The 144,179-nt window shown below is 34.5% G+C and overlaps 14 protein-coding genes across 18 annotated transcripts; 6 read left to right on the forward strand and 8 right to left on the reverse strand.

Moving 5' to 3' along the window:
* Nucleotides 1-9,024: 9,024 nt before the first annotated feature.
* LOC123721949 (tropomyosin-1, isoforms 33/34-like) lies at nt 9,025-11,157 on the forward strand. Its single transcript, XM_045682312.1, has one exon. The coding sequence runs from the start codon at nt 9,025-9,027 to the stop codon at nt 11,155-11,157; it is 2,133 nt and encodes a 710-aa protein (XP_045538268.1).
* A 14,726-nt stretch (nt 11,158-25,883) lies between these two features.
* Nucleotides 25,884-31,880, forward strand: LOC106715458 (MATH and LRR domain-containing protein PFE0570w). Its single transcript, XM_014508750.2, has 4 exons — nt 25,884-25,981; nt 26,340-26,418; nt 30,607-30,762; nt 30,919-31,880. Exons 2-4 carry the CDS (start codon nt 26,340-26,342, stop codon nt 31,878-31,880), a joined length of 1,197 nt encoding a protein of 398 aa, XP_014364236.2. The 5' UTR covers nt 25,884-25,981.
* Nucleotides 31,881-34,978: 3,098 nt separating this feature from the next.
* On the reverse strand, nt 34,979-37,922 carry LOC106715459 (ABC transporter F family member 4-like). Its single transcript, XM_014508751.2, has 7 exons — nt 37,833-37,922; nt 37,304-37,569; nt 36,837-36,933; nt 36,538-36,749; nt 36,091-36,220; nt 35,735-36,021; nt 34,979-35,293 (listed from the first exon to the last, which is right to left on the reverse strand). The coding sequence occupies exons 2-7, from the start codon at nt 37,514-37,516 to the stop codon at nt 34,979-34,981; spliced, it is 1,254 nt and encodes a 417-aa protein (XP_014364237.2). The 5' UTR covers nt 37,517-37,569; nt 37,833-37,922.
* Nucleotides 37,923-39,599: 1,677 nt separating this feature from the next.
* Nucleotides 39,600-40,979, reverse strand: LOC106715456 (DNA ligase 1-like). The gene is made up of 2 exons (XM_014508748.2): nt 40,781-40,979; nt 39,600-40,614 (listed from the first exon to the last, which is right to left on the reverse strand). Exons 1-2 carry the CDS (start codon nt 40,968-40,970, stop codon nt 39,959-39,961), a joined length of 846 nt encoding a protein of 281 aa, XP_014364234.2. The 5' UTR covers nt 40,971-40,979; the 3' UTR covers nt 39,600-39,958.
* An 835-nt stretch (nt 40,980-41,814) lies between these two features.
* On the reverse strand, nt 41,815-48,966 carry LOC106715417 (coiled-coil domain-containing protein 174). 2 transcript variants are annotated; one of them, XM_045682136.1, is made up of 10 exons: nt 48,791-48,966; nt 48,449-48,528; nt 47,162-47,207; nt 46,873-47,063; nt 46,429-46,628; nt 45,749-45,934; nt 44,739-44,865; nt 44,217-44,358; nt 43,329-43,550; nt 41,815-42,530 (listed from the first exon to the last, which is right to left on the reverse strand). In XM_045682136.1, exons 4-10 carry the CDS (start codon nt 46,915-46,917, stop codon nt 41,830-41,832), a joined length of 1,623 nt encoding a protein of 540 aa, XP_045538092.1. In that variant the 5' UTR covers nt 46,918-47,063; nt 47,162-47,207; nt 48,449-48,528; nt 48,791-48,966; the 3' UTR covers nt 41,815-41,829. The 2 variants fall into 2 exon arrangements, with proteins under 2 accessions (XP_045538092.1, XP_014364188.2); XM_014508702.2 differs by having other exon boundaries at nt 48,449-48,567.
* A 243-nt stretch (nt 48,967-49,209) lies between these two features.
* Nucleotides 49,210-51,080, forward strand: LOC106715432 (ubiquitin-conjugating enzyme E2-17 kDa). Its single transcript, XM_014508719.2, has 3 exons — nt 49,210-49,509; nt 49,934-50,219; nt 50,648-51,080. The coding sequence occupies exons 1-3, from the start codon at nt 49,466-49,468 to the stop codon at nt 50,771-50,773; spliced, it is 456 nt and encodes a 151-aa protein (XP_014364205.1). The 5' UTR covers nt 49,210-49,465; the 3' UTR covers nt 50,774-51,080.
* A 1,938-nt stretch (nt 51,081-53,018) lies between these two features.
* On the reverse strand, nt 53,019-56,552 carry LOC106715494 (RNA exonuclease 1 homolog). The gene has a single exon (XM_014508793.2). The coding sequence runs from the start codon at nt 56,442-56,444 to the stop codon at nt 53,280-53,282; it is 3,165 nt and encodes a 1,054-aa protein (XP_014364279.2). The 5' UTR covers nt 56,445-56,552; the 3' UTR covers nt 53,019-53,279.
* Nucleotides 56,553-56,902: 350 nt separating this feature from the next.
* On the forward strand, nt 56,903-57,697 carry LOC106715451. Of its 2 annotated transcripts, none has more exons than XM_014508741.2 (2): nt 56,903-57,016; nt 57,197-57,697. In XM_014508741.2, exon 2 carries the CDS (start codon nt 57,219-57,221, stop codon nt 57,672-57,674), a length of 456 nt encoding a protein of 151 aa, XP_014364227.2. In that variant the 5' UTR covers nt 56,903-57,016; nt 57,197-57,218; the 3' UTR covers nt 57,675-57,697. The 2 variants fall into 2 exon arrangements, with proteins under 2 accessions (XP_014364227.2, XP_014364226.2); XM_014508740.2 differs by having other exon boundaries at nt 56,903-57,001.
* A 93-nt stretch (nt 57,698-57,790) lies between these two features.
* LOC106715471 (deoxyuridine 5'-triphosphate nucleotidohydrolase) lies at nt 57,791-59,660 on the reverse strand. The gene is made up of 3 exons (XM_014508764.2): nt 59,384-59,660; nt 58,752-58,888; nt 57,791-58,161 (listed from the first exon to the last, which is right to left on the reverse strand). The coding sequence occupies exons 1-3, from the start codon at nt 59,485-59,487 to the stop codon at nt 57,959-57,961; spliced, it is 444 nt and encodes a 147-aa protein (XP_014364250.2). The 5' UTR covers nt 59,488-59,660; the 3' UTR covers nt 57,791-57,958.
* A 3,812-nt stretch (nt 59,661-63,472) lies between these two features.
* On the forward strand, nt 63,473-84,551 carry LOC106715470 (histone-lysine N-methyltransferase trithorax). Its single transcript, XM_014508763.2, has 13 exons — nt 63,473-64,266; nt 65,923-67,156; nt 67,591-67,782; nt 68,095-68,435; nt 68,860-69,405; nt 69,698-69,871; nt 70,124-70,342; nt 70,512-70,673; nt 70,783-80,427; nt 80,557-80,780; nt 82,059-82,186; nt 82,420-82,610; nt 82,913-84,551. The coding sequence occupies exons 1-13, from the start codon at nt 64,114-64,116 to the stop codon at nt 83,084-83,086; spliced, it is 13,383 nt and encodes a 4,460-aa protein (XP_014364249.2). The 5' UTR covers nt 63,473-64,113; the 3' UTR covers nt 83,087-84,551.
* A 1,139-nt stretch (nt 84,552-85,690) lies between these two features.
* On the reverse strand, nt 85,691-86,300 carry LOC106715468 (dynein light chain Tctex-type 1). The gene is made up of 3 exons (XM_014508762.2): nt 86,264-86,300; nt 85,983-86,151; nt 85,691-85,845 (listed from the first exon to the last, which is right to left on the reverse strand). The coding sequence occupies exons 1-3, from the start codon at nt 86,285-86,287 to the stop codon at nt 85,691-85,693; spliced, it is 348 nt and encodes a 115-aa protein (XP_014364248.1). The 5' UTR covers nt 86,288-86,300.
* A 294-nt stretch (nt 86,301-86,594) lies between these two features.
* On the forward strand, nt 86,595-90,943 carry LOC106715420 (ras association domain-containing protein 8). Of its 3 annotated transcripts, none has more exons than XM_045682197.1 (10): nt 86,595-86,834; nt 87,086-87,196; nt 87,458-87,579; nt 88,065-88,247; nt 88,565-88,784; nt 89,271-89,387; nt 89,577-89,779; nt 90,316-90,430; nt 90,516-90,642; nt 90,763-90,943. In XM_045682197.1, exons 1-10 carry the CDS (start codon nt 86,763-86,765, stop codon nt 90,861-90,863), a joined length of 1,371 nt encoding a protein of 456 aa, XP_045538153.1. In that variant the 5' UTR covers nt 86,595-86,762; the 3' UTR covers nt 90,864-90,943. The 3 variants fall into 3 exon arrangements, with proteins under 3 accessions (XP_045538153.1, XP_045538155.1, XP_045538154.1); XM_045682198.1 differs by having other exon boundaries at nt 86,773-86,834; nt 87,105-87,196; XM_045682199.1 differs by lacking the exon at nt 88,065-88,247.
* Nucleotides 90,944-96,369: 5,426 nt separating this feature from the next.
* Nucleotides 96,370-98,876, reverse strand: LOC106715436 (inhibitor of growth protein 1). Its single transcript, XM_014508726.2, has 5 exons — nt 98,641-98,876; nt 98,028-98,234; nt 97,730-97,909; nt 96,953-97,072; nt 96,370-96,783 (listed from the first exon to the last, which is right to left on the reverse strand). Exons 1-5 carry the CDS (start codon nt 98,774-98,776, stop codon nt 96,461-96,463), a joined length of 966 nt encoding a protein of 321 aa, XP_014364212.1. The 5' UTR covers nt 98,777-98,876; the 3' UTR covers nt 96,370-96,460.
* Nucleotides 98,877-108,930: 10,054 nt separating this feature from the next.
* Nucleotides 108,931-109,722, reverse strand: LOC123721950. Its single transcript, XM_045682313.1, has one exon. It carries the CDS (start codon nt 109,720-109,722, stop codon nt 108,931-108,933), a length of 792 nt encoding a protein of 263 aa, XP_045538269.1.
* Between the last annotated feature and the right edge of the window lie 34,457 nt (nt 109,723-144,179).

Here is a 144,179-nt window from a genome sequence, read left to right on the forward strand (position 1 = left end):
GTTGCTGATCCTTTTGGCTCACGTACGTGGCAGGTGGCATTGGTATATTATTTATTCCGCCATCTGAAAATAAAGTGTTTTATTAATAAGGAACAAAATAATTATATATAATTGAACAACTTTATTTGTTACATAACCTCATTATCAGAAGAACTTGACGATATTATCCTCTTTCTACTTTTAGTTTCTTACTTTTACATCTTGTGTTGAATCCTAAAAAAATATCAAATTAGAAATTGAAAATATTCATTAAATTTTAGCGCATTCTAAATTTTATCAGACACTTTTACAAAGACGATGCTGATAAGTTTTTTTATTATTATGTATGAATGTATGAATTAAATGAACAAAATTGTATACAAATGTTTAAAGTTAGAAATATTTTAAAAAGTAAAATATTTAAACTGCATTTAATTAAAATAGCGACGAGCATCGTCTTACAACAATTTTAAATAATTTAATTAGTTATAAAATATAAAAAAATGTGTTTATAACCTATATTCATACTTACAAGTTTATTTGTTCGGCAATTAAATTCTTGATAACTAACTGAATAATAAGAATCACAAATACTATTAATTATAGTTTCAACCAGTATGTTAAGTCAAAAATAATACGTTTATGTTGTAATAATTGAATAAAACCACTTAGCAATGCCGAACGAATTACGATGCAATTCACGCTTGTCAACAATCACTCTTTAATGGATGAGTGAGAGGTCCGTATAGAACAAAATGGCCGCTGTTGTCGCGAAAAGTACTAACAATTCAATTTTTCGTATATTTCAATTTCGAATTATTTTTGAATTGAACACCAAATTTATTTTTGAAAAAGTAACTAGAATTGTTTTTTAAAAATGATTATTAAGGAAATTCAATAAATCTGAAATTTTTTTAAAGTTTAATTAACAAAAAAATATGATCTCGAAAAGTCATCATTTAGTTATCATTGAGATTGCTTTAAAATGACATCGGCAAAAAGTTATCGAAAAGACAACATTTTGCTGAGCTCTAAAAGTCAACATGTTTCAGACAACATTATGTCATCTTTCTGACTTTTATGCCGAACGGGTTTATTCAAAGGAGAAGGGGACGCACATAAATAACATATTTCCCCTTCCTATTCGTCCCTTCTGCCAAATTCAGTTCCCATTCTTTCTTAATAAGAAAAGAATGGAAAGGAAAGAGGACTCAAATTAGGCTTCCGGCACGCACAATCATCAGACGAAACGCAAAATTGCTTCCACTTCACGCCTGCCTTCTGTGTGGTCTTGATATTTCACCGGTCAACCCGGCCCATTCGTGTGCCCAGCAAATAGCAAGCATATAAAAATCGTTAATATTTTTACTATTTACAATAATAAATTTACAACTTTCAATTATATAGCACTTATATCTGATGAAGTCACATGAAGTCATGATATTTCATTAGTTTAGTAATAATGAAAAACGTGATTATATTTCAAATCTACCTTTATAAAAATTTACGTTATAATGCAATTAAACAACAAATTTCCCCAGCATTTATTTACAGCTGTAAATTTGATTTATTAAATTACAGTACAAAAATATGTCATATCTTTTACTCTATATTAAAAAAAAACAAAGAGGACAATATAAGGGTTTTGAACAGTCGAAATCCTCGGTTAGAATTGTATTGTCAAATGAATATGTTTTGTTCTGAAAGCTTCAAGTTCTGTGTTGAACGTAGTTGTTTACTCAATGACATCTGCCGTTGACACAACTCATTAGCCGCTTCAAATTATAAAAGCCTTATTTATTTTATGGTGCTTTAAAATTTTTGGTAATTAAATTTATTTATCTGTACTGAATGAAGTTAAGGGAACCAGGTATATTTTAATTTTGTTTTGGACCTATCGACTCTATTAATATGAAAGAGTTGGTTAATACCGTATGAAAAATCAATGACCTGGATGAGAATGGATTGTTATGAGTTTAAAGTATTTAGATAACTATTGAAAAGAATATTTTATCAAAGAATTAATAAAAACTATTTCATTTCATCCTTTATTTCCACTATCAACTTCTTCGATATCTCTAAATTTGGCACATATATGAATCATATTTGAATGTGCCAAAAAGTTTTTCAATTTTTGTGAAACATTTCGAGCTCACATAACAAAGTAAACAAGCTGCAGTGCGACACTGAATATAACTTTGTGTTTCTCTCTGCGGAAATTAAATTCAGATAACGTCCGAGAATTTATTGGACCCCATGATCTACACATACGTCACATATTTTGAATTATTCAAGAAATGATACACTAATAAATTAAAAAAAAAACTAACCATAAATATTACTGATAATTATCGAATTCTAAGAAATTTGATTTATTGAATAAAACCGTTTCCTTATTTGTTGACTAATAAAATAGATGTCAACGTTTACCTTCAACTATCGCTATAAATAAATTTGTCTATCAATATAAATCATATGAAAATCAGTTTAGTTATCTTTAAGTTAATCGCGTTTAGACAATCACATCGGCCAATACTTTAGTTTAAGTTATGTATTGATTTTTTTTACAGTACATATAAGGTCGCAAACGAGCAATCGGCTAACAGAATTCGCGAAGCAAAGTGACCGGTGCCCGTAGACATTCAAACGTAACCGTTGACGTAAACGTAGACGTTGCGGTGTACCTTTAATCGACAGAGGACTCGATGAAAGATGATAGTTCCTCTTCCTTAAGTACCCCTCCTCCGTCTAATCCACTTCTCCTTCCCATCCTTTCATTATAAAAAGAAGATAAGAAGGGGAAGATGCTTAATTATTTACGTACAGATAATTCAGTAAACAATTCCTTTGTAATCAGATATTTGTTAGTGAACTGTTAAAGCTAGTAACTGTATAAATGCACAAACAGTCTGATATGGCAACAATCTGCTACAAAAACTAAAGTCATTCCTAAACTTTGTTATGTTCAGACCTTTGTTGTTTTACCACAATTGTTAATTACACACTCGTTGAGGAATACTCTGTCCTCAGTGGTATTTCCAAACATTTATGAATAAGGGGCCTTCAAGAAAAGAAAGTACATCTGTCTAAAAGGAGAGCAACGGTTCCTCTGGTGATGCGAATGTCCGGGGCGTCGGATCAATTACCATTAGGCTATCTATGTCCTATTCTTGTTTGCCCTCTTTTCCGATAAAAAAACTCTTTCATTTAATAGTCACAACAAGTTAAAACTTAATGAAATGAATTTTATTTTATAAAGAGGAATTTTCCACGTTACAAAAATAATATTTTATTAAAGTAATATTTGAGCGAAGCGGGGTCAACATCGGCACGTACTCGTTCAATGTTGTTCGATGTTAAATGAAATTGCTGTATGTAGTAACAACAGGATATTGTTCACTGTTACTGCCTTTATTAAATTAACTTTCTTTATTTTTATAGTTTTTAATACTACCAACTTCATTCTTATGAAAATGGTTAGGGTTTATGTACACTACATCAACTATCGACTAAACTTCTTAGTAGTAACATAGTATACACGCTCGAACCTAAAAGGGGTACGTAGACATTACGAATTTGTATTTCGAGCGAGCATGGTACATTTGCTATCCTTCTTCTATATCCTTGTATGAAATAAACAATTTGTGAATAAATAATGCATTGAAATTGATTTAAACTGATAAAAGATAAATTTAGATCATGCTTAATTCATTATTTTATGCTCAATTGCCCGACTGAGTCAACGGTAATATATATTGTTTGATTGTGAGTAATAGCAAAGAATTGACTGATTTTTCGCAGTGAAGTGTCATATGCGCTTGAATATCCCACAGGTGCAGTCAATTGGTCTTGTGGATTATTATATATTTTAAATTATTAAGTAATCTGATTCATCTTAAATAGTAAGTCATTAAGATATTATAATGCAGAAAGAAGAGATGCATTCATAGCTAATGTCTTTTGTACTCGAAGTACAATGCAGTTCGGTTTCAAGCGCCCATTGTCCCGCTTGCGGTTGAGACAAACTTATAATTAATGTATTCAAAAGACAAGAGAATCTCTAGAACAATTTTATTGTGTAATTAATTATATAATATTATACCATTTAACAAATTACAGCCACTAGTGAGTCGTATCTTATAGACTTAAATCTCTTGCTCATTAGATTCTCATAATTTTAGGTAAAAATATAGAAGTATAACCCTCAATATGGCCAAAAACTACAGCTCTGTGTACATGTATGTTCTGACAAACATACTTGCGTACCTCGGTAAATATTACCCTCCAAACACTCAAACGTTTACTTGATTTTTTATATACATTTAAAGATTAGAATTTTTAATAAAAAATCAAGGAATACAAACAAAAAAGACGATTTTTTTTTAATTAAAAAAATATATATTTAAAAAATCTCTTTTTACACTTGAGAGTACTGGTAATAACTTATATTGCTACCCATTGCAAATTTGTAAACGGCTTTTAAAATTGCCTGAATCGTAACGAAACTTTTTCCATAGCTGTACTGCTTTCTTTTCACAACATTTATTGTGTTTTAATACCCTCAAAAGTAATATAACAACGGGTACGAAATTTATTTTTTGTTTTTGTTTGATGTACATGTTAATTATAACTTTTTCCATATATTAAGAATAATAATAAATAAAAAATCTAATCCATAGAAAAAATAATTGTATAAATTATCATAGACGAATAAAAATAGTGTTTAATATTCTTAATATAATACGACAGAATCCAATGCGTGATAAAAATTAATTAAACAAGCCGTTACTATAGGAATATATTCTCCCTCCCATAATCTGTCTGTAACTTAACATGAAAGCTCATAAAAAATAGATAAAAAGTGTTATTTTGCTGCCTCTTTGTCTTTGTCAGTTGAATCAAAATGAATGAACGTTAATTAACTTTTTAATCTATAGAGTTCTTTGTTGAAATGCACAATAATCCTATATATGATGTTATTGTTATGAAAGCGTCTATTAAGTGAACTCGGTCAAAACACTGAAGAGCTTTCAAAAGTTTCCAAGTTAAAATCTTTGGGAGTGCACGTCACAAGCAACTATACGTCCTCCCCTTGCCTCCCCCATATCTCTAAACAGATAACAATCTCCTCTTTCTTATAACAATTGCTTTAAAATGAAAATGAGTTACATAAAATATTTCTGTACTCTCAAAACTCATTTGAAATTTTTGTTTAAAATAACGTAACTTCATTATCATTTAAAACTTACTTATTTCGATGGTTGAATGCATAGATGCTTTTTAACACGTGAATCCAGAATGTCTAAACTGATCTGGATGAAATTTATAACAGTTTAAGCACTAGAACGGCGCATAGGTTAACTCAGTTTTATTTTTTCAACAATTAATTATAAAGCAATATTTCTACGATAAAATTTCTGAGAGTTACTAATTAAATATTTATATGATTCCCTTTGAAGTTAAAATTTAAATTAGCGTTGAGATTTCAAAGCCCGAAAACTTTAACAAAAGATGTTAATAATTTACTACGCATTCACCTTGATGAAGCCGTCGAAATATATTTTCTAAAAGACTCGATTGATTTATTGCCCACTCATATTCTTTTACTTGAAACTTAAAAGAATTTACAAGAACTACAGTTATATTAACTGTGCGTTTCCAGTTCGAAACAGTTCGAAATATAAAAATGTAATCACTTATTTTCCTTGGAAAGTAAAATTTTTTAATTCAAATATATCGAGTGTGGAATATCACGGTAATATTAAGTACTGCTATGCCAGTAATCACAATTAGTATTTTTATCCATACAAGCTTTAAACCTGTGGAATATTGTTCTTCGAATAAATGGTACACTATAATTTATTACAGTAATACGCTTAATATCTTAAAATAACCACCAGTAATGTTAATTATTTTGTAGTAACAAAGAGGTCGGGTTAAAATTGAAATAGCCTCGGGAATTTAACAGCAAAACCGCGATCACCGCTCTGAAACTGACCGCTTTGACTCACCTCGGTTTCCTTTTAAGGTTTTCAAATTTTGCCGTAAGTTTTCATTGCACAAACACTTGTTAAACACAGACCAGTGCGTATTCGTTGACAGAAATATCTTATAATTTTTCAATGATCTAACTTTAATAAATTCAACTCAACTTATAAGGCGACAAAATAAAAGCATTTCCATTTTTTTGCTAATATTAGATTTTCCACTTCACTTTAAATTATCATTTTGCTGTACAAACAAAGGTACGTGACATTCGAGAACATTCCGTTAAGCAGTTGAGCAAACAAGCGCACCGGCGGGATCGATCCACCGCATTGCACTCAACTTTTAACATATGCTTTGCTCACTTTTCATATTAAAAATAAACGGCACATGCGATCTTGTACGCGAATTACTATTTGTAATATACAAAATAAATGACAGGCGTCAAGTTCCAATAATCCGACTAACCTAACCTAACCTTACCATGAACTGCAAGTACCTACACACAATTGATAAATATGTAAACAAATAATAGAAAAAAAATTCCAACTGAAAGCATTTATTCGTCGTGAAAAATAATAGAAATTGTTTTTTTGATACAGCTTAATCTGTTAAGCTTGAACAATGTCGTTTTTTTTTTTTTTTTGTGACTGAGTAGTCACTGTTTGCCTTGAGGAGGCATTTACAGTTTCACCGGGCTTGAGGTGGCCGGGCGCAGATGGCGCTTAGCCTAAACCTCGTTTAAGAGTAACTAGGCTCGAGGGCTCCCTCAGGAGCCTCGGCTCGGGCTGTTACTTCGTTATTATTACCGGATTGGGAGGTCACCGAGCTCTTAGGTCGCTTCGGTGGACGCTCCATGGAGTGACTGGGCGCAAGGGCCCCCGAGAGGGGACCTCGGCTTGGGCTGTCACTCATTACGCGTTTAGCATTCCGATTCAAGGGTGCCCGAGAGGGCCGAACCTCGGCTTGATCGGTTGCTATTATCTGATTGCTATTATTAATACAGCTAACATTACTACCACTTCGAAAAGCGTTAGCGCTGGGAGAAGAAGTGGCGGAAGAAACTCCAGCAACGCTTCTACTATTAATAGGAGAAAACCTGCCTGCTATGAGGCCGTATCGCGAGAATGATTGTCGCAGCCGACATCGACTGCGGCGTGTGATCTGTTTGTGATGTTTGAGCTTAGCCTGGGCGATAGTAATTGCATCGTCTTGAAAGTCAAGAACGTGCCTAGGTCTACGATAATCCCGACGAAACTTACCGAGCGCGATTGGATTGTAGGTGGCGGCATCTACAACTAGCGGATTAGGATGACCGACGGCAGAGTCAAAATAACGACGCGACGCCAACTTCAGGTGTTGGGCAATGGTGGGCAAGTCCAAGTCTATATGGAGATCGCTGTTGCGCATGTACCACGGAGCTCCCGTGGCTCTACGCATGAATCTATTCTGAATCACCTGAAGTCGATGTATTTGTTTCGGGGCGATGTGCGCGAATACCGGACTAGCATATGTCATGACGGGACGAAGTACTGATTAATAGAGTGTCACCTTGTTCCGAAGGGACATTTTACTCTTTCTATTAATCAACGCGGAAAGACGACCTAGGATGAAAGCCGCGCGGTTCCTGACCCGGGTCACATGAGCGGAGAAGTTAAGTTTAGAGTCTAATATGACACCTAAGTATTTAACTTGGTCTTCCCAAGGTATTGGGCTGTCCATGAGTTTAATGGACGGAAGAGCAGCCCCTTTCTGGCGTGAAAAGTAGAGCGCCGCGCTTTTGCTAGGATTAATTTCGATCCTCCATTTCCGAAACCAGGCACCTAACGTGTTGGCAGCGGTTTGGAGACGTCGACATATAGCTTCGGGTGAACGACCAGATGTGTATACGCAGGTGTCATCGGCGAATAGAGCAAGCTCTACACCGTGTACGCGGGGAATGTCGTTTGTGTATAAGGTAAATAGAACAGGCCCTAACATCGAACCTTGAGGCACCCCGGCTCGAACGGGGTGCAATTGTGAGCACACTCCCTCGACGCGGTAGCGGAACGTGCGATTACTTAGGAAGTCTCGTATTATGCATACGAGACGGTCGGGTACTCCGTACTCATATAGCTTGTATATAAGCCCGTTGTGCCATACTTTATCGAACGCTTTCGCTACGTCGAGGAAGATAGCTCCGGTGCTAAGGCCACGTTGGCGTTTGACAAGTATGTGCTCCGTGATGCGGTGCACTTGATTGGTGCATGAATGTTTGGCGCGAAAGCCAAACTGTTCTGCAATAGGCATGCCTTTTGTATCCATAAAGGTGCGAAGGCGTGCTAATATTAATCGTTCAACAATGTCGGTTGTGTTTCAGTCGCCGTGAGTTTCCACCGCCGAAATGTTCATACAAATATCATGCTATCTCTTTCATTCGATTTGAAAAAAACAGAGATGACAGTATGTTTCTCAGTGGATACCTACGGAATAAATAACCTCACAGCAAATTCGACTTGACAACATAACAATTCGAATAGCGATTTGGGAAATCTCCTACAAATCCAAGAGATTTAAATTATTTTAATTAAACAAATTCACTGAATCAGCAATTATACTTTTATGTTAAGCTACGGTACTGATATAACGGAGGTCGCGCGCCGGTTGCCGTACCGTGTGCATCGTTTCCGTGTCGCTCCGCATTTAAAATCTTTAAATGTGGTAAAAAGTGAAGAGATTTACTTGTGTTATACATCGGGAGATGCGTCTCGGCGAGACGCATCTAGTGGTATATAATACGTAGTGGGCAGAGACCAAATTAGTTAAGTTTTTAGTGTTTTAGTGTTATAACGGTCGTTTTGGGCGTGGCACTTTTTTCGACGAAGTTCAAAAAGTGCTTCGATTTCGTCGTGTAATATATCGGGAGATGCGTCTCAGTGAGACAAATCGACCGGGATAGTTTTTAGTGTGGATAGAGACCAAATTAGTTTTTAGTGTTTAAGTGCGTTTTTAGCGTTATAGAACTTTACATATGAATAGTTTACAAACGCTATGAACAGCAAAAGCAAAGTGATTTACGACATGGGGGAGGACACCTCCATGTCGGACTACACGTGCTCAGAGGAAGAGGGCGCCTCCGGGCGCCGGCTGGAAGCCGCGGGCGCCGCGTGCACCGAGGACGCCGCAAGGCAAAACAAGGGAGGTAAGCCGCGGTCAGCGGGCTTGATATCAAAGTTCCGAACGGGAACGACCCATAAACGGCCATTGGCCGCTACATCCGCAGATGAGGACGCCCCGGCCGTGGCGCATAAAGTGGCCTCCTCTTCGACGAGGAGCCGCGTTAGGCGCCCGGTAGGGGTATACAGCTTCCTCAAGGAGGCAAAGGACTACCTGGCTGATGGGGGGGATAGTGAGGGGGAGGACCCCGACCCAACTTACCGTCCAAGCGGGAAGAAGACGAGCCCCGTAGTGGCCTCTGCAAAAACCTCCGACGATGGGACCCCCGGCGCCCTATCCAGGGGCACGGTCGAGGCCCTCGCCGAGGAGGCTCTCAAAAGCGTGGAGAAAATAAAGGAGGAAATTAAGAAGAGCGGCCACCTAAAAGGTACCATATGGGGGCAAATAAACCGGGCGACCAAAAGCGTAGTCGAGGCAGTTGAGGGCCTTCGCGATATAACGCCAGATGAAGAGCAGCGCAGGCTCCGTGCGGACAATGCTCGCCTTTCAAGGGAGCTGGATATTGTCCGCAACGAGCTGCGTGCCTTCAAACAGGCGTACGTGGAGTCGCAGCGGAAGTCCGTTGCAGCCCCGAGAGAGGCGACAGGGCCCCTGCAGCCCAACTTTGAGGAGGTGCTCAGATGCGCCATGGAGGAGATGAAGGGGCAACTCCTGCAGTCGGTAGGCGGGATGATCAATGCCCGCCTACAAGACCTGGAGATGCGCCTTCCTCCTGAGCCCGTCATGAGGCCCCCTCTGCGTGCCGACCAACGGCAGCCGCCGCCGCCCCGTCACAAGTCCCGATCGGGGCTCGTGGAAGGCGCCATGGAGGTGGATGGGGAAGCCCAGCCACCCCAGGCGCCCACACCCAGGGCGGTAAAGAAGGCGCCGAAGAAGGGCGCCGCAAAGCGGCCGACTGCCCCCCCGCCTCCTCCTCCCCCCAAGGGAAAACAGGGGGCAGGACAGGCAGAAGTGACTCCTCCCCCCCCAACCGCTGGAACAAGTGGAGAGGGGGAAGCCCAGACGGGGACTGCTGACAACTCCTGGTCCGAGGTTGTCCGGAGGAAGAAGAGGGGAAATGCCACTGTCGCTGCTAATTCCCCCCCCTCAGCCGGAACAACCCGGCAGATCGCCCCGGCCCCACCAAAGGCCGTTAAAATCGTGGCCCCAAAAACCGCGGCCATAGTGGTGACCCTCAAGGAAGGAGCCACCATGACCACCGCGGAAGGGGCCACGACTGACGCAAAATATACTGAGGTCCTGGCAAAGGCCAGGTCCTCGATATCCCTGAGGGAATTCGGTTTGGAGTCGGTCAGGATCCGCACGAGCATGACCGGCTCCAAACTAATGGAGGTCGGGGGGACCACCCCCGAGGAAACCGCTGACCGCCTCGCCGCCGCCCTGGTGGAGGCAGTAGGCAGCTGGGCGGACATCACCCGCCCAACCAAAATGGCCGTCCTCAGGATCACCGGTCTGGATGACACGGTGACCACTGAGGAAGTGGCGGCCCAACTGGCATCGGTCGGCGGGTGTCCCCCCAGCTCCATGAAAGTAGGGAACATCAGACCGAGCTTCTGGGGCGGCGGCTCCGCCCTGGTCAAGTGCCCAGCGACTGCCGCTAAGGCAGTCGTTAAGGCGGGACGAGTGGCCATCGGATGGACGATGGCCAGCGTCAAAGCAGTGGAGGCCCAGCCATTGAGATGCTACAAATGCATGATGCTGGGCCACACTCGCGCGCTATGCCCAGCGGAAGCAGAGAACGGGCGTCTCTGCTTCCGCTGCGGCAGTGAAGGGCATAAGTCGGCAGAGTGCGAGGCCCCCTGCAAATGCACCGTGTGTGCAACGACAGGGCGCCCACACTCACATGTGATGGGGGGTGCCAAGTGCACACCCCCGTCGGTGAAGGGCAAAGCCCCGTCGTCGAGCAGAGTGCCTCGCACTCAGCCCCAACCGCACGGCAGCCGTATGGCTGAAGAGGAAGAAATGCAGATATTTTAATGCCAAGACACCTGCATTTCGACCTACTACAGACGAACACCAACCACTCTGCCCGGGCACAGGACCTGCTCATGCAGTGCCTGGCAGAGTGGAGAATTGCTGTTGCGGTCGTGGCTGAACCCTACTTTGTCCCCCCCCAACCCAGTTGGTTCGGGGACACAGAGGGATTAGTCGCCATAGTGGTGCCGCCTTCGAGCCCACAACCCCTCTCCCTCAGGGAGCGAGGAGCGGGCTACGTGGCGGTGAACTGGGGAGAAGTAGTACTCATAGGAGTCTACTTCTCCCCAAACAGAAACCTCCGGCAATTCGAGAGGTTCCTGGATGGCCTGGAGCCGGTTGTGCAGAGAGCATCACCGGCCCAGGTCATCGTGATGGGGGACCTCAACGCTAAGTGCGCAGCGTGGGGGTCCTCCATCACTGACCTGAAAGGGGCGCTTCTCCGGGACTGGGCCGCCATGATCGGCTTAGTTCCGGAGAACCAAGGCAACGCCAACACGTGCGTGCGCCGACAAGGGGGATCAGTCGTGGACGTCACGTTCGCGACCCCCGGCATCGGTGCACGCATATCGTGTTGGCGTGTCCTTGAGGAGGTGGAGACCCTGTCCGATCATCTGTACATCCGGTTCAGGGTCTCCACCGCGCCCCAGGGGTCACAAGCCCGGACGGCGGCGGCAGGACAGCGAGGCGCCCAGGGCTTCCCAAAGTGGCAACTCTCGCGCCTCGAACCTGACCTGGCGGAAGAAGCCGCCATCGTCCGGGCATGGGCGGAGGAACCCCCCCAAACGGTGGGGGTCGACGAGAGGGCGGTGAGATTTCGCCGTGATCTGACCGCCGTCTGCAACGCCGGAATGCCCAGGGCGCGACGTGATTTCGCGCCCCGGAAAGGTGTGTACTGGTGGTCGCAGGACCTGGCCGCCCTGCGCTCCGCCAGTAACGCCGCCCGACGGGCATTCACCCGGTGCCGCAGACGGCGGAACAGAACAGAGGAAGAGCTGGAGCGCCTTTACACCGAGCTGAGCTCGGCAAAGAAGGCGTTCTCCAGTGCGATCAAGGCCGCCAAGAACTCTGCCTATGCGGAGTTCTTGGCGACCCTAGACGCAGACCCGTGGGGGCGCCCATACCGCATGGTGCGGGCGAAGCTGAAGGTGGCGCCCCCCACGGAAACGATGGAGCCGGCGGTCCTTAGCGCGGTGGTCGAAGGGCTGTTCCCGGATAGCCCTTCTTTTGTACCACCGCGCATGACAAGAGACATGCCGGCGGACGACGACGAACAGCTGAACCGGTCTGCCGCCCTCGCCCCACCCCCGATAACAAAGGAGGAAATGGCCAGGGCGGCGGGCCGGCTCAGGGGGACCCGTAAGGCCCCCGGGCCAGACGGAGTGCCTGGTAAGGCGTTACACATTGCGCTGGAACACCTCGGGGAGCGCCTCCGCACACTGTTTAACGACTGTCTGGCGGAGGGGCGTTTCCCCGGGGTGTGGAAGGAGGGGCGACTGGTGTTGCTGAGGAAGGAGGGTCGCCCCGTCGACTCTCCTTCCGGCCACCGGCCGCTCGTGATGCTGGATGAGGCCGGGAAGCTGCTCGAAAGGGTATTGGCTTCCCGGATCATCCAGCATCTGGAGACGGAAGGGCCGCAGCTCTCCGAGAACCAGTTCGGGTTCCGGTCCGGGCGATCCACTCTGGACGCCCTGACCGTCCTGAAAAGGTTCTCGGAGGATGCGGCCGAGAGGGGACAGGGGGCGATGGCGGTGTCACTTGACATCGCCAACGCCTTTGGCTCCCTCCCCTTCGGAGTTATAGAGGAGGCACTTCGGTACCATGAACTGCCCCTCTATCTCCGGAGGATTGTGGGACACTACCTGCGAGAGCGGGTAGTGTCCTACATGGGGAGGGGGGGAAGAGAGGAGCGGCGGATGGCCTCCGGTGTTCCTCAGGGGTCCGTCCTAGGACCCCTGCTGTGGAACATCGGTTTCGACTGGGCCATCCGCGGGGAGGTGCTGCCCCGGATGGCTGTCATTTGCTACGCAGATGACACGATGATAGCCGTCCGGGACACCACCTGGAGGAAAGTTAAGAGGAGGGCGGAAGCCGGGGCCACCCTGTTGGTCCGGAGGATCGAGGCGCTCGGACTCCGCGTGGCACTCCACAAAACCGAGGCCCTCTGCTTCAAAGGGCCGAGGTGGAGAGTGCCCGCAGGAGCGACCCTCCGGATCAACGGGGACGAGGTCGAGGTTAAGGCCCGGATCAAATATCTTGGCCTTATCCTCGATGGGGGTTGGCGTTTCGGAGATCACTTCCGGACGCTAACCCCCCGACTCGTCGGCGCGGCTTCCGCCCTCGCCAGGCTCCTCCCGAACCTGAGAGGTCCGGGCGTGCAGGTCAGACGATTGTATGCCATGGTCGTTCGCAGTATGGCCCTGTACGGCGCGCCGATATGGGCAGAAGCCCTTGACGCGTCAAACAGGGCCCTCCTCCGCAGGCCGCAGCGCATCGTTGCGGTGCGCGCATGCAGGGCCTACCGCACGGTTGGCCATGCAGCGGCCTGCGCTTTGGCCGGCACTCCCCCATGGGAGATAGAAGCGGGTGTGCTGGCCGAAGCGTACCGGGAGCGGGTCGAGCAGAGAGCTCGGGGCGAAGCCCCGGCTCCAGAGGAGCTCGCCCGGTCCCGGGCGGAGAGAAAGCGAACGACCATAGAGCTGTGGACTGCTGGCCTAGCGGACGCCAAATACGGCGCCCGCACCATAGAGGCTATACGCCCACAGCTCTCGGACTGGTGCGGGAGGCGCCACGGCGCAATCACATATAGACTTTCGCAGATGCTGACAGGCCACGGGTGCTTCGGGCGATACCTTCACCGAATACGAAGAGAGGAAAGGATGTCGTGCCACGAGTGCGGCGCTGATGAGGACACCGCGCAACATACCCTTCAGGTATGTACAGCGTGGTCCGAAGAGCGCCGCACTCTGGTAGCGGCGATTGGTGATGACCTCTCACTCCCAGGCGTAATTCGCGCCATGCTGGGCAGTGAGGGGTCATGGGAGGCGGTTTCCTCCTTCTGCGAAATAGTAATTTCGCAGAAGGAGGAAAGGGAGCGAGAGCGCGAGGATAATCCCCTCGCGCCCCCGCTCAGACGCAGGAGAGTGGGGAGAAGGAGGCGGGGTTTCGCCGCCGTACTTCTCCCCACAAACCATGCGTGAGAGGGAGGCCCCTTCAGGGCGATAACGCAGGCGGGGCCACGGAAGAAAGCTAAAGCGTTCCCGTGGCGCCCGCCATAATGCGTTAGAGGGCAGTCAGGTTTTAGTGGGTATTCCGGTCACCTTCTGTGACCGGCGAGTCCCACACTCCCTACGCCATTGCACAGCCCGGCGTAGGCGTGCGTAAACGCATTCCCTGACTTTAAAAAAAAAAAAAAAAAAAAAACGGTACTGATATAACAAACAATACCAATTTTTTCCAAAAACTACACCTAAAATGTAATTAAAAACTAAAGTAATGCTATAGAAAAGAACGATATATTTTCAATGTAAATAGACGACTAGAAATGTAGATGTATTGTTAAAAACATAATCAACTTATTTTAACCATAAATTGAAAATAAATACGTATGTCAATTAATTTTATTCTGATTTGTTATTTTTGCTGAACAACGAACTGAAATATTTCTCTGGAAAACATTTCCATTTCTATTCTATTACATATTGTTCTTAACACGTGCGAAAATATTATTTAGTAGTTGGCTTTCACGAACCCCTGTTAAAGAAGACAGCAACCGCAATCTAAAACAAATTCACCTGTTTTACGCTTTCTACACTAAATTGTTGTGAAATACAATGTTACCTTATACTTTAGTACCTTGAAGTTTGTTCAAAATCTGTTCAAGTCTTTACTAGAAAATTAACTTCATTTATCTCACGTAACTAATTCACACGTATAGGATAGCAAGATTGCATGCTTACTATATTCCTTTAAACAATATTCCCTCTTCGATTCGTTAAGAAAAATAATGACAAGGGACCAATAAAAATCTACATATATGAAAACGTGGACGAAATCATCATCATAGTCAGCCTGGGTTCGTCCACATAGGCCTCCCCCATCGATTGCCACAATGCCCGATCCCGTGCAGCCGGCATCCAGTGGACTCCCGCAACCCCCCAATGAAGACTACAAAAAGACCACGAACGATATACAAATATAAAATTTCTTAAGTACTTGCAATACAAAAAAGTTTTCCAACATTTCTAAATGACTTTTTAATTGTTCTAGACACAAAAGCTATACGGAATGTACGACAATCGGCTAGAGGTTGGGCTTATTAAAGGGCTCGCTCGCCGCTGGCTCCGCTGACGTAATTACAATGTTTCAAGCCAATAAGGGCAATCAACCACTTATAATAAAGCTGCAGATGCGATACTATCGAGAAGACACAAATATTTTTACGTTGCGATTATTTTATCTAAGTCGATGTAACGATGAAATGGAACAGTCGTTTGCTTATATCGATGAAAATACTGAACCATTGACCTACGTGAATGTGAAATGTAAAATTAAATGTTATCCGACGTAATTACAAAATATTAATTAGTAGTCTCTTCATAAAATGTTATTTAATAAATTTATATATTTTTCGTTTTAAATACGACAAACGCACAAATGTGGTGATGCATTCGCAATCGCGTAACATAAGTCTATCGCTTCAAAACCGTGTGCTACCGTATTAACGAACCACGTCGTCTGCAGATGAGACTCGCTGCATAATTAATTTCCTTTCAACACAACTCATACGATTGCTTATTACAACTTTCATCTTTGTATATATGTATATAATACTCTCCTTGAGATGGTACTAAGCACAATTAATGTATAAAACAAAACTTTAAAAAAAAAATCATACCACGGAAAGTAGCCAGACTACAAAAAAAATACTCATTACTACAATAATACTTGTTGCATATCAACAATAAATAAATATCCACATCATAAAACAAGATACATAGAAACATTACCTTGTAAATTATTTTCATCAAACCTCAGAGAAAGAAATCCATACAAATAGCGTCATTAGTTAACAGCCCACAACACTTCGCTGGCAACCCTAGTGAAGATAAAATGCAGCTCTGTCTAACCGTTGAATAAATCTTCCCATCATTCTTTCGCCTTTGCGGTTTGTTTAAAATTAAACAAAAACTCTTCGTTTTTTATCTGTACACAAAACACATTAAATGATCTCTTATAAATCTTATAAATTAAAATAAATACATATGAATTAAAGCAGCTAAAGACCCACCCTACCCGTTAAATATTTATGATAAGGTATTCATTAAAACTCGATTTGCTTATAATTGAAGTTTAACGATGCGCACAATTCTAGATATATTAAGATTTTATGGGTGTAAGTATCATTTATATACTGACATCTATCGATACAGACAGATCGCTTAGAATTAAACCGCCTGTTAATGTAACTGACAGTTAATTTTCCATGATTAGTTCCAGGTCTATCTCAATTATTAGTACCAAAGCGTCAGCACCAAAAGCTCAAATAAGCACAAAACACCACGGCTTATAGCCTGTCCATGTATAGACATAAAAAAATTGATTTTACATGTTTACCTCTGTTATTTAACATGTAAAACAACGTTTTAACTTAAACAATCCCATTGAACTAAAGCACAAAATCCACGATCTTTCTAACCAATACCAGTCGGACGCAAAAATTTAAGATTTGCGGTCGTGACTAAATATAGAGCACACTGACCATAGAGTCCGAAACCAAAAACGATTTGTACTGTTAACTAAAACCTCTCAAACCATAGGCCACAAATTTTGTTCTTCTAATAAAGTGCATTGACCATAAACTTCGTTGATAGCGTAGCGTGTAATAAATCTTGCGAACGATTTGCAGTATAGGTATACAAGTTGACACATTGTTGGCAGGGCAGCCAGATTGAATGGTCGTCGCGTCGCCTGCTCGTAATTACTGTATTCCGTACTGTCGACCGCTGGCATCCTCTACCGTCCTCTGCAGACGATACTCACTTTGTAATTAATTTTCTCGTAACCTTATTCCAGAAATTCTGCGAAAATCTAATTATATCGGTTCTTATTAATGGGCATTACGAGTCATGAATAGGAGAACATTCTCGAGATTTCGAAATTATTTATTGCCATCATCACAATTAACTTAATAAATCACTTTATGATAACTATCGCTACATTAATAATCCTGCTGGTCCACAATTAAATTCGACGTAAATAAATCTTATCATGAAGTTTAATCATGTATATTTTATTAATTAACCTCTAAAAACGAAAGAAAAAAATGCATGAACAATAAGAAACTTCCATCACGTTAAGTTACAACGCTGTCGGCACCGACTAATTTCAAACCACGAAGGACTCTGGTCTTCTTTAAGGCGTATGATAAATTATATTTTAATTACTTAATCGATTAATTCCCAGATCCAATGCAAACAAAATACGATCAATATTAATGTTGGGACAGCATTGTGCAGCGTTGTTTATACAATGAGGGTGGGCGCTGTCGGACATAAATTGAGAAGACCGCTAGCAGTTGTCATTGGCTGCATCTGTCGGGAGTTATGTGTCGCAGTAAATTGTCGGATACTGGGACACCAGCTGTTGTCTAGCTGCTTGTCTTTAATGTGTCATGCTGTCGTAAAAACTTCTTAAGTATGTACTAAAATGGCAGTGTCGGAAACGTCTGCAAGACTTTGTTTTTGATGGTGCAAAATCGTTAAATACTTACTCTAGTAACTAGTCTCACTTAGTTTAGATTTTGTACAATAATTAAATACTTTGATTGTGGCAGTAGAATATTGCAACTAAATAAAGGAACACTTTAATTTTTATTTTACAGTTTTCTCATCTTTTAAACATACAAAAGTCAATAACTTTATCAGTTTTTTATCCGTCCACATTTAAAAAAAAGATAAATCATTGTAATATACAATCATGATAATAAATTTAAAATCAAATAACGTTAAATTGAATCGTAATATAGATGTAATCAGAACGGAAGATGTTTAATCAAGTGACGGGTTCGCGGCGACGATTTGCTGCTACGCTTTATTTGATTACCGTCTTACACGCCTCGAGATTGCGTAATGATTTTCTGTATCTGGAATATCATAATATAAATTTGAGAAGACATGTGATCTCACTTAGTGAAGATTTAGTGTGAGAAATATACTCTTAATTAAATTTAATTACTACTTTATTATTGAAAAACTTCGTTTTATTAGATCCATAGTTAAAGAGTTAGCAATACATGTATACTTAAATTACCTTACCATAAAAAAAAAAAAATTCGCACGCACGCTGAATTAAGACATTACCAGAAATCTTGATTATTGAAATATGATTATGCGCAGGCTTTCGAAATGCCATCTTAACAAATAAATAAAAAAAAAAACTAATACCGGAAGCAGTTTTGGCGATACATATTTAAATACTCATAACTTTCCATAGTGAAGTCCATAATATCAATCATTGGCGGTCAGAGGTTTAAAACACGTGTTTAAATAAACACACTGTTTATTTAAACCTGTATTTTTGTAGTAATACAGTTAAATTTTCTTTCAAAGCAATTGTGTATTTTTCTCGGCTTCATTCGAACAGTAAAATATACGGCTACTGTATTCAAAAGCTGCACTCTCTTAGATTTCTTCATCCAGTTTAGAAATTCGTAAGCGTTTCAAATTTATTCACTTTAACACCTTAGCATGGAGCGCACGTACTGTTCGTCCCATTTTACTCTCGCTTACCTCTTTCTTAAACAACAATTTAGTAACCCAATTACTTCTGATCGACTAAATTGGATAATGCTTTAAAATCTAACGTCAGTTGTAAAATATTTTCTTAAATAATAAAGCGATTAGCTAAAGGTTCCCGGTTGAAAACATAAGAGACATAAAGCATGATGGAAATAAGTGGAAAAACATGCGTAAGTGCCGAGTTTCTGATGAATATATCAAGGATGAAAAAGGAAGGTCAATTACCGTATGTAATATGCCAGAAAAAGAAAGAGTTAAAAATACAGCTGAAAAAATACTAGATAAATTCTGAGATTAGCATGTATGTAAGTACAAGGAGACGTGTGCGATTGTTACACAAACGCTCAGTGAACGTCCGGCGTCCGACGCTGAGTGCGGGATGTCCGACACACAGCTGACAAGCCGAGGCCTTGTCACTTCAGGATATATACTATTGCTCCTGTCAGTTACTCTTAGCACTAGCAACTTTATCACCTGCCGCTTGTCTATTAAACTCCAACAATGGGTTTCGACTGCAGTGAACTTTTATTGATATATATTGTCATCCCTTTTATGTTCTTTGAAATAAATAGAGACAACATATATTAATACAAGTCTCACGGCAGTGAAATTCTACGAAAAATTCTACGATTAAAGCGACTGCACTTTGATGATTTAGTTTTATAAACATTAATGATTCATTAAGTGGCCTTCCTTAGTGTACATTTCGTATGAGAAATCTACATTTAATATTACCCATAGTGACCAATTAACGAGTGGGTACAAAACATCAAGACAACTGATATTTCTAAATCATAATACTCTCTAAGCACCCAACTCAGTTGGTAACAAAATTGAAGCAAGTCAACGAACTCCGCTCTCTTAACAGGATAATTTCGGGACAAGGTTATTGTCGTCGCAAATTTTCAATGTGCCTTTATATGGTTACGCACAACAATAGTAATTGTACACTACACTAAGTAATTTCATTTATTATTATTATGTTCCGTACAAAATCGACTTGATAACATTGTCATATCTTAATATATATAAATCTCGTGTCACAGTGTTTGTCCTCAATGGACTCCTAAACATCTTAACCGATTATAATAAAATTCGCACACCATGTGCAGTTCGATCCAACTTGATAGATAGGATAGTTTAAATCTCAAATTATAGACGCAATTTTAATTTATTGCTAATTATTTGTCTGTTATTATTTGACAGTCACAATTATCTGTTAACTCCAAATGATTCTAACAGATGTCGATACCTTTCGACTGGGTTGAGTAAGTAATCAATAGATGGCGCTGCTATGGTAAATCTACGAACGTGTCATATAAGCTTATTAATTGCGCGCGGACGGAGTCGCGGGCGACAGCTAGTAATGTTATAAATGCAAAAGTTTAGATGGATGGATGTTTGTTAGAAGGTATCTCCGGAACGGCTCAACGGATCTTGATGAAATTTGGCACAGATATAGAAAATAGTCTATAAAAACACATAGGCTTATTAAGTTATTTTAATTTCGCGCGGACAAGGTCGCGGGCCACTGCTAGTAACTAATATTAATTTCCAGGTTATGTGGAAACATGACATAACATCGCACTTTGTCAAATTGTGAGTTATTTTATAATCAGATTTATGGAAGGAAATCAACTGTTACATTTTTTACGATGATAACTTTGCCTCATTTTAACAAATTCCTAAATCAGTTCGCAAGTCGGTGTGCGGACCGTGAACTATGCAGTTAAAGTAAACAATATTAGCATAACCCACTTTTATATTTTCTCTCTAAATTTATTTCATTCTGCAGAATTGTTCAAGGATTTTCATTAAATCAGAAGTATAAGAATATTGCGCTATGTTCCAAGGTAAAAACCAAAACAAATATATTCAAGAAACTAAATGTCTAAGGGTTTTATATTTATGGCCAAATTAAAGTTTTAATTTTGTGCTATAAAACGTTTAGCTGTTTTCTATCAATGTTAGTTCTTGATATAGATGATGTTTAGATAAGATTATGGTTAAATAATAAACAAGGTAATATTAAAATAAGTGGCTTCAACATTTAAAAATAAAAGTAAAAAATGTACGTCATTTTAATAAGACCATTGATATACTAATAATAAATTAAATTAAAATTCTCATTAAAAGCAACCATTCAGTGTTATTTATATTTCGTTTCAGTTTATTTAATTCAGTATTTTGTTACGGAATAACGACCCTCATTAATATACAAATTCTATTACCCACAAGGTCTATTTTTGCTTTTAACGGTACAAGTGAATTTCAAATGCACGCCGGCAACAAGGGTTGCCGCCTAATAAAACATGGCTGAACGTAAAGATTTATTCAAGGTGGGAGGTAAGCTGTATTTTAACTTTATTTACCGATCGTGTAATGTCGAGATTTGCAATTAATTGTACGATTTGTTTCTATTTCTCCTTTAATTAAAATATGTGTTATGCGCCCATTTTAAGCCAATTGGAAGCAAACTTAAAAACATTTTTATTGCAAATAGCTTATTGTCATTTAGTTTATAAAAGCACATGACCAAAGAAAGCGTCTGGAAACAAATGTAAAAGATAATACCTGGTTCTAATATATGTCATTTAATACAAAACAAATAGAAGCTGTGACCGTAAGCAATTGAGTTATTTCAGACTTGACGACAAGGTTAGGTGTGGCGGCGGTGGCGGGAGCGAAGTGGGCCACTGCAAATTGCAATCAATAGGGAGACGAGACACACGCGCGCAAGTTCACGGTCGCTGACAATTGTCATTCATGTGCAATTGTTTTCTGCATTAAGCCACACGTGTACAAGTGTTTTTTTATTAAAATCGAGCCTAATAATAAGGACTCAATCAAGTTTAATTCAAGCAACACTCCTCATACTGATAAAAAAAAATCTATACATCTAGAAAGTCAGAATCCTTTCAGAATCCTAAAGTAATTTTATTTTAAAGATTTATCGTTGTTCGTAACCGCTTGGAGCGTTTCCTTCCAAAAAATTAAAACAACAATGAATTATCCGCAACCACTAGATATCAATCGACCTACTTTCCTTGTTTTTTGAAATATGTACTACGAGGAAACTTCGAAGCCTTTATTGCATCATTACGTCAATAAACTTACACGGAGATTTTATTTTTATACATTAACAAGCTGTCGCCCGCGACTCCGTCCGCGCCCAGTTAAAAAAAACTTAATAGGGGTATGAAAAATAGATGTTTCATGAGAATCGGTCAAGCCGTTTCGGAGGAGTACGGGAACGAACATGGTGACACGAGAATTTTATATATTAGATAATAGATACATAATTAAAAAGAAAAGAGACATTGAAAAAGGACATGTTCAGAGGGCAACTAAAGTGATAACCACCTTATAATGAATTTTAATTAAAATATGGAACCAATACACACTGAACCGTGGGTGACTAAGGCCTAGTCATCAATCTTAGGGTAGGTACGAGTTCCAAAGAACGTATATGATGACTTTCAAAATTAATACATTATAAAAAACAATAATAACATCGGCAGGGACAAAGCGTCGCAATGCAGAGCACCGCCGCGACCTACATCCCGCGACAATGCCTCTGCAGTTCACCTCGACCTCTCCACACCGGCCCTTAAATATTGCCACTCTCTTGAAATTTATGCTACCACTAACATGTTATATTTATAGCACTACACAAACACATATGTGAAGTAAAATGAAAAATTCTAAAAAAAAAAATAATCTACCTTAAAGTTATTAAACTTAACTTAACTTATCAAAATTAAAAATTAAAATAAAAGATAAGTGAAGTAGACGGGATGAAATAACAAATGGTAATAATTCTTATTTCGTGCATATCGTTGTTGTCGGTTGAAAGTGTTTCTTAATTTGAAAGATCTATTATTCATAAATTATTGTTACAATCTTTATTTTTTAAAACTTAAATTTAGCCAAGCAGTAACAGACACGAGTAGTTAGTTTACAAACGATACGTATTTTACTCCAAGAACTATAAAAGTTGATATATTTCAATATTCTGCTAGAATCAATTTATTGTCCCTGTGCGATCTTATTTTATAACTTAGAAAGATATAAAACGTTTGAAACTCAAAAGAACACGTCTGTAAATAAGTTATGAGCACTGCCAGTCGTATTTTATTTAAGTTTTTCTCTTGGTTGGTATTATGCCAGTGCAGTAGGACTGTAGCGCTGTCCTGCATGGACTGTATGGGCTCACTGTACCCGAGGTAATGGTTGTACACTTTGTCAGTTGAATACCAGCGCTTATTTTAAACTCTATTGTCCTTCTGTACTAGCATTAAATTAAAAATCAAAAAATATAGAATGAAAAATAAAGTAACGCTAGAGAATGAACTCATTACACTCAAAATTATTTATTTTTCATTTTTAAAACTAAAAAGTAAAATAAAACTCGAATCCAGTTTTAAAACAAAAAAAAACATAAGTTGAATAAACAAGTAACTTGAAGTTTCTACTCATTTTCCCTGGCATATACAAGTAAACCAATAAACGAATTTGCAGTAGTTACGTTCCGTAAATTCGTTCGTGGGTTCGAAGGTACAAGGTCGAAGCAGGGAACTCGCAATAGGGACCTTAACAAATTGCAATCAATGAGCGAGACGAACTGCGCACAAGTTCACGGTCGTTGCAGATTGACACACACTCGAATGATCTTTAAATCACATGATAACGCAATTCATTTATTTTATGCACTTACTTCTTACTAACCAGCTCATGACATATATGGGCCGCTGTACACGGACAGCTTCTGTTTTACGTATATCTTACTAATATTATATGAATGTTTAGGTGGATGGATAGATGGATGTTTGTTACAAGGTATCTTCGGAACACCAACCCGCATTGGGCCAGCGTGGTTGACTATGGCCTAGTCACCCTTAACTTCGGTTAGGCTCCGAGCGCCTCAGTGGGGACGTATAGTGAGCTGGTGATGGTCTCCATAACGGCTACATGGATCTCGCTGAAATTTGAATATGAAGAACACATAGGCTACAATTTAAGTTTTTTTAAGTAAGTAAGTAAGGGTAGACGGACTCGCGTGCGATAGCTACCATAATATAAATTAGGCTTTACGTATGTATTTCAAATGTTGCTAAGAAGATGTTGTCAAAAGTGATTTTATTAAATCAATTTTTATCTTTGTACTGTTGCAGTAAAAATAGAAGATTCTGCAACCACTAGACCTCAATCGACCTACATTCGTATAGTTTATACAGCTCAAGTATTTTAAGACAACGAAGACAAAAGAGGCGGTATCTTTGACGTTGTGGGACATTTGACCATGTACCATGTTTCCATGTTTTTCTTTTTATAAATTAAAATGATTACGCGACTGACAAAGAGGTTAATGATTTATTTTTATGTATATATGTGAGTTTGTACGTATGTCTATTCCATTGTGACAGCTTAGCCTAGAGCCTAAATGATTGATGATTTAGACGAGTAAGTTGTTATTCGTTTCGTTTTCTACCTCGGAGTGTCACAGGATATATCATCAGCACAAAAAGCATATAGACAACGTGAGAGCTGAGATTCTAAAAAACAAGTGAAAAGATAGAGTGACAATCTCACTATACATAACTTTTTTCATTGCTACGTTAATTTTCAATATTTTCAACGATGAATATCTTAAAATAAGAAATAGTTCCATGTAACATTATAGTTTATTTAGTTTAAATCTTTATTTTAATACGCAGACGCAGATAAAATGCAATGAAAAGAAAATAGTCACTTCCATTGTACCTCTTTATATTAATAAGTAATCTAAATTCATTTTCTTCATGAACATAATGCAAACGAAATACATCTGTAAACATTTCCATAAGCAAAGCGTCTCTAATGTACCTTTTGCGGCGATAAATATAAAAGTATGATAGATATATGCGGGTGTTCGTATAAATCAATTTGTTGTCCCCCGTATGAACGTATTTTGTGGTAGCGAGCATTTTCCCAAGTTAATATGTTGCGGGAAAAACAACAAGTTGGAGAAATGGTTTACGTTCGTAAATAAAATACGATCAGCGCAACTTGTATGTAGACCAAACAAAAACTTATCGCTCATATATGTAACTATCCATAAATTATGTGATATGTTGCTGCATGATTTATGTTATGTTGAAACAAAATGCAAAACAAGCGACTCACTGCTTATTAAACACCGCTTGTATAATATATTCTACAGTTTTCTTTAAATTAATTATCTTATTTTATTGAAAAGTTCTTTATAAATAAGCTTAACTTAAAATTACACTACGACACTATACACGGTACATGCAGTGTATAAATCGAATGTATCATAACGAACAAAATTTCTCTGATTGCCTAATTTTATTGTTATTAGTATCGCGTCAGCCGCTGTATAAAAATATGACAATTGTAGACATTACCAACATTTATGTCGGAGTCTAATTTAGCCTAAAGAATTATTATAGATAGTACTAGCTGTCGCCTGCAACTCCGTCCGCGCGGAATTAAAAAAAAACTTAATAAGGAGCCTATGTGTTCTTCCAGACTATGTTCTACATCAATGCCAAATTTTATCAAGATGCGTTCAGTCGTTCCGAAGATACCTTGAAACAAACATCCATCCATCCATCCATCCATCCATCTAAACTTTCACATTTATAAAATTAGCAAGATTTATGTGTAAAAGCTTGACAAATCATTTACTAAATACCTTTAAAGTGTAGATTAATTAAGTGAACAATAGAATCATTTACCGTAATATCTAACTATGAAAAATGAAAAAAGATACAAAGTCATAGGAAAAACTAATATAGCTTTTTACTGTCATACAATGAAACCCGAGGGCTATTAGTTTAAACGCTGGCTATTAATAGCTTTTACGTCACAATGAGTGCTACGTCACCGCTACGACGCTACGCGGCCGTAGTCGTGGCGGGACAGCGGCCGCGTAGCCATCAACTTCGGACGAGCGACGGACGCTACTTCAAGACAAAAATACAACTCAATTTATTCTATTCTGCCTTGTTTTGGATTTTTACGAGGTAATAAAATTTACTTTTTTTTTAATGTTTTATATAAGTTATCACTAAAATTTAGAACAACAATTTCTAAATTTAAAAATTAAAAATTAAAAATATTATTAAATCTATTAAGTCACTATTCATCCGAGATGTTAAAATACACTGTTTTTAAATAAATTTCGTCTCCATCAGAAATGTATGTCTAAAATGTAGATAATCTTACGTCACTCTGTCAAAAAGTAATAAGTATGTAGTATATCTCTTATAAAAAAAGAATGCAACAAAAATAAAATCGCAATAATAAAATCTCCAGCACAAATATAAAAAACGATCATTCCCGCACGTTTATTTCCTAAAACAATATTTTATTGTAACTCAGATGGCGGCGTGGCGCGGGAACTTTTTCATTTCATCGCGGGGAGCATTTCTCTGGAGCACGACTTTCATTATGTTAAGTGGTGAGTGCGTTTGCTTTAAATAACGTTTTCAAATGGCTGCAAACGAGCGAGATGTAACGAGAACCTATCGTTTCTCAAAGACGCTTCCACTCGGATCTATTAAATAATTCAATGAGCTTCATTTAAATGACATGCGAGAAATGTAGTCAGTAATTAGCTAGAGAGTTGATTTTGTTCTCTTTTAATAGGGATAGTAAAGTCTCTTTTGTATTTATATAAGAGTCATTTAGTGTCCGTCAATTTCCACTGTTGACATATTAATATAAAAATTATTGTTACCCGAGTTAAAAAAAGACCGATAAAAGAATATAACTAAACCCATTAATCAATAAAAATTTCACAATACGGCAATATTTTATGTTTTATCATTTCATAACAGAGGTGTTGTCATCTTTACAAAGAACTTGGCGAGTATAAAATATTCACAAACACTTTCGACCTTACACACAGATGTCGATTTCACTAATATTATATGACGACTGGACGCTATAACATAGTATTAAATGTACACGATAAATAGAAAACGATCGATTGACAATATATATGTATAGAACTAAAGTCAACCTCTCACTATTGTGGGAATATTTGCAGCTTTGCGGCTACTTGACCGAGAATCATTGGTAGTAAAAAAAAATATGTCTAACTCTGTATACCTTTCTAGTGATATATTCACACGTCCATATAAAAAGTTCTCAAAGTTGAAAAAGATATTCAGCATCAAAATAAACGCTGTAATTATTTACCTCAGGCTCGGAATACGTGATGCGATGATTTTCGCACTGCCATGTCGCCTGCCACCGACTATTCTGACCTTTATACAAAATAAATTTGTGTTGCAATCGTGTGCCCAATTTGCAACACTTTAATATCTGAAGTGGAGTGAATGTAGGGTTACTATGAATACAGTATGAAAATGGGATATTATAATAATGACAGATCTGACCAAAGCCAATAATCGAAAATTATTTCAATAGTAAAATAAAAATTTATTCACATCCTTTGCACATTTTTAACAGACACAAACATCAGACACAGACACAGTTACAGATGAGTCGTCTACCTTTAAGACCTCTCATATAAAAAGCAACGTAAATTTTCGAAACCCGGCTTACGCAATAAAGACATTGGTTAAAGAGCTTCATACAAAGGCACGCGTCACTGAAATATTTTTTTTCTTTTCTTTCGTCTACAAATCCAGTCCCTCGTACTAGTTTGTCAAGAACGTCACGGTAAAGGCACCGTGATTTTCAAGGTGACGAAGATTTATACAGTTGACATTTAATCGCTAAGCTTATATTGTCCCAATAAACGCAGCGCAAGGAACGCGATACTTTCGATGCGAGTATATACTCGCATCGAAAGTATCGCGTAATATGATATCATATAGTTTCGAAGATTTAGTTTTCTTGTGTACGAAGGATTTAAGAAACAGATGATGATATTCTCCTTTCAAGAACATAAGATTTACAAATGGTAGAAATGAAAGTCACTGAAATGAAGGTTTCATTCATTACGTATTCAACTTATTCATTTTTCAGTTTTTCTGTTCAAACCATTAACAATTCCGTCAAACGTCCAAAAGTGTGCCGTCATGATCGCCTTGAATAACTTTACCTACAATAAGTTTGATAGCTAGAATGATTTATAACATTCTTAACAATGTAGGACATTAAAACATCATTAAATTTAAGTGATAATTCAGGCCAAACTTATGGTAACAGTTTGTGGGAATAATCAACACTGGAAGCGGGCCAGCCGCTTTCGGCGTTCCTGAATAAAAGATCGTACACTAGCCATAGCGTCGCTTATTACTGCCTGAATTAATAACAGGTATACAACATTTTATAACCACATATGTATATCTAGGGCTTCATATACAACCATTGTAGGTATCGAGTGTAGTGAATCATGTTGTTCGTCATGAGTTGACACATGTTGTTTATCCCTCACACTTTCTTTGATAAAATCGAAACAACAATATATGCCGACAACAACAAACAACAATATACACAGGTAATGGCAGTTGTAATGCAAAAAGGTCGACACCGGCTTGTCAATTCCTCGTCCACCCGGCACCACCGCCCCGCTTCGTGATCGCCGCGGCATCTACCCGTCGCTGCCTCGACGTAGCCGATGGATCGAGATATATATAAATTTGATAGCCAAACGTCCGTGACCAACCCAACCGCGTCGCGAATGGACCACGTCGGGGTGGCGGCGAGTGAACGCCGCGGCGATAGCGAGGCGGAACGGTGCCGGGTGGGTGAGTAGTTAAGTGCTCGATCCAGTCATATAGATATACATTTGTCCTAGAAACTTTGTCCTAGAACACGGTTGTAACTCCAATTACATAATTGTCACGAACAAATGATAGATTAGATACGGTACGTAATTGTACGTACGATGTTGTACGATTAAAAAGATAATATCCAAACGGAATTCAGTATCGTTTTGATTATCCATTTTAATTATCCATGTATGATTTAATTTATTTCGATTGTTTTGTTATGATTGTTTTTTATATTATATTGACCTGCAACTTTACTTAACAGACTTTATAAATATTACGTTTACTTTTTTCATATTGAATTATTTTCAAATTATTAATCTAGCAAAGCTGTATCAAGCATATTACCACATTTAGAGGACTAAGGTTTGATGACCTTAGAAAAATTTAATAAATATTGTCTAGACTCTTGCAAGACTTGATTACATGTTGAGGTTCATATAGGGAGGCGACGTCACTTCTTCTGTATTAAATTAATATCATGTTCAATCTGAGAAAGTTCTATCAACTGGGATTTTTAGTTCCAGTAATACTCCCTGTATTAGTGCGATAAGTGCGAGTATAAGAGTTAATATATATATCTTAATATATGTAAATCTTGTGTCACAATGTTTGTCCTCAATGGACTCCTAAACCACTTAACCGATTATAATAAAATTCGCACACCATGTGCAATTCGATCCAACTTGAGAGATAGGATAGTTTAAATCTCAAATTATAGTCGCAATTTTAATTTATTGCTAATTATTTGTCTGTTATTATTTGACAGTCACAATTATCTGTTAACTCCAAATGATTCTAACAGATGTCGATACCTTTCGACTGGGTTAAGTAAGTAATCAATAGATGGCGCTGCTATGGTAAATCTACGAATGTGTCATATAAGCTTATTAACTGCGCGCGGACGGAGTCGCGGGCGACAGCTAGTATATATATATATAAATCTCGTGTCACAATGTTTGTCCTCAATGGACTCCTAAACCACTTAACCGATTATAATAAAATTCGCATACCATGTGCAGTTCGATCCAACTTGAGAGATAGGATAGTTTAAATCTCAAATTATAGTCGCAATTTTAATTTATTGCTAATTATTTGTCTGTTATTATTTGACAGTCACAATTATCTGTTAACTCCAAATGATTCTAACAGATGTCGATACCTTTCGACTGGGTTGAGTAAGTAATCAATAGATGGCGCTGCTATGGTAAATCTACGAACGTGTCATATAAGCTTATTAACTGCGCGCGGACGGAGTCGCGGGCGACAGCTAGTATATATATATATATATATATTCAGACTAAACACTGGTTACTTACAAGCCAACAACGTCTCAAAAATAAAAATAAATAGTTGCGTATATTAATATTCAATGCCTCATAGTCGTTAAAGTCAGATAATTTAATTATTTATGCATTTTTTAATTAAAAAGTTTTTATTTTAGATGTCTTATTTTTAATTAAGTTTGCGTAACTAGAGTGTGTAATTCAAAGGTAAAATTCTTGCTTTGTTACTTCATAAAAACAATGTAGAGTCATAGTAATACAACACCGAAGGATATTAAAAAACGCTTCTGTGTAAACCGATCAACATTTTTCATTAATTAAGCGTTGAAATCTGAGTACATCGATTTCACGTATACAATTCTGCAGCCTATTTTAAACCTATTTTCATTCTGATTATATCCATAATTTAAATAATATAATTATGAACAAGAGCAGGTTTTTGACAACAATTCCACCAAAGATTCGCTTCAGAGAAGACTTTACTTCTTCATGAAGTACAATGAAGAAAACTGTACATCTTACTCTCACTGCGCAAGACTTTAATTTCAAGTTACCTTTCTAGTTGTTTACAGTGCCTTCAGCGCATTGTATTGAATCTACACTTTGGTATTCAAGGTATCGTATCGTGTGAACGTCAGTGCTACTGGTGCGGCCCCCTGGCGGAGCAGGTGCACCGCAGCCGCCGAGCGCCGCCCTGCGACCTCCCCACCAGCCACGTCACCACGTGTGAGCCGGGCCTCGCGTACTGCGCTGTTGTTGCTACATCACCTCGTACGTAGACTTATAGGCTTTTGTTGTGAGTCCACTGTACAAGGCTGTGTATAAGGCTATGAAGTTGGTTCATAATCTATTTCCATAATTTGAGCTCTTTGCATCTTAAAGTGTAGATCTTTGTGTAACTAAGTAATCAGCATTTTATTGTTTCAGCATACGTCGAATCAAGATTGTGCGTGAAATTATATCAAGATGAGTGCTATCCTTTATTTTGTAACTCAACAAAGACATGGAAAATGACGTGCCCTTGCCGCGACGACTTATGTAATGGCAATAACACTGAACGTGAAAACGAAGCCTTCGCCGTTTTAGCAAAACTCGTAGCAAAGTCACAAAATGTTCGCATCAAAAAGAGAGAAATATCTCCAAATTTTAATTCATCAAATCGGGACCGCACAATTATAATAACAAACATAACAGAATTAAATCAGACAAACGAGGAAATTAATGAGATACATGAAGACGATCAAATGATAGTTGTAACAGCGATATCTCGGCCTGAACAATCTAAACAAGACGTCAGTGTTGACAGTAGCAATCCGACCAGTCTAAAACCTAAAGAAAACCTTAGTACAGAAAATGGTATAGAAAATTCCAGTACTGAAAATCCAACAACTTCTGAATATGACCAGCAAGAAAGTTCTGAAAATCCTGCCATTAAAGTAACAACTCAAAATGTCAACAAAGAAATTGATAACACAAATCTTGGCTCTACAAATTCAACAAGTCAGAAAGACGACATTGAGGAAAATGTCGGAGATCCCGGTACTACAATTTCTTATACTGAAACTGCGGCACACAAAGAAACCGAAAGTACAACACCTATTACCATAATGCCTACAACAACTGGTATCAAAGAAAACTTAACTAATAACATTAACATGAAATCCAGTGAACAATTACCGACAGCTGAGGCATTACAACAAAATGATAGTCCATCTGTTACAAGTACTAAAACTACTGAGCCCATAAAAATGGAGTCAACTGTTTCAAATACGAAAGAGCATGAAACCACAACAGTGGAACCTACTAAAGGTGGTGGGAATTTTGCTACGCGGTTTTCTTTAAACACTTATACTCTTTTAGCAGGAATGTTTGTCATTGTATTTTTGTAATAGTTAAGAACCGTGTCTCACTGTCGTAATACTTCTATAAAATATATTGTCACCTCTATATTCTACAAGACAGACTATACGCCGTGATATTTTGATACTATTTGATTTTCACTATTATGGAAAGTCGATTAATAGTATGGAATCAGCCGACAGTAACTTCCAACTGCCGCTTTTTAGTCAGAGCATAGCAAATTCTAAGCAGCGAAAAATCTAACGTTTATCAATAGAGGTGAATGAGAGGAAATATTATGTTTTTTGAAGTATTTCGGCAGTGGTACTATCGGTTAAGTTTTCAATTAATGTCACTTTTTCTATATTTTTGCAACTAAACTTTATTCACATTGCACAAATTTTATAAACTGTTAAAAATGATCTCTCTTTACATTAAGGTGTTCGTTTTATAAATCTTGTGATATTAGAGTAGAGAATGTAAATATTTTTAATAAAAGTTTGTAACCAATTTTTTTTTATTTTGTTTTCTTAATTTTTTAATATTTATATGTTATAATAATAATAATAATAATAGTGTTCGTTATCTTAAAGATACGATGAAAATTTAAATTATTTATGTTTCACCAAAATATAGGTAAAATTATAAACATTAAAACAAAAAATATAGTTAAAAGATTTAACTTACTTTATTAACTTTTACATATTATGTATTACAGTATATTTGTGTATTACAAATGCATTTTATATTTATACTGTACAATGTAAACATTTCAAAAGAAAATGTAGTCAAAAAAAGTGAAAAATTCTAGAAATACCCATTTCATTATTACCTATAACAAAATATTTTAACACAACGGAAAATACAGTTGTATATAAAAATATACATATAATATAAAAATAATTTTTATGTAGTTATAGGAACAAAAATTGAGTAAAATTAAGTATATTTGGTATTTCGGAAAAAAAGGAATAACACAGTAAAAATATTCTACTATAACATAGTAACATAATTATTTTATACACATGTTTTATATGTGTGTTTTAAAATTGGAATAGATAATTTTATTTTTTTCCTTTTACTTAACTTTTTATGTTGAAATAAAGAAGTAAATAGACGGAACGACAAGAGATATTCTCTACAAGCTCACATATTTTTATTGAGTTAATAAATAAGTCTTTTTCATTTCCAGAATTCGTACAAATTAATGTTCTAACCAATGAGATTCATATGTAATCTGAGTGAGAGAGCGGACATTACGATCTGAGCAAGATCACCTCAAGTGGAGTCAAATTTCAATCAAATTTTTTTGCGGATTCTATTACTTAAATGATTAATGCACAATATCGAGAAAAAAAAATGTTTTTTTTTTTTGAGGGAGAAGTCATTGAAATTTTCATTTGTTAATTAAAAAGTTAATTAACAGTATGAAAATAAAAAAAATAATTAAAACTAAAGTACAACTATTAAACTATAAATCCTGAAAGTTCCATTAAAATATCTTTAATAGCTTTTTATTTATTGATTTTTTAAAATTTTTATTAAAAGTCATAAAAAATTTCATTTACAAAAAAAATGTTGCTAAAGCATAAATTTTCAAAAACTGTTCTGGGGATTAATTGTTCATAGTAAATAATATCATCATCATCATCATCATCAGCTCACTATACGTCCCCACTGAGGGGCTCGGAGCCTACCCCAAGTTAGGGGGTGACTAGACCATAGTCAACCACGCTGGCCAAGTGCGGGTTGGTTGACTTCACACATATCATTGAATTTCTTCTCAGATATGTGCAGGTTGCATCACGATGTTTTCCTTCACCGTAAGAACGTCGGATAAATGTACATATGTAAATCGAAAATCGAAAAACACATTGGTACATGGCGGGATTCGAACCCTGGACCTACAGATTGCAAGTCAAGTGTTTAACCCCTGAGCCACCGACGCTCCTAGTAAATAATATGCTTCATGGAAAATATACATAACTGAATTTGATAATCATGTGGAAATAGGGGGGGGTCCACTTTACGTGATCTTGCTTACATTCAAATATTTTAATCTGTCAATTGTTACTAGAGAAACTTTACTTGTGGTATATTTTGCTACATAATGTCTCGTCTATTGATCAAGATTCAGAATCTCAGTAAATTGTAAAGTTCTAGGCTAAATATCCCTGTGAAGAAGTAAAAACATCTTAACAATAAAAACACTGTAAATAAAATTAATAGATAATTAACTATAGATTAAAAATAATTTTCTCTTCGAGAATAGACATAATGGGACCCTGACAACGATTTGAGCGTTATTTTTTTTAGCAATTCGACTTAAATAATTGAAGGATTTGAATTTAGTATATTTCTTATAAGAAACAGTATTGTAACAGAGCAGGATGTTCAAGTCTACTATTTGATATAAATCATAGGGAGGCAAACGAGCAAGCAGTCTCCTGAAGCGACCGCTGCCCCTAGACATCCGCAACTGCAGATGTGTTGCCTACATTTAATAGACGGACGAGTAATGCACATGCGTCCCCTCCTCCGTCAAATCCACTTCTAATCCTTTTCTTATAAGAAAAGGGTGGGAAGGGAACGTGTACTAAAATTAGGCCTCCGGCACCACACTCATCAGACTGTACGCGGAATTGCTTCCACTTCAGGCTTATCTTCCGTGTGGTCGTGGTATTGCACCGGTCGATCCGGCCAATTCGTGCACCCAACAAATAATGTTGCGGAATCTACTACTGTCTAAATCTAATATATTTATAAGAATATAGACTTATACCTACTTAATCGTATACAGGATACAATATTATTGTATGTATAACATATTTAAAACTCAAATAAAGCTAATCCTAACCTGTACGCTCCCATTTGATCATTAACTTAACATTTATAATGTTAATCTAAAAGCACAAACCGCGGAAAATTCTAAAATGTACTGGTAAATCCTGAGCGGTAAAGGCTCGCAATAAAGATCACATAACTTTTCGGACTTTTGCCATAACTAGTTGGTAAATTTTAAGTTTTACCGGTAAATACTATTCACTAAATTTTTGGCCTTTAAAGTAACACGTTTTTTACTACGAATATTGAGGTAACATCTTAGAAAATATGAATTGTAAAATAAATTGTTTGAATTATGCTGAATCTACTTTGGTTTAGTATTTGATCTAGCATCGAATGTGATCGTCATTGGCTCATAATGTATTTTCAACTTTTCGTTGCTTGTTTTCGATTTATTAGTATTTCGTAGCCCAGGATCAAGTGTTTCTTCTTCTTCTTCTTCTTCTTCCTTTATGAATTGGTTTAAAACAATTTCTCGGTTTTCGGATTCAGAAGGTAAAGAATGTAATGAACGCCTATTGGATTTTCTTTCTTCAGAAATCTTTGCGTCTGCTTCGTTGTTATTTGCACTAACTATCGTGCGAGAAGTCTTGAGTTCCTTATGAGTTTTGAATGGATTCTTAAAAGAAAAAAATATTATGTATATACTAATTGTCGCCCGCGACTCTATCCGCTCGGAATTAAAAAAATAGTAAGTAGTACTATGTGTTCTTCCAGACTATATTCTATAATTTGCCAAATTTCATTATGATCCGTTGAGCCGTTCTGGAGATACATTTAACAAACTTCCATCCATACATCCAAACATTCGCATTTACAATATATATAAGAAGTAAGACATATATTTTCAAGTATGTCCATTCCATCGTGATTTGTAGCCTAAACGGCTCAACTGATTCAGGTGAGTGAGGTGTCAATCGAACATAATCAAGCTTATTAATTTTTAGGTTAACTACGAGTTTAATATTTATTTAGCTTAAACAAATAAAGTTACTAAAGATATAAAATTATTAAGAAAAATACTTCCCAGCGAAATTGGTTAACTTTTTTTTTAACTTACTTTAGAGTCCAAATTTTGAATACAACCATCGGAATCATAATATGTCGCCTCCTCATTAGATTTGCAACCTGGTCTATAATAATGGTATATGAGGATTGGGGATGACGATCGTTTTGCCTCATAAAATTTTCTCTTTTCAGTCCCTTCAGTAAAGGATTTACTTTTTACGAAAACTTCGTCATCTGTAAATTCTTCAGAAGAAGACGACGTATCTGAATATTGCTGTTCTGTAAGTCTTCTAAAGAATGCCAGTTCTCGATCTATCCTTTTTTGACACTTTACTCTTTCTAAAAAGCAATGCTTATTTGAAATACAGTTTCAATGATCATAATAAAAGATAAAGAAACAGAACAAACCTTTTTCTAAATCTTGATAGCTCCTTTTCTTTTCGTTATTTATCTTGCCTTTTTCATATATTTGTCGTATCGACGAAAGAAATTCAGTGATGACTGTTGTCATGACATTCAATGTTGGCTTTTGAAATTTCTGTAACAATTTTATTAATCTTGGAAAATATTACTTAAATATAGGAAATAATTTTCTGCGTAAAGTGAACTACTATTTAAAAACAATTTGTTTTTAAAATAAACCTCCAAAATAGATGTGCTATATACATATGTGAGAAAATGCAAACACCTTATCATCTTCAAAGATGATTATTATTCCTAAGAAATTTTCCTCATGTTAAGTAGGTACCTAATAATTTTAAATTAAAATGAAAAATTATTTACTTCAACAAAAAAATATTTCTGACTTTCACACATACAACTTTGCTAATAAACACTGTTCATATGTAGATTTACCTCATTAATATTTTCAGTTTCTATATTCTTCGTTGTTTTATGATCTGATGGTTTTTCCTGATAATGTTTAGAAACAGGTCGTTCAATTGAAGCTTGTGATTCTTCTTCACATATTTCTTCTTTGTCAGAGTATTCAATGCTCGTGATTTCATCGTCATTCTGTGCCGAATATTTGATATTTGAAAGATCATCTTCGATGCAGGATTTAGGCACTGGAATTGAATTAATTGAAATCATTTAACTACTAAAGTTGTTAATTAGTTTTGAATTTTTAGTATAAATATTTTCAACATACTAACCATGAACTTCTGTTCTGTATTCACAGTATTGTGGCAATGACGATAAATATATATCTCTTGGAGTTACCATTCCGACATCTATGTATAACTCTATTTCCTTAAAATAAAAACAAAAAATATATTAGTGACTTGCCGTGGGTTTCTTAGACCAAAATCCCCGTTTTAAACATATTCTTATCTCCGTTTTGTCAAAGGAATGCCAAAGGTTTTATAAAGAAAATTTGGTCTCAGAAATAAACGGTTAATGATATATGATCTTTGCCCAGTACGGCTTAATTATACTCATGTCTACTACACATTAATATTTGCAACTTAATCAAGTTTTACATTTTGTCCTAAAATTTACGAAGAGCTCTAAGAAAAAAGCTTTCTAAAAAAACTTTTGGCATTGCCTGTTAACAAAATGCGCACATCAGATGTATATTATTTAATAATTAACACAATAGACTTATAATTAGATTTCTCACTTCAGCTTCTGACTTCTTTTTATGTGAATCAACAAACGTTTCTTCTATCTTCTTGGATCGTTTCGGATTCTTTGAACTAATATTTCTCCTCTTTTTGGATACTTTATCTTTGGCTTCAGTTATACTTCGTTTCTGTTCAAATTCGTTCTCCTCGTCGTCGTCTTCGCTGTGTTCGAGAAATCGATACGCATTTTCGAATATTTTTCTTCCCATTTCCAAGTTTTGATGACGTTCTTCTATAAGTCTGTCACATTCTACATCTGCTTCTGGAAAAACGAATTGAATTTCATGCATACATACTTACATTAGATATTGACTTCTTTAATGTATCATGATTAATAGAAAAAAATAGTCATTTTCGTTTACTTTTCTACCCAAATAAGGATTTTCCGAGACACATTGTGTGTCTAAAAGTCGAAATTTCACTTTAAAATCTTATGACTATTGCTCACGCAACTAAAGAAATAAACTTTTAAATATCTTTTTAACACTTATATTAAGAAGATAAGATAAAATAAAATACTCAAACCTTTCCCATAGCTTTCGCCAAATCTACATTTTTCATATAGACGATTTTTCTGAAACTGTTCATTATCTATACGGTATAGATTGTTATGCGTTTTTTTCTCTAAATATATTTTGAAATAATTACTTTCCTAAAAACATAAAGAAATGAATTAATACAAAAAAATATGTACCAAAATTAATATGAAAATTAACTTTATTAGTGTAGTCAAAAAGGCGTGGATATTGAAATACGAACCAAAAGCTACTCGAAACATGTCTGAGAAAGCTACCAATGTATGGTTATCTAGCAAGCTTATTTTAACCGATATTAATTAATAAAATGGTAACAGAAAATATTAGCTTTTGCCTTCTATTTTATACAAAATGTTGCACGCGAATTCATAAGCTTTTGTTTCAGAAGGATAAGTTACGAGTATATAAGTTAACACTTGTCGTACCTCTGTCAATACGTATTCAAATAAATTAGTGTTTCGTAAGGCGTGGAAGCGTCATATTACGTTAGCATTTGTTATATTAAAATTATTATTATTATTAACAGTTAACAACAAGCTGATAATTTTAGCATAAAATTACGTCACGCTATTTAAAATCATACATATACGTTTCATCATAGAATATAACAATATAAATTTTAAGCTTCGAAGCACTGCCACTAAAGTTTTATATAAAATCGTTTATGTACTTAATCTAAAATACATAATACGTAACAATCGGTAGCTAACAAGTTTATGTTCCGAGGTGTTAATATAATTTTACTTATATATATTACATAATGACATGCGTTAATGATACACATTCCATTATGTCATTATTGTAATTTTTGTTTTAGTGCTCAATATACTATTATGTACATAATTATATAGCTAGCGTCGGTAATTACTAAAAAGGTTAGAATGACGATGGTAATATATTCTAAATCCATTTTGCATTTATAAAGCTTTATCTAATTCTATGGATTCTGATATAAATACTCACCAATGGATTTTTTGTACTGTATTTAAAAAAAATTGGATTATTTTATTATTTCAATATTTTTTTATATTATACAATCTGTATTTTTAACAATTCTTTTTAAATATTTATATAACTTTTTTCTTTATGGTAATTACATAAAATATATAATGATATCTATATCAACTTTTACACAACAAATCAACTTATCAACTTTTACATATCAATTTTTACATAACAAATATCTAGTGACTTAACGTATACAATATCTTATAAATTATATTTAAAGTGCAATCAAATATTTATTATATTTTATGTAGTTTCATACTCACCAAATGACTTCATTTCGCCCTTTAAATTAATGAAATATAATTTATTAACTAAAATATGAAACTGATAAAATTGTTTTTCTCTTTATTTACGTATTTCTTGTCATTATTCACACTATTTTCGGTTGGTTTTTCACAATTTAAATTACATAAATAAAATGTAAGGTACATTGAAAATAAATTAAAATTTGACGTAACTTAGTGTTGCCACAAGCTTTAATTTTTTTCCACATTACATAATTATAAATATAAGTATTCATCGTGAGTCTAACAACATATACTAAACATTTTTTTCTAAACTTTATTCTCTGTTTTATGAACAAAAATGAGAGAGAAACAGAGAGGAATGTGTTTCGTGTATATGTTTCGGCAGTGGAAACTGTCGGTTATATTTTACTGCTACTTTTATTGAGATGCAAATGGTGAACAGTCTCTGTTATATTTTTACGATATGATAGATCAAATGACGTCATTTTGTTTTGCCGCTCCTGCAGGATAACCTAACTTGATAAATTCGTTCAATGACGGAGATAATAAATTCTAGGATGTTGCCTGAAGGTCATTATAAACGATATAATATGCTGTCATTATTTTTCTGGTTTTGGTCGCTTGTAACCGATTGAAAAAAATCCGTTTGGTTTATTCCACACTAATTAAACCGCTTACATTAAATTTTGGAATGGTCAAACTAAAAGGGTATTGACATAAAACTGTTTAAGGTTTCATATAAAATTTAATGTAACGTTAAGATCGGTATTAAAATAGTAATAAAAAATTCTTATGATCCATTAGTCCTTTATTTGCAGTAAACATTAACTATTTGTATATTGTAATTTGTATTTGTGTATTATTCTAATAAAGGTTGCTTCAACAGTTTTCGATTGCTTACTTGTATTTCTAAGTCCTCGTCTTCTTGCGTCATAATGTCAGATTGATTGTCAGAATCTGTGCTCCAGTCAGAATAAGGTTTTAGTATTTCATCGTTCGTTGAATCATGTCTTTGACTTTCTTTAGATGTACTTTCATCAATTCCGTTATTATTTACTGAATTAGGCTCAATCACAGAATTAGCATACTCTTCTATAATATTTTTTATCGAAGTCTTGAATTCATTGGCACATTTATTAACAATATGGTCTATATCTAACTTAGGTTGAATTTTTGGTTGAACTAAATTAGATGAAGTGTTATATGTGTTACTTTTGAGAATATTTCCATTTTTATCTATTCCCTTTTTATTTCTTTTCTTTAAAGGTCTCCGTGAAAGGGGGATATTTTGCTTTTTATTAATTTTCTTCTTTCGATTATGTCTTTCTTGTTCTTGTGTGAAGTCTCTGATTTCTTTAGCCTTTACTTTCACTTTAGATTTGTCTTCGTTGTAATCGAGGTAACGTTCTTCGATCTTCTGCTCTTCTTTTTTCTCAATTTTCCCTTTAATGTCTTCTATATATTTTTTTTCCTTTAAATATTCTATCAAATGCTCCTTTAAACTCTTTGGGCGTTCTGTAAGAAAAAGTTAATTAAAAGAAAATTTTCAACATCACAAGTATGTAATGTTTCAGATTTAAAAGTCTATGGTATTATTAGAACATCTATGTTTTTTTACAATTTAATAAAATAAAACAGTATTATGCGATCTGTTGAAATAATTATTACATACTCTATTTACCTTTCGTTTTTGAGTTAGAAATACGACGTAGTTGACTTGGCGACATTGAAATCATTTGCGTGGGTTTTTTACTCTTTTTCTTTTGCCTTAATTCGCGCTTCTTTCTAATCATATGTCTTAATTTGGAGAACCTTTTCATTTTTTCTTCCTTTTCCTCATTAGCCGTATCATCAGTACTTGAGGAACTCATTATGCCGATTCCTTCTGAAAGTAAATAGCAATCTTGCATAAATGAATATTAAATTAATATAAACAACATCGTGGAATTTTATGAAAAATCAATACAACGGACTAAATTGATATGTTTAGAACTATATATAGGTTTGTAACTATGACTATTTTCTACATATCTAAGCTAGATATTACTAGTAACAATTTAATACTTTAATTTGGTTTAGTAAATAGAATCACTAGCGCTGTATCGTGGAAACAAAACGCCTAAAGTCGTATATATATTGTAAAATTAATTTTTCTTATACTTACTTTCACTTGTTTTTCCTTTTTCAATGATTTATTTGTTTTTATTAGTTTTAAGTCATTTGGTCTACCATAAGTTTTTGTCTTATTTTTTGTTTTCTGAAATCATAACACTTGAATAAATAAACCTGTTAATTTAAAATGTTTTTATGTATTTCTATACATTCGCAAATGCTAGCGAAATCAATAATACTGAACTCTTTTGTACGAGTGTTTTTAATTTATTTTCATTTTTTAATCTGAATTGAAAATAGCGCCATCTATACACGGCTTGAATACTACAGTTTACTAAAGGAATAGAAACTTTATTTTTGTCTTAGTAAAAATCTATCTTTTACAACCCATTCTCTTTTACTTTCGTTGTTATTTACTAAAATGAAGAAAGTGCACAATTGAAGAGGAAATGAGAATTGATACGGATTCATAGAATTAAAAATCATGTTTTCAAAAATTAAAAATAAATTATATATATTTTTAGGTATTTATATTTAAAACAGTGTAATTCTAAAAACAATTCTTTATTTACATTAAATTTCATTATACAGTAAAACAATTTCATATCTAGATATAAATCAATCGAATGTAAAATCATAATGCTGAGGTAATTTTCGATCTATCTTTTTAGTTTCTAAACTTCTAGCGCCTTGAGTATAAGCTTCATTTATATCTGAATCAAATGGTTTCTTTCCTTTAGCTTGTTTAGGAATAGGTCCGTAATAATCATAAGTAGGTGGTGGTGCTATTTCTATAGATTCAACATTTCTTCTCTTTTCTGGTCTTTTATCTTCATCATCATCCAATTCATTTATTATAGGAGTAGATGCTGGTACGAAATTTTTATATTTTAAATCTTTTTTTGTTGTAAAAAATAGACCTTTGGGTACTTCATCAATAGGTCCAATAATTGGAGGAGGAGGTGTTTTAGGTCTAACATCTGACCATGATTTGTTTCCATGAACAATATTTCCTTTATCATCAAAAACTTGACTCGCTGTTGTCGAAGTTTGAGGAAGTGGTGCGAATTCGTCTATTCTTTTACTTCTTTGTTGTTCCACGTATTCTTCTTGTGTTAGTTCTCTGAACTTCTTGACTTTCTCGTCCATACCCTCTTTACCGATATCCCATTCGCGTACATAAGTTTCTCTCAACTTCTGCCTTTCCTTCTCTTGTTCTTCTCGAATCTTCTTCTCTTCTTCTTTCGCTTTATTTTCCGCTTCGTTTCTCTGTTGCGTCAAAAATTCCAACAGACACGTTGTAAAATCTTTTTCATTCTCTATGAAGGAAAAAGAACATAATTAGACATGTACATTATTTAAACAAAGAAAATCAAAAATTATTCACTAAGTTACTATATTTGATCATCCATAAGTCTACTGCTAGGTATTACTTCATTATCGCATAAGGAATAATCATCATCAACCTGCCCTTATCTCTTTGGAAGGTCGGCACAGTATGTACTACTCCTCCATACATCTCTATCATCCGTCATATCTGAATTCACCCCCTTCTTACGTATATCCTCTTTCACACAAATATTGAGGAAATCCGTAACCAAATTAATAGACGGATTAAATTATCCAATCTTTCGTGAGACATTATCATTAACTTATATAAAAACGGCTTAAACACAAACGTACAATTAAGAAACGGCTTAACTCACGTTTTGATCGTCCCGTGGCGGCACCGACTAGTTTCGGACCCATCGGAGGTCCATCTTCAGGGCGAGTGTTGAACACTAACCGAACCGAAACTAGTCGGTGCCGCGACCGGACGATCAAAACGTGAGTTAAGCCGTTTCTTAATTATATGATGTCTCACGAAAGTTTAAACAATTTAATCACAAACGTATAGTCCAATGTCGGCACCGATTAGTTTAGAGCCCATCGGAGACCCTTCATCAGGGTGAGAGGTACTGGTATTATAACGCAGTTGATGAAATAACAGTCTAGTCGGTGCCGACATTGACAAATATAAGTGAGTGTTTTAACCGTGTTTATATTGGTTTATAATAGACGGATTATCTTCACACAAGAATATGGTAGCTAATAATGGAGGTATTGAAATTTCTTACTCTTCGGTTCCTCTGGAGGTAGACCAGCTCTGGCGCGCTGTCGGGCTCTAGCAGCTGCCACCCTCGCTGCCAGCAGTTCATCACGTTTCTTCTTCTTCTCCTCTGCTTCCTTCTGTGCGCGCAACGTCTCCTGTCTCTGTTTCAATAATTCTTGCATTTGCTTCTGACGTGTTGTTTCATCCGTCGAGAAGGAATAGTAACCGACGCCATGGATTCTTGCCTCTGCACAAAATAACAATTAATATTAAAAAAGACAGCGCTATTGTAGGTTTGAAAGGTTACGTTATTAATCAAAACAGAATTATTAAACAAAAAAAAGACTATTGAATGGCAAAAAGATAATCCTATTTTCTGGACTTACGAACCAAAATTGTTAACAACATATTAATATATAGATTATAATCTGTTACTAAATTTAAAAAAAATCTCTTATCAACCATAATTTAATTAATTAATTTGTATTGAGGTGTAATTCTTATAAGGAAGTCTACTTCGTCCATCCAAAAATAAACATGAAGCGGCTGAAAAAGCTAAAGCTAACAAATACAGGGGTCTAGGCTCCGAATATGAATTTGTTCCATTCAGTGTAGAGACCCTTGGTCCGTGGGGTCCTAGCGCTTGAAGGCTTTTTAAGGAAACAGCAAAAAGGTTAGTCGATATAACAGGAGACCGAAGAGCTGTCAGCTACCGCGGACTAAGAATTAATCTAGCCATTCAAAGGGGGGAATGCTGCCAGTATCTTCGGAACCTTGCCTAGAGGGACTCCTTTTAATTAAATATTCTAGTTTTTATATTATATTTTTAAGGTTTTTAGATTTAGGTTCTAGAATCATTTATATTTAATTTTTAAGTACCTAAAGTTTCATAACTTATCAGTTAATAACATACCATCAAACAATAAATCTTGATAATGTATATCTTTGTCTTTCGCAAGTAATTCCTTTTCTTTTTCTTCCCATTTCTCGCGCAACGATTGCAAGTAATCGTTAGTTTTTTGAACCAAAAACGGTTTCTCTGGCTGTTTTGTTTCCTGAAAATGTATCAATTAATTATATAGTTTTAAATTTAAACGAGTGAACAACATAAAACAAAATGCAATTCGCAAAGCTCTGAATATTTGTCATCTATAAAATATTGTACTAAAGTACTAAAGGAGCAATACCAATAATAATTATAAAAACACCAATATTATAAATGCGAATGTTTGGATGTATGAATGTAGGGATGTATGGATGTATGGATGTATGGTCGCGGGCGACATCTAGTTTGATCATTACAACACTAATAATATTAGTAGGTAGTATTGGGAAGCTATAGTTTTTACATCTATAGCCCAAGTAATTAGTGGTACACTATAACAGAAATTATTACTGACTTCCTACGATTATTTAACTAATAATAGTAACTCACCTCAACTGGTTCGTTGTCATCAGAATTTGTGATAACCCTCATCAACTCCCTGTCTCTCTTCTTAAACAACTCCACCTCTGACTTATGACATTTGCGAGATCGACCCAAACAGTCAGTAAACTCAATCCTGTTATTAAATAAAACATATTTTGAAAAATCAATTAAAAATAGCACTAAATAAAAATATAAATTCATATGGCTTCATAAAAGCCTAAAATATATATAAACACAAATAAGAACATTATAATAAAATAATTTTAATAATTTAATTGTAACATAGTATAACACAAAATTAAAACTAGTTTAATACAAAATTCATTATCTACCCGGCTTTTTCCCAGTCACGTGGGGTCGGCACACAAGGTTTTATAAACATTAAATTAAAGTTTTGGCTTAAGTTTACGGCCGGCCGCTTGCCTGTTGCCAACCATACTTGGGAGTTTAATACAAAATTAGTTTTTATTATTTATTTAGATACGGCTACAAGATACTTTTTTAACAACCTTTGACAATGGTTACACGTGTAACAAATTTATTCAACATCAATACAACTGGTTAGTTTTTTCTTTAAAAAAAGTCCATACTAAAAAGATTTGATAGGAAACAAACGATGTTTCCATTGAATAGGCTCCGAAAGACTACTGAAGCTAATTTGATTAGATTAGATTTTTGGAACGAAGTTCCTTATAGCGCGTTGTGGAACTAGACGAAAAAAATTCTTACGAAAAGTTGTCACGACACTTTTTCCTATAGTAAGTATGTTAACGACGAATGAGCGCTACTTCACCATGGCAACGACGTGACAATATATAACGAAAATTCATAGAAATAAAATGTACTTCTTGTGAAGACTTAAGTTTTTTATTCATAGAATAAACATTGGTTCCTTCACTAATTAATAGAAAGGAACTTCGTTCCATCCGGGTGTCCCTTGACACCTCTCAAGTTTTTTTTATACGCGGACGAAATCGCGACTCAACTAGTCGTTTAATAAAAAAAATGTATCTCACCATTCACTTTCATCTTCAACAACATTGTTAACGGTTTCTGTTTCAACATCACTATGTTGCTCTGTTTCCTTTGATTCTGCTTCTTTCTTGCTGTTAAAATCAACAAGAAACCTTTCAGCGAGCTGAGAATTTCCTCTTTTATCCGATAAATGTTCATATAATTCTGCTTTCTTCTCTAATGCTAACCTGGGAGGTTTAATTATAAGGTTATAATTATTTCAAGGGCATCACCAGTCGATGATCAAGGGGGGCAAAGTAAAAATTCTATTTATTCCAAAGAGCATAAAGTTCAAATTTTTTTAGTACTTCGAAGTAGTTTATATATCTATTTTACTTTTTTTATTCTCTAGGAGAGACATTGAAACATTAAAGTCAATAAATAAAAACTTATTGTCACCCTACTTATTCTGTTAAAAGAAACAATATGTTAATACTGTCTGGCAATGAAATTATACGACGACAAAACATCGGTACCCAAAGATTTAATCAGCTACAGTTTATCTTGATACTATCGATTTTTAATGCAAATAAAAATTTGAATTGTATCAATTGTTTTCAAGATTAGCATAATATGGTGTTTAGGTTGTGGAAAAATACCTGTATAAAACATTTTTTAAGTATTACTTTTTTAAGAATATAAGGAGAGTGACAATATAATAAAAAAAATATTAAATACTAACTTAGATTTTCTAATAGCCTCTAATTCGTCTGTGTCAACAGCTTTAAGGTTATCTTTAAAAGTTTTATGGCTCTGCTGATTGTCATCTGGTTTCTTTTCAGCTTTTGGAGGTTTAAAATTTTCTACTTTATGCTGTGGTAGTTGTTTCTTTTCAATTACCTCTTCCTGTTTCTTAAGAAGTTCTGCTTTGAGACCTAATAGCTGAAATATTTGTAAGATCATTTAGCACTACCTGATCTTCATTCTAAGCCAGGGGTTGACAACCTATGACCTGCAGGTTACCAAGACTTTTAATTCCAATCGAATTTTTATTATAAAAATGATAAAAAAATAGAAGAAATTTTATTTTAATACTCACACTTGGTCGATTTTGACCTGCTTTCAAAAAAGGTTACCAACCTCTGTTCTAAATATAACACTTTATATGAAATAGATTCATACTTACAATTGATTTGTTAAAAGAAATCTTCTTTACTGACTGTTCGTTCATTTTACTCACTAAAAGTTGTCGCTGTTTTGAAAATGTTTAGTTTTTTGTTTTCATACAAATCCTTTTAGTGGCCTTTTAAACATTATTTCTTATCCAACATTCTCAAATTAAGCTTTTTCAAAAATATAAACACTTTTTTCTTTCCTCTTTAAAAATATATCAGTAATAATAAGATACACCAACAAAATATCAATAATCTTATATCTTTTATTAAATATATTTTATTGGTGTTGGTAATACTTACTGTAATGAGTTTGTGTGTTTACGTTTCTGTTTTGAATCCCAAAAATCTAGAAATTAAAAAAACAAAACTCAAAAACAAAATAAAATAAAACATATCATTAAAAAAATACAAAAATTAAAAAAAACCCTAATGAAATAAAAATATTTAACATTAAAATGTGTATAAAATTTGTTTTATATGCAGCACCAGCCCTAGCCTTCAATAAAAATAATACATGATTATCTTATATGTATTTTTTTTTTGTTTAGTTTTAATAAAAATGAAATTGCAAAGAATTTCATGAAAAAAATTATGATTTGTATTTAGGTGAATATACACTAGAGCATTTTCTCAAGCATTTCTATGTAATGTAACGTTTTAACGAATGGTTCCCACTTTTTTCATAATTCATAATGAATATTGAGATCCAATGGTGCACCATCTCTGCCCTAAACCATTAGGCTATTGGTGCTTCACATTGTCAATCTTAGAAAACACAACATTTTGTTTTTATACAGTGGTTACAGCAATGGAAACTAACAAGCAATTTAACTTCTTAGATAACTCAGATAATCTGGGTTTTTACTGTTTTTTTTTTTTACATATCAATTAACTTATGTTAAGCCAGCTCAGATAATATGTACATGTGTAAGCAACATTGTATATGTCAGTTAAACCGTACAGTTCTCAGTATTGCTAAAACACATAAGTTTTAAGTGTACAGTCCAACTGTTCAATTAAAACTATGAGTATGTAGTGTATACTCATTTATTCAATAACTGTAGAACTTCAATTTTAAGTGATTTACTTTATCACTTCAATAACAAACAAAGCTAAATATAATTTCTATATGTATGTTATTGCACCATAATTATTAAGATCCATGAAACAATTTAGAAATCAATCAGGTAAATGATGAATAATAAAAACAAAGAGTATTATGGTAAAAACTCCTCTGGTAGCTGATGGAAGCATTCATTAAAATGTAATAATTTTCAAGAAAACAGTTGATATTAAACCAATGTGATATTTTAAATCTGAATAATTCAAATTTCCTTCCCTTTCCTTTACAACATTTTCTTTACCACAAAACTCATCCTACTCAACTAGAAAACACGATTTTTAAAAAAAAATTGCCAAATAGGGGCAGCCATTTTAGATTTATGATCATACATACATTTGCCAAATCATGTTTTCTTACAAAGATTTTTTGCAATATATGCTAAAAATACAATCATCAAAATTTACTGAATTATTAATTTAATATAACGCCAGCTTGCTAAAACTAATAAGAGAATATCAATTTACCTTTTTATAGATGAATGGATATAAGTTGAGACTGAAATGTTGAGGTATACCTCCAGTTACCTTCTTTGTTGTATCCCAAGCTAAAGAACATAAAAAACACTCAGCAGACGGCAGCTGAACTACGAAATTAAAACACTACTGAAAACTTAAGCATTGACCTCTTTAAATAATTTAAATAATTATTCATAAGATCTCAAAACAGCTCTGGAGTTGTCTGGAGCTCCAAAGAGTAAACATTGTGTTATCACATTGACAACCGATCAATACTAATCAAATAGTGCAGTGCAATGCATTGTAATCAATAGTCGGGTATTAAAAACCTTCGTTGTAAAAACCTGTTACCTGTACTGTTATATTTTGAGTAATAACCGTTTGCATATTTTTATGATATTTATCATGTGGCTACATATGTTTTGTCCAAGTTTATAATAATACGATGATAAATGATAAGTAAAGAGTCATTAATGTTTGTGGTGATATTTGGCTTTCATTACGAGGTGGTTGATCGTTTGAGGTTTGAGTGTTGAGCACTGAATAATAATAAACGTCAAAAGGCAGGGGTAAAGAAGTGTAAAAATTTTCCTTTAAATTAATTCAATTTTTATTAAAAACATTATATAAAACAATACCGGAAAATAATGCCTAGCACATTCTAGTATGTAGGTAGTTTAGAAAGTCGACAGGGCTTTTTTTTATATTCTTATTGTCTATGGGCTAGTGCATAGACAAACACCAACCTAAAAATAATAGAATGACACATTTTGAGTTTGACTGACATCTTTGCAATGCAGTGATCTCAGCTAGTTTTTTTTTTTGCTAATTTCATGGTCATTCTGACAACTCTTTCATAGGCCGTGACGAGAAAATCTCTATACAACATAACAAAGAAACGATTTACAGAATTAAGCTAAATTTTAAATCTAGTGATAAACAGTTGTTCGTGTGATATTATACACCAAGTACAAAAGAAGAGAAACACTATTGCTTAGAACATTGAAATAATTGTGTGCGATCAAAATGTCAACGCCAGCTAGAAGACGTCTTATGAGGGATTTTAAACGGTAGGATTGATTGTATAGCGTTGTTACTTTAAATAATTTGGATAAAAAAGTGTAATTTTAAACTTCAAAAGTGACGCTGAAATATCCAATTACATAATTGTCACCTTCATCGATTTCTTTTCTGATCTACATATTTCATATGAAGTCAATGATGAAGGTTCACTATCATTTTGCACGAACTCTTCGCATGCTCTAAAGCTACGTCATGGCTACGTAAAGTACTCCGTTATTTATACTTTTATCGGTGTATATCTTTGTTATTGTTCGCTAAATTAGGTTATGTGGAAGTTTAGAAAGTTTATTGTGTTAAAGTAAGCGTAATGTATCATTCAGCTAGTTATTAATCAACTTCGTTTTTAGATGTCATTGACCTTGTTTTCCCATGTTCTAGAATGTTCAAATATTCTATTTTAATACTTCACAGCTTACAAGAGGACCCGCCCACCGGTGTTTCTGGAGCTCCTACTGACAATAATATCATGATCTGGAATGCTGTGATATTCGGTCCCCATGATACTCCATTTGAGGATGGGACCTTTAAATTAACTATAGAATTTACTGAGGAATATCCTAACAAACCTCCAACAGTTCGATTTGTATCCAAAATGTTCCATCCAAATGTGTATGCTGATGGTGGGATTTGTTTAGACATTTTGCAAAATAGATGGAGCCCAACATATGATGTCTCTGCAATTTTAACCTCAATACAGGTAAATATTAAATGTTTATGCACTCTTGAATTTATAATCTTTGAATTCATCTTCTTTAAAGTCTCTTGTAACTCTAACCCCTTATAATTTTATTATTATCATCATCCATTTTTTTCCAGTTCACTGTTGAATATAAATATAGACCATTGCTGTCACGTTACAGGATACCATTGGATATTCTAATAGGAATTTATTCTAATATGTTTAACAAAGAATTATTACCTATTTAATTTTAAAATGTACTATACTTTTTTATGTCATTGTCAATATTTTTTAATGATGCTAACAAATCAAACCTTTTTAAGAACAAGTATAAAATAGGAATAACTGACGCCATACTATTTCAATATAAATATTATTTCTATATTTCAATACATGTGTGAATATGCATATAAAACATATTGTAATTTTTTTTTTTTTTTTTTCAGTCATTGTTAAGTGATCCAAACCCCAACTCACCAGCAAATTCGATGGCGGCCCAGTTGTACAAGGAAAACCGTAGAGAATATGAGAAGCGTGTGAAAGCTTGCGTAGAACAATCATTTATTGATTAGCAGGGCACGTGTGAGGTTGGCAACAATGTTGTATGCCTGATTTGCACTGCCCATGGCATTGGCCACCAATATAATTCATTGGGACGAATGTGTAAATTAAAAATTATAATATCATATACAGACCTGCCTTTGTACATTGGCAGCACGGGACATAAGAAAGATTTTGGTAAACCGTGTATATTAAGAATTTTACTTTTGTTTTGTTGGTAATAGTGTTTTCATAATCTATCAAAATATGTTCTACTCGGATTACCATGTGCAAATAGCAAATAATAATAGACTAATAACATGTTTAACATTAATAAAAATAGCAGTTTGTTTTATTTTATAAATTGAATTATTTTTTTATATTGTCAACATTTTTCATATTTCACTGTTTCATTGATATACTAATTTCAGTTAAATTTTGTGTTGAAATATAAATTAATTGAATATACTAAAATGTTTTCTTAGGTCATCCATTTTCATTCTACAATATGTATTAAAAAAAAAAACAAAAAAATGGGACCCACCTGCAAGCACTTCCTTTCGATTAAAATAATTTTTATCAAAATCGGACCACCAGGGGCGGAGATTCGCGGTAACACACATAAAAAAAAAAAAAAAAAAAAATTCAGTCGAATTGATAACCTCCTTCTTTTTGAAGTCGGCTAAAAAATTAATCCTTGCCTATGCTTCGATAATATAGCTATAGAGTAGTTAATTCTTTGTTTTCCTTTATGGTAAAAAAGTACCTTTATTGGGCTTGTAAACAATTTTATAATGATCATTAGATTGGAATAAAATTTTCAGTGAACTCCATAAGAAAGACTCATGTGAACCCAAAAAGTACAATTTTTTTATAAAATGTTAACATTTACAAAATACACTCTAAAATATTAATGCTGTATTATTGGTCCATTGACATCTGCACAAATCATCTCTAGTTTCACTGCACTTAGAATGTCCCAATGTTATATTTTCTAAAGGGTTGTATAGCAATTTTGTTTTCTCATTAAGCTATGATTTAGCAATGTTTCATGGTCATTTTTACATAGGTATATGTAATATTTTGTCTTCTAGTAAAATATTATTTTCGGTTTGAGATTTGTGTTTTAATCAATATGAAGCCTTTTTGCAGAATAATAATACAGTAAAAGAATATTGTGACATATCTATATATATAAAAGAAAGTCGTGTTAGTTACACTATTTATAACTCAAGAACGGCTGAATTGATTTGACTGAAAATTGGTGGGCATGTAGCTTAGAACTAGGAATAGGACATAGGATAATTTTTACCCTGTTTTCTATTTTTTATTTTGCGCGGACGGAGTCGCGGGTAAAAGCTAGTATTTAATACATGAAGTAATTTATTTTATAAACAAAGGTTTAGTCTTGATAATAGATATTTGATAGTTGAATTTGATTTTAACAAAAAAGCTATAAATACACTACTGAATGCAACATTTTTAAAGAGGGATAAAAACAGAAAATTACAGAAAGATAAATTTGTCATGCATTTTTTCAAAGTATCCTGTTCGTTAGTTCGATACTGGATGAAGGGTTACTATAAATTAAAAAATAAACAAAGAAATTGACATCTAACATGCAAGCTATATAGTGCAGTACTATCTTGCTTTATTATTTTTGTAGTTATTACTGTATAAGTAACTCGTTAAAATGAGCCTTAATATAAAGCAATAATAATACTTACAGTACTTAGGAATTTACTTAACTGTAATTTTTTTATAGTGTAATCAAAAGTTCCAGATCAGATATGTACTTCTCATTAGTAAGAATCTTTATCTACCCACATGCTTTAACATAATAAGACCTGGAGACAGCAAAACACCATGCATCGAGTTATATGACCCAATAATTTCGTATTATGTAAAGTTGCCTTGGTTAATGCTGTGAAAGATACTATAAAATAGGTTAATATAATAAAATAATATATTGGATCATTTTTTAGAAAAGGAGTTTGTTCAATTTTGCTGTCCATAATCTCTACCTACCATTATATTTAGAATTGTTGTTTACGAGAATTACAAATTTAATATATAGATAGGATTAAGGATAAATAAAATAACTGATTGTAAAAAAAATATATGTTTATCTAAAAATCAATAATAATGAAGTTTTAAATAAATGTAATTCATAAATAATAGGAAATATACATTTATTGACAGATATTGCTATAATACCGTAGAACCCGTAGGTAAACATTTAATTACTTATCAATTATCAAAAATCAGTTCATTTTAACATAACATATAATTTAACAGACTACATTTGTGTAGCAGTTACAATACAGCAGTAAATGTCGGTAATCCGGATCAAATCCATTATAATGGATATCAAAAACATGTCTCAGAAATTATGAGTATTATTGTTTTACCCACTATGATGGCTCATTACTTGTTAGTGTTGTAATTATTTTTAAAGATCAATTGGCCCAGATAACAATCAATTGCTACAACTTATAAGCAGCCCTGAATCTATAATTAAAAATGTTTTCAAGTATATTATCTTGTCTTCAAATCTTCTTTTAATTTATAGATCAATAGTTCCATACAAACTGTTGCATCTTCAGCACTATCATGACCATCAACAGAATTCTGAATAATTTTCTTAAGATGTTCAGATGATAGATTCTTTAAAGCTCTTTTATATGGAGGGCCCATTTTATGAGGAAATAAAACACTAGTATCTATTACTGTATCATGAATCAGTTTAAGTGCTTTGAAATCAGATTCTAAACTGTGGCCGATTAATATAGTTTTACTATTAAACATACTAAGAAGAGTGGCTTGAACCTCTAAAAGTGTGGTTGTCACACCCATCATTTGCTCCTCTGTAATACCAGAATATCTTGTATTATAATCTATTATAGGATAAAAAGGTTTTACAAGTGTCTCATAAACAACTTTACAGGCTGAATTTATTACAGTTACCCTTGTCAAGTCTAAACCATGTGTTGTATAACACATTTCACAATCTAATGAATAAACTCCATAATCATCACTTTCTGTTTCTGGTGGCATTGTTCTGATGTAACCTTTTAGGTTTTCATAATCTACATATTCATATACATGGCAGGAAGCTATGCAGCAGCCATCCGATGTTGCATCTTGACTGCAACACTGGTAACGAGCTTCACCTCTCACTCTATATTTGTTATTCGGATGATAAATACACTCTTCTTTAACAGCGGGGAAACCCTTCTTGTTTACTGTATAATCTTTCTTACATCTACAGCAAGTCCTTATATAACCTTTGGGAGGATTCTGCTTCTTCTGTCCATAGATAATAGCTCTACCTTTTTCACCAGTGCTGTGTGGTCTTGGAAAACCATTACTTTGTAGTTGTTCCTCCGTTAAAATCCATTTTTGTATATTGTTATACAGTTTTGCACCACTAAAGTAATTTTTATCAATCACATTTGTCCTGTTTTTATTTTCGATGCTCCAAGATCCTGCACTACTTGTAGTACCAGACATTGGCCGTGGAATTTTCTGCAAAGCCGTACAATCAGATCCTGATTTCTTAACACCATTGCATTCTTGCACTTCCTTTCTTAGTCTACTTACAGTGAGTACTGAAGAGTTTTTGTATATTGGAATAGTTGAACATTTTTTACTAGTTGCTAACTCTTCATGTTGAGCTCTGGCATATGCATCTGTTGCTGATAAATAAATTTTTAAACACTCATCTATCATCATATTTAAGTAAATAGATCTAATATTTGCAGGTATTTTGGAGGCAAGAGGCTCTAATACACCAGGTCTGTCAATAAATTTTTCATTAGGCATGTGCGCAACTCTTTGAGTCCCCTTTTTAACCGTCTGTATGGAAGTAAAACTAGTTGATGGACTACTTTTGTTATTATCTGGGGTGTGAGAAATTCCTTTCTTTGCGTTAACTAATGTAGATGCATAAGGCACATGAGCAATTCTAATTTTAGTGTTACCACCACTTGGTGGAGTAAACACATTATTTTTTTGAATTTCTGGGGGTTTTTGAATAACTTCATTTTTGTTAGATGGAGTTTTCGAAGCATGAAATTCTCTTATTTTTGCCATTCTATCGGCCATTGCTTGTGCTGCATTTATCTTAAAATTAGGTTTCACTTGTGGCTTTGGAGTTATTTTTATGTTTTTGTCAATAGTTCGAGATATTCTTTTTTTACTTGGTATATATTCCTCTGTCTCATTTTCATCATCCTTGTTAACTGTTTCCTCAACTATTTTAGGTTTTTCTACAGGTACATATTCTTCAAAAATTTTCTTACATTCTAATGTGATACTTTCTTCATCTGATTCTGACATCTCTAAAAGCTCTTCGTTGTTGTCATGTGAATCAAAGTTATTGTCCTCTGGCTCTTCTTTTTTTGCTTTATGTTTCTCTTTATGATGTTTAGAGCTTTTATGACTTTTCTGTTTGTGACTACTTTCCTTCTTTTTAGAATCCTCTTTGTCATGCTTTGAATTTTTTGAATGATGGTCTGAACTCTTAGAAGAGCTACTTTTATGTTTGGAACTTTTTGAAGAATGTTTCTTATCAGCTTTATCTTTATCTTTACTTGAACTCTTGTGACTTGATTTTCGTTCAGAATCTTTACTTAAGATTTTACTTTTTGACTGCTTATCATGTGTTTTAGACTTTTCTTTACTGTCTGATTTACTGTTATTAGATTTATTTCTATCTTTTTCAGATTTTTCATCCTTATTTTTGATGTCCTTCTTTTCACTATTTTCTTTGTTACTTTTTGTTTTTGTAGAATGTCCTTCAATATTAGTTTTAGGATTATTTTCACTTTTCTCTTCATCTAATATTTGGTCTAATATATCGAACTCAGGTCCCAAGTCATCTAAACCATTCAAATCACTTGATAATTTTCTTTTCTTTTCATCAGGTTCATCTTCTTCATCACTAGAAAAGCATGGAGCTAGAGATCTTGGTGTCGGTTGATATGTGACCTTTGCTACATCTGGTTTACTAGTAACCTTTGTAGGTTTATACTCCAATAGCTTTGTTTTGTGTGTGTTTTTATCGGAGGGAATATAGCTTCGTTTGTTTGATGTTGGATTATCTTTAGGTGTATACTCCTGCAATTCTGTCTCTTTTCCTGGCAAGTATGTTTCTTTTAATTCTACTGTACCTTTTGGAGTGTATGGATCCAATTGTGAATTCTCTGTTGAACCAGGAGTATACGTGGTGGGCGGAGGTATATATATAAAAGGCTTAAATGAACCGTTAACTTCAACTGGGCGTTTGATGGCCATATTAGCTGGCTTTCTAGGAGTATAAGGTACTGGAATGTGCCTCTTTCTTTGTTCATTTACATCTTCATTGTTTTCTGAATCGACGTTATTAATTTTATTCAACTCTGCTATTGGTGTTGGATTGTATGTGGCTTTACAAGGTACAGGTTGCACAAAATTTGCCTTTGATGCTTCATTTGTTGTTGCTGTGCCGGTCGGAGATATTGATCCTGAAGATTCTGTTTGCTGTAGTACCTTCTGTACGGCCGCAGACACCAGTTTTTGTAGAATTGTATCGCTTTCAATGCCATCGTTGTTTTGGGGTTCTTTTTTAACATGACGAAAATGACAGTAAGGTCGTTCACAAAGACCGCTATCAAAAAACGGACAATTCAGGCCTTTAAAATAGCCGGTTGACGGAAGCATTAGAATATTACTAACATTCGATTATTTGTATAAAGAAACACTATGTTACTAACACATATCTAGACATTGCATACTCCTAAACTCTTCAAGTAGATACAAGCTGATTATGTCAACCAAAACACAGAGTATAAATTATAATAAGACTAGATTAAAAATACTTAAATGTCAAAGCCATAAACAATCTTCACCACAGAAACCGATCTTACGGTTTTTTTCCAAAACCTCGTATTTTGTTCATTTAAAGAAGTTGAACTGCAAGAATTTCATAAAAGTATTATTGTATTTGATAAAAATAAAAAAGATCAAAATATAGCTTATTGAATTTTTTTCAACTTAAAAAACACAGTACGAAAGGTACATACGAATTCGCTTCTCAGATTAAACTGAAAAATATTAAAATTTAATATATTTCAATTTCTCAATTTTAAATGAAATCATTTCTGCCCCTACTGATAAGAACTTCTTTGCAATTTTTATTTAAATTTGAGAAATAAATAGCAGCAACTTATTTTGAAATGTAAATGGTGTCATGGTTCATGTTGCAATAGTACCATTTCGTAAGTATGGTCGAAGTAAGTCTGCTTTGGTTTTGCTTTAAAACTGTACTTTTCTAACAAAGTTATGTACTAAAAATACTATGGAATTGTTTATTAAAGTTTACCGTCGGCTTCCGTCCTCTTTCCTAGAATTGTCAAAAATAGTGACAGATGTAGTTGATTATCTAGCAAGTTTTTTGGAATATTTGTTTCCAGATTTTGGCGCTATATAAAAAAAATGTTGGACAAGGTGGCTAAAGATTACGCGGCGTACTTTAAACTAGATGTTGACGATGGATTTCAAACAGTGCAAGATGTTATAGACAACATGATAACAAGACTGGAAGAATTAAATAGTGTTGTGCACATGATAAAGTTAAAAAACAGTGATTGTTATACAGCTGTATCAACAGAAATTAATAAATACAGAGCAGAAATCACAATATTGTCTAAAAAAATTGTAACTTTAAATGAGGTGGTTATAACAATGCAGCACAACATGGATAAAATAGAAAAAGAAGTTGAAAAGGCGGAATCTTACTTTGGTGTAAATAATGATAGTAAACTAACAAGTTTATTAAGGCCTTTTTTAAAAAGAAATCGTGAAACTCCATCTGTTTCTGATGAAATTCCCAATTTAGAAACACTTTCTATAAAAAGTGTGATGCATAACTTTGAGGATAATGTATCCTGATATTATAATTCTATACATAACATGTTAACATAGTTTTTGTTGGATTAGTGTATTTAATAAATTTTTTTAAAATATGTTCTAAGTTTTATTTACTTGAGAATAATCATTGGTTTGTTACTTGTAATCATTTATTAGTTTCATTAACATACAAAAAAGTTTTTCTTGTCTTATCATTAATTTGAACTTACATTATTACTTATCTAATTTTAAAACTAAAGTTCTAAGTAATTATAATTATGGAAAGATCAGCATACTTGTTGTGTAAAACTATAGTAGCATGTAAATTACTGCATTCCAGTTGAACCAAATCCTCCATCTGACCTTTTTGTATCTGAAAGACTGTTAACTTCCTCTAAAACTGGGTGGAAGATTTGTTCACAGATCAATTGTGCAATTCTATCACCTTTCTTTACATCAAAATGTTGATCAGAATGATTGAAAAGTACTACTCCAACATTACCTCGATAATCTTCATCGATGACACCGGCTGTAAATAATATTACAATTAATAAATAACAACTACAGCCAGGCAATCAATATTTTCTTATTATTATCAGCCTAAATTTTATTGTAAATTGACTAAAATAAGATCAATTTAACATTTATATTCCACTGAGTTTGAGAGAAAGCAAAGTTACATTGTTAGTACATTTCTACAAAAGCTTCCGAAGAATTTGGGAATCTTGACCTAAGCATTTCAAGTTCTAAGCTGTTAACATATTCAGTGTCACTACAATTTTAACATATTATAATGAACTGAAAGTGGCAAAAAAGAGTCTATACATAGCAAAATAGGCATCAGTTCTATTTTATCTACAACCAATTTTAATAAAACATATGAAATTAAGTAAATACTGTAGTAATAGTGATCAATCAAAAATAAATTTACCCATTGACTGCCCGATATGTCATATCTCGTGGTGATTGTTTCAATAAAAAATACTTTAAATGCTATTACAATATTATATTCATAAAATTTCATGTATTCTTCAAAATAAAACCTTGGCACCCAAGGCAAGACACTATAAATATGTCTTTCAGTCAATGGGTTAAACTATAACATAAAATATTTCTTACCACCAACATCAATGAAATTTTTAACTGCCAAACCTGAACGTGGGGCAACACGTCCATAACATCCGGATGGCAATTCTAACTGAAGATCAGTTTTTATTAATTGTTTACCACGGGCAGGCACTGTGTAGTCATACGCACTAAAAGTGAAGACATGTTGTCAGAAATATAAGTTTATATCTTAAATTAAGATTTCATAACCCAATAAAACCTACACATTTTCAATACAGTTATCAATAATATGGATACATGCATATGTACTATACTTTGTTCTTGCATATAAGTTTGGTTTACATAAGGACAATAGCGCTGGTCTGGCATGAACTGTATGGACTCACTGGCACTCAGTGTTTATATTATTCATTGGTTTCCAGCAATGATTAGGAGCGCTACTATAATAGTATAATGGCATTACTTCATTTTGAACCTAAATCATATTGTCTTATAATTTATCTCAAAAACTAAATAGTGAAGGTATAAGTATGAACCATATTAAAAATGAAATTTAGGTATTAACAACGAATAACTATTAAAACGTAACGATTGCATTGTATTAGAAATGTAATTGCATTAACATGAAAATCCCTATTTTTCATAGTATTCGAAAACACATGGTGGTTTTATCATCATTTTACCTTTTCAAGTCGAATCCCGCAGCTTTTTCAGACCCTTTCACAGGTAGGAAAGCGTGTTCGGTGAGGCGAGTGACTTTCAAAGTTACTTCATTTGCACCCGGCATTTTATATAACGTACGCCAAAGTTTAAAGAGTGAAGACAAAGTACGCGTTATTGTTACTGTTATTTAATTGTGACAAAACTGCAAAAGAAGTATATTTAATCGGTAGTTCAACAAAAACTGACTGAGGCACACTGAATCTGAAAGGAAAATTGGCGCGAAACGAACTCCATTATAAATACAAAAACCAAAGAGTAAGTGTACATACTCAATTTAAAAAAATGATCTAAAGTGTTTAACCATAGACAAGTTTATAAAATTTTGGTCACAGTAAAAGGAGGACACGAAAAAAGCACAAAGTAAAAATCCCTGATTTTATGTAAAATTATCTTTTTAATTTATCAGGTCTTTTTGTATAATTTCTGAAAACATTTTTGGCCACACTTCTGTGCTGTTTGTGAAGATGGTCGTGAGAAAAGTCGCTGCGATTTTCAAGAAGGCTAAGTAAATCTGTACAATTGACAGGTAGTGCGTAGTGCAATGCAATGCCTATATTGACCGAATCGACGACTTGCGTAGGCGATTCAACGTTGTGTGTCCGGAGAACAAGCAATGCGCTACTCGCGACACAAACACACAATATTAGTTTCGACGATTTACGTTGTCTTGTGGATGAAGGACCTTACAAAACAAAGGTTTTATTGGGGAAGCTTATAGTACACCCACCACCCTCTTAGTCTTTGATTGGAGTACCAGAGATCAATTTTTCGTCAATTTCCTTTTCACATTAATTTTCTTGCCACCACTTTTAACAACCTCTTTATTTATTAACCTGGCAAAGTGGATTGAAGCAAAAATAAACTAAAGATAAGTGCGGACTATCATCTATGTGATCGTGGGTTCGAATCCCGCCACTCGTCTCATGTGTCGTAAATTATATCTTAGCAGAAGCCTAGAGCATGTTTATGTAACAATTTGTTTTTGTACATGTGTTTCGGCAATGGAAATTTACGGTTAATAAGAAAAGGATTAGAATAAAACTTATGTAATAACATCGCACTAATAAATCATTAAAATCAGCCATTAAAAGAATCTGAATTTTATTTTTAATTGCATGTATAAAGCTGTAGTTACGTATCAGTTTTCAATATTTATAAAGTAAGCGCAAAATAAACTAAATATATCTAATTCTTTTATTGCTTTAACTGAAGTTTCGGTTCCAGTTGTTAACAGAATTGACAAGGTGACACGATAACATTGATAACGTGATATGCCAAAAAGTCATAAAAATTATGACTAATTTAATAGCATAAAATAATTTAAAAAAATCACTGAACGCATTACAGATATAGCATCTTAGCAAAGCACCTTCCAGCCAAAATAACGAGTTTATCGATCGTTTTATTAGATTATTATTCGATCAAGTTAAATGAACCTGTTCAAGGTGAATTCCATATATTTATATGTTATTTCGCAATTTAGATAAAAATTAAATGTCATTTTTGAGCTCACTTCGTAATGACCAACTTGCCGTGGGTATCGGAGACCAAAATCTCTGTAAACAAAGATAACAGTATGTTTTAAACGGATATTTACGTCTCAGAAATGCATGGTTAATTGTTTCCATAAAACCTAAATTAAAAAATTAGAATAAAGGATAGTTTTTATACCTGAAACTGACAACTGCAGCCCTGAAATAAGCAATCACGGTTCAAAGGAAAAGGGTGCCTTGGAATAAAAGGAACGGAGAGGTAGCAGGAATTGAAAATGTGAACAATCGATTTAATTATTCATCTTCATTTATAGATGTTATCTCGAAGATTAATTCGACAAGGTTGCAACTTGGTGTCTTGTCAAAAAAACTTCTATGAATATTGTCGGTTTCTCCCAAGGCTCGTCAGATAGACAGTCCTGATGCTGCCCTAGTAGAGGCCAGACTGTTCATGTTGTGGAAGATATCTGTGTATTCTAACTAAAAGATGTACCAGTATATAATAAACTAACTTGTACAACAATGTATTTCATTTGTAAATCTTACTAATAATAAAAATGTGAAAGTTTAGATGGATGAATAGATGTTTGTTTGAAGGTGTATCCGGAACAGTTCAAAGGATATTGATGAAATCTGGCACAGATGTTGAACATAGTCTAGAAGAACACATAGGCTAATTATTATGTTTTTTTTAATACTGCGCGCGCAGAGTCGCGGGCGACAGCTAGTTTTATTATATTTTTAAATTGATCATTGCAGAATTTTAGAGAAAATCCTATATTTACCGATCAAGTTGGCGTTTAGTATAAGATTTTAAGAATTAATTTTTATTCTTAATAAAGTTTTTATTTTGCAAACTACACTTGAATTGAAAAAAAATCTTATTGGAATAAAAATAAATAAGATCGACCTCTGTTCTATATGAATCATTTTACCTACTCTAGCCTGCGACCCAAATAACACAAAAAAAATATCTACCTGCGCGTTAAGGGGTCTCACATTTGGGCGCAATACAGACACACGAACAGTAAGCCGGTGAGGCACAGCGATTATCCTCCTTCCGAAAGCCGGCCTCAGTGAAAAATGTCCACAGACGGTGGGAGTCGCGTCGATCAATATTTTGTCAAGAGCCACACGGAAGTTCGCATCATAACTCCGTACCGCTCAAATTTGAACCGAAGTGCGAGCGTTCGCGCGCCACACGCACTATACATACGCTACGCTGCCGCGACTTACATTAAAAATCTTTACAAACTAAAAAAGTGTTTGGTGTGTTACTGTGATTCATTCGGGTGAGCCCCCATGAAGGGGAGTTTGTCCATTTTTATATTTCCAACGTGTCCCTCGCGGCATGCGCGGCGCTTGTACGCCAGTCGCTCTACTACAGTTTCACGCACCAACACCACTGTAAGGAAAGTAATGTAAATAATACTCATACCATAATATTTACAAACGAATTGTTATTTTCAAAACGCGAAAGACTCGTACTTGTGAATTGGATATGAAAGTGTAAAGAAACTTGTGATGTTTAAGTGAGAATTTCTTAAAACAGTGATTGTGTACAGTTTATCTTCGATCCGAGTACTATGGTCGAGGACAAGCCGCTCGTACTCAATGTATTTCAGGAAGCGTTTCAGCAAAAAACTTTACGTTTGCATAACTCACGCTAGAGGTCAGTATTGAGTAAAGTTAGTATTTTCATAAGTTAAATAAGTTAGTATTCTAAGCAGAATTTTTAATGTGCTTAGTTGAATATATCTATATGTAGTTAGGGTTCAAGCACCGAAGCTCTTCCCTTTTGCATCCCTTCTCCGCCCTTTACGCATGATCGACCGACGGAGTTTAGGGGTTCACTGCGAATAGGGTGCGAGCGATGTATATACGTAGATGTATATTTTTGTATAAAAAGTACTAGCGCCTCTTACTATTGTTATAGCTATGAATGAATCTTCGCTCATCATACATTTATAGTTAGACATTTTAAAGTATTACTTTAATTATTTTTTGTCAATGAGTTTTATTTAATTTATTAATTGACTCAAGGTAATATAATTTTTTAATTTTATTCTAAATATTATTTCTTCATACTGATGTGACTTATTAATTACTAATTTTGGTCTATTTGATTTAATAACTTGTTAAAAGTGGTTAAAAATTGTTTTAACCTTTTAATGTCCCTTTAATGATTAATAGTGGTCTTAAGATGTTGTAAAACTTCTGTGATCATTATGATAAATTTGATAAAAAAATTGATCACAATTAAAGTACATATATACTTATACATAAAAAACTTTAACTATATCATATTAAATAAAAATTGTAGCGCGAAACGTATACGTAAAAGCAACGAATTTAAAAGACTAATGTAAAAGTTATTGTTAAAAACAAAGCTTGTTTTTCTAATTACCAAAAATCAAATTAGAGTAACAAATAAAACAAACTGCTAACCATAAAGCGGATGATGTGCAAATCAAAACAAAGGCGCTACCGATCACGCAGATTGATCTTATTACTTGGCATTTTTATTGATAAAGTGAAATGAGTGAGTGAGGCGTCTATGCAGATAGATGCCGTATAGGAGCAAGACGTAGCGAGCGACATCGGACATGTTTGTTTTCATACCGGTCCGAATTAACGTCGCGATTGGTTCAAAATCCATAACTGGCCTCCGAGAGCCAGGTGTCGTTCACACCGCGGCCTCGCGTGCCTCGTCTCGTTAATCACTCGTGTTCGCTATTGTTATAGCGCGTCGTACAGCCATCTTTGTCAAATTACGAGAGATCATTTCAATAATTCGGTTTATGTTAACAAATGGAACAAAACGCAAATATTGTTACCGACGCGTCGTGCGGCCGAGTCAAGCACTTTAGTACATTCTCTTTTGTTTTATCGTTGACGCTCCGCTGAATGGAAGCGTTACGACTTCAGCGTTAACGATCAGTCGACCATTAAAATGATGGATGATGTCGTTCCTTGCAAAAACTGTGTAAAGTGATCGTTTTAATAAATAATGTGAAGGGTGTTAGTGCTGTTTATGTTTGGGTGTGCATGTGATGAAAACTGCGTCGTAATTTGTTGTACACATTGCATAAATGAGTGGAATGGCGTTGTGGAGCGCGCGGGCCGGAGCATGCGCGCCAGTGTCTTCGCGCTCACTCGAAACGCACTGAGTGTCCTTCGTTTATGTGCGTATCAAAATGGGAAGGTCCAGGTTCCCCGGGAAACCGCTAAAGTTCCAGAACAGAAAGCGTATTAGTGTTCTCTCGGGCACTGTTTACCATGAGACTGCTCAAGAAAACCATCCAGCCGCCCGCAGCTCGGGCGGCAATGATTTTACTGGGGAGAAAGAGGTAAAACACGATGCCTAATTTTCAACATTTTCCAAGTAAATTACATAAAATTAACAAAACACACGCGGAAATGTTATGTTTACGTAATAGTTCCAAGCGTAAACGAGGCGCCAAACGTATTGTAGCGTCCAGCAATGTAGGAATTTTGACATTTATTTATCCATACGATTTATGATGTCAACAAAGGCAAACGTCTAGAAAATGCAACGTTTTAAATAATGATTATTTGAGAAGTTTACTTCTAAATTATTAAAACGACGATCGTACTTTAATAAACTATTTGATTTTCTAACCTAACTTTTGGGGCCAACAGTAGAAGAATAAAATTTGCACCATAAATGCGCAATTGTAGTTTGTAATAAAAAGTGTTAGTTATATAGCTAACATTAAAATTAATTCTCAAAACATTCTAACAGTCATTTTGCTTATTTTTACCAATGTAACTAATTCAATGTCATTTTATTAGGTCATTTTATACTTAGCGACCTTAATATAATCGTTGAAATAGGCAAGCCATATTGTGAAATGAAGATTATTAAATATTGAAATGTTTTACAATAATATTTGACATCAAATAATTGTGAGATAATATATTAACAGATGTTTATACACAATCAACTGATGACACCAGTAATGAGGTTACTGTCATATGAAAATACACTAATATTACAAAAGAAATTTTCAACTTTTAAGAATTTATGCTGAATGTTAAACCTGAAATTGGAAAGTGTCAATAATTTTTCACATTGAAACTTTTAATGAAACATTATTTTGATAAAATTTCATAAATCTCTTTGTATTTATATTATACTGCTTAATATTTAAGAATATATTAGACATTCCAAACTCATAACTGCTCGAAAATAGATCTATATGACCTTCAAGGTTCATTGCGGTATTCCATAAATGTGTGGCTTTCTCTTAGCTTCCTGACATATAGTAGTTTATTTTATCTCATACTCAAGACTACTGTACTATGGTACTTTATATTCAAAACCAATATTATTCAGGATTGGTTAAGAAAGAATGATGTGATGCGGCACATATCTTTAGTAGAAGTATTGCTCATTTACGAATTAATATGATAAAATTCATTGAATCTAAGTCAGAAACCTAGTTACTAGTTTATAATAGATACTGGTAATGTTCTAGAAGTTATATTTTTACTTAATAAATGAGTCATTGTAACATTTTTTTGCATATGTTGGATTGTACATGAGTCATGTTTTTTGTGAAGATTGAAACATAATGAACTAAATGATAACTAAATAAAAGTTACTTTTATGCTAAGAAAACAGTACTAGGTCAGTAATTGAGTAGTCAGTAAAATTATTAGTAATAATCTGGATATGGTCCAATTTACCATTGTCATACAACAATTATTGCCGAATAACAAAAAATGTTTTCATTAGCTGCAATATAAACTTAAGTCCAGAAATAACTCTTGAAGTTTCTCAAATAAATGAAACATTTGATTGTTTTTCCTATTAGTTGCTATAGAAACTTCTTTACAAAAGGGATTAGTAATTTTTTTTATTACCAAAAAGTATTATATCAGCCAAGTTTTTAAATACTTATATAGTTAAAATGTAAGTATCTCTAAATAATCTAATAATGCCTATATCAGTCTTAGTAATCAATTTAAAATCATTATAGGAAGAAGAGAAGAAAGAAAGTAATAATGAGAATGAGGAAAACTCTACCAGTGAGAATAAAGTAACTGAGGAAACACAAAAAAACAAGAAGGAGCCCCAAGAAAACGGAGGGGATAAATCAAAATCACCAGTGCGAACGAGATCACAAAACAAAATGGAGCCATCTAAAGGTGATAAACCTAAACCTGTGAAAAAGACAGTCACTTTTGGCACTGTAGAAAGCTGCGAAGATATATTTCTACCGCTTAAAAAAGTTCCCATCAAACATCATGCGCCTCTTGTGTCTATTATCAAGAAGAAGTCATCATTAAAACAAACCGAATACTCAACATTTAACAGTATTCTCAAACCTGCAAAGCTGACAGATCTAAGTTCAAAGTCAAGCATTGAACAACAAGAAGGTTATTTGAGAAAGAATCTCAACCCATTATCAAAGCCTATGAACAAATTTTCACAATTCAGTGAAAGCCGCTGCATTTCACCTCCTCCAAGAAATATCTCACCGATGGATAGGGAAACCGGCAATTCCAAGTTTGTTCTACCAATTCGAAGTGCCCATTCATCAAGGGTTATCAAACCTAATAAAAGATTTATTGATGGTGAAGAACACATAACCGGATCCAATGCTATAAGTTCTGGAAAAGTTCTTAAAAAGCCAAAACTAAAGAGGTTAGTCTTTAACAACCTTCATGACAATGATGACTCCCCTGATGAAGAAGGTGATGTGGAGAAAAGTGAAAACGAAAAGAATAGAGACAAAAATTTGCTATCCACATCCAACTTATTCAAAGACAAAATTACAACTTCATTCTCTAATATAAACACTGGCAATCGAAAGTCCTTACGTGATTTATTTTCATTTGAGAAAGATTCGGAGTGTTCACCGGATGAGAATTCAAATGTTGAGAACTTGGAGAAATTACAAACCAATGAAACTAAAGAAGAGAGGACAGGACATGCTATGCGTAAGTTGATGGATATATCTGATGCCAGTACCTCTCCTAGTACTAGTAGTGGCTCTGAGTCTGAGGACAGTTGGGAAAGTGAGAGCCCCGCTGGCAGTGGTGATGAGGAAGAACGGCCAGCTTCATCTAGTCCGGAGAAAGATAAGTCAACTGCATCACAACTATTACGGGGCAAAGTTATAATCAGAGAAGCAAGGCTTCAGTTAAATACCACAACCCCATCAAATATGGGCCTAGATGGACCATTTTCTACAGTTGCATCTGTGTCATGTAAGTCTATTTAAATACAAACATAAATCACTAACCTAACAACAATTCAAATGTCTTTTGTAAGATACCATCTGTCTTGTCTAAATTAATAATAACCCATACAAAATTGCTTAATTTTTATCTGATGATACTCAACTCATTATGCCAGTTGTGGTGGAATGACTGAACTGGCCTGAAAATTAGAATGCCATCCCAGTCATTTGACTGGCTTGCTGTCTTCATTGGGTGTTGAAATTATTCCAGTTGGAAGCCTTGGCTTACTGAGCTCGCCTAATGTATACCAGGCATTAGTTCTATTATGTTAATCATTTTATATATTTGTAGTTTTATATCAAAATCAATTTTTCTTATTTAAAATGAACACACAAATGACTTAATTTTTTAATTTTCAAGTTCATTTTAATTATAACTTAATGGTTTCTTTACCCTTTCAGCACAAAATCCTCCTACGACTGTTACATGTGGAGTATGCGGCGCTGTTCGTTTCTATAGATTTGTCAAACAAGCACGCAAATTCGGGATATATTCCTGTGAGTCATGCCGCAAGTTCATATCTAAAATGTTGAAGAAGGAAAAAATGTCTCACAGAACAGGTCCCGTTGTAATGCAATGTCTTAAAGGAGAAGGTATTTATTCAATTTATATATTTTAATTAATTTATAAATAATTTAAGAGGATAGATTTTCAATGCTAATAAAAAAGGATTTTAAATTAAATTGAATATCTGTACATTTAATTGAACCTGTTTATTGTTGTAGTTTACAAGGAATATTTAGAATGTAAGTTTTATTATAGATTTGTAGATTTAAGAGTTATTTCTAATCCACTATATAACATATGTGGTTTTATAGAATAAATGCAGGTTAATTTATTGTATCATGTTAATGTTTAAAACAGTTTACTTAACATTCTTTGAAAATGTAAAAACAAATTCATAGGTAACTGCCATGTTCCACCGATTGTCCGATCTCAACAATGGAAATTGCTACGCTGCACAAACAAGACTCGTTGTCCAGCATGTTGGTTGAAAATGTGCCTGAAAGCCTTCCAAGTGCCGCCAAACATCAGGGCGAGTCTAACAGCAATGCTCCCACCGCACATGAGGGCTGGTACTAAGGCATCTGTACCTATGACACAAGCTAATCCATTGAGGATTGCTAGCAATACAACAACTCAACCGATGTTTACTACTCTTACTGCAAATGAGAATGAAAACACCAAACTCTTTGGTACCCTAAAAGTGACGAAGAAGCCATCAGAAGAGGTTGAAAAACAAGAGGTATATTTTACATTATCCATTTTTTATAGTATTAATTTTGAACTTGTAATTTTTTTTTTACACTTCCTGTCGCCTGCGACTCCGTCCGCACGGAATTAAAAAAATTAATAAATTAATAGCTTATGTTTTCTTCTAAACTATGCACTACTATACCAAATTTAATTAAGATCCTTTAAGACATTTTGGAGATACCTTCTTACAAACATCCATCCATCTAAAATTTCGTATTCATAATATTAGTAAGATTCATCATGTAATTAGAAATGTTTTAAACTTATCATAACTTATGAAACACCATTTTGGCAGTTATGTTTTAAGAGGGTTTGAATCAAAAACTTAATAAATTCAGCACTTATCTTAACAGCACTAATCATTAGATTGTAGAAGTATCAAAATTTTATAACATGTGTTTTTAAAATTTCAGGAGAAAGTTCAGAAAGAAACTAAAGAAGCTGAGGAAACAAATGAAGACTTTATTAACAATAGGAAACGTCGTCTTACAAGGGTGAAAGTGCGAAAGAAAGATAAGAGTGATGGAAAACAAACTGAGGACCCAAAGAGGCAGAAAATGGAACTGAAAGGTCCAAGGGTAAAACATGTATGCCGAAGTGCCTCTATAGTACTGGGACAGCCGATTGCAACATTCCCTACTCAAGAAGAGAAGGATAAACCGGACAAATCTTTGTCATCAGATGACGACAGTACCGCATTGCCTGTCGACAAAGAAAATGGTGCACCTGATATGTCGGGTGGTGAATCTGAAAATGACACAGAGAAAACTCTACAAATTGTCCCAGAAGTTGTTATCAATAAAGATCCAGACACTGAAATTGTTGTAGAGTCTAAAAAGAGAAAGGTGGAAGTTCCCATTGCTAAATCTCAAACGAAAGTGGAATCTAGTGAAGATGAAACTGTTATGGATCTAGTCCCAAAGAAGACAATACAGAAGCCATTCACAAACATCACAAATGTAAGTTAAAATAATAATAATATACTTTTATATTCTAATTTATTTCACTAAGTTACTTTGTTTAAGTAAGTATATTTATACTATTATATTTCAGTCAACTTAAACAAGTTATAGATTTTGTTTCAAATTAATCTCTTTGGCCATATCCCACTCACGTTGTTCAGCGCATAAGGTTTTATAAACCTTAAAGTTTTAGCTTAATTTTTTATGGCTGGCCATCTGCATGTCATCAACCTTACTTGGAAGGTATATTTTGTTTCAAATAATATATTTTTTAAAAATATTTTTACAGATTCGCGGCAGGTCACAGAAATGCGGACAAAATCGTCCGGAATTGATTTGCGTTGATTTCTGGGAGAGCTACGATCCGGATGAAGTTTGCAGCACTGGATTTGGTCTGATAGGCACAGCCCCTTTCACCGTAGCTAGGCTGTGTTTCTTGTGCGGCAGTGCTGGCAATGAAAAGGTAAGGATTGTTGTACACTACACATTTTGTTTATACTTTAATTGACCACATTTGCTGGACAAAAAGTTAAAGATCTTAAAGCTCATTTCATACTTACTGTTCCAAATTTGCACATTGCTATACAAAGTAAGACACACTTTGGTTAGCTGAGTCACCACAGTGAATAATACTGTGTTTAGTTGATTAATAGAAGATCGAATATGATTCGGGCGAAACAGCATTAAGTTCATTGTTTGTAAACCTGTATTGCAGATGTTGGTGTGCTCGAGCTGCTGCGAGTGGTACCACAGTTGGTGCGCGGAGGACGCGGGGCGTGGTGAAGGCGGTGGTGACTGGACGTGCGCGCGCTGCGTCGCCTGCGCAGCCTGCTCGCGCTCCGCCGCTAGACTCCGCTGTCGCTCCTGCGCAAGACACCACCATGCCGCCTGCCTCGTGCCCGCCCCGCCCGACCACCGCAGTGACTGGCCTCAGGTGTGTTTGATACTAGAATATTTGTAAACTAAAAAAAAGTAACCAATAATTTTAGTAAATATCTATGTTATTGATACATACAGACTGAACAGCAAGTATAGAAAGCTGTTGAAACTTGAAGAAAATTACACTATGTATGTTATAAAATGAGGTGTACTTTTTTTTACAGATATGTAGCGCCTGTCTTAAATGCAAGAGCTGCGACAGCAACCGCGTCAACAAGTTCGTCGGCAGCCTGCCGTTCTGCCGACCATGCTTCAAGCTGCGCCAGAAGGGCAACTACTGTCCGCTCTGCCAGGCCTGCTATAGGGATAACGACTTTGACAGCAAGGTATGACTTTACAATTTTGTTTTGTTTATTACTAGTTTTATTATTATTTAGTTATTATAAACATTTGAATGTAATTATAACAGTAAATATTCCGTACTCTTCGTTTTAGATGATGGAGTGCGGCTGGTGTGCAAGATGGGTGCACGCGAGCTGCGAAGGTTTGTCCGGAGAAGGATACCAACTGCTGTCAGCTTTACCTCCATCGATCGAGTACATTTGCTGCAAGTGCATGCCACACGACCCGCCCTGGAGGAAAATGCTCACAGAACATCTCAAAGCCAAGTTACTGCACCTCTTAAAGCAACTTGCAAAGAATAAAAAGGCGTGTGCTTTGCTAAAACTTACACCGCACAAGAATACTCCAGTTCCAAATAAACCCTACCGTCTTATGTCGCCTCAGGCGATACGTAAGTTACATTTCGATACTGGAGATGAATCTATGAAGACTACAGAAACAAAAGTATACAGAAATACGGCAAGAGGACGGCGCAATAATCCGACGCAAAACAAATTTGACGAAGCCAACGCTTCGCAAAATATATGGCATTGCTCATCATTATTCACCGATGTAGAAATGGAGAAAGAAGATATGCCGCATACAACACATAAAGTTGTCAATCTACAAGAACCACTAATGCAGAATAAAGAGATCTGCTTCTCGACTGGTTTGTACAACAATAAAACCGAATTTACGGCTTCCTGTGTCGAAGTGCATGATAATTTTCCGCCTCAAGTGAAGACAGAAAAGGCTATGGCCATGTTGCCTACTTCAATCCACGATGATAAATACGAAGCGATCTCTGATGATGACGAACCCGTCAATACCTTCCCTCAAGATCGCAGCGAACCTGACCTCAGTCCCGCTTTGATAAGACAACCAGATTTACTGAATGAAGATGCATCAGAAAATGATTTAAGTAGATTAATTTCCCCATCTTTACTGGATATCAAAAGAAGAGTGAATAGTGATGAATACATCTCCTTAAAAGATTTCAATCATGATATGAAAGATGTTATTGTACGAACATCCAATGATGACCTTCAAACAATATATAAAGAATTATTCTTCGAAACATTTCCATGGTTTGATTGTGACAATAATTGCCTTCAACCTAATTTGGAAGTTGAAGGTGAACAAGATGATACAGAATCTCTTAAAGAGCATGAGATGTCAGATAATAAAGGCATAAATAGAAAAGAACAGTCGGTTGAGAAGCCACTTGATCAGATTGTGCCTAAATTAGAGTCTGAAGGAACAAAAGCAGAGGAAGACCTGTTGGAGTTTTATCCAATTGTAGATTCAAGAACATGTGTCCTGTGTAAAGTTGTAGGCGACGGTTCGCCTGCGATGGAAGGTCGTTTGTTATACTGCGGTCAAAACGATTGGATTCACGCGAATTGCGCTCTTTGGTCAGCAGAAGTATTTGAAGAAATTGATGGATCTCTGCAAAATGTTCATTCTGCAATTTCAAGAGGAAAAATGATCAAATGTGCTTCTTGTGAAGTGAAAGGAGCCAGTGTTGGATGCTGCGCAAAAAATTGTAGCGAAACATACCATTATTCTTGTGCAAGGAAGGATAGCTGTGCTTTTATGGATGATAAGAGAGTATTTTGTCCGACTCACGGAAAAGATGTCCCTAAGAAAAGTTTACAAAAAGATGCCGACTTTGAATTAACTAGACCTGTGTATGTAGAGTTAGATAAGAAAAAGAAAAGGTACAGTGAAATTAATAAAGTACAGTTTCTAATGGGTTCTTTAACAGTACATAGTCTAGGCAAAATTGTACCATCTGTGTCTGATTATGAAGAATTTTTGATGCCGGTAGATTTTTCATGTACACGTCTATTTTGGTCGTGCAAAAAACCATCAAAAATAGTAAGGTATACAATAAAAACTAAATTGATCCTTGCTGAACCATTGCCCGGCTATGACTTTGGTGTAAACATAACAGTAGATCATACAATGGATGTACAAATTGTCGAAAGAGCAATTGCTGAAATTGGCGCATGGCACCAAAGCCTGGAAACAAGGTCTAAAACTGTTCTTATGTTGAAGAATGACAAGTCGCCGATTAAGTTTGGTAACTCAGTGACATTAGAAGATCTGGCTGTAAAGCAAGTTGTTGAACATCTTCTAGATAATGTGTGCAAACAAGAACAACAAGATGAAGAAGAGCCCCAAAACACGGCAGATCTTTTACCGCCAGAAGTGAAAGATGCTATTTTTGAAGATCTTAATCATGATCTGTTAGACGGAATTTCAATGCAAGACATATTCCCGAAACTCATGTCATACGAAGATCTCGTTGCAATGGATCTAAAGAATGAATTTTACGGCGCAATCAGTCAATCGGACGATAAAAGTGATTCGCGTTCGACAGACTTTATTGATGAACTTTTAAATGCGCGACTAGAATCAGGCAATAAAGAATTAAAGAGAAGCAAATCTGAAATGCTTTTGCAAAATCATAATCTTAAAAGTCTTACAACAGGTCGGGGCCAGCAAAGATCGACTAGTTTGACTTGGAACAATAAATTCGACACGAGCTTGTTGTCGTCAACTATAAAGAGATGCAAAATAGGAAAATCTTCGACAGTGACTGGAAAACTAAGTCCAGTTCAAAGAGTTGCACTAACGGAGAGTACATTGGAACCGATCAAGGAGAATGAAGGGAGCAGTAGCGTTGATAAGAAAAATAAACCTGGAAATGTTGCAAATACAAGTAACATTTGTGAAGAGGCTCCACATTCATCTGGTGTCAACTATCGTACAACAACAACTCCTAAACCAAAAGACGATAATTCTAATGATAAAACTGACAAATCTGAAGGATATTACCCAGATGTCATTGATTTCTATACTAAAATACACTGTAGCCCAATATCGCAATTAGACGGTGCCGCAGATTGGTCCGGCTCCGAAAGTACTTGCAGTTCGCGACCAAGTAGTCCTAGAGATGAAGATTTTACGCCCATCCAGCAACTTGATGGGGCAGAAGACCATACGGGCAATGATAACATGCAAAGGAATCATTCCAATCAATTCCTGTACAGAGCGAGTGGAACCGAAAGCACATACACCGTTACTATTGCTGGCAACGCTATAAGCGGACAACCTGAACTAGTAATGAGGCCCTTAGACGACAATTCGGGAGCACCGGGTCAACTCGAGCAACTTGTTAGATGTGACAGATGTCAATGTACGTACAGGAATAAAGAATCATACGATAGACATGTGCCATCATGTGACATGATATCAACTAGCGAAAGTGAGAGTGAAAATCCTAAATCACCCGAAAATAGAACTTTGACGACCTTACAAAACGCTTTTCAAGGTGCTTTCGCTCAACCGATGATAATACACACAGGAGTTGTCAGCGGGACTGAGAACTCTGTTAAAGCTGAAGGCATTTCGGCGAGAAGGACATCAATTAATACGAGGCAAATTACAATTAACGGTACGATTGTCGAGACGCCTTCGCCTGGTCCGACGAATGAAATGACAATGACGATTACAGAGCAAATGAAGTCGGGCACGGTGATATTTGATCAAAGTAAAACGACTAATGTTCAAGTATCCGCAAACCAACAAGTGTTATCATCACCACAAATCGTCGTTACACCGCAAATGTTGCTACCCCCTAAAACTAGCACAACAGCCGGGCAGAAAATGATGACTCCCCAAATAATAACTCAACCAGGAATCCTGCCTTACAATATATGTGTCAAACCAGGAAATGGAAATGCAAACATACAACAAATTCAAGGAAGCGCCGATATGACGCAACTCTTATCGGGCGCAGGCGGAATCCAAGTTATATCATCCAATTCAAACCAAGTGTTGACAATTCCCTCGAACCAAACTGGAAATATTACACCCATTATCCAAGGTAAAAATCAAGTAACGAATTTCCCAAACATGGCCAGTGCGTCGTCGATAGCACTACCAGTAAATTCTATTCAAGGAATGCCAAACACATCAATTATTCAGAATATTCAGCCTATGATCAGGCCACAAATTCAAGGAAACCCTACTATTGTTGTTCCGGCGATGACAGCGCAAAGATTAACATCGCCTAATTCACAAAAACAACATATTATTCTTCCGGGGACTACTCAAAAGTCACCGAAAAAACAACCTCCACCTGTGCAACCGAAACCTATGTTTCATGCTGCTAATCGTGGAAGGGGACGCCCGATGCCAAAACCGACTACGATAAAGAGGCAAACCAAATTGGAAAAAACATTCACTACAATCAACCAATCGCCACTCGGACCTGGCAATACCGTCATACAACTTCAAACAAACAACCAGACTGGGCAACCTTCTATAATAGTACAACCCGTGGCTAATCAGAATATTATGTCGGCTTACGTTGAGGCATTGTCACAGCAACAGAACCAAAACATGCAGTATATAGCAACCATAGCACCACAAGGTGACTTTAAAACAGGACCAACACAATTTATATCACAAGGTGGACTTATGCCACAAACGTTTCAAATACAGCAAACTGAATCTGGTGGTTTAGTCGCCGTACCGAGCGGCGGTATTCCAGTGTTACTACCTCAGGGTAACGTCGGCATTTTACCACAAGCAATACAACAAGGTGCTACAATCTTGCCCCAAGGCACAATACAAGCTCAAGGCATTATTTCTCAAGGTCCCAACGGCCATACTATCCTGCCTCAAGCAATACATACACAAAATGGTACAACTATTATACCGCAAGGAACAATTCAAGGCTTAGCACCTGGAACAATAACATCGCAAACTGCTACGCTTTTGCCAAATAACACCTTACAGACCGCTGGAGCTACGGTCGTGCCTCAAAGTGGTATGGGAAATGGACAGACTACTATAATACCAAATGCGGCCTTGCCATCACAAGGCAATACGTTGATTTCCTCGACACCAGGAGCTACAATAATACCACAAGGGACCTTATTGCCACAATTTTGCAATGATCAAGTGTTACTTGGTTCTACGCCTACTTTGGAAATGGTTACTGACCCCTCAGGCTGTATGTATCTTACGACAACACAGCCTGTTTATTACGGCTTAGAAACGATCGTTCAAAATACAGTAATGTCATCTCAGCAATTTGTGTCTACAGCTATGCAAGGTGTTTTAGCTCAAAATAGTAGTTTTTCGGCGACAACAACTCAAGTGTTCCAAGCGAGTAAGATAGAACCTATAGTTGAAGTGCCTACTGGCTATGTGGTCGTTAATAATGTTGGCGAAAGTGTGTCTTCACAAGCCTCTTCATCTACACCTAACGTAGTAACGGCGCACACAGTACAATCGACGCCACAGACAATAAAAACGGTTAAGACGAGCGTTCCCAACCTGACATTACAACCATTGCCCGATAAACAATCAAACAACAATAATAATCGGCAAACACAAAAAGTGATACAAATGAGTGCTGCACCAATAACCGTTGGTTCACAATCTGGTATTGGTAACTTAATGACTGGACGTCACACCATCAACCCGATTACATCTCAGATACATGGAATGTCAATATCGAATTCTGTTCAGAATCTGCAGAAGACCAATATGTCTAAATCAAACAATTTAACAATGTCTCCTAATGTGACTTTAGTTTCCTCTACAGGTCAACCATTAATGGCTATATCTCAATCTATGCCCAACTCGGGATCATCGTTTTCAATGCAACCAATCCCGTTGTCTCAACCAATAGTTTCAAGTTCAATTGCCCCATCATCTAATAAAAATAACATAAAAATTGAAAACTCCCATGTTATTGAAATAAGTGGTAATCTACAAGACAATTCCAACTGCACAAGCTTACCAACAATAAGCGTTACACAAAGTATAAAATCACCTACACCTTGGAGATTAAACCAAAATAACAATGATAACAAAATAGAATTGCAAAACATTTCATTGAAGTCTAACCACACCACAAACAACTCTGGAATGAATGTTCAGAATAATATATCTGGTCGTCAAATTTCGCACAACGAACCTGATAAGATTAATCAAAACTGTATGATGTCGATACAAAATAATGGAAACACAATATCATCAGGAAACTTACATTCCCATCAATTTGAGTCAAGTATCAACGTAAGCCATCACTCTTCAAGTCATTCGAGTTCAAATAACGTAATCCAAATAACAGCTGGTAATATTTACCCTCCTTCATCGGTGATGAACAGTAATTTTAATGCTGACACCGCTATGAAACTCAGCAAGATTAACGCCCTTTCAAAAACAGAAGACGGACACATGAATTTCAATCAAGAAATCATGGCTTCACATTCGCACCAACATCCACACAACGACAAGACTTTCCAAAATATTGGGAACAATGATAAGCATAATTCTGAAGGCATCAATAATCAAATGAATATACATAAGTTGAGCAGTTGTCAAGTTGCAGGAAATATGGGCAATTCACCATCCATCAGTATTATACCTCACGTGATTCGACCTCAAATGCAAAACAACCAAAATCCTATGTCAGCATCAAACAATGCGAATCAAATGTGTTCGATTTCAAATAGTTCTCATGGACAAGTTCAGATTTTGAATTCTGCGAGTAATTCCATGCAAAACATTAACATGTCTTGCCAGGAGAGTACAAACAACAGAATGAATATTGCCGTATCAAGCGATAATAGCTTGCATCATAATAACCAACAACACGACATTTCTAATTCAATGCTTAATAATTCAAATTTAAATCACGGAAACATGACAATGATGGGTCATGATAACAATCAACATTCACCCGCTAACCAAATTCATATAATGAATGGTCAAATACAACATAATCGTCAATTAGACAATAACCAGATGCAAGCCATGAATCAAGGATCTTCTAACAGAAGTTTTCATGACAATATTATTGGAACACAGCAAAATCACAATCAATCAAATATGCTGTCAAACCGAAGCACGCCAGACAATAATAACTTAATGAATCAATCTATGAATATGCATAATTTATCCAATAATCACAGCATGAACCGTTCGGAATTAAATGACTTAAACCACTTGCATATGAATCAAACATTGACCAATATGAACAACATGCAAAACAATAGAATGATGATGGATAATATGCAATCTCATGCAATTAATAATTTAAACCATCAAATGCACTCAAACAGACCTATGGATAACATGCATAATCAACAGATGCATTCAATGCAACAAATGAGTCACCATATGAATAGTTCTAGCAGAAATCAAATTGATAATAACATGCATATGAATCAACAAAACATGAACATGCAACAAAATAGACAAATGGACAATATGCACCATCACCAGCATCCTATGTCTAATGTAATGCAAATCCAAAATAATCGGCAACATATTGACAGTAATATGATGAATATGCATCAACACGTATCTAATCAAATGCACAATAGACAGCAAATGGATAATAGTATGGGTATGCATCACATGTCTGGTAACACGACTAGCATGAATATTGGTAGCAGTATAGATAATACGACCAATCTTCAAGGTATGCATACCAACAGGCATGACAATGGTGCTATGTCTATGCAAAACCTTAATTCAATGAACCAAATACAAAATAATAGAAATTCGATGGAGCATTCTAGTCTCATGCAGCATCATATTAATAATATGAACTCCATCAATACTATGAACATGCATAATAATATCAATAATTCAATGCAGATCACAAACTCAAACCATCAATCGCTGACAAATTCGTTGATGCATGGTCCAAACATTCCAGATATCAAAAATGACATGCAAAATTCATGCAGCGGCAGCTGCTCTAATAATTCACAACAATTTACCAACAGTCAATCGTCGTTTGAAATGTGTTCTAATATTAATACCAGTAATAACTTGAATATGGCCAGCGGTAATATGATTCACGGCATGAATGTCAATAATTCAAATCTATCAAACAATATGATGATGAGTTCGACAAGTAATAATATGTATGGCGCAAATACTCAGAATAACTTAACTGGGCATGATATGCTAATGAACTGTAACAACGCTAACAACTTGATGTCGGGAAATAATAATCATATGATCATGAATAATTCGCAGCCTCACTCTAATTCTACTCAACATTTAGGCAATCAAGTTCCCAACAATACTCAAATTAATATCAATAGCTGCAGCTTGAGTAGTAATAACAGTACTCAAAATATAAATAATATGGATAACCCAATAAATAGACCAAATATAACTGTAAATGAAACACCTAAATTCCAACAAGAACCTATAAGAGGGAAAAATATAATGGGTCCTCCTCCGAACCCCAATGTACCTCATAACAACATAAACAATGACTGTGCCAAGGTTAATATTGTGGCTAATGACAAACAAAATCACACTATATCTGTTAACAACCAAATGGGATATATGCAGATGAATTCACAAAATAATAGAGTGATTAATCTGCCAGAAAGAAACAGAATGAACAATACTAATATAGAGAACAGTATCAATACACATGTTCCTCAACAACATAATATACGTGTTGTAACAAATAATAGTAACAACAATGTAGGAAGTATTGCAACCGAGCCAACTTTAGGCTTTCAACAAAAAACTGAAAATAATAGTACAATGATAAATGTACCTTTCCAAGCAATACCAAACAGTGCTCCCATGAATATTAATGTTAACTCTAGCAATAATACTGTTAATATTACAGTCCAAAACAACCTTGTTGATCCAAAAATAGCTTCTAAAGCTGCATCGGACATCAATTTCCCGCTTCAAGCAAACAACAATTTGTTACAGAATCAGAATAATAGTAATAGTAACATGATATGCATACCTGTTCAACAAAATAGTACGATTAATTTGCCATCTCAAAATAGTACTAGCATTACTTTGCCCAAAGCCCCACCTACTCAACAATCTGGAATACCGACCAACGTTGTAAATCCCATGTCAATGAGACCGATGAATAGAGTTTTGCCATTACATAGAGACGGTCAGAGCAAATCATCAAAAGCCGCCAGTACCAGTAAAACTCCATCTGTTCCCAAACAAAGGCCGGCCACTCAGGTGAGTCATGATATGCCAGATTTAAGTGTAAAAGAAGAAACAATAGATAGTGATTTAGAAAAAGCAATCGAAGAATCGAAACGGATGCTCGAATTAGAGAGAGCGAAACGTGAAAAAGAAGAAAGAGACGCAGCACGAGCTATACAATTGTCTACCAAGATGAATCAAGCCACTACCAGTGGAGCATCAGGTACGTCGGATACAAGGAATAATGAACCCATTGTAACCGTTGGCCAAATGGCATCGTTACCCAGCTTAGATTCAGACATGGATGTGGAACCACCTAAAGTTTTGACCGAAAAGGATACGAATCGATCACTACAATCCAAAATGACAAATGCCCCTACCAAACTAATGAAGAGACCGTTAAACGATAAGAAAACTGAAAGCGAACCAACTGTGACTAAGAAGCATAGTAAATTTTCAAAGGGCCAGGAAAACAAAACTGCACAGCCGAAACAAGCGCCTGACCCGCCCAAAGACGACGGGCCTAAGTTAATTTACGAAGTGACATCTGAAGACGGTTTCAGTTATTCCTCCGCATCACTAACCGATCTCTGGTCTAAAGTGATCGAGGCAGTGCAAAACGCACGGAAACAATCCGGTATGCCGCTCATACAGTACAATCTTCCATCCACATTATCCGGGGCTCATCTCCTTGGACTAAACAACAACGCCTTAAGATATCTGATTGAGCAGTTACCTGGAGTAAGTAAATTCAATTTCCTACATTACAAACTATGATTAATGTACTTCTAATCATATTTATATTGAATTGAAAAACTTTACGAAATATAAAAAATAAGTTCAATCACTAATTAGTATAAACATTTATAGGCAAGTCGTTGTACGAAATACAAGATCCGTCAAGGTCGTCCATTGAGCAGTTGGGATAACAACTTGGACCTGAGCGAGGGCTTCAAGGAGAGCCCGTGGGGCAGCGCTCGCACCGGCCCCGTCGCCCGCAAGCCGAACCACGACATGTTCAGCTGGATGGCCTCACCCTTCAGGGAGGAACCACCACCGTTTGGAGGACAGGAAAGCGAGAGTTTGATTTCAAGGTAAGATTCGACTTTTATTCTGATTTAATGCTGCTCGCCTGTTAACTATGTTGACAAGACACTCATTTGAAAAATGGAACATTTTTAAATTGGTTTTTCATTATCGACAATGTAAATACATCACGTATACGAAATATGTTTTTTTTTCTCAATATTACATAGGAGTGTCTGTTCAATTTTTATGTATAGACTAGCTGTCGTCCGCGACTCCGTCCGCGCGCAGTTAAAAAATGGCGGGTATGAAAAATAGATGTTGGCCGATTCTCAGACCTACTGAATATGCTCACAAAATTTCATGAGAATCGGTCGACCCGTTTCGGAGGAGTTCAAGTTCGAACCCCGTGACACGAGAATTTTAGATTTTCTCAATATTACATAGGAGTGTCTGTCCAATTTTTATGTATAGATATAGATTTTTTGTTAGATCTACAAAGTTATTTAAAAAAATTAAAGAATGTAGTGTAATCGTTAGTATTTATTAGTGATGCAACGGAAGTGTCTTACCGGAACCAGAAACGGAAACAGATGTCAAAAATAAATTTTAGCAGAAACGGAAACGGATGCGGAAACAGAAGTGTAAATAATAATAAAAAACTTATTTACAAAAATATTTTTTTCAGTAAAAACAGTTTGTATTCGTTTTTAATTTATTAAGGCATTGGTTATCGGTGTCCTTTAGCCTTCAATGTATGTATTTTTACTGCGCTGCAATAAGTTAAACTACGCGTTTTTTTAATTTATTTTCAGGAAACAAAATTACACTATTTACAAATTAAAGTTCGCCAAACCACTCGTGTTGACAAACGACAAATATATTTCTAACTATATAATGATGATATTACATTACATGGTTATCACTTATTCAAAAGTACATTTAATAACTAGTAAGTATGAAATAGTCACATTTTGCCAGTTGTCAAATTTTATATGGACAACAACTGACAGTTTACTCCAGCAAGAGAAACTGATTGTTTCAAACAGCAGCAGAAAATATTACGCGCTTAAATTCACAAAATAGTACGTAAACAAACAAATGCGACAAGTGCCGAAAGGCCGCGCACGGACTGCGCGTCTCGCGCCGCGCATTTGGATCTCTCAGCCGTTGTAAAGTTCCGTTTTATCTCCGTTATAAAAGTTGCGGAAACAGAAGCAGAAACGGATGTTGAAAAGCACGCGGAACTTCCGCACTTGCGGAAACGGAAACAGACATCCGTTGCATCACTAGTATTTATTGAAGTGTATAATCGATAGTAAATAACAATATTTTCTGTTGTACAGACGGCTAGCGACACTACCGCCGGCGATGCGATTCAGACAACTCAAGGAGACGTCGAAAGCTTCGGTCGGCGTATACAGGTCACATATTCACGGACGCGGCTTGTTTTGCAAACGAGATATTGAAGAAGGTAAAATTGATACAGTTTAGACTAAACCAAAATAAATTGCCGTGTAGAATATAGACTTTTGCTAAGGATCAACGATGTCGACGAGCACTCTGCACGAAACAACAACGCCACACACATCTGACGCCACCTGCTATCTCAGTTACAAGTTTATTTCGTATGCAACTGTGCTAATTAAGTTCGAAACTAATTTAAAGCACATAAAAATTGTAAGTAAAATATGGTATTGTTTCCAGGTGACATGGTGATAGAGTACGCGGGCGAGGTGATCCGCGCGGTGCTGGCGGACCAACGCGAGAAACGGTACGAGGCGACGAGCGGCCGACGTGGAGTTGGCGGCTGCTACATGTTCCGCATCGACGACAACCTCGTCGTCGACGCCACACTTAAAGGCAACGCAGCGAGATTCATCAACCACTCGTGCGATGTGAGTACATACATACCTCATACAACATATACAAATGTCAATCATGCCAACTACTAACACACACACAAACTCTAACCCATCATAGAACGCAAGCCAGGACCAAATCAGATGAACTTTACACTTTTTCCTCGTTTTGGGCTGGTTGGAGTATGTTCTATGAGCTATCCAGCCATTGAAAAATAGTCCCCTATATATTTCAGTTCGGAAAATATTTATTCTTCTTAAGTACGCTTATTGGTTGAATGTAATGTGTCAGTTTAGGTAATAAATTTCGAATTTAAACATTATGATATTATTTTCAGCCTAATTGCTATTCTCGTGTCGTGGATATCCATGGACACAAGCACATTCTCATCTTCGCGCTGCGACGCATCACAGTAGGCGAGGAATTGACCTACGACTACAAGTTTCCATTCGAAGAGGTCAAAATACCGTGTACTTGCGGTGCCAAGAAGTGTAGAAAGTACCTCAACTAGACAAGCAAAATAACAGTGTGTGAGTGTCAATTAACGCCTCAATTAGGCGAGTGTTAACAAAAACAAGTACAGAAAACTAGTATATCATTACAATGAATTGTCTGTGTAGTGTGTCTAGTTTATATTTCGCGACGTATGAGCTAAAGCTCTTTATTACTGGCTTTCGGTAGCATAATTTAATAAGTACATAATGGATTTAGACATATTATTTTAAACGACAGAATGGTTTAAACTGATAAGACGTTTTAACCTCGGATGCGGTGTCATGATGGATCTCCTTGTAATGGATTTTGTGAGGAATGTGCAGTTAGAAATACTGGGTTGAGCACAATTTTTAAATGTAAATATGTATTGTAAGACAATAAGTCAAATTCACATATCTCTTTCCCACCTTTTTAGTCTTGACATAATCAGTGCCACAATTGGATGTGTGTTTCCATGAATCTTATTATGATCTCTTATTTTGAATCTACCCAGTGTTTGGAATCGTTGGATCATGTATATTATATTGATTTATACTTAAAAAATATATCCTTATTTTGTGATAAGTTTTTTTTTTTATGTATACATTGTGTAAATATTTTTGTTTCCCTTTTACGTACGATTTTTAAGGTTCAGCAAGGCATAGTGTTTACAATGGAAGTGGATGTGATATGTTGGGCCCGGCTCGGGCGGGAAGGGTTAGTGTTAGGGTACAATGTAATTTGTTCCTCATTATGTTTTTACATTTCATCACTTGTGATTGTTTAAGTCTCGACTTGTAAATAAGTTTTAACATGCAAGTAGTACATTTGGGAAAGGATTAGGCAAGTCGCAAGTACAATGTTACAATTTTTTTTTTATTAATTCTAATGTGTAATGTATAGCGAATTTGTAAATAAGAGGAATTATTTGTCATAATAATTTTATTTAAGCGACAAATCGTTTTATTGTAGTCATAGTATTAAGTTGTATTTTATAAGCGTTAATGTACTGTATATAATAAGTTATTAGGTGTGCGGGATGAGACGGGAAATGTTGAAATCGGTGGAATGCTCATAAAAACAAAAATGGCTCGCAGTCAGGCACGGTTTAAAGAGAAAATGCACATTTGTTAGCTTCAATGTATTTTCAGCACAGCTTGGGTTTTTGAAACACATAATTATTATTAAACATTTTATTTTATCATTATTTTTTCGGTTATATGTGTGTAAATTGATGAACCAAACTTAATAATATTTTTAAGCATCACAATCATCATCACAATTTATCATCACACAAATTTGAAGAATTTTTTAACATCCCCCATGTAAGCCAATATGTTTAGATGTGATAGCGAAAGGTAATATATAGTTTTAATGTAATAGTTGGATTTATCTACTGCATCTTACAATAGCAGTATTAATGTAATGTTGTTTCCAAGTATTTTATATAAACGGTATATAGCAGAATATACATATAGAGTTAGTTCCAGAAACAATCTTTTACATTTTACAACATCAATATCAGTGATATATAAACATTTATATTTTAGTGTAAATGATACGAAAATGATCAAAAAATTAAATGAAGTAAAAATTTACAAGTTTTCATTAAAAAAAATATAGAATTTTTTGAAAAACATTAAAATATAAATATTTATATTGAAATTTAATTTAAATAATTACGGACCTAGTCTTAACTCTACATTACGATCTAGTTATATTGTAACAACAGTGAGCCATTATTTCTTCTTTACATATACACAGTGGTTGTTATTTTGTTTACATTTGATATGTGAAGGTAGTCGAAAAAAATTAACTTACATCGAGTTAATATGATAATAAAGTTAAAAGTACAGGTAATTTTAATAACTATAAAATTATGATTAACATCTATTTTTTAAATATTTAGTTTTGTATTTGAATAATATTAACATGAATTTCACCTGTCCTTTATCTTGGTTTTATTTTATTTTCAATTATTCGGAGCCCAGTATTGTAATGATTTTTAAATATTTTTTTACAAAATAATGATTAATTTGATGTAATGAAAATCATGCTTTAAATTGTTTGTGCATGTATAATTTGTTAGTCTTGTAAACAATTTTAAATGAATTAGAAAAGACCAAATCACTAAGTGATGAATCATTATTTTCTTTTTAAGTGTAAATGTCTGCTCTTGATATTATTTTGTGTTAAAAATATTGCTTTTATTTTTAATGTACACATGCCATTTTGCCTAATGTTATTATAAATTATATTATATTGCTTTAAAAGCACCAACTTTACAATGCATAGTTCTATGACCTGTCTACATTTATTACTTTATTTATTTCTATCATTATTTTGTATTGTGGTAAATTTTACCAAAAATAAAAATACTAAAATGTGCTTTATTGCTTGTTTTATTTTAAAACACTGAAACAACATATCTTATTCAATTTCCAATCACTCCTCAAGATAATGCAGATGTTATAAGTAAATTCATAGATAATTCAAAACACCAGCTTTTATACTATGGCTACATCAATCTGCAGTTAGCATTGCTTTCGACTTTAGTAGAAGCTTGACTTGTTCCTGTATGACTTTAATCGAAATATTTGATATTGATTCAAACTAAGAATGTTTATATTTTTAAACTGATTTATATTTGTAATGCCAAACCAAAAACATTAACAATGCAGTACATGTATTTATTTTCCCAACGAACGGTACAGGTTGCATCGGTTGCTGTATCCCAATAGTAAGCGGCAGCGGTATGCAGGCCGGCTCCGTTTCTTTGAGTTATAGTTATTCTCACTATAAATATTAGTAGTACTAATGAAAATGAATACCGACTAGTATAGATTGACTGACTACAGAATAAGAATGACAGATTAGTAAAGAACATGCCGACTACTAACGAGTGGCCGACTAATGAAAAAGAATATCCTTACATATGTATTTGAAGGGCTTATTTAATTTGTTCAGTCTTGATAGAGTTTTTTCGGTAATAATAGAAATCCATTGCGGTGTGCGTGAATGACTGTAAGTATTGCCTCCAAGACAAAGTTCAATGTTGTCTCTAACAATTTTCTGGACCTCTTCTACATTAAACACAATATTCTAAAATTGAATAATATAGTATTTTAGGAAACTCATAACTATGCATAAGGAAGCATTTTTTAATCAAATATAAAGTTTTTTTTTATTGAAGTTCAATATTAATTTTATATACCTCATCATCATCAGCATTCGCCATGTTTCAAATTTAATTTTGAAGTTGATTAGACTAATATATTTTTTATCCAATCAGAGTTTCAAAATGTTTTAGGACGCTTTACACTTTGTGATATATGGAACGTTAGTAGAAGTCGAAAAACTGTTTGGTTCTATCTAATCATATCAAACCGTTAATAAAAACCTAATAAAATATCTTTTATACATTTTTGTTTTCACGTGTGAAGTAATTTGCGTAAAAGATATTCTTTATTAAAACAAATTTCAAACGAGACTTAAGTTTTCACTAGACATTACATATGTCAAATTGCGAATTTCCGAACGAATTTTTTCATAACCCACTTCAAAAGCTTATTTTCTACTGTGTTTTTGGAATGTTTGTTTGCTGTTTTAGTTTATTTTTAATTAAAAAAAAGTCATAGACGGGGTGAATAACTTGTATAATGTTGTCGTAGTTGGATAAGCTGGAGTTAATTTAAGTGGATTGTTTAAAATTAATGGAGTTGAAGGTCTGGGTCGAAGGAATACAAAGGATTGTTTGTGGAGTGACGGAGACTACTACATGCCAAGTGAGTATCAATTTCCATAATTTCTAATCAGTATTTGTTTTAAATTTTTAATTGCGGGCTGGAAATATACTTTGCCAAATAGTATTGCGAATAATCTTAATAATTTAAGTAACTAAATATATCCAAATAAAACTTACGTTATCTGAATTGCTCCTAAGAAGTAATGGTAATATTTTTAAAGAATTTTTTTTTTTTAATTTCATCTTTTCATTTAAACAAGGTCAATTTTAAAGTCAAGAATATATTTTTAGGATGTAGTCTTTGCTTTAGCTCATGCCACTGGCAAAGTGGGCCGATTTACGTTAATAGAGAGATGGAGGAATAATGAACGACTTTTAGCACCTCAGGAATATCCCCTAAAGGTAATTTAATATCTTTTTCTAGTCTGTGTATATGAAGCTCACCAATGTTAAAACTCATATATATAATAATCTACCGAGTAAATCATTTCTATGCATGGGATCTTAAATGGTCACCACTTATGTTCATTAAACAATTTAATAAGTAGTAATAATTTTCTTTTTTTATATTTTTAATTGGGTAGTCAATTAAGTCTTCTGTAATCCTCTTCTTGTTAGCTCCATCTGTATATTGTTTGCTTTCACTTCATTTAAATTTTACAGATTCTTATGAAATGGGGGGAGTATTCCAATGACATACAATTTATATTAAGAAGATCAGATTCAAGCAGTAACCAAAAACCATCACAACCTTTAAATAATTCTAGGTCACCAATTGGAAATGGGTTTGTTTCTTTTATTATAAATATTTTTAAAACAAAATACACAAGTATTGTATTAATATTGCATACTATATTTTTATAAAGTACTAGCTTTACCCGCAACTCCGTCCGTGCGGAATAAAAAATAGAAAACGGGGTAAAAATTATCCTATGTTTCGTTTCCTGGTTCTAAGCTACCAATTTTCAGTCAAATCGATTCAGCCGTTCTTGAGTTATAAATAGTGTAACTAACATGACTTTCTTTTATATATATAGATATAAAAGAGTTTGTATTGTAGTGAAGACGATATTATACATTCATCATCTGCCTGGCCTTTTCCCACTCATGTGGGGTCGGCACACAAGATTTTATAAACCTTAAAGTTTTGGCTTAAGTTTTTACAGCTGGCCGCCTGCCTATAGCCTTCCATACTTGATAACATTATACATTAGAAAAATAAAATTATTACTTTATATAATATACTAAATTCCGTTTTTATTTCCTGTAGGAGTCATAATTCAAATCCTAATGACAATCAAAACTCACCAAATAGAACAAATACAACTCCTACATTTAATAACAATGTGAATAACACATCCCCGGGGAACCCTGTAGGTGTGGTGAAGGGGGTGCAACAGGCCAAACCACCCGAGTCCAATAGTCCTGTCTTAAAAGATGTTCCACCTTACAGGTAAAGTTAACATTCCTACATAACTTATAATATACTTATAATTAGAAATGTTTAACCCCATTCATTCTACTGCCTTTACCATTGTACATAAACATTTAGCATATAACAACATATTTTAACAAAATCATGTTTACATTTACTTCTTAAATATTTAACTATGTTAACTAACTTCCAACTATATGTGTAAGTTTTTATAACATTTAATAGTGACTTACTGCTAAAAATGTAAATAACTTTCAAAATAGGACGAAATAACTGATTCAAAAGTAATGAAAACCACAATTATAACCTAAAAGTAACAATTCAACGATATACAGAGATCCACCGCCTCCGTACCGTTCGCCACCACCGCCACAGACAAGAAAGTCGCCAAGTCGACGGGGACCTACACACATGTCACCAGTGAACCTACCAGAAGATGGTCCGGATTCACGGAGCACGGAGGCCGTTACATATAATAGCCAGTATAGAGAACTAGTCTCACTTGTAAATTATCAAAGGGAGAAATTGTCCAGTCAGCAAGTTGATCTTATTAAGGTATAAATGTATTTTTAGGACATTTAACTTTTAAATTAATCATAATGTAATATTTAAATGTACATATCGACGCTGGAAAGCGTAAACACTGTAACCCCGAAAGTATGAACTTTACAGGAGAGCCATAAAATGATAGCTCTTGAGCTGATACACCTTCAAGCATGCGGTATTTAGCAATGTTGTGTAGTTTGTGCTAACCTATAATAAAATCATTATCGTTTGATAATGGTTGAAATTATTAACGTGTGAAAAACATATTCGCGATTTCAAGGGTTACAGCGTTTATGCTTTCCGGCGTTTATTTTCTTAATTGATTAATTACTTGAATAAAAGTCTCGTTTTGGTAAATAGATTTTAGGGAAAACCACTTCTTTAATTATAGCAACCTCAATTTTCTTTCATGTTATAGCAATTCATAGTTGAACAAATTGCTAACATGATGATGTTAATTGTTAATTTAAATAAAATGATTTATATTTAATTCAGTATGATGCAGAAATTGGTTACTGGGAGAATAAAGGTCGGGAACAAGAGAGGCAGGTGGAATTACTGCAACAACAGATCAGCACAGCCGACAATCAATTGAGGATAAGTACTGAACAGGTAAACAAAAACGTATAAACACCAATCACTTTACTCTCTAACATTTACTACTAATATAATAACCATACTATTTAAATCTCTTTTCTGCTGAATTTCTTATTATTACAATTGGACTTGTTTATTTAAAGCTTTTATTAATTTCATTGTTTTTTATATAAATAAAGTTGTTTCGAATGTTTTAATTACTAGGTGCAAGCATTAAATTATGTTGAAGAGGAGAGTGAGATAGTTAAACAGAATGAGAAGACGATCAAATCCGAGATTGTATTAGTGCGCTCCAAGTTGGCAAACTGTGAGACGGAACTACTGCAGTGCAAGAACAAGATACGGAAACTAATGGAAGAGATTCACAATGAACAAAGGATTATTAACTCTAGACAACAAGAAAATAGGTATTTTTTTGCTATTTTTAACAGTGGTAGACGCCAGCAACAACATCTGTTGCACAGATTGGTCGGCTCGCTCGATGAAATATCACAACCACACAGAAAACAGGCGTGAAGTGGAAGAAACTCCGCGTTTCGTCTGATGAGTGTGATGCCGGAGACCTAATTTTAGTCCTCTTTCCCTTCCCACCCCTTTTCTTATAAGGAAAGGATGGGAAGGGGAGGTGGATTTGATAGGGAAGGAGATGCATAGGAAGGTTAAATATTCTCTTTTTGTGCGTCTCCTCCTTCGTCGATTGAGGGTAGGCAACACATCTGCAATTGCAAATGTCTATGGGCAGCGGTCGCTTCGCCATTTCGGCAAATTCATGTGGCTGCTTGCTTGTTTGCCACATTGTAATATAAAAAAAAATATATTAAATTAGTTGGTAAGTATAATAAGTGAGTAAGAATTTTCTTTGAGTGCTTTTCAGATTAACCTACATATGAATCAACCCTAATATTTTGGATGTTAATATAGTCTAATGAATGTTTTAATTCAGGCAGGCATTAGAACGCTCTATGTTAGCTGAGATGGAAAATTTACAAACTCAGATACAGCAAGCGAAACATGCCACAGAAATAAACCATCTTACCGCTGAAAATCTAAAGAGAGAGGTAAAATACTAATCCATAGATCAGATTTTGAAATTTCTATTTGAGTTAATAGTGTTTTTTAATATTTTTGTGATATTATTTAAAGGTGGGAGTTTTAGAAAATGCCATAATGGAGAAAAAACGTCAAGTGGAGCGTTTGGTGCAAGAAATGAAAGAAGCCAACCTTCAGAGTCTGACTGGCAGTGTGGACGAGCTGAGGCATCCCTTAGACGGTATACAATTTTCATTTTAATGAAAAACTCATCATCAATTAATGATTCATGAAATTAAATATTCTATCATTATTTCATGATTTCAGATGATTAATTTAAAACTTTTAAAATATTTTTCAGGTTTATGTAAAGCTGGCAGTGCTCGTAGGATAATAGGATCTCCGAGACAGTTGGAAAATGCAGCCCCAACCAACAAGAATCCTCACGGAGTTTGGGTCTGAAATGAACAAAAATGTATGTATTTTAAATACATTTAATTAAATACGATCTGATATTCAGACTGCGATTAAATACTAATTGAACTTGTAATTGTGAAAAAAAGGTCATAAAATATTTTCATAATTTTGTTTCGTCAACCAAAACCTAAACCAACATGTTACTCATAAATTTATGAAGAATTTCTCCGCTTTAGTTATACTTGATTGTTCTCTTTAAAGCACAAATTTGATCATTTTAATATATTCCTTTGATCTGAAAATAAAATTTTGTTATATATATCAGATGAAAATAATATTTTTTACTTATAAAAACTAAGTTTGGTTGAATGAAAATTTAACTAAAAGATTCTAAATGAAATGTAGGAAATGATTTTTTTAATTTTATTAAATAATGGCCCGTAACCTATGATTATAACTGAAGATTTTGTGTTGATTTTTTATATAATGATTCATAATTCATTTAATAATGAGTAAAATTGTAAGAAATTATCTGATTTCTTTTTATATTAAAAGATGACAAACAAACAAACAGCCACCTGAATTCGCCAACAATCGAGGTGACCGTTGCCCATTGACATCCGCAAATCCAGATGCGTTGCCTACCTTTAATCAATGGAGAAGGGAACGCCCAGAAAGAGGATATTTCCCCTTCCAAGTCATCCCCTCTTCCACCAAACCATTACCCCTTCCCATCCTTTCCTAATAGGAAAAAGGTGGGAAAGGAAAGAGGACTAAAATTAGGCCTCCAGCACTACACTCTTCAGACTGTACACGGAATTACTTCCACTTCACGTCTGTCTTCTGTGTGGTCGTAATATATCATCCAACAAATATTGTTGCGGGATCTACCATTGTTCAAAATTTATCTCATTTTGATTTGCAAAATTTTTTTTTTTGTAATTAGAAGCGTATAAAACTTCTTTATGTTTGTTTACTATGACGATGATCCCACCAAATATATCTTTGGACTATTTAATATTTGGAGAAATATTACAAAAATGTCCGTTCAAATTGTGTGTGAGAACTATAATAGAATATAATGGAAATAAGTCAAGTTTAAAAAAATCTTGAGGAAAACATGTTTTAAAATGTTTTCGTCTCTAAATTTATCATTTGCTGAATGGCAGACTTGCCGACAAATAAATAATTTTTATATTTATTTGATAAACTGCCATATGTAACTCATATGTAATAAATTTATTTATAAGCTTTTTATTTATTAGGTTTGTGTTCAAATTAGTGTCATATAAATAATGTCACAAATATATTGTAGACAAGTTTTAAAATGTGTGCATTTAATATTGTGTTATATACTAATTTTAAGTAATTTTTAGTGTGTTTTATTAAATTTTTAAGTATTACTATATCTTGCCTGTATTTAGACTTGATTTTTTTTTGTATAATATAGCTTTAGATGTATTATGGATTTGTAAGCGAAGTTTTAGAAATTGGGGTAAGATTTTAAAATTGTTATTTGATGAATTTTGCGCCTTTATATATTTAAAACAATTTTTTTTTGGATCATAACACTTTAACTTTAAAAATAATATCGATTTTATAATAAAAAAAAATCCTATTTAAAATACTCAAGAAAAATCTAGGTACATAAAATATTTGCAGTTCCTGACTATATTCAGCGTAGTATTTTTTTTTAATTGCCCTTAACTGCTCTATTATGAAGTAGCTAAAAACATAGCTGAATATCAAGTAAATATTTAAACCTATACCAATTTAATATTTTAATCTTGTTGAAATTTGTTCTGTGTATTTTCAGTGCTTAAAAAAACATATTCATTTCGTGACAGTAATTAATAAAATAATTATCACTTCAAGCTTCTCATTTTAATAGTATGTGTGAAGCAAAACTATGTTTATAACTACAATAGTATTGAATTTATAGACGGACAAAGTTATCTGACCCAATGGGTGGATCTAAATTATCATAGCTCACTAGCGCCCCTCTGTCAATGTCTAAAAAGTGTCACAATATGCTTGTCGTATTGTATAGTCCGGTCGCGGAGTACGAAGAATTTCGTACAATGACCTCTTTACCAACTGACAGAGGTTACAAACATTTTTGTATTTAGTGCGGTTTACATGAATTATTTGAAGGAGAAAGAAAATTAACCAACTTATAAAATATAGTTATTATTATTATATAAATTATTTATTTAGATTTAATAATACAAGTAATAAAAATCTAGACAAGTATCTAATAATAAAAAAATCAAAAATCAGAATCCGATTCCTTTGTTTCGGAGTAACTGTTTTCCGAAGACGTCACGCCTGTCACATTTATCAAATCTCAAAAGAATCAACAGTTTTGTCAACATTATCATCTAGTCTAGCTAATTTCGATTCCTCTTATTAAAAATTAAACTTATAGTCTCCAATAAAAGGTTTACAATTCCTGAGGACGGCGGCCTTTGTTTCTGTGCGAGCGAGAATCATTGTATTTACGCGGGAGTGACAGAGACAGGTAATGCGAGGTCAATGTACCAAAATTCTTCGTGCTCCGCGACTGGACTATAGATGTCTTGTCGTGTCTTTTTTTGTAATTAACTATCCCTATGTAGGTTTTATATGTTTTCTGACAGAACTAATCACGATAGCACCACCTCTTACCGGCCCAGATAAGCTTGTAGCACTTACATAGTAATAATTATATTGATAATAATAATCTAGTCGGAAATATAAGCCATTGCAATATGTTAATAAATCAATATTATAATCTCATTTTTAGACAGTTTTCATATCAATTCAGCATGACATCCGGAAATTTAAGAATCCAAGATAAAATGTGTATTAAAGAAAAATATTTTTAAGACTTCAATATTATTTATAAAGTTTAATATTACTTCGCATGGTTACTGTAGTTAGATAAATTGTGTATAACTGCATTGTATCGATTAAAAATATTACAAGAGATCTTTTTATTTTATTTATAAACACCCACCTTTTCAGAACAGATGGCTGCTAGATGAAGTAAAGGGAATTTTTGAAAACCTAAACTCTACGGAAGATTAAACATGGGACGCCTGGCACATGTGAAACATCGTGTGTGTACAAGTAATATGCATAAAAGATAATATTATTAAAATAATATATATATATATATATATATATATACAGTCAAAATCTGTTATAACGACATCGAAGGGACTACTCATATTGAGTCGTAAAAACCGATAGTTGTAACAACCAGTGACAGGTATTAATAGGAAAGATATGTATATAACATTCAGCCAGGATATTTGATTTTGGTCAATTTAACCGGTATGTTGTTCTAAACGATGTCGCCATAAACGGTTTTGACTATATATATATATATGATACCTCAGTATAGCGTGGCGACCCGTCGCCACATCAACAATTCGGTTTACAAGTGAGCCTATAGATGTTTCTCATGAAAATCTAATGAAATCTGACTTTTCTAAATCAGTACAGCCATTTATTTCAGAGGTTATGATGAGATAGAAGTGTGTAAAAAATGTCATATGAAGGTAGTATAAAGTTTAGCTGACTATTTTTCTTCCATCTGTCACATAGAAATTAAATTTTTACTGGTGTAAAAAGATCCTACTTTATGTGACTACAGTTTATTTGCTAATCGATTCGGAAGAAAAAATTTGACGCGTATTATTATTCCGTGGACCAAGATAAAGGTTTGAAAAATTACAATTATTATAGCTTAAGAAGCAAAAAACATTAGTAGAAATTTAGCTGGGAAATTAGGATTTTGTATAAAAATAAACACATCAATTTTATTTTAAACCTTATATTCAAAATAACTAAAATCTTTAGGTATTGACTATACCATAGAAAAATCACTTTTTACAAGATAATTACAATAAATGCGTAAATTATAACGCTGTACTTTAGTTTCTATTATAATGTATAGTCTATAGTTTTTCTCTCGTTATACGACACATACATTTATATTTACAGTTGTCCTCTTTTAAAGGATTTAAAGTAACAATTTTATTTTAAATAACAAAATAAATACTAAACACTTTTCATTCATCGCTCCATAACAACAGAAATAAGGAAAATACTGTAATTTCTTTCCCTACTACATAGTTACATTGGAGAATGTTGCGAATTAATATTTATTAGTCATTTTTAGTACAATAAAAAGTGTTGATTAGCTATTTATTACGAATCATAATCCACATTGCTTTTTTAAATACAATCATTTGTAAATAATTTTTAAAGATTCAATCAAATAACATTCGAGATTTTGACGTATTTTAACCGACTTCAAAAAAGGAGGTTTCATAATTAAATCGTATTTTATTATGATTTTTTTTAATCAACTTGCACTTGGTAGTCGTACAACAATGTCGATAATTTATTTACTGTGCGCTGATTTTAAATACCTGCATAATTGTAAAATTATTATAATAAATTTTTCACAGGATTTAGCAGTGGTTATTTTGTGTAAAACGAATTAAATAGAGTAAATGTTTTTGTTGCCATGATTATAGTTAATGAACTGTAACTTTCGCGCCTTCTTTATAACCTCAAAATAAATTATAAAATGTCAAGATTCTGAGGTTAGTTTTTTTGGCGCGCATTTATACCGCCTATTTCATATATCTACTGTGTGTATTTTTATCTCCGGATGAGTCACGTAAACCGAGTTTGTGCAAGACTTTTTGATATCGTTCTGCATATTAAGTTTTAGCTGTTACTAAATTCTAAGGGAAACGATTGGTTATTGTTATACGCTCTACAAACGCATATAAAAAAAATGCTCATATTTTTTTTTTATAAAAATGAATCAAAATTTGAAGTATACATCGCTCTTAAATGCAAAAAATAAATAATATATTGTTTGCTAGCTTGTATTACTGAAAAAGTTAATCTTGGTTACTTTCTTTTTAACTTACAGATAGACGTATTTTTTTGAAGTCGGTTGTTTTATTTCAAATATATTGATGTAACTAAGTCTATAATGCCAGATTACATACAATAACAGGCCACTTACAATAAAAACAGAAAACCAAATTAACATAGCTGCCGCCTCACATTCTTAACAATTTCTTTAATTGATCAAGTTTATCTTGGTTTCTTTATCCAAATAACTGAGATAATATTTATGCCATACATTTTCTTCTATCTATATTCTCTCATTCATCATTTAATACTTAAACAATTAAACTGAACTATAAATTTACTATTACAGTTATATTGCTTAGGGCCGTGTTTAGAACTTTATGGCCAATAGACATGTAATTTTGTGTAGTTAATTGAAAAAAACCTTTTATACTTTATATTAAAACAAAATTAGGTTCTCTTATTAGAATTTGCTGTTTTTTCACCAAGATATTTGAGAATCTAAAGTTGAATTGTTTACATCTATAAGGCGGAACATTTCAACTGAACTCAAAATGAGGTATTTTTAATTATTATATTTTGCAACATTGGGATAATTAATATAGATATAACTAAATATTTCTTAAAACAAAGTCACAACATAGACTGAATCAGTTAGAACCATGGGTTAATATAAAAAATAAATTATACTGCATCCATTTAAAGTATAAGTATATTATTTATTAAGATCACTTTGTCACAATTTGACATCACATCAATCACTATGCTTTTTCTTCCTTTTCCCTATTGTACCGTTCGAGTTCCTTAAGAAATTGTCCCTTGGGTTTCATAACATTGGGTCTGTCACCTCGACATTTGGGGCAAAACCACTTACCCTTGGGTTTGGTGGTGAGAGAGACGCAAGAGAAATGGAACCACTCGATGGGGCAGAGATCATTGTCGCACAATATCATTTCACCAAATGATATCTGGTCACACAAACAGTATCTGGGCTCGTCAGGATCAATCGGATCGTTCTCTTCAGGTGGTGTTTCTGAACGTTGTGCTGCCTGTCTCGCTTTACGTTTTTTCTTCTTGCCAATACCTGGAAACATATAACTGGTTAAATTTTTGAACTACAAATCTATTAACATTCATAACAAAAGATTTAACATAACACAATAATATTTGATAGCAAATTGTGAGAGTGTTAATTTGTATGTCTGTTTGCTGATTTTGTGGCATATCTTTAGAAAGTCAAAAGATGTGTTTACCTTTCTTATGCGTGGTGTTATGTGCATGTCGCTCGCTATCCCGTTCGCTGGAGTCTGCGCCGTCAGTCACCGCATTGGTCGTCGTGCGAGACCGCCGCGCTCTCTTTGACCACCTTTCACCTACAACAGTACACTTCCATGAATTAATTATGTACAATATTTTTTTTTGTATAACATAGGTAGTAACATGCTGCATGCATGATGTTAACAAATATTCCATCAATATTAATCTACAAGCTAAGAACACCTAGCCTTAGAATATATGAGGAAGTGTGTGTGTTATATGAATGATTTATTGAAAGAATTTATTCCCGTTAAAGAACCAAAGTTCTTCTGTCAAAATAAAATTTACTATTCTTATAATACAACTTTTAAATTACACATTATCAAACTGCCCTTATCCCTATGGAGGGTCGGCATAGTATGTACTTCTCCATACATCTCTATCAGCCGTCATATCTGAATTTATCCCCTTCTTACGTATATCCTCTTTCACACAATCTATCCATACTTTCTTTGGTCTTAATCTACCTTTATAGCCATCCACATTCAATCTCATTACTATTTGGTTTATATAAGTTTTATATTACACGTTTTAATATTAAATTGTATTTTGTAACAGTGGAACTTTTTAATGTTCACAGAGTAATAATTATTTAAGTGTCATATGTTTTTTTTGTACTATGACTTATTTCAGTATGATTTAAAGGGGTAAATGAAATATTCTTGTGATAACAAATGCCAATGGTTATTGAGTTTTAGTAATAAAAAACTTACCTCCACTTTTATCTCGTTCCTTTTCTTTTTCTTTGTCATTATTCCGTTCAGGCGGAGGTGGGGGCGGTGCATGCTGCTGTGGCGGAGTGCTGCGCTCCTTGTCTCCCGGCCGAAGAGATTCCAATGTTGGTGATGGTTCCTCCTTAACTGTCCCATTTGTGTTCACTTCAAGGCAAGAGACTGGAAAAAAAGTTGGTGTAATGGTTACTATGACAACTATGAATAGTTAAGTGCATTCTTTAATGATTTTAAATCACTATGGCCATGTTTTATTTGGTATTTTTTTATTAGGACTTACTTAGATTTTTATGATCAGCATCAAGAGATCTTTGTTTATTATCTATAAGATCTTGTAGAATCTGTACTACTTGTAATTTTTCGTCTCCTATCTCTTGAGCCGCGACCAGTACAGCCTGCAGCCGCAATGCAGCGCGAGTCCGACGCCTCTCTTCTGTGTTGGCTCCTATGCAAACTGCTAAATGAGTTTCAGCATCACGAAGACATTCTGAAGACATAATAATTAAATATTATTCTACTGAAGTAAATCAACAATGTTAATTACATTACAACTTAGCTGGTTTTTGCTACGATAAACATTTTTGTCACAAAAACCCAATTTTATGATCTCATATATCTTTCACAAATTATGACTTAAGTTCCGAGACATAATGAATAAAAGTTTATGATATCTAAACACCGAATCGGCAATGAGTTGTACGCCGAGTTATTTTTGAATCTATTATCCCCAAAGTAGCGTCTATACTGCATATGTGTGTACAAGACATAGAAACACGAAACGTCAACACAACAAAAATAATGTTAAAACTTGAGTTATTTACAATGACATTGATTGTACAATTAAAAGCCTTTGTGTAATTATTTTATAGAGCAAATAAAAGTGTAAAAATCACCTCTATAAGTTACGTCGAGCTCTCGCATACGCGATAAATGTCGCTGCAAATCATTTGGGAGATTTTCGACACAATCTAAGTAATTTTCAACGTAAGTAGCCGATAAGGCAGCTTCTGTAGATGCCGAATTCAACATGGTTAAAAATTCAATTCAATTTTCATTATTATAACTCAGAGATACCAAAATAATTAAACACTTTCAAAGCTAATAACAAGTTCTTGCACTCAACAGCCGTCACAAGCTTGATTTGATACCTTGATAGTTCGGAAATCAAGAATGTGATTTTAAAACAAAATAAACCATAGACAAGCTGAGAACATTTGAAAACTGAAGAAATTGCTCTGGCTGGGTTTTAAATGAAAATCAATTCTTCACATTTCTTAGCTTATTTCAATTATGTGCTCTAAAAAACGTTTAACTTGAACTACTCCTGGAACAACAGATTTTTAATAATTTTAACACTTTTTCTAATTCTAGAGACTTTCTGAACTGATTGTCATAATTTAATTAAAAAAAAAAAAATCGAAGTAGTTTATCTACTGGACAATAGATGGCGTTATTTTATACTAGTCCATGTGAATTATAAAACAAGAAATTGATTTATTTTGCATTCGATAGGATTTTATTTATATGGTCTTAATTCGGATTTACACTTGCTACGATAGTGGCAAACTATTTTTGCTTCTACATCTAAATCTATAAATCAACGCTAGAATGCACGTCAGGTATGACTACTTATTACAATTAATGCTGCCGGGCAAAACTGATTACAAAATTCATTACATTTTCATAAAAGTCTTTATTGATTGATAAACACTTTGAAATGCTGCATTAGATGCATACGAGACCGGTAGTCGACTAGTGAAATCGAATCTACGCCTTTGTATTTAGAAGCCTACTAATTAAACTATTGCCGCTAGATTACAATAAACCCGCACGCAAATATAAATCACTAATTTAAATGATTAACTACTTGCAGAATAAACTACTTCTGCCTACATCGAAACTACCCACGTATAATAATTTGTCATAAACAATGTACAGTACCTCCATAGTACTCGTAGATGCTGGCAGGTTACATTGTCTTTTTATTTTCTTCCTTAATTCGAAAACGTCAACATTTTGACGGCCAGTCAGTGATTTCAGCTTGTACGGGACGATATCATATTTAGTAATTATTCTAAATTATTTGTGATAAGTGTCAAGTGATTGGTTTTCTAATGTCGTCTACGGTGATATTCGTTGGTCTACCGGAGGGATCGAAGAGTTCGGTTACAAAGTACGTAGAATTGATTATAAATACATGTATAACGATAGATGTTTTGTCGCTTACATAGAACTACACAAGATGGAGCTACGTTGGCTTGCGAAAAGGGTTTGTCCCTTGGTCGTAGCAACTAGTCAAGTTATGTTAAATGATGATCGTTGTATTATTAGTGAAGCGTTTGCATTTACGAAATTTTTTTTTGGGAATGCTGGTCACTAAGTAGAAATTGTTTTTTTTAAAGTTAATTTGTGAAAGTAAATTGTGGAAGTGTAATTTGTCAATGACTTTCTTTCTTTGCGTTTTTGTTGCTACAATCTATGCTATCTTTAATAATAGGGTTTTATTCAATCACTCAGATAATTCATGACGGGATATTTTTGAATATTAATAGGAGCACTTAGTGTGTACTGTGGTCTGTTTAAATATTATTTATCAATTAATTTCAAATTCAATTGAAAAAATATATTATCATGCCTTAATAAACTTGTCACTTTCCTTCTTTGAATATCATGTTTAAACCAATTTGTATTAATATGGGGTATTGACAGTTTTATTCTAATTTAAATGCTATCTACTAAATTCATTACATGTTATAAATTACTATAGATGCAAGTTATGCGATGTTTAATGCGCGCTTAGATCTAATTGAAGGCGTGGGCTGTACAAGACTTATTTTAGTTTGTAGCTGTAGGCGGCGCTTGCTGTATTTCTAATTAAGGTAAACAAGTACGCGGTTTGAGTTGAAAGCTTACTTAAACAATAATCCACTACTATATTTATTCTTCAGGTTGTGAGCACTCAACTTTATTTCCCAGTATCAAATACTCACGTCGAGAATTCCGTGGACCCCAGACAGTCCATCTGGATCTATTCGGTTTTGATAGAATTTAGTTTTAGTTTGTTAAGCAGATACATCATTATCACCTCTATCTTATCCGTTTTCACCATTTGTAAATATGTACAATTTGCAAATCGTGATATTTTAGTCGATGATTCGAAACAACATTTTACGTCTACAATTCAAACGACAACGTTGCGGTGGAACAATAGAATTATGCCTTTGCCTTTTGCGCGCATTTCAAAATGGCGGTAATTGTTTGGCGCTTAAATTTCGATTTGATTGTTGTAAAGGATGTCTAATTGAGAATACAATTTTGTTATTATTGTAGGGCCAATTTAATAAATCGCATTTGTTATTTGGCTATTTCATCAAAATTCAACAACGTAATCTACAACAGTCTACTTTACAAATTTCGATTACATACCTTTTATAACAGCCACCGAACGTCTTTTCAATGATGCGTCAAATAAACCTATTTCTTTTTAAACATTAGGCATATTACAAGAAAATCGAAGGAAAAACATGGATAATATTAGTAAGATATGCATCGAAGTATTCTCTTGCTTCTTGATTACTTACTCAAGGATAAAGGAGTGTTAGTAAATTTAATTTCAATTAGTTCTGATACAGATAACAGGGTTGGGAAGTTCATAAAAGATATGAAATTAACTCTACAAATTGCGGAAGTTTGTTCTGTATCTTAGGCATTGTGTAATGGGATTGTCGTCACAGGCGAGAGGTAACAGGATAGTTTCTGTGCCCGGGTTCCGGGAAGCCTTACAGCTACCGTGGTTGTCTCTGGTTTATGGTACAATGCAATTTGCGGTGTCCCGCATTCTAATATACTGTATAATAAAATGCTTCATTAGAAAGCATCGCTTTATAGCACTTAATATTTATGGCCGGTGAGATTGTCTGATTTATATTGCGGTTGACAAGTTATTGGATTTTATTGTTTTTATCTTGTAGGTCACGGAATGTCGCTATTTCTTCCTTCTTTGCAGTATCTGCCATAGTTGCAGTACTTCTAACACCTTTCCTTAAATTTCCACTAATTGTGTTGTCTGCAATTTGGTCTGTCATATTTATGTATGGTAATTTTTTTAAGCGTGCAAATCTAACAACTTAGTAACACATTTGCGAAGTCAATTTTTAATTGTACAATCATATACTCTAATATAGTTCGTGTCGCAAAGCTTTTTAGAATTATTATAAGGTCTATTTTGGACTATAATGACCATGACGATATCTGAGCCCACCTACTGCTGGATTTAATGATGGAAGCTTCTCGCCTCCGTCTCGTCACGCACGGCGTCTCGCCGCTCCCGTGGCGCTCCCTCGCGGAAGCCGACATTACACGCTCCGCTTAGCCTCCTCCGCACGTCTGACCGCCTGGTACTTTGCCTGCACAAATAAATGGCGTAAAACAATTATATGTATTTTTAATAAAAAAATATTTTTTAAGCAAATAAGCAACACGCAAACAAGAGAGGTAGGCAGAAATTAAGGATTTTCATTTGTGCCACTTACAGTTATTAAGTTTTAAATTCAAATAAAGTTATCCATACTTAGGCGAACAGATCTTTTTAAGCATGAAAAGAGTACATGTAGTTACTACTACTAGTTATTTCTATCAGCAGTGGGAATGATGTGCAAGTTAAAATTTCCTGAAGTAGAAAATATTCTAATATTACAATTTCTTCCTTGTTATTTAGAATTTGATTGGTTAATAACTTAATAAGCTCCAAAGCCATAGGTCCGCTATGAAATAAATAAATTCACACTGCATTATGATTTAGCTGCAAAGAGCAAACGACTATTGAGAGCTCAATTAATAAGGGTATATAGTAAAGAGATAAAAATGTCTAAGAAATGACAATAATTCAAAGAAACTACTAAGATCAGTCGAAGATGTCCCCATTATGAACAAAAACGTCTCGGATCCTTATTCGTCGATAACTGCGTCGTGTCTGGCCGCGTCAAAATTGCTACTTGTGATTTATGAGAATGCGGTCGCTGAACACAGTTCTCAGGCCACCGCTGAAGCTAGAAATGGACAAAAACCGCGATAAGAACGCCCTTACAGCGTTATAACATTAACACTGAATACATACCCTACTAACTGATTCCAATGTTAAACCACATATTGTTATCTTTTTTTTTTCAAAGATCGAAACGCATGGCAATATGTCTTGTAATTTATTTTCAGAGAATATAAAAAAGAACAAATCAATGCATTGTTATCCTAAAAAGGTGCCTAAAAGAAGTTTTGTTAAATTCGTGTTGATTTTTTTTTATTGTCAATGGACTGTGATAACTCTATCTTGGATTGTTAATGCAGTAATAATTAATGTAATATTAAAAATTATGTGGAAGAATGATGACCTACTTTCCCTTCGCCGTGAGCTGTGAGCATTTTGTTTGTAATATAAATAAATAATAACAGGTACTTCATTTTCTTCACTTCCATTTATCTTACAAATGGCAAAAGATGTTGCACGTAAAAGGATGAAAAAAAAAAAGTCCGGCACAAAGTGCTTTAGTATCTATGCCATTGGAGTGGCAGGAAAGGCAATAACACTTTCTCGGAATGTTTCGTTTTTAATGTGAAATTTAGGGTTGATACTATCAATTGTTAGATATTAGTTCAATTGTAGTTTTCACTAAATAATCTGTATAACATAAGATTTTAGGAATATGTGATACATAGGTTACACATAAATATTTGAAAGAAAGTCGAACAATTCCCAGATAACTTATGGGCGGCATAGAAAGTTCGAGCATAACTGGGATTCCATTTTTCAAAAAATTGCAATTTAATTGAAAAACAACAAACAAGTTTTGTCAATCTTTTTCTTTGCGGTGTTTCATATGAGTTTTAACTAGGCTGTCAGATATTTTGTTAATTACTTTTTTGATATTTGATAACCCTAACATAATGCGCATCACACGGAATATAATATTATCGCTAAGTCGACTCAGTCCTATCTACAGGAGCGAATGTATAAAATATGGTTGATTTTAACAGAGAATAAATATAACTTGCAAGTCACCAATCATACCTTAACCTTTACTTGCTTGCCTACATATTGTAAAAAAACAACAAAAGGTGAATAAAACAGCTTAAGAAAAGAAAGACAGAGCAAAGAATTAATTGACAAAGGTTCATACGAAATTAAGACATCTATAGTACCAAATTTTGTCTAAATTATTCATTCAAGGTTTTGCCCACGTGTGTGTAAAAAAGTTATTAATAATTCTGTGGGATAACAGCAACTAAGTTTGCCTCTCAGATACGTGTAAGTTTGATTGTTTGCTGCACACCCCACCTCAACCACGATATCTGTTAATTAGAACTTTTCGATACAATAGCTATAAAAGATAGTGTCAATTAGTGAGTAAACGGATATACAGATGGGCCCTCTGTTGTGACTCGTGAACAAATTGCCGGCTCGGATATAAATTGGGGGAAGATTTTATGGTTTTCGAATTGTTTTCTGATTGGCTAAATTAATGCTAGGGATAACTTCGGTTCCAATAATTCGAAAGTACGTGAGGAATTTACTTGTATAGATAGGGTTTGTTTACAATTTGATTGTTTTTTTTATTAACAGTCGGTTACAGAAAGGAATAAGATATGAACTTAAATTTAGATTATGGATAGTGTAAAAAAAGATAAAAACATACTAAATAAGATGTTAACGAATGACTTTGGATACAATGGAGAAGTGAATTTTGGCCAGACTGAGTTTTCGTTTCAAGCTTAGAATGACATTTTTAAAATTAAAGTATATATGTTATACAATTATTACATTACATTTAATTTATATAAAGATTATGAATTCAGGTTACTCTCGCAGTTTATGCTCTAGGGAAACGAAAGCGATTGATGGTAAACGGTTAATCGGTTTATTCACTCTCCGTTTGCATTACCACATCTATACCATTTCTAATCTGCGGTTTGAAGAGTCGGACATGTTAACAATTACACGCCTGTCTCGTTTGCTCTTGATATCGATTATGATGAGGTACGAAGTACAGAAACGTTCATATGTATGTCTGTAGACGTGTAGTTAAGTAACTTGTATAATAAGTGCACAGATGTGTAAATTTTGAAATTTTATTAATTGAGACGATCTATAAAATAATCACTTGGTGTTGTAATATAATAGTCAAAAGCCATCCTTTATCTTACGCATAAAATCTATCAAATTATGGTTAATAATAACACTCCATTAAAACAAATACAATAAGCAAATTTTAATTAAAATAAAATGCAAAAAAAATGTGATAAAAGCTTAGAATAAAAATGGAATATATGATTAAACTCAATACAGAATACCTCAAGAAACTTAGAAGCAATTTAACGGCAGTAATCTATTAAAGTCAGTGTTGACCTCGATAAAGTTAACTTCTATAGCGGATAATTTTCAGCTATGATTAAACTTCAGAGGACGAGATTAATAGAATGCTTTAACAATTTAAAGCAATCGATTTAGTGAAATACAATTACTCACATCATTATTCAATTGAAGGAAACCTTAGTCCGTGGCCTAGGGACCTAGTAAAGACCCCGTGGGCGTTTGAAGAATCACATCCCTCATAACACGGTGAAAGCATCTTTCTATTAAGACTAGCTTATAGAAATTGAGTTATAAATATCATTCATTTACTGCCACCAAAATGTTTTTTTTCTTTACACTACAATCGATGCAAATACAATATTTTGGTTTGCTAAAGATCATTGGTCAGTGCCACTTGAGTAGTATGCTTTTTATACTTCTCTATTAACTGTTCTGTGAATTTTTTTTGAGAATAAAAAGAAATGCAAACGCAATAACCGTTTAAATGCATAAATTTTATTTTAAAAATACCGCTATTTCTTGAGGTTGTGTGTTCTGGTGCTGCGCAGCTGTGCTATGGTTAAAATAGGCAATTATCCGCATTGAAATCAATCAGCTGTAACAATTTGCTAATGATGTATCAGTGGCCGGCTGGTCGGACCCCGGGGCGTGCACCATTCAACAGTTCGTGCTCTGTACGCGCACCTCATTAGCGCGAGAGAAACTTACTCATTTTCCGCCCGTAGCGACGTTTGTTGTATAGATCCGTCTAGACTTGTAGTAGTTTCCTTTATTGAGCTTGCGTGATTTGATGGATCTTATTTCTTATACTTTATAATTTTTAATATATATTTTTTACCTAAAGAATATATCATTTTAAAATAACGTACTTATGTTTCGATTTGTTTTAGTTATGGCTTAAACTTACGTCGTTCTAGGTAGTTTTTATTTTACCATTTTGCGTAAATATTGTGTTTAGTATATCATGATGTATCAGATAGATAACTGCCCTTAATTATTGCGGGAGGATTATTATCATGTACCGATAATTATCCAAACTTTATGATTGCCGTATAGCTGCAAACGTCTTTTAGCTCTTTATACCGTCTCGTGAAAATGTTTACTTACTTTGCTGTTATTGTAATTGATAAAGATTTTTACGTAATATATTGGTTAGTTATATCATTAGCCTGAAAGAGATTAAAGTAAACATTAGGTTGTTGAACGGTAAATAAATTAATGTTAGATTCCATTTCCAATCTCTTTTACGTTTCCCTGTATTCCTAAAAACTTCTCCAATATCCTGAGAACCTTTTTACCGTTTGTCCTCAGGGCGTTGTCAGTGAGTGAGTCAACCGGGCTGCTGGAGGTTACGTTTGAGAACTCGGCGGTCAACACTTGCTTGGATGTTGTTGAACGCGGGTGAGAATATAATCAGTTTTCGTTTATTCCTCTTAGTTTTAAAAACGTCTAGTTTCATACACCTATTAGAAGATTGATTAATAGAGTAACAGGGAGATTGTATAGTATCTAGAAGGATAAAATCTAAAGAGACTTATCTCTAGTAATGCTAATGTTAAAAACACAAGCAATAAAAAATTTCAGTCCTTTTCGTGGTCTCCAAATTTCGTTTCAAGGACGAGGCAAATCGAGCAGTAAAAAGGCAATAACTTTATTAAACATGTGACATTGTCGTGCGGTGCGGTGCCTCGGCGCCGTCGCTGCTTGGCACTCGTCTTTGCTCAAACTTTATCGAATCCAACGAATAATGCTCGCGTGATTGATGGATCGAGCTGAATATGCAGGGCTTTTGTGAAACCCGCTCCAATTTTCAATACAAGCTTATTTGATGTTGTCTTGTGTGACACATTATTTTTTGAAACATCTAGGTTAACTTTTAGGTATAAAACTAGGCTAATGATTTTTTCGAAGTAAAATTGGTTCAATGCTTTAGGGAACGGTTACAACCGTGATTATATGTACTTTCTATTATTTTCGCATGGATTATCAATTAGATGTTATTTGTAAGCTCACAAGAAGTCGTTGACTGAGTAATTTCTTCCTGCCTATAAGAGGAGGTTCGTAATTGTGAAGAGTAAAAGTCAATTATACGGGCCGCATCCGATGCTCTCACGAGCCGATGTCGTTCATTTAATGGCAGAATACCGGTGTGCATTGACTAATCGATTGATGTATTGATTAGTAAATTAATTTGTTGTCAACATTTGTTTTATTTAAAGGGGATAGCAGCGGGAAATTGTAATAGTTAAAAAGCCTCATATCAAAACAATATCTAGAACCTTACAGTTTAGTTTTTGCGTTAAACGACCATCTAATAAACCGCTGGTATATTACGGGATATCTAAGCCTTACGATGGTTACATCATCATGTTTTTGCCCTATAGTTAACGTATTATGAATATTTCTGGGATGTCGCCGTTAGGTTGAAAGCGACGGTTCATCAGTATAGCAGACTGCTTGTGGGTATAATTAAGGCTCATAAGCGACCGATGACAGGTACTTATAACAGACATAGATATATTGCGGTTTTCTAATTGCCAATATTGTTACACTTGAGTTGTGCAGGTTGGGTCTTGCTTGGTCGATGCTTATCTAAATGTTGCAGGCTTACTTACATCTTGACGTCTCATCTTGCTGTAACTTCGACTTTCTTTTCTCGTGTCCTTGTGATTGATTTTGGTCCATCATTCATACGAATATTCGAAGTAGAAATTTTACATGAATACTAAAAAATAGCGAATTTAAAGTAACAAATATATTGCACATTAAAGAAGTCTTAACATGGTTATGTTTTAATCGATGTTTAAGTAATTGATTTTCATTTATTATTAAATCTGCTGTGCAATAACTGTATTTCGCTATCGGTTACCTATCGACGGCTGGCAAAAGGGGGCGAGTTATTTACAGGCCCGTCAAGTGGTCGATAAAAGAAGCGAGCAAACATACACGCCAGGCCCGACGGGAACACGACCCAATGCTCGATGCCCCATGCCCACTCACAACGGTACTGCGTGTACTATCTTGTCTGTAGCTTCTCAAAGTAGACTACGTTAAAGGTTTCGCTCTAAGAAAATAGGGGACTTTTTAGTGATTCTCCATGTACACTAGGGGAAGATAACATAAAAGGTAGTAGTGGTAGTGGAACAATTTGTATTTGTTGGCTTGATTTTGAGATGTGTCATTCAATTTGTGTTCTTGCCCTGGTTCGTTCCATTTACATTTTTGTTAATGAAATAATGCACATAAAGTTGCAATAAAATGTTAATAAGTAACTCAGTCCATTTCATGGACACTTAATGACCTTTACATACTTTTATTGAATTAAATGCAGTTTTAAACTGTAAAATTGATACTATGTTAAAATTCAGTTAATTGTAAGCAATCGTCGTTATATTATTTATGTATTACTTGCGCTAACATTGATGTATAATTTCGATTGCACATATCTAGTAAGTTTGTAACATAATCTGGCTGACAAATCGCAAGGGACAGCGGACATTGGAAAGCACTCCGTTCGGACCAATGTGTCTAATTTTATATATTATGGTCAGTGTTGCGTATGCGCATATTTTAACTTTACGTGAGATAAGTGGGGATCTCAGGAGAGTAAGTTTTAAAAAACAATACGACTGCTCGCTAGAGCTGCTGTGACGGAACTGATCTTTATTCAACATACATTCAACATGAAGAGTTAACAGTGGGTGCTTATGTTTATCTTAATGCGTACAGTACAAAGAATATCTTATGGCTAAGGAATGTATAAACAAAGGGGTATTCTTGCAGTTATCTTAATAGTAACAGATAAGAGTTTCTTATGCTAGTTGCGGTTACGTAACTCCTCCGCCCGAAGAATGAGGCGTACCGGTGGTTGGGGTTGGGGTGCATCTGCAGCGTCAACCCTGATCTCGTGAGCCTCTTGAAGGGGTATTTCTTCACGTGGGGTGAATTGCTTCTGTTTCCAGAACCTTTGTACTGCTCTGTTCACAATGTAGCCGATTACTGCTATAAGGAGTATTATATATAATAGAATAGTGGACCAACTAGGCTTGCTTCCAATAATTCGCTGTTTTTCTAAAATAGTGTTGGTATCTAATACTTTTGCTTTATTTAGTAAAGTATTAATATTGTCTAGATCAATATTTCTGAGTTCTATAATAGTATCCGATGGGTTCGGAAGTTGTAGCTTAGGTAATGGTATGGTTTCTTTAATTTTTATATATCTTTCGTGTGATTTTAATGTGTGGTCTCCTATTCTTATAACACATTGGTCGTTAATAGTTATGAGATTAACTCCTTTTAAGCGTTGATACTGAGTTTCTCCGTTGCATTTTGTTTTCGCTACGGTTTCTTTTCTAAAGACAACTATCCAAGTATTTTGTTTAATTTGTTGAATCAAGGTGTCGTTGAATGATGCGGTGACTCGAAGACAGTTCACTGGATCCTTTTGTTGTGTTATTACTTGAGCCATACAGTCGGTTGAGGGTTGAAGGGGTTGCCATTCGACATGGTTACATATCTGTTGATCTTCTGTGATGCTGACGCAGGGCTCCTTCGGATAAGCAAACTCATTGTTTCCGAGTATAAGGAAAGGGTACTTAGGTACAAGCATGAGGTTATCTTGGTTGGGTATGGAATAAAGGTGTAATAGGGTGTATATTTGTGCAGATACCAATGGTATTTCTAAGATAAAATTTAAACTTTCATTTGTCCCATAAGCCTTTACTTGTATGCATTTTTCTATATTATGAATGTTTATAATTTTTGGTTCAAAAGGTAAAATGAGTTTTACCTTATTTTCAATTCTTATTAGTTCTTCTAACAATTTATCGGATTGTACAATGCTCGGGTGTAATTTATTAAGGTGTGCAAAGGTGATCGCATTCTCTAGCATAGACAATCTATTATATAGTTGCTGAAGGCAGTTTTCTATTTGTATATATATGTTAACTAAGTCTATTTTATTTTCTAATTTGCTTACTCTATTACTAAGACTATTTACTAAGGTAGCTAACTGATGCTGATTACTTTTTAATGTTTCCAAATCCTTTTCATATTCTTCCATAAAATCTTTCATAATACCTAGTGATTGTTTTTGAATTATGTTATTATTTAGCCTGAGGTCGTCGAGTTCTTTTTCGATCCGTAACGCGTCTTCGTTATCTAAATTTCCTGTAATTGATTTTATAATGGATCCTAGTCCGTTAATCAGTCCTCTTTTTACCTTTCCTTGCGAATATACGTGTTGGTAGTAGCTACTCTTACTAGAGCCTAAGTATGTTAACTTACTGTCTATTATATCAATAAGGTAATTAATTTGCTGCCTATAAACTAATCTATCGTTTAGTGTTTCTCTATTATTACTTTCTATTCTACTTAAGTTAAGAAAGACTTCCCTTGAGTCTGTATATAATTCACGAAGCTGCGTGAGATTATATATACATATAAGATGGTATGTATCAACTTGTTGTCTTACGGAAGCTTCTTTTATAATCATTAGCCCATTGTAGTTTTCTACGGGTTCAATAGTTGCTAGGGCGATTCTGACGATGTTGATGGTGATGATGAACCTGAAACAACGTTTCGTTTCAGCATTCTGAAATGTACGCGGATTGTTTTTGCGTTGACGTGTTTGCCAACTATCTCAGCAATTTGTTCCGGGTGGATTCTAACAATAGTATAAGGACCTAAGTATCGAGGTTCCGTTTTTTTACTACGGGTTGATTTTGCCACTTGTTTGAACACTTTGTCGCCTACTTTAAATTTTGGTTGTTCTGTTCCTTTATTCGCTTTATTGACCGTCTGTTCTTTGTCGAAGGTGAGTTTATTCGATACTAATTTTTGTGCTATTTCCATTTGTTGTCTGTGTTTACTAACGTAATCCTGATAATATTCTTGCGTATATGTCATTTCGAGAGGGTTGCGGCTACTCGTGTGACCATAAAGAAGTTCGAATGGTGTAAAATTGGTTGCCGTATGTATAGTGTTGTTATAAGCAATTACTGCGTTACGCATGAGAGTATTGATCGGGCCTTTATTAGTAAGATTTTGGATTCTAATCATTTCTCCTATTGTGGAATGAAATCTTTCTATAGGGGAATTTGACGTGGGGTTATACGGTGTGGTAAAATGTATTAGGATATTGTGCGTAGCACATATCTCTTTTATTATATCGTTGTCAAACTTGTGATCCGAATCGGTGGTTATTTTAGTAGGAATACCTATTATGGAGAATATGTGTAATAAACTCTCGGCGATGTGTATACTTGTAGTTGCTTGTAATGGTATGGCTTGAGCGAACTTAGAGAAATTATCTATGATAGTAAGGAAGGTAGTGTTATCTGATGTATACAGATCCATAAACATGTGCTCCATCGGCTTAGAGGGAGTGGATGTTAATGATATGGGTAACTTTAAAGGGTTTCTTTCATATTTAGTTTTAATACAAGTTTCGCATTTATTTATATAATTTTGAATTGATGCGAACATGTTTTTCCAGTGGTAATTCATTCTAAGTTTTTTAAATGTTTCCTGTATACCGCGATGTATATTTTTACCTTCGTGATATTTTTTTATGATTATATCTTGTTCTTTACTATCATGAATTAAAGTGATTCTAGATGAACACCTATATAGTTTTGGTCCGCGATTGCCAAATGTCGTTTTATATACTTCACAGAATAAGGGATACAGTTCTTCATTATAAAAGTAGCAATAGAATTTTCTATCCGCTATAGTGTGTTCTTTTAAAAATCTTATTATTTCTTCCTTGGTATTGTTTATGGGTATAAAGACATGTTTAATAGTGAAGTTGTTTTTAGATTTATCCTCTATTCTGTACTCGAGTCCGGGGGTGCTTCTTATATGAAATTGTTTTAGTTGTTTATCTATCGCGTTAGCGCAACAAGGGATCTCTTTGTTATCTGTCTGGTTCGGCTGGTTATCTAACTCTGTAGGGTCGTTATTCGTAATGGGTGTCGTCGGAATATCTAATAATGTTCTAATATCTATTTCACTCAAGTCAATGTTGTTATCGTCTGGGTTCGGGGGCGAGTTATTAATTACCGGCGTCTCGGTGATAAGTTCGTCGGGTAACTGATTGTTTATTGTTTCGATCGGTATATCTAAGGCGTTTATCTTTATTCGAGACAAAGCGTCGGCGTTTGTGTTATACTTTCCCTTTTTATAAACAATATCGTAGTTGTATTCTTCTAATTTAAGTCGCCAGCGAGTTAACTTTGAATTCGGGTCTTTAACGTTCATTAACCAGATAAGGGGACGATGATCTGTGTATATAATGAATTTTCTACCATACAAGTATGGTCTGAAATATTTCGTTGCCCATATAATGGCTAGTAATTCCTTTTCTATTGTTGAATATTTGGTTTCTGTTGTTGATAATGTACGTGAAGCGTATGCAACTGGTTTATCCGATCCTATTATTCCTTGCGATAATACTGCGCCGATTGAGACGTCAGAGGCGTCTGTTGTGAGGATAAATGGTTTTTCAAAGTTAGGGTATTGTAATATGGGGGCATTGCATAGTATTAATTTGGATTTCTCGAATGACTCTATAAATTCTGGACTGTGGGTGACTTTCGCATTTTTCTTTAGGCATTTAGTTAGAGGTTTTGTTAGTTTCGCGAAGTCGGGTATGAACTTTCTGTAGTAGCCTAATAATCCTAAGAATGATTTGATTTGCTTTTGAGTGTTAGGGATAGGGAAATTCTTGACTGCCTTTATTTTTTCTTCGTTAGGTTTCAAGCCTTCTTTTGTTAATACGTGCCCTAAAAAGTTCACTTGTTTTTGAAGGAATTCTGACTTATCTAATTGTATTTTTAAATTATGCGTTCTAAGTCTTGTAAATACTTTCTTTATTTTTTCTAAGTGGTCCTGAAGGGAGGTTGAGTATATGATTATGTCGTCGAGATATACTAAACACGTGTCTGTTAAAAGATCTCTTAATACGTTTGTCATAACTCTTTGAAATGTACTTGGAGCATTTTTGAGACCAAATGGCATTCGTAGAAACTCGTAATGTCTGTCTACACTAAAAGCAGTTTTCTCTACATCATCGGGATGCATTTCCAATTGATGGTACCCTGAGGCAAGGTCTATTGTGCTGAAATATTGTGCTCTACCTAATTTATCAAGTATATCATTAATATTGGGTATGGGAAATTTGTCTTCAATCGTTTTTTCATTTAATTTGCGATAGTCGATAACCATTCTCCACTTAGTTTTACCCGATGCGTCCGCCTTTTTGGGTACTAGATGTACGGGACTTGACCACGGGGACTGACTTTCCCTTATTATATTTTTATGTAATAAGTCGTCTATTTGTCTTTTTATTTCTTCCGTCTCCGCGGGTGGTCTTCTATAATTTTTTGTGTAAACGGGGGTTTCGTCTTTTAGTCGCAATTTGTGTTTAACAGTGTGCGTGAATGTTAACGGTAGTTGTTCGGAATGGAAGATATCTCTAAATTGGTAACAGATTTTATTTATTTCCCGCTTTTCCTCTTCGTTAAGGTGTTCGAGTCTAAGACGCGAAAGGTTTTCTTTTAAAATGTTATCTATTTCTGTAAATTTAAGTCTATTCAAATTTACTGTATTATTATTAGGGATAAAACAATCTGGTATAGGGTGCAATTTTATGTGGACCTGTTTTGGAAAATACAGTGGTTGTTCGGACATATTAGATATTACGGTATTGAATGTTCCGTTTTTTACGGATACGAGAGATGTCGGTAAACATAATCCGTTTTTCGTTTCAAAACCTTCTAATAAATATTCGCCTTCTTTTTGGTTGATCATTAAATTAAATTTTGATTGGGTTAGCGGCTCTATACGTAAATTCTTTTTTGTATCTTTACTTATAGGGATCCGAGTGTTATTTATTATTAAAAACTTTTTTCTTAGGTCTATTTGGGTTTCGAATTTTTCTAGAAAATCTAGACCTAATAGACCGATAAAATCTTTGTCGAAGTCAAATATTAAGAATGTATGGACAGAGTCTACGTTGAAAATTTGTGGTAAATTTAAATCTAACACTTGCCGTGGTTTTGACATACCATGCACTGTTATAATAGTATGGGTTTCATTGCGAATATTGCCCGCTATATTCGGATTATTTTTTATAACCGAAGGACTAATCAGTGATTTTGCCGCGCCTGTGTCTATTAATAATCGACCGCCAAGTTCGTTGACATAAATGGACGGGGGACCGTTGTGATTATTTATATGTACTATATCTGTATTTGATCGCTCGTCTGCTCTAAAAAATCCAACTCGTTATTTTCAAAGAGTTCGTTTAGGCTTTCTTCTACTGACGAATTTTCGATCGGGGATTCGCCTTCTCCGTCGTTTTGATAATTAATTTTGTGTTGGTTGGGCTTATGAAGTTTTTGTTTATTATCCTCCTGTTTTATTACAGGCTGATTGTGTTTAACGAACGGTCGAGGATGTTGTTGGTTATTGTAATTATAAGAGTTTGGTTTATTATACGTCGACCTTTGTGGTGGTGATGTATTATTATTTAGTATTCTGTAATTTTTTAATTTAGTCTCCTCCTGTTTAGCCAGGGTAATTGTGCGTTCTAGATTATTCGATTTTTGCATTCTGACCGCTAGTGAGAGTAGTGGATTGAGTTGCCCTATGAATACACCTATGCCCATTTCTTCATAAAAATCCCGTTTTAATGGATTTAAACTAATGAGTGTGCACGTAAGGTCTCTAATTTTCTCGCCAAACGTTTCTAGATCCATTTTATTTCTAGTTACGTTGTTAAGTTCATGTATAAGTGTGATCTCGTCACGAAACTCGCCAAAACGATCTTGCAAAATCCTCTTAATATCTATCCACGTTTTAAAATTTGTGGTTTCTGATAATATCTCTACCGCTTTACCACTTAATTTTTTTACAATAAGACATCCGATGCTAGGATCTGTCTCTGCATTATTTACTATTTCTAATACATTCTCTACAGCTTTTATGAAAAAGTTTAGAGTCCGTTTGTTTCCATCGTAGGAAGGTAATAACGCGCTTATTTTGGCGTATTCGGCACTCGCCGTTAAAAGGTTCTGATCTATTTCTATGATAGGCAGGCTATGAGTGGATTGCGATCCCTGTGCCATGTTTATACAACTTATAAAAATGTTCCTAACAAATTTTATGTTTAGAAGAACTATAAATTGAATAAGGAATAGTACCTATACATATAACACAAAAAGAAAAACACAATACAATAGCTACTCGTAGAAATTAGATACAGTTATTTTGAGGAAGGGATGAAAGAGGAATACTCGGAGTAACAAATGGTTATGCTTACCCCAAAAAGAGCATCTTCTTCTTATCTTCACTCGGGTACTGGATTGTAGATCCAGGAGTTCGTCGCTGCTACGAGGTCGTCTACTTCTTAATCGCGAGGGTACTACGCGTCCTGATACCTCCTGTAGGATTTCTTTTAATAGGAAGCTGCTATAGTGTGATACTACTGCAAGACTATATCCTATCCTACCGACTGCGCCAGATAAGTGGGGATCTCAGGAGAGTAAGTTTTAAAAAACAATACGACTGCTCGCTAGAGCTGCTGTGACGGAACTGATCTTTATTCAACATACATTCAACATGAAGAGTTAACAGTGGGTGCTTATGTTTATCTTAATGCGTACAGTACAAAGAATATCTTATGGCTAAGGAATGTATAAACAAAGGGGTATTCTTGCAGTTATCTTAATAGTAACAGATAAGAGTTTCTTATGCTAGTTGCGGTTACGTAACTCGTGTTATACTTTTTTATTTTATATACATAAATGATTATTGACTAAAAACGCATACTTAACCAATAAGATTTCTATCCTAGATTTGCTCATTAAATTCATTACTTATTAGAGTAATAACGGCATTAGAAAGGCATAGGCATATAATGTATTGTGGTCGATAATAATTTGATTAAGTTTTTCAATGATTGTAATTGAATGCAAATCATAGATCTATCTAGATCTAGACAATGATCATTGATCATTTTCTAATCTTTCAATACATCTAATTTGCTCGATGAACGGATGGGATAATGTCTTTGCCTTATTGCTCTGGGACTTTAAGGTTAAGGCTCTTCGTTTGTATGCTTGATATAAAGAAATGAAAATATATAGTAGAACAGAATTATGCCTAGTTTACATTATACCGGTACAGTAGGACAAAAGCTCAGTGAGCCCATTCAGTCCGTGCCAGGCCTGAATACTGTCCTAGTGTGCTGGCATAACGAGAACCTGGCATTATGTCATAATATTTACATAGATTACTTTACAAAGGCATTTTTTAAGAATGAAAAATAAATAAATCTCGCTTTTGAAGGTAATAGTGACAAATGAATCTTGTTTATAATTAATGATAAATAATATTTTCAAGCTTCTATTCTACTAAGTGGTAACAATTTAGCTTACAAAAGCCGTAGCGTATTGTTTGCTTGTGTTTGTGTTGCCAGCATGTGATAAGTGGGACGCGTCAGCTTTTTGTTCATTCCGCTGAGGCTGCGTCGCATGTCACACGTCTTTAGCTCCTCTGCTGACACAAATGACGCGGAGAGACGTCACAATATTAGTGATGTATAGCTTACTGCTCGATAAAAATATAAAATTATTTAAAAGTCTTCTAACATTTAAAAGTAAAGTAACATAACGTTTGCATCGCGCTTAGCATAAATTGATTTGCGGTTCTCTTACTTAAATGAAATACATACATATACGAGTATAAATGAATGACTGAAATTGTAACTTTTAGGCAATATACCTACATTACAGGTTATATAATAGGTGTTTTTATGATGTAATGCGTTCAATAAACGGTAAAGTAAGAAAGTAGGATAAGATAATCGAGATTATTTTAACAGATAGTTAGCACATGGTATATTTCCCTAAAAATATTATGCTACCAATGCATTAGGAAAACCTGATAATATAGCCTATACATTAATATGCAGTAACTAATTTGTGAGTTAACTTCCGAGTTGTTCTACATTTATAGTTACAACGCTAAAGAATAGACGCGAAGGGAACGCCTCCACACTTTACCATGATATTGAAAAGGTTCTCCGCGTAACAAATGATTGCTTTCAAAATTGGAAACGAACGAGACTCGACACCGCGTCGACTTTACTATGACAGGCGCCGGTCAGTTTTTTTTTTGTACGACCGTCATTCGAAACTTTTACCCGGAAACACGACGGGATTTGATTACGAACAATAGCGGTGTACTGTTTCAATCAACTGCGCTCTATAATTCCCATGAAATGTCATTTTAAATGTCAATGTTGTTAGAGCTAAGCTTTCATCATGTATTGATTTAGTGATATTTTAAATAAGATTTGACTTACTTCTCTTCCACAGTGTGACATGTACATGGCATGTCATTTTTATTTGATAAAAATTGAGTAGAATTTTTTTAGAAGGGTGAATCGTCACCCGACGATGTTGAGGGACTAATTAAGCGTAGAATTAAACAGCATATAGTTAGAGAAACAAAGCAAATGAATGTTACAATGAGACTTGCAATCAGTCCTTGTCAAAACAGAAAAATCACACAATTGTCACGTAATTTTGGAAATTTATCATGCTTTGTCTCAGCTGGAAAGTAACAAATAAGTGTTTTAAACTATTCGTGAGATTGTGTTTTATGTTGGTTTCTGTTATATATTTCATTAAATGCACTCGCTTATTTATGTCGGACACATCTGATGGAGTTGGAGTTATTGGCGCGCTGTTCAGATGTTATCGGCAATCAGGTGCAGGTAAATCTGTCAGAAAGTGAAGTATCGCAGCAACTGCTCGCGTTTCTCTTAAGTTAAAAAAAAAATATGCTCTCAACAACAGTAGTATGATACAGGTACAAGACACTCCTTGTCAATTCACACGAATATGTCATCCTCTCTCGCTTCTTCTGTCATACTCTTGCTACCTTGGTATTATTTGTATGTGGAAAATAATACTGAACATCTAATATATAAAATTCTCGTGTCACAGTTTTCGTCACCATACTCCTCCGAAACGGCTTGACCGATTCTCATGAAATTTTGTGAGCATATTCAGTAGGTCTGAGAATCGGCCAACATCTATTTTTCATACCCCCCCCCCCCATTTTTTAACTGCGCGCGGACGGAGTCGCGGGCGACAGCTAGTATTATTATGTATTCTTTATATCTGATTTTAGTTGTAGTTTGCGATGTAAATTTAATATGCAAAAGTAAATCTGTTCGATAAAATCGGATTTGATTCCTTGATCTTGTTTCCGTGCAGACGCATTCGCGGGACAATGCGCTGGCGCATCGCGGTCGTTGACCTAAGCTCCGGACATAGCTCGTCATAGTTCCACGTGCCGACACCCCACAGATAATTGCCCGTGTAACTATTAGTGAATTGTGTCTGCGGTTGACGGCTTCAAACTAATTTATTGTTTAAAAATTAATTCATTTACTTAGTAAATTTTTTAATGTTCCTAATGATTATTTAAATGCCATAAACATTATGAAAGAATCGACCAAAAAAATCAAACATGTCATATAGAGTACTTTAGAAATTACTTTAAAAGTACCCTTTGTATAAAATATAAAATGTTTGCTTATCCCATGGCTTTTAAAGCCATGGCCAGCCCATGGCTTCCCATATTTCACCGGCGTGTGGATCGACTGGAACAGACAAATGAAAGAAATGTTATCGAATTGAAATGTAAACTACTCAAATTAGCAAAAAAGGCGTTTACATTACGTCAACATACTTGTACTCTAAGATTCAAACGTTATAGCGGCTTTTAGTTAGTTCCGAGTGCTTGTGCTTTTACTGAGAGAGTGTACCCTAACCGTAATTTTTAATATCGTGTCGATATAAAAATTATGCTTTGTACAGTGTTTCGCGTGAAATTGCGTGCCGCTTTAAAGTTTGGATGAAAGTGTATAGTTGTAAGCATGGAGGGCGAAGTAAAGGCACGTCGATACAGCCAGATGAGTTACGCGGCCCGCGGCCGGTAGCGAATAATAATCTGGCCGATTCGCTCCGCCGACCGCCGACTGATTTGTGGTTGATTCTTAATACGAAACTGCCTCTTCCTTATACATCCGATTTATTGTTTTGAATTTTAAATTTATTACTTTGTATAGATAAAATGCTAGATAGCTAGATATTTACAATGAAGCAAGAAAAAGGACCATTAGTTCTTCTACAACAGATATATTTTTTCTTGCTCTACTTCTATTTATTTAAAACTACAGTCAAAATCTGTTATAACGACATCGAAGGGACTACTCATATTGAGTCGTAAAAACCGATAGTTGTAACAACCGGTGACAGGTATTAATAGGAAAGATATGTATATAACATTCAGCCAGGACCTTTGATTTTTGTCAATTTAACCGGTATGTTGTTCTAAACGATGTCGCCATAAACGGTTTTGACTGTAGCTTTTACACGCGACTCCGTCCGCGCGGATTAAAAAAAATGCACACAAGATAAAAAAGTTCCTATGTCCGTCTCCTAGTTCTAAGCTACCTCTCCATCAATTTTCAGCTAAATCAGTTCCACCGATCTTGAGTTATAAATAGTGTAACTAACACGACTTTCTTTTATATATGTAGATATCACACTAAATAAGTGCTCTTTCTAATTTTAATTGTTTGACTAGATGTTGCTTTGAAATAAATAACGTTTATAGCTTTGTATCAACAAACGAAGACATAACGATACAAAGATAAATGCTCATTGTTTTAATACGACTTTTAAAGCAAACAAGTTTCAATAGATATCATCAAAACCAAACAGAAGGATTGTGATTGCAAGATGAAAAGTAATTGATGTACATTCATTTCATTGACATCTATCTCTACATATCTTTAAAGCGGCACACATATGGCTACGAGTAGCCACGATCTATCGATTTAAATAACACTAAACAATTAATCACGGTGTATTCAAAAACAGATATAGAAATTGTTGAGCGTTTTTGTCTTCGTCTGTGATTTGGATAGGATCGACAAATTGTTTCTACTCAAAACAATAGATCGTAAAGATATGTTACAGTGGCGTTTGCTGGCGGTAAACCACCTCTAAGGTTCGTCGTACACATGCATACGTAAATCGTCAAAACTAATGATACTTACGTCGCGAGTATCATAACGTTGAATCGTCCTTCCGCGATCTTGAAAATTTCTTACAATTTTTCTCACGATGATCTTGTGACTTGTGTTAACTAGCTCTGGTGACGAAAGAACAAAATGTCTACAATGCATGTCTGTGTACATACCTCTATAACATTGCATTGCGTTAGATGCTTAGCGACTAAAATCACCGGGTTTCAAAGATTTACCTTGTTGTGTACAAAGGACCTAAAGCGATAAGTTAATAAAGTTTGACTCTTGAGAAAGTTTAAGGTTGGCAAATTGTAACAATCGTGTATATCAAAACACGATAATCTAGGGAACAATGCAAGGTACATGTAAAAACTCACAGGTGGTTACTACTTGAGTAAAATATAGATGCTATCCTTAGCGTTTATTTGTAAGAAGAAGCGGAGTTTTAGTGAGAGTTGCAAGGATTTTTTTTCTGTAACTGGAATACCTTGTGTGCAATTCAAAATAACGGCAATCATCGGACGTGTATTAAAACTTCGGATTATGGTAATAAGATGACTTGTTTACGGTACAGATATGAGTTAGGAATTAGCTCTTGCAAGATAAACGTAAGTCAGATCGATCGTGTATTAACCACGTCATGACAAGATAAACAATTAAAAAACAGGTTTACATGTGAACAAAAAGTCTGATTGAATGAAGAAAGTTTCAATCGGGAATTTTGCACATAAAGTTTATTAGACAAAGTAACCAATTTCATCTACGTGACTATACACCCATACAATAATAATAGGTGCGAATTTTGTAAAGAAATAATACTGATTGTTACTTGTTTCAAATAAATATAGAAATTATAGAGTCTACATTAGAATACTCATTTATGTACACTAGTTCTCCTACATCCAAGTACCGTGCGCTATATATTATATTTTCCTTATCTACCTTGGACTAGCCGGAGCGGAGGTAGTAATTAAAAATAGCACTTTTATTGACATATTTTTTTTTTAATTAAAGTTAAATTCGGTTCACAAATGCCCGTCTTTTATTTTCGGTACATAGCGTGACGATCCCACGCCGATCCAAGTCAATGATTGTAATTTTTTAAGCATATCCAGGTCGAGTATTTAGTGCCGTACAGATGCGTTTGATTGATAGCAATCATGTGCCATAAAATGTAAAGTGGAATGAATTTTGTCTATGCCAATAAATCATTTTTAATGCACACTGATATATTGTCTATTCCTTTTTCAGGTAAGTGACTTTCGATTGGTGCCTAGATTTTTTCGGTGAGTTATGAAATGAAATTAAAATTTTTAAGCAAAGACTATCAACTTGCTCCTCCGTGAAAGGTTTTTAATTATTACATATTATTTTGGAGTTTTTACATTTTTCCGCCTTCATCAGATAAATTATAAAGGCATGTGGTTCTAAGTTACTCGTTAGTTATTACTCATAAGTTATTGGTACTCAAGATAGCACTTCGCTAATTATTACGTCGTTAGATAGTCAGATATAATGTAAGTTTGTTCATAATTTTATTTTTTACCATCAACGTGACTAACACTTTTTTATTTCAACCGTTAAATAAGTTGTGAAAGTAAATATTTTATTTAGCTAGATCGACTGTTAAAGTGGCAGACTGTCATTGCAAAAGTAGCATAGCGAAATCTATTTCCAGTTGTGTTCCTGCAAGTCACGGTTTTAACGTCTTTCAGTCGTTTCCCTGTTGTGTAAATGTTTCTAGGAAGCGCGCCGTTTATGAGCCAGTGTTGCCCCGCTACAATATTTTGTTCTTTCGCTAATTACGTTATTTAACAGTTATAGCAAACAACTATTTTATAACGTAAGTTAACTCGATGTTTGGGATGAATTCACAATATAAACGAGATTGTATGATATATTGAATTATACCTACGTATAATTAAATAACATGAAGTTTATTAGTTCTTACTTTTTGTAATAAAATAATGCTTTCATTTTTTATGTCGTTTTTATTTCGTTTGTCGAAATGTTAAATTCAGTTATTTTTGTAATAGTAGAGTTGTTATAACAAATGCTATGGTAATTCATGCAACGCAACTAATTCGAGTGGCGCGAGACACGGCTGAGCTATGGTTAATTTTAGGGCGTCATGGTTTCCTAGTCGCAGATCCAGTAGGAAGTGCGCCCGGTCTATTTCAGCGGTGGCCCTTTGTTGCTATTCCAGTTTATATTTACGTCGTCTTTCGTAACTTACAGCGCGAGATTTGGATGAGCTCGTTTCTTGAATCTGTTGCAACTGTTAGGATATCACCACACTGGTGTAGTGTATAATATAGTCCAGTATTTTTTGGTCATCTTTATAAGTACAGCTTTCCCTGAATCCACTAACTAATGAAACTAAGTGTGAAAGAAAATAGACTACATCATAAGCAGATACAGGAGAGAATCTACGGTAGGAGGAAACATGCTTAGGGCTTTGGAGAATACTAATGGTCACTAGTGAACTAATACATGCTAAGATGATGACCATTAAAACCTTTTTTTTTTGGATTTATTAAACAGTCATGGAAATTAGTAGTATAAGAGATAATTGAAAAGAATCAGCATTCAACAACAAGAAGGAGAAGTGGTAACTTATTTACGAAGTATATAGGTATACCAACGTTTAATAAGCTCTAGTGTGGCTGCAGCTTAACGTTATTAACGACCACCCCGGGGCGATTCTAACTAGCATCTCTGTTTAATATTACGCTGATATAATAGTTTATCCATGTCAGCACATCACGTACGGAGCTGCAACGTTTCTTTTAATCGTGCATCCAATGTACACTGACTGACGTGAACGCTTGCAGATCAGAAGGATGGTGCCTTAGGGGGCGATTAACCTGTTGTATAATTATAGGAAATGTAAACAAGTATTTTGATTGTTTCATTACAATTGGGTTTTTGTTTTTTGTTGACAAGTACAGATTGAAGTGAAGAAATGAGCCGATATAGATTTTTTATAAACATATACTTTTTTATACATCTAATTTTTGCAAATAATCCTAGTATAACAATGTCCACTTTTCTTATATATGAGTAACCATTTATTCATCTACAGTGAAATCTCTAACTAGTAAGTTAAAAATGACGTTCCACTGAACCCTCAAATACTTACAATACGGTATCTTGAACCATTTAAATTTAGTAACTCGAACAAAATGTTATTTCACTGTGTAGGCATTTTCGTATATATCTATACTTGATAACTTGTATTTCAAAAATCAGACTTCGGTTAAAGTTAGTAAAATATAATGGCGTATTACTTGGAATTGCCCGTCAAATACTATCTTGTAGCTATCTTGTTAAGTCGAAGACTCAATAAATCGCAGTTTTTTCTTGACATTCCAAAATCAATTTTAAAACGTTAAATAATGTGCGCTTAAGAGTTAAGTATCCTTTTAAAACTTTAGCACTGGATGTCGCATTTTAATTGAATTAGCAAGATTATAGTATCACTGGTTTCCATAGAGAACGCTGGGCAGGTAAAGTAATATCTTCGATTAATTGGAATTTATTGTCTTCGCGTTTGCAACAGCTATCATTAATCAGCTTTACATACAATATAGCAAGCAATGATTGGGTATTAACAACGTAGGGATGGCGCATCGGTACGCAAAAATTAACTGAGGCAAGTAGTTTTTACGTTGCGTTCATTATTCAGTGGTGTATTAAAATGGAAGATTGTTTTTAGTGTATGAAGTTATTACATCATTATTATAACAATTTATCTCTATAAATGGATATAAAAATGTAGCACTAAGTCCCGGAGTATTTAGAAAATAGTGAATGACAGTACTAGTCATTCATTTCTCATTCATTAAATCATGGATATAGATAAATAATAGATCTCAATGCAAGTCATAAATAGCGTCACTTCCATAGAGAAAGTTTTACTTGCAGTAAATTAAATCGACGTCACTCGAGGAAAATTATTCAATTGATCAAGAAAATATATTGTACGCTATGGTCACGATGTGTTCGGGACATCACTATACTTTGTACGGGAGCGAATTATCGACCTTTGACCGTTTCCCACATTTCGATACATTCGCTGAGAGGCGTTAGAAAGCTTATCTGCTAAAAGCGAAACGGTTGACGCTATAAATTGAACTGTGATGCAATTTTTAACGTTAACTGTGCGGATTAATTGAATATGGATGTATTTCAATGACCTAGCGTTTTGAAATCTTTTAAATGCAATTTTTGTGCATTCATTGAAATGTTATTAAATTATTGACAATGTTAGGAAATTTTCCATTCGTATTGTTTACTTCATTTATATCATGATCTATATTCATCAAATCTAATCTATTATGCTTTTCAGAACAAGTTTTACATTTGTATTCTGAAAAGCATCCTTTCCCAAGACATTATGAAATGAATACACGAAATTATTGGCAAAATCTTTGGTTATCTAATGTGGCAATTTCGATAAGCAAGCGACTAAGCCCACCTTAATGGACACTACTATATGATTAAGTCCGCTATCCGTTAGAGAGAATGAGTTAATTCCGTTCATTATACTGACACGTAATAGGGAAAGAATAACGTGCAGAATCAATACAGACACGATTTTTACGATCGAAATTATAATTATAATGATGAAGTATTCATAAAATAAGATTGAAATAGGGAAGCACGGGAATAACGATAGACTACGACGACATTCAGTTTAAATAAATCATATTGTTTATGAGAAGAATAAGTATGTCCCTTTAAGAATATAATCAACAAAAAACCAGTGTCCAGATATGAATTATTACTCAATTAAAATTTACTTTTATTTGCTTTAAAGAAAGCCGATTGCGATCGGCCAGTCGCAAAATGACAGCTTTCTACAGCTGGTTTGATTTCGTTCCACTCTTTACAGTCGATTTTTGATGATTTTAGGTTATTAATTGAATGTATTGCATTACCCGTTACTTATTTATTTGTTTGCGTGACGAATTTGGAGTTAGAAGTACTGACAGAAAGTTTTCCAAGAAATTGGTAAAATCTGCGATCCAAAAATTTAATTTTTCAATATAATTTTGCAATTTCATAGCTTGTTGAAATTAAAATGTTATGTTTAAAGGCAATATGTATTTGGTTGGTCACTATTTTGGCAATTATTTGTACTGCACACTCAAAAAAAGTTAACATAACGTTTGACTATTTGTCACAATCGCCATAGTATATAGGTAGTTATCGATAAAAATTTTATTAACATGTGCAGCGAACCCTATCGGTCGTAAAGTACACCAAAAATCTTATATTAATTTTGACATAATTAATACGATACGAAGGCGACTGTCAAAAATATTCGTACTAGGTCCACAATAATGTTAAACGTAATGTACTATATTATGTAATATTTATTTGAGCTTTAATGTTATGTTTAGATGGATGGATGGATGTTTGTTTGAAGGTATTTCTAGAACGGCTCAACGGATCTTGATGAAATTTGGTACAGATGTAGAACATGGTCTGGAAGAACACAGGCTACTTATTTTTTTTTATTCCGCGCGGACGAAGTCGCGGGCGGAAACTAGTATCTTAATAAAATGAGCATGCGTGTGTAACTTATTGCAAATGAGATCTAGTAATACGGTCTTCGATCTATATGGTGCGGAACTGTGACATTTATATTTAAGTTAACGATTTTACAGAGAAATGCACTCACGTGTAACGACTACGTGCAACACTACGATGTGCTAGAAACCAATTATTGTCAGGAAGTAGGGTATTCAATTCAAAGTTATAAGAATTTTTAATAATATGCGCCTTTTTTAGCTAGCTGGGCTCTTTTAACGTTTTAATGTTGGGATGGGTTATGTTATTAAAGAATTTAACTAATTACCATAATATCTACTTCAAAGTTTGAAATCCAAATTCTTCTTCGTTCTCAATGATGTAACTGCAGCTATTTCGTTTTACTATTAAAAGCGACCCAAATTTATTTTAGCATTTCCTCTATGCAATATTTATTTAAAAGTTTTCTCGACGGCTTTAAATCTTCAATTCAAAACTTGATTTCTTTCATATATTTCACGATCTATTTTATATTAATATAAGTTTTCTTTTTCAGTGGTAAGTGGAGTTTAGAACTATGTTTTTAAATTTTCAATTTCTAGACTTTCCCTTTATTAGAAATATTTTTTTCAACCTGTTATAGATTTCCAGTTGAATTCTTAGATATAGTTTTTCCTGTTTGATGTAACCACATGTAAAATGTAATCAGTGATCAGTTTGTGGCTAGCAGCCGGCTACTGGGTAATGTATAGGAATGCAGTTGTAAGACGATATCACACTGTGCGCCTGGTCGCAGATAGCTTGCAACTACACGAGCACATTATTTACGTTGCTGTGATTATATTACTACTAGCTGTCGCCCAGGATTTTGTCAGCATGGGATTGACAAATGAGTTTGTAGTGTGTGCTTTAAATCAGATTCGTTCAGCCGTTCTGCGAACTTCTTCAATACTCTAGTTTTATGTTTTGAATATATGTAAAATGTTTAAATGTATGTGACGTTTATTTAATTTAATGGTAATATTTGTCTTATTTATTTTTGTATTAGATAAATAATGAAATAGTTTGTTGTTAAGTTTGAATAACACTTGGTTTTATTAGTGTAGAATTTTAAGAGTTGGTTAAGTTAATTGGAGATGAATAATGTTCTTTCCCTGATACGATTTTTTGGAGTTAAAGGATAATAATTAGTGAAATTTTAGTCAGGTGCAAATATTTTAGATTAAACTGTTAAATGTTATATTTGCTAAAAAACTATAAACGTGACAATAATCTAACGTTATCTTTAGAGACCATCGTTGCTCTTTCAAAGAGTCAGTTTCTTTATAACTATGCTTTTCATAACGCGGCAGCTATATTTAAACGCGCAATTTAACGATTTAAAAGTAGCGTAGCTTGCTGCGAGCGGAGATTAATGGCTGAGATATCATATTGTCAAATCATCCCACTTTCTTATAAATATTTACTAATTGTGTACCAGCCAGCCGAAGTGGATAGATAGTTATCTAATTTTCAACTATTATACAAAAGATCCGGCTGTTGCTGGTAATCTATACTTATTTTTTATTGTATCAACCTACCGCGTGTTGCAGCACGATTATCGCTTCCCTTCTCAAACATTACAATTACAATGTTGCTTGTGATTTAATTGCCATTCCCTGTTTGGTTTATGTTTAACTTTACATGTTTTATGGTTTAGTTCTAAATTATATTATTAAAAGTTTTAGTGCTATCGTATTTTGTTTTTAATACTCGCATTAAATCAAGCCAGGCGCATCTCGATAATAAAGTTAAGGTTAAAAATAATTATTTAAAAAAATACGTAACAATAAAGGAAGGAAAACGCGCAAGATAGAATTTAAAGTTTTAGTAAAAGTGTATAGGCAGTGGAAGACGAGTAAGGATGAATATTATTGTGCTTCATAATATTAACATATGTTTAATAAGATCTGGATAAATTTGCAGTAAGTCATGATTATTAGTAGGACCCAGACAAAAGGTTAATAGCTGTAAGTCGCAGTACAGTGATTGCATCGCATAAATTCTAAATTTATTACATAAGGTGGACTATCAACAGTAAACCGATGTATTAGTGGTATTGAAGTGCTTTATGAACGAAGTCTTATCCTGTTCTTTTTGCGTTAAAAGCAAAGCTTAATCTAGTCTGTATCTGTATTGTGTTTCTGTTCAAAAAATTGTCAATCTCATTACCTTAGTCGGCAATGTCCACTTTATTTGTCTTTACCTTACATTTGCTTTATATGGCTGTTCCCGGTCAGTAATTATCGTGTAAACGGGATCTGTAGGATCTTGCAAATACTACTTGCTATTTGGATCATTTGTAAACCATAGAAATTAAATTGACAGTACATTTCTACAAAATAGCAATGTATATTTTAGCATTGTGCATTGAACATTGATTGCCACATCCTGTGACACGAGCCGCCATCCGCCATCAGCCAGCCGCGCCAGGCCTCGCGCGGTAATTACGGTCTGGAGGAAATTGTGTGCTCTAATGGACAACGCCTCTACATCCCATGGAAAATGGCATCAACAAACAATTAAAACGAAATGTTTATTTTCTTAGAATTTAAATATTTTTGAGACTGCATATAAAACTTTTCATATGCTAATATCATTGAGGATACTAACATCTCGGAAATTATAGTTTGGTCCTAAGAATGAGAAAGTGAATCATGGTCAAGCTCTAGCTTATTCAATATAAAAAAGATAGAGATTCAGTTTTTTCTAGATGCCTTGGAATAAATACCATATTTTTAAAGCACATTGTCCCTCAATATCTAGTAGGAGTTGATAACCCCTACGTCTAAAAATATGTGACATAGTAAACAATACTTTAATCAAAACCAATTTTACACAAGCTTGCAATAAAATACACTACTAGACAGAGCTACTTATATGTGTGTAAATGTGTGGAAACGTGTATGTAAGTAATGTAGGGTTTTCATTGCGCAAAGTATCATAGTGTCATGTAAACTAATCACTTCTACCAGTTTCCCAACGTGACAAATTAATTATGAAACTAGCGCGAGTGTACATTTCCGTGCATTGCGACCCACTTCACAAACTATCAATTATAACTAAATTATGACGTATGTATATATGTATCCATTTCTAGAACTCCTGTAGGCTCTTACTAAATATGTACAGATTTTTATGATATACCTATGCAAGGACTGTAAGAACTTCGTTTCATAGGAATTGGATATGGGAAATTGTTCCTTAATGAAGTTGCAATTGTTTTTAATTTAGGTAAAAGATATAAAATATATAGTATCAGTATTTGTGGTACAAATTTTATAATTTACCGTGGATTTCTGAGACGAAAATTTACGCTTAATACATATTAATTTCTCTGTTTTGCCATCGATAATAACAGGGATAACATTGTTTTAAACGGGGGTTTTAATCTCAGAAACTCACTGTTGATAGTACTAAAATATATTTGCGAATTACTTCTTACTTTCGTTAGTAATAAGATTGGGCGGTCGTTGAGATTCGAATCTGCGATTTTATTGGCCCCACAGTCTCGGAGATTATTTTCACTTAATCCATTTAGATAAGATCGGGTATAACAAAACGCTTAATGGTTTACGAAAAGAACATTAATAAATACAGCAGATGACCGTTACGAGGAAGAGTCAAATATTGTTATTAAACGTCAATTCATATTGCCGTGGCCGACGTGACCTTTTATTAAACAAAAATAACAACCGTTGTAATCGTTGTTCGTAAATTGCTTTTGTATATTTTCACTTCTTATGTTGTGTAATAAGAGTACTGTATGTAATCTAGAATATTTAATTACGATCGTAGTTGCGCTGGACGATTTGTTTTAAAATCTTGAGTAGTTGAACACCTCTACAGAAGTGCAGCGTTAGTTCTCTCGTTTGTCTTGAAAAATTAGATGAAAATATTATTTTGGCATCAGATATTTCGGCAGTGAGAACTTACGGTAAGCTTTTTCTGTGAATTAAACACTTAATTTATGTATTTACCATAATGAAATTTTAAATTTTCGTTACAAGTACATATATATTAGGTCCTTACATATGAAATTGGAGTTTTTCGTACTGGCCACTTTAATCACGAATTTCTCCTCTTTGGTAAGGAATTCCAAATTCAAATTTGTACAGCTATAGACTCATGTATTTGTGGTTCGATGACCGTCATTCATTTGTTTTTTTTTCTTCTGTTTTTTTCTGTTTGCGTCACTCATTTTACAAAATGGAAAACTTAAAATATCGCATTATTTACGAGTACGAGTTCCGCCGTGGCACTAGTGCTGCGGAAACGACTCGAAGGGTGAATGATGTGTATGGCGATCGTGTTGCAAAAGAAAACACAGTTCGTTTTTGGTTCCAACGTTTTCGTTCTGGAAATTTCGATCTGCAGAACAAGCCCCGTGGACGGCCTGAGACTCATGTTGATAATGAAGAGTTGAAGGCTATTGTGGAAGCGGATCCATCGCAAACCACGTCCGAGTTAGCTGCAGGCTGCGATGTTAGTGATAAAACTGTTTTAATTCACTTGAAGCAAATTGGGCAGATTAAAAAGCTTGAAAGGTGGGTACCTCACGAATTGACTGAAGCTAACCGGCAAACGCGCGTCGACTGTTGCGTTACATTACTAAACCGGCACAATAATGAAGGTATTTTAAACCGAATCATTACCTGTGATGAAAAATGGGTTCTTTACGATAATCGGAAGCACTCAGCGCAATGGTTGGATCCTGGCCAGCCAGCCAAATCCTGCCCCAAGCGAAAATAAACCCCAAAAAAGTTACTTGTAAGCGTTTGGTGGACTAGTGCCGGTATTGTTCATTACAGTTTTCTCAAATCTGGCCAGACTATTACGACTGATGTCTATTGTCAGCAATTGCAAACCATGATGGAAAAGCTAGCGGCTAAACAACCTAGGCTGGTCAATCGCTCCACGCCACTGCTGCTTCACGACAACGCTAGACCACACACTGCGCAACAGACGGCTACTAAATTAGAAGAGCTTCAATTGGAAAGTCTAAGACATCCTCCGTACTCCCCGGACCTTGCTCCAACAGATTACCATTTTTTTTTAAATTTGGATAACTTCTTGCAAGGGAAAAAATTCAACTCCGATGGGGCAGTCCAAATCGCCTTCAAAGATTTTATTGATTCCCGTCCGACTGGTTTTTTTTAGTAAAGGGATCAATGAACTACCTATGAGATGGCAAAAGTGCATAGAAAATAATGGTTCATACTTTGATTAATTAAATATATTATATTAAAAAATATTCGACTTTTTGTTCCTCCCATACAAAACGCCAATTTCATATGTAAGGACCTAATATTTCGATGTTTTTACTCAAAGGTTATATCGCCTTAAAACGTGGATGTTGGTGCTAAAATTCTACCCGTCTTAGTTGAAAAAAATAAACACAGGTGGGCACAGTTAATCGAAAAGTTAACTTCGTTAATCGTTAATTCGTTAATTAAAAAATTAACTTCGTTAATCGTTAAAGCGTTAAATTCTCGAAAATTTAACGCAAGTTAAAGTTAATCGTTAACAGTTAACCATACCAAAATTATACATACTAATTTCACACTTATGTGGCGACACTTGTTTAAAATAGTAATTTGACTATACATTTATAGAATGTACACATTAGTATTAGAGACAAATATAAATGCATTATAGTATATTTCATTACGAGTGCGGAAAACCTAACATTGCAAAGAGTTCAAACAAATGTCTACCCGAGCCGAGGCGCAGCCGAAGGTGAGGGTTGAAAGTTGGAACAAGTTGTAATGACAGTTTCGCACGTGTACTAAAAAACTATTTTTGATACAGTTGCGAAAAAATGAAGCAATTTAATAGAATAATAAAAACACAATAAACTCAACTAACTAAAATGTTTGGAAAATGGCGCCAACCGTAAAAGAATACAGAGATTTTTTTTGTTTTCTTCACCCATTCTGGGTAGGCAAAGGGAAATATGCCCAAACAACCAAGTCTTCAATAGATTATTTTTATTGATATGAAATGAAAATGATATTTAATGAGATGAAAAAAAAGGAAAACTAATCTAATTCATTGAATCAAATAATTAAATCTGATATTGTAACAAATTAGAAGCTTCTTTTTAGAAATATTTGCATGAATTTTGAACTTCAATGATTTTTTTTTTGTAAAAACTTCGTGGTTGGTTATTATTTTTAACAGACATTATTTTGACAGTTGGGAAAGACAAGTTTAGAAAAGCTAAAGAAAAAGCACGAGTAAGAAAAGTGTTTTAATACAGTTGCTCAAAAAGTGGCGTATTGCAGGGACGAAGAGCGTTCGGAATGTGGGCTATTACAAACTCATGCTTTTATATACTCGTAATGAAATATACTATTTCGAACCTTCTTTTGATTTTGTCCCGTTGGTCACGTCTTTCCCGGACGCTCTGATGCATACACTTGCACGCGAACTTCACATATTATATCAATTATCAACTCGTTCGTTCACCATTCGAGTCGCCGACAGTCGCCCAACATAGCTGAACTCACGAGCGTGGCGTGGCGCGTAATTTAAACAAAATGATAGCACGTCTCAAACTTTCGAATTTAACGATTAACGGACTTTTATTAACGGAAGTTGAGTTTAACGGAAGTTAACAAAAGCGTTAATACTTTTTGAAGTTAACTTAAAAGTTAATCCGTTAAGCAAAATGTTAACTTCGTTAATTAACGATTAACGGATTAACGAGTTAATGCCCAGCTCTGAAAATAAATAATTTGCATCTCTGAAATATTATAAGAATATACTATATATAGAAGAATGCAGCAAATAAATTTTCTAAAGTTCCGTTTGAAGCCTTTCTATGATGCCCGATTTTTAAGTTAATTATAATGATTGTCTAAAGATCTATATCAGCCAGTTTCTCATCCATCATCTTTTGTCAGTTAATTGCTTTTGAATAGCAACCGGTGCAGATAAATATTGAGTTATTCAAAACAAGATTTATGATTTTGTTTTGCTTTTATTTTTTTATGTCAATTTTGGTTAGTATTCAATAACTTTCGTTTACCAATGAAGAATTAAGAAGGATAAATTTTATAAGGAAATCGAAATTTAAAAAAAAATCGTAAAATAAAAAGTCATATCCAAAAATGTTTATTAAGACTGAGGCAACCCTAAATTAAGTTATTAATTTATGCTAGCTCCGGAGGGTTGTCAAATATAAATTTACTGTTTGCTAACTGTTCACATGAACCCCAGTTGAGGACAAGATGGTGTTTGCATATGAATCTTGGTCCGTGTATATGTTCCGGACAATTAATGTTCGACAGGCTCCCGATGACAAGTCCGCTCTTTGTCTACGATAATTTACACATGCGTTTGCGCACCGTATGAGTTTTACTTTGTACTTAGTACATTGAGTTTCAAAATTAATTATGGTTTAAAAAATATTATTGATTAAATTAAATTGTCTCATATTGATTTATTTAAACATAAATAAATAATATTGTTTTACATGTGAAATTAGTAAATTACATCTTGATATTTGTTTGCTCCCAGAAGCGTACTATTTTATCTTAACATTTTCATTCTTTTCTGTCAAATTATAAACTAGTCACACATAATGAAAATGAAATTTCTAATTACGCTAAATTAAGCCTCAGTATCTTAATCTTAATTAGATACCGCCTTAGAAATGATTTAGAGCGAATGACTATAAAATATAAACCATCTAACTGTTGTTTATTGTGTTTTAACGCACTTTCATATCGTATTTTAATTTTAAACCTATTCAGAAAATAGAACTTGTATAATCTGATTCGTAAATTAAGTGACTTTTAAACTATTAGACTTTTAAACTTTTAGTTAGTTCGTAATGAACACTTTCGTTGAAAGTTCATTGTTAAAATAATAAATTATGCGTTTCTTAATTAAAAACGAGCTTTCTTACTTCTTACTATCTTACTAATATTATACCTTTAAATGCGAAAGATTAGATGGATGTTTGTTTGAAGGTATCTCCAGAACAGTTGCAAGGATCTCAATGAAATTTGGCATAGAGCATTGTCTGGAAGAACTCGTAGGCTACTTATTAAGCTTTTTTTTAAATCCGCGCGGAAGTCGCGGGCGACAGCTAGTTGAAGTATAAATTAGAGCATTGTTTAAATAGGAAATTATGAAACAAAATATATTTTATTGCATTAAGTAAATACTCTTTTGTGTTTTTTGAAACGATTGACAATACCAAGAGGTTTCTAAACAAATACAAAGAAAAACAATATAAAGGTAATTTTTATTAAGATTAATTCATTTTGATTAATTAATGTTCAGAGTGGAGAAAGTCGATTTGCGTTCGGGAGCTGCTATTGTTAGTTAGTCAATTTTGGCTTCAATTTACTTTCAGATTCAACAATTAAGTCTTATTACACAAGTTTTGCTTACACTTTCGCCCTTTGATTTCTTAATGTACCGTAAAAGAGTAATGATTTATTTTATTATAATGAACATGCCACTAGATGGCGTGTGTTAATTTATCACACGCACCAAATGTAATTGTTGTCTACACTTATTATGAGATTTCTTTTTAATAATTTTGCTGCTGAAATATAGGTTACTGTACCAACGTTACCGACTATTAAGTATTTATAAAAAAGTAATAGTTTATGGTATGTTATTTAAATAGCTGACAATAGAGCACGTCCACGATCATTAGTGATGGTAACACTGAGGCCAATTTTGTCATTATTTTTTTTTCGTTGTCATTAACTGTCATTTTGGGGCATTTCATGTACCGTTAGAGAGAGAGTGACACATTACAGTGTAATCCATAAATGTTGTTGCACTTTATCGTCTTTGTTTTTTATTACTATTAACATTTAGAAGATAAAAATTTTATATATTTTTGGAGTTACGAATAGCGCATGGCAAAACAAAAATAAAAAATATCTTTGTTTTCATATCGATTTTATTAGAAACTTTTTAGATTATAAATATTTTAGAAGTAGCTAAGCATTTTCACGAGAAATAGTCACTGTTAGTAAAAAATCTTCTATTTTATTGATATTTTTACTTAACTTAAGAAAATAATTACAATGCTTTTAGAAATAAATGCTTTTCGATTATTTTTGTATACCTTTTTGTGGCATAGAGTGTACGTTATCAAGACAATTACGCTTCACTTTTCCCGCCCAAATCACTGTCATTGGAAGTGAGCCGACGTCATGGCTTTGCTCGCTCTCAATGCGAGGTTTTTGACGATTGCAATTATATAGTAGCGATTTAGTATAATTGTCGTGCAATTAGAGTAAAAAGCTACTAAACTGTAATTTGGCCGAAATTCTCTTGTTTAACGCAGCATGTAACTTTCTTTCCGTCACTGCGGCCAGAGGTTAAATAGACTATAAACTGAGTTTAAACGCTGCAGCCGTAGCCGTTGAAAGCAGAGACAATTATGCATTCTTTAGTAACACAATGGTATACAAAATTACTGACGAAATGTGGTTAATGCGAAAAAAATAACCTTTTTTAAAGAGACAAAATCCTTTCAAAATGCGCTTTTGTTTTTTTTTTATGAAATGTTAGCAGTGCCGTCTTGAAGGCAGGGCCCGCAGGGCCCTGGCCCGAGGCCCCGAGGTAGGCAGGGGCCCCACAATTCTGAAAATTTTCGATATACAACAACAAATTTTATAACATAATAAGAAAAATATCAAATCACACACTTGGTAAAATAGAAACAAGATTTAGAAAATTTATTTAGCCTATTGCGTTATTGTAAACTGAAAAATGATAAAGTTAAAATTTAATTTTCCATCCCTTACATAGGCCCCAGCCAGTACCTTGGCCCATAGCCTTGTTGATCCTAAAGACGGCACTGAATGTTAGGTTTTAAGTGGTTGCCTTCGTTATAAATGAGATTCAAAATTGTTTGTAGTTCTTAAAAAGTGAGGTTCTGATAAGTAGTATACGAACGGAAGAGTACAGTTTACGTGGATAGCGAAATATTATCGTCCTATCACTCAGGGACAAATGGAAATATTGCTATTCTATGCAAATTGTCATAATGTTTGTTAAATTAAAATTCCTCGAGTTGAGTTGTTGAGTAAATAAATGTAGAAGTTATGCAAGATGTATTGGAAAATGTTATCTAATTGTACATGACTTTTGTTTGATTTATTGTAGACTTTCGTCAAATCATCGCGTGAAAGGGAGCTTCAGAAAGTTGCATTGATTCGGACACAGTGACGAGTTGTAAATTTGAATGCACTTTGCGATAAAAGTAATCATTACGACTCTGTACGTTACGGATACTTTCGAAAACTTTCCTTGTCATGTATCGATGTATATGTTAGGATAAAAAACAGAACGTATTTAAAACCGGCTAAACACCTTCAGTTTTAAGTGCTCAGTCTTAACAGTCAAAGTGTTCAGTTAAATGGCACTTGTGTAAGTAACATTGGTAGTGTCAGTAAAACTGTACAGTGCTCAGTTTTTCCTACGCACGTACATTTTAACTGAACAAACCAACAGTTAAGACTGTGTAGTTAAAATGAAGGTGTGCAGTGTACCTTTATGTTTATAACTAGCTTTCTTTCAGACTATATTCTACATTTATACCAAATTTCATCGACATCCGTTGAGCCGTTCTGGAGATACCTTCAAACTAACAAAGAAACAAAAATATATCCATCAATACATCTAAACATTCGCATTTATAATATTAGTATGATTATAGTTTACTCTAGTATTATAAATAAGGAATATATAAACTCTACATTGTAATTATCTAAGAGAACAAAGTTAAATTGATTGATTGATTGGAAGTCTTTTTTTAAAATAATGTTGACTTTTGGCAGTTGTTAATTATGAAGTATCATTGTCTTTCAAAATTATCGTGTATTTAGAATTCACAGTTAAAAAATCGATTTAAATAAACTCAGTTTTTCCTTTATCGTTTATTTGATATAAACAGTTTTAACAGATACACGCTAACGTTAATTGTATAATCCGAAGTAGGAAACATCTACAGAAGACAAGATTATCTCTCTAACGTGAAATGCAATATCCATTGCAGAGCTTGTAGACCTAATTGTCTCGAGCGTTGAGCGTTTACATATCTCTAGATATGTCTGATAGAACAAAGTAGCGTTTCTACATTAGATTTGCGATTCCAACAAAGAGGGTCAATAGAGAAATGTTTAGATAAGCGTTGCCGCCTGTTCGGGTAACATCATTGTGTACAGTCGTGTGCACAATGCGCTTGCCACTCTGAATATGCGCCTACATCTTGATAGGACTCGCGTGTGCCTGGTCCATTCGTTACGTCTAACGGTTGGAGTCTCCGTCTGCCTTGTTCTTTTGTAAAATCAAACTCGTAACTCTTTCAACTATAAATTCACCTTATTATATAGTTTATAATTTCAATCTCTAATTTGGTGGATTCTTGCGTTTATATAATTGGCAATGGTGACTAAGGGCGATTTCTTTAGTTTGTTAGTCATTTAAGTCATAAAATATTTAAATATAATAGATGTTGGTGGGTCGTTTTGCCACTGTCTTTTGTCTTTTGCTCTTTGCAATCTCATTTTGCTTTCGTTTTTGAAAATATTTTACATTATGTGACAAATGACAGTCTCTTAAGCTTAGAAAAAGGACACAGAACATTGAGATTTTATGACAGCCAGCGAAATATGCAATATTTGAAGTAATTTATTTTATATAACATGACAAATAAATTGATAACTTCTCGCAGGTTGTGTAAATGATCAAGAATTTGCGGTTGCAAATTGTCCGCGTTGTTTCGATAAGGGGTCCAACACGCACCTAGTAATAGACAATAATTACACTGCGCTGCGAGCCGGCACGTGCTCGAGATTATGAGTTACATGTCGATTGTTGCTGTAACGAGCATAACAGGCACAATACAACTGATAAAGTGTTCAAACGCCGCGTCGGGGCGCATTGGACTTGTACAGAGTTGTGGACTATCCGCGATCTCAGCTGGCTACGGACTGTGGAGTTGTACAATTTGCCATTCTGTAATAGGTTAACAGATTTTAAATAACTATTATAGTGGTCAGGTAGTATTATTCAATTCTTAGCTTTCGCTGTGGATTGTCTATCGACTTGCTACATAAGAATATGTGGATTAATGTGGTTATGTCATTTGTCGTTTTTTCATTTGCTATTGTGGTAAATTTAACAGTGGTAGACGCCAGTTACAACAACACTTGTTGCACAAATAGGCCGGCTCGTTCCGTGCAATACCACGACCAGACAGAAGTCATGCGTCAAGTGGAAGCAATTCTGCGTTTTGTCTGATGAGTGGGGTGCCGGAGGCCTAATTTCAGTCCCGGAAATAAATTTGACGAAGAACGGGATGCATATTAAGGAAAAATATTCTCTTTCTGTGCGTCCCATCTTTCGTCGGTTAGAGGTCGAGAGGCAACACGTCTGCAATTGAGGATGTCTAAGGGCAGCTGTCACTCCGATATTTCGGCATTTGCCTTCTTATGATATAAAAAAATATTAAGGTAAATGAAGGAGTGGGTTATCCCACGAAAACTGAATACCGATGGTAGAGACTGCAACTACCCAGAAATGTTTGACTACAGATGTTTTTCTACCGTTAGGTAGAACAGAAGCTTGTAATCAGATGGTAAAACTTAGCCTCAAGTCTTTTATTACTTTAAAGAAAACGTTCAAATGTGTTAAAATGAATACAATAAACTATCGCCAATACAAGGTGTAAAGTGTTACCGGTAAGTGTGCGACAATTCATTGTTGCAGAAAGACAGCCATATATTTCGCTAAGGAAAGGCTCTATAACTTATACTGAACAAACGCACACCTGAGTCCGCTGTAATAATAGATATTTACAATCTGTTATCCTATAAGCGTTTCGACACAGAGTTGTATGGAGGGCGTATTCGAGATGGCGACGTGGATAGCCCAACAACGTGCTAGCGATCTCCGTAAATGCACATCGAATGAATGTTTGAGCAATTTATCTCAATTCTGCACTTTCAGTTGTTTGGTCAGAGAATATACTTGCTATAATTTGTATATAGTGAATTATGCTTTATATGAATCAATACAAAATGTACACTTGCGCACTATAGTGGCAAAAAAATGGGAGTTAGATTTGGAATGTTTTATCCTTATTACATATTGAATCAGATAATAGATAATACATATAGAATAGATATCACATGTGACGAAAACATTCTGAGAAAAAAATGCTTAACTTCTTCTATAATTTTATATTAACTTATTTTTTTACTTAACTCGTTATCGAGAACCTTTCTCACGGCGTAAGTGATAGAAAGCTAGTTCTATGGTCACGGAAACAATGTAAAATCTAGCAGTCAGTGTAAATTCGCAATCTTAGCTAGTCTCTCGAGCCATTTATATGCTAAAAGCGCAAAAATACAATTCACAAATCCCCCTAACAACCTCCCTCATTAAGGTTTCCTAGCCTTGTTTACTTACTCTTAGGTTCTGTATACAAAGTGCTCTGTGAACTGAAGACTTGGAAATAATATCCTTCATTGTATAGGTTGTATTAGAAATTATATCTTTACCTTTATTACGAAAAAATATTCTGATGCATAAAAAACTTTCTTCATTTACAATATCTGTCGTCAATTTTAAGAACATGGCACACACTACTCTGCTATGTGCTTTAGCATTTAAAAATTTAATTGTTTCTTGAAAATCCAAAGTAAGCTGTATAAAATAAATTTCGTTTCAATGGCACAGACATGTCTATTATTGTTTTTTATTGCAAGTAAGATATTAAATTTTTAGTCTATGGTAGATTTTTTTTATCGCCATTTATATAGCTTTCTTCCTTAATGGACGAATTGAATAGGTTCTAATGGTGCAAAATAAAAGAGCACATTCACACGACACGTGAATCGCACTTAGCGCATTCACATCGTATGTAGCGAAGTGTCGCTGTCCGGCGACAGCTTCACAAACTATAGAGAATAAAGGTTTCCTTTATCCGGATGTAATTAATTGAAAATCTTTCGATTAATGTGAAATCTTTGATAATTGACATTTGAGTAATTGAAAGTCTGTTTTGTACAATGCGATGTCTTCATATTTCATTAAATATATAAAACTTTGAAGCACTGTCCATTCTCACGATGAAAATCCAGGAAATGGCACTAGTAAAGTGGTAGCTAGAAGGTTGTACGTTTTTCTACGTAACCCGAGACTGCTGGTCATAAGAAATAACTCAAATTTTAGATTTTATTTGATAGCCATGGTCAAAGTTTATATGACCACTTGTAGTTGTTTTTTTGTGTATTTTGTAAGTAGAAATACGAATAAAATAATGTAAAGTATACTTCGTAATATAGCATCGTTGAGTTTGTACGTAACAAATTGGTTGCATCGATCGGGATTTAAGTCAGCGGAAACAAATCGATCTATCATCAGTTTAAAATTGAACTCCATTGGATCGGAATGAGAACAATTTCGCACTGTAATCGGGTGAAAGGTAATTTATAATTAGACTTCGGTCAGCCGAAACTTTACGGTTACTCGGCAGATTAGCTCAGTGAATGCTATATAATACTATTTTATTAATGGGTCAATAGATTTATATTTTGCACTATGAAAATACAAAGCGAATAGAGAATGATTTGAGCTAATAGTTAGAATTTGCTATGATTTAAGCATAGTTTTTTTAAATATATGGTCTCCGTTAAGTATGTCGATTTTATCTAGATGGATAGAAAAACAAGCAAGCTACAAAAGAAAATATTGTACTAACTATGTATGATATAAACCATATATGGTCGCCATGAAGATGAACCCCGACGGGTCCGAAACTAGTCGGTGCCGTCACCAGACGATAAAACGTGAGTTAAGCCGTTCTTAATTAAATTATTATTATTTCTCACGAAAGTTTAAACAATTTAACCATTTATGGTGTTTAAATATTATAACTTTATTTTTTCGTAGTTGTGTTTTTAAACGTTTGTTAACGATTAAATTTACCTTTGATATTCGGGTGATGCTAATATTATGTCAAGATGGACGAGTTGATTTTAGAACAAAAGATATTTAAAAAGCCGTCTCAGATAGTTTATTGTGTTGCTCATATCCATTTTAAAAAAGCTTAACTCTAACAATGAGAGCAGAGGACGTCTGAATAGCTTTTCTTACCCTTTTTTTTCAACCTTAAGCATTAAGCTGTCGCGGTATTATGTTAGTGGCATCAATGTATAATTGTTAAAACTTTGTTGCGCTAGTATTTTACAAAGAGATGTAACGCACTGTTGACAAAGATGAGAGATCTTTTTAAGTAAAGTATGCAATTGTTTTTTTTAATACGACTAACTTTCTAATGTGAGGAATTATTGATGGTTTTATGTGACGTATTTAATTTAGTTTTAAGTTTCAAATTAGTTTGTTAATAATTATTCAAAATCTCAAAAAATCCATTAAAGTACTGAAAAAAATAATAGAGGCACCAGAAAAAAACGCTTTTTGAGCCGACGTGCTATTACGATTTTGATTAAAGAAATGAACATTGACGATATTATAAAAACTTCTGTAAAGATCGCTGTCAGGTTCTGTAACAGGTTTTGCATTAGTTGCATTATGACTATATCACAAGATCGTCGCAGCGGAAACTTGTCGTCAAACGTACCGGATCACGATAAGGCATCGTGCTCACGAGTTCATAATAATGACTACGCCTCGTTCGAGATAAGGCGGCCTACTCACGGCTCCATCAAGTCGAACCCGATGTTACAATGCAAAGTGGGCCTATTAGATACAGGGAGGAACATAACATCGCTTGTACAAAATCTGCGATATCGCTGAGAGCCTCTGTAAAGTGGGCGGAGTGTACAACTGTTTTGTAGCGGTAATATTCAATTAATGGGATTCTTAGCGTATCTATGTAATCATGGACATTTATCTAGTACTCTAGGATAGCTGGAAATACAAGCTCCATTCTATGTAAGGGTAAATATATCTTCAAAAATATATCCTATGTTTAACAGGTCTGTAAAGATTTGAAGATATTTATAACGATAGTTCTCAACTCTATTGATTGAATTATTGTAACATTAAATGTGTTAAAAAGCCATGTGTTTGTTACAATTACGACCATGAAAGTAAATGCCAATCAGAATGAACGTAAATGTTTATAAGCGATAATTCAAATAACACTGTAAAGGGTGAGTAATTTATTGAGATTCTTACTTCAAAGCTTCTTGCAAGTGAATGTGAGAAACTCTCAGTTATAAGGATACGTTGTCATTTAATATGTTAGAATACGGGCTGGGAGTATTCCTGTGTCGGATACCGACTTCTAACAGCTATAATTGATGATAATCCACGTCCTGTGCGCGTTACGACTTATAAAGTACTACTTTTATAACATCGCTAATTCTATGCCTCTGTGAAGTTATTTCTACGTAACTGATCATCGATTTATCGCGTCGATACGATTATTTGTAAAAGTTTATTGATAAATGAATGGTAATTAAAAGTATGAATGCAAGTAAGCATTGCATGCATGCAAAATACTAGTCTATATATATAAAAGAAAGTCGTGTTAGTTTTACTATTTATAACTCAAGAACGGCTGAATCGATTTGACTGAAAATTGGTGGGCAGGTAGCTTAGAACCAGGAAACGGACATAGGATAATTTTTACTCCGTTTTCGATTTTTTTTCCGCGCGGACGGAGTCGCGGGTAAAAGCTAGTTTTTAATAAAGAAGTAAAGAGGTAAATGCTAAGGTAATGAATGCTAATATATGACTGGTTTTACTCTTTACTTTTTTGTATTTGTACTTATGGCTGTCTTCTATGTAGTTGTTGAGGTCGGTCGGAGCCGTCAATTTGTTCACTCATTTAAAACATATATGTTTTTAACAAGTTACTTTCAATAAAGTAATCAATAAAGAAATAAACACTTAAAATCTGACAATTAAAACATATAATTTTACGATTGTTAAATAATTTTTGCAAATGTAATATACGAATCGTTAAAATTTGGCTTAAGTATCTTTGGTTTGTTGTAGTATATATTTTTTACAACCGTACAGTGCAATAAAACAATTTAATTATCATTTTAAATTTATAATATGCAGACGAAAGCACTTTTGTCATTGATTTAAATTTGCGTTGCTAATAAAATAACAGTTAACTTTATGTTGTTTGTACAAATGTAAAGTCGGCAATTAAACATAAAAAGAAGTGTTCTAGTCTATTTAGAACAGGATGGAAAGTTTGTTGTTTTTACAAGTCTATTAAACCATTACTTTATGTAATGAACGGAAAACGCACCTTTAACGAGATGTCGCATTATAATACTGTCCGAGGAAGTACATCCTAATCACATCCCATGTTAAATTTAATAGAATGTGACTGTAATATATAACGAAATATTAACATAACTCTTTAGCTATTCATATTAAAGTTTTAGATGTTTGATCCAGTAGATAATGAGGTATACTTCTAATTTAAAGGAAGAGTCTCGAATTATTATTACTCGAAAATCCAAAAAAAAATTACTTCGTCGTCGTAACTACTAGTTAATTTGATTGTGAAGATATTAAAAAAACACGCAAATTACAGGAAATTTGAATGATCCGACTTATTACGTTTATAAAGACCGCTGACATATGTATTACATGCATGTACCTATAATTTGTTGCCTATTCTATCGTACTTATTCGTCTCAATGGAAGATGAGAAAGTGACATTAAAATATTGTATTCGCTTTACACATTTATGATTTTAAAGTTCAACGTCGAAAGGTCTTATTCTGATCTAAGGTAACAAAACTTTAAGACAGAATCTAGAAATGATGAGTTAAAATATTATTAAAATCTCGACCATAATTCATATATAAAGCACCAAAATAATGTAAGCATAAAATAGTCGAAAATTAAGAATTGTAACAATTTCAACATATGTTTATACGTATGTTAGTGGAAGTGTTTAAAAATAGAACGTGCGTGATGGATCTTATGTTTTATAATCTAGCATTACATTGCGCGCTTGTTCAGTAAGTTTTGTAACGTTGACATGGAAATAATGAAATGGCCGTTGCTCAATTCTATTACACCACTGGGGGAAACTCAGAGCTTTGTCATTTCGATTCGTCTCATTTGGCCCTTATTGGTTTACCGCACCGATGATAATGCAATAGTTGGTACAGAGACTAGAGTTTTCCCGTAATTATTTATGTGTGAGTTATATTGTTTTTGTGTAATGTAATAATAACTATATGATAAATAAAAATATTTAAATTGTTGGGTCTAGAGGAGTCTAAAGTCGAGAAACACGTAAAAAAGAGCCTAGAAGCCGCCATTACATGGGATATAATTTGATAAAAGTAATATTGATATTATAAATCCAAATCGTATCTTACCATAGATAA

Source organism: Papilio machaon, chromosome 18, assembly GCF_912999745.1.
Source record: "Papilio machaon chromosome 18, ilPapMach1.1, whole genome shotgun sequence".
In the NCBI taxonomy this organism is placed as follows: Eukaryota; Metazoa; Arthropoda; class Insecta; order Lepidoptera; family Papilionidae; genus Papilio; species Papilio machaon.

Excerpts from the sequence above, each read along its gene's own strand:
- LOC123721949 (XM_045682312.1), top strand. The coding sequence starts at position 9,025 with ATGGGGGAGGACACCTCCATGTCGGACTACACGTGCTCAGAGGAAGAG.
- LOC106715458 (XM_014508750.2), top strand. The coding sequence starts at position 26,340 with ATGGCGGCGTGGCGCGGGAACTTTTTCATTTCATCGCGGGGAGCATTT. Across the intron at positions 26,419-30,606 it reads GACTTTCATTATGTTAAGTG|GTATCGTATCGTGTGAACGT; the intron begins GTGAGTGCGTTT and ends TTGGTATTCAAG. Across the intron at positions 30,763-30,918 it reads TGTTGTTGCTACATCACCTC|CATACGTCGAATCAAGATTG; the intron begins GTACGTAGACTT and ends TTATTGTTTCAG.
- LOC106715459 (XM_014508751.2), bottom strand. The coding sequence starts at position 37,516 with ATGGGAAGAAAAATATTCGAAAATGCGTATCGATTTCTCGAACACAGC. Across the intron at positions 36,750-36,836 it reads ATACAGAACAGAAGTTCATG|TGCCTAAATCCTGCATCGAA; the intron begins GTTAGTATGTTG and ends ATTCAATTCCAG. Across the intron at positions 36,022-36,090 it reads CTATCAAGATTTAGAAAAAG|AAAGAGTAAAGTGTCAAAAA; the intron begins GTTTGTTCTGTT and ends ATTGCTTTTTAG.
- LOC106715456 (XM_014508748.2), bottom strand. The coding sequence starts at position 40,970 with ATGAGTTCCTCAAGTACTGATGATACGGCTAATGAGGAAAAGGAAGAA. Across the intron at positions 40,615-40,780 it reads TTCTAACTCAAAAACGAAAG|AACGCCCAAAGAGTTTAAAG; the intron begins GTAAATAGAGTA and ends TTTTTCTTACAG.
- LOC106715417 (XM_045682136.1), bottom strand. The coding sequence starts at position 46,917 with ATGAACGAACAGTCAGTAAAGAAGATTTCTTTTAACAAATCAATT. Across the intron at positions 46,629-46,872 it reads TTTCTTTTAACAAATCAATT|CTATTAGGTCTCAAAGCAGA; the intron begins GTAAGTATGAAT and ends CAAATATTTCAG. Across the intron at positions 43,551-44,216 it reads TCAAGATTTATTGTTTGATG|AGGCAAGAATCCATGGCGTC; the intron begins GTATGTTATTAA and ends TATTTTGTGCAG.
- LOC106715432 (XM_014508719.2), top strand. The coding sequence starts at position 49,466 with ATGTCAACGCCAGCTAGAAGACGTCTTATGAGGGATTTTAAACG. Across the intron at positions 49,510-49,933 it reads CTTATGAGGGATTTTAAACG|CTTACAAGAGGACCCGCCCA; the intron begins GTAGGATTGATT and ends AATACTTCACAG. Across the intron at positions 50,220-50,647 it reads CAATTTTAACCTCAATACAG|TCATTGTTAAGTGATCCAAA; the intron begins GTAAATATTAAA and ends TTTTTTTTTCAG.
- LOC106715494 (XM_014508793.2), bottom strand. The coding sequence starts at position 56,444 with ATGCTTCCGTCAACCGGCTATTTTAAAGGCCTGAATTGTCCGTTTTTT.
- LOC106715451 (XM_014508741.2), top strand. The coding sequence starts at position 57,219 with ATGTTGGACAAGGTGGCTAAAGATTACGCGGCGTACTTTAAACTAGAT.
- LOC106715471 (XM_014508764.2), bottom strand. The coding sequence starts at position 59,487 with ATGCCGGGTGCAAATGAAGTAACTTTGAAAGTCACTCGCCTCACCGAA. Across the intron at positions 58,889-59,383 it reads GCGGGATTCGACTTGAAAAG|TGCGTATGACTACACAGTGC; the intron begins GTAAAATGATGA and ends CTTCACTTTTAG. Across the intron at positions 58,162-58,751 it reads AAATTTCATTGATGTTGGTG|CCGGTGTCATCGATGAAGAT; the intron begins GTAAGAAATATT and ends TATTATTTACAG.
- LOC106715470 (XM_014508763.2), top strand. The coding sequence starts at position 64,114 with ATGGGAAGGTCCAGGTTCCCCGGGAAACCGCTAAAGTTCCAGAACAGA. Across the intron at positions 69,406-69,697 it reads CATTCACAAACATCACAAAT|ATTCGCGGCAGGTCACAGAA; the intron begins GTAAGTTAAAAT and ends ATATTTTTACAG. Across the intron at positions 82,611-82,912 it reads TCATCAACCACTCGTGCGAT|CCTAATTGCTATTCTCGTGT; the intron begins GTGAGTACATAC and ends TATTATTTTCAG.
- LOC106715468 (XM_014508762.2), bottom strand. The coding sequence starts at position 86,287 with ATGGCGAATGCTGATGATGATGAG. Across the intron at positions 86,152-86,263 it reads CGAATGCTGATGATGATGAG|AATATTGTGTTTAATGTAGA; the intron begins GTATATAAAATT and ends ATTCAATTTTAG. Across the intron at positions 85,846-85,982 it reads TAAGCCCTTCAAATACATAT|TGAGAATAACTATAACTCAA; the intron begins GTAAGGATATTC and ends TAATATTTATAG.
- LOC106715420 (XM_045682197.1), top strand. The coding sequence starts at position 86,763 with ATGGAGTTGAAGGTCTGGGTCGAAGGAATACAAAGGATTGTTTGTGGA. Across the intron at positions 86,835-87,085 it reads CGGAGACTACTACATGCCAA|GATGTAGTCTTTGCTTTAGC; the intron begins GTGAGTATCAAT and ends ATATATTTTTAG. Across the intron at positions 87,580-88,064 it reads AGGTCACCAATTGGAAATGG|GAGTCATAATTCAAATCCTA; the intron begins GTTTGTTTCTTT and ends TATTTCCTGTAG.
- LOC106715436 (XM_014508726.2), bottom strand. The coding sequence starts at position 98,776 with ATGTTGAATTCGGCATCTACAGAAGCTGCCTTATCGGCTACTTACGTT. Across the intron at positions 98,235-98,640 it reads GCTCGACGTAACTTATAGAG|AATGTCTTCGTGATGCTGAA; the intron begins GTGATTTTTACA and ends TTATGTCTTCAG. Across the intron at positions 97,073-97,729 it reads GGAACGAGATAAAAGTGGAG|GTGAAAGGTGGTCAAAGAGA; the intron begins GTAAGTTTTTTA and ends GTACTGTTGTAG.
- LOC123721950 (XM_045682313.1), bottom strand. The coding sequence starts at position 109,722 with ATGCTTGTACCTAAGTACCCTTTCCTTATACTCGGAAACAATGAGTTT.